The sequence below is a fragment of the Haliotis rubra genome, unplaced genomic scaffold, assembly GCF_003918875.1.
Source record: "Haliotis rubra isolate DU_JTF1 unplaced genomic scaffold, ASM391887v1 Scf99, whole genome shotgun sequence".
NCBI lineage: Eukaryota > Metazoa > Mollusca > Gastropoda > Lepetellida > Haliotidae > Haliotis > Haliotis rubra.
Window position 1 is genome coordinate 1291371 of NW_025767734.1, and position 117438 is coordinate 1408808.

At 40.6% G+C, this 117438-nt stretch overlaps 5 protein-coding genes and 1 long non-coding RNA gene across 13 annotated transcripts; 5 read left to right on the plus strand and 1 right to left on the minus strand.

The window, feature by feature from the left end:
• The first annotated feature begins 14396 nt into the window (after nt 1-14396).
• Nucleotides 14397-27820, plus strand: LOC124265683 (peroxidase-like protein). Its single transcript, XM_046700483.1, has 10 exons — nt 14397-14547; nt 15785-15911; nt 16872-17086; nt 18278-18457; nt 19465-19543; nt 22067-22173; nt 23342-23443; nt 23933-23968; nt 24637-25351; nt 27643-27820. Exons 1-10 carry the CDS (start codon nt 14397-14399, stop codon nt 27818-27820), a joined length of 1890 nt encoding a protein of 629 aa, XP_046556439.1.
• A 3205-nt stretch (nt 27821-31025) lies between these two features.
• On the plus strand, nt 31026-34110 carry LOC124265656. The gene is made up of 2 exons (XR_006895502.1): nt 31026-31129; nt 33833-34110. It is a non-coding gene; the product is annotated as an uncharacterized LOC124265656 (long non-coding RNA).
• Nucleotides 34111-41297: 7187 nt separating this feature from the next.
• LOC124265684 (peroxidase-like protein) lies at nt 41298-70221 on the plus strand. The gene is made up of 14 exons (XM_046700484.1): nt 41298-41433; nt 41948-42199; nt 54331-54457; nt 55919-56133; nt 56878-57006; nt 57414-57492; nt 60561-60667; nt 62516-62617; nt 63798-63833; nt 65065-65752; nt 67596-67765; nt 68339-68441; nt 69305-69413; nt 70093-70221. The coding sequence occupies exons 1-14, from the start codon at nt 41298-41300 to the stop codon at nt 70219-70221; spliced, it is 2382 nt and encodes a 793-aa protein (XP_046556440.1).
• A 2609-nt stretch (nt 70222-72830) lies between these two features.
• On the minus strand, nt 72831-75209 carry LOC124265699. The gene has a single exon (XM_046700501.1). The coding sequence runs from the start codon at nt 74488-74490 to the stop codon at nt 72979-72981; it is 1512 nt and encodes a 503-aa protein (XP_046556457.1). The 5' UTR covers nt 74491-75209; the 3' UTR covers nt 72831-72978.
• Nucleotides 75210-83571: 8362 nt separating this feature from the next.
• On the plus strand, nt 83572-100997 carry LOC124265702. 6 transcript variants are annotated; one of them, XR_006895507.1, is made up of 4 exons: nt 83572-83913; nt 93920-94891; nt 96282-98803; nt 99004-100997. XR_006895507.1 is itself a non-coding variant. In XM_046700504.1 (3 exons), exon 2 carries the CDS (start codon nt 93942-93944, stop codon nt 94872-94874), a length of 933 nt encoding a protein of 310 aa, XP_046556460.1. In that variant the 5' UTR covers nt 83572-83913; nt 93920-93941; the 3' UTR covers nt 94875-94891; nt 96282-100997. The 6 variants fall into 6 exon arrangements, 3 of the variants coding, with proteins under 3 accessions (XP_046556460.1, XP_046556462.1, XP_046556461.1); XR_006895509.1 differs by having other exon boundaries at nt 96282-98270; nt 98527-100997; XR_006895508.1 differs by having other exon boundaries at nt 96282-98206; nt 98409-100997.
• Nucleotides 100998-101911: 914 nt separating this feature from the next.
• LOC124265660 lies at nt 101912-116332 on the plus strand. 3 transcript variants are annotated; one of them, XM_046700459.1, is made up of 3 exons: nt 101912-101998; nt 113369-114328; nt 115777-116332. In XM_046700459.1, the coding sequence occupies exons 2-3, from the start codon at nt 113650-113652 to the stop codon at nt 116052-116054; spliced, it is 957 nt and encodes a 318-aa protein (XP_046556415.1). In that variant the 5' UTR covers nt 101912-101998; nt 113369-113649; the 3' UTR covers nt 116055-116332. The 3 variants fall into 3 exon arrangements, with proteins under 3 accessions (XP_046556415.1, XP_046556414.1, XP_046556416.1); XM_046700458.1 differs by lacking the exon at nt 101912-101998 and adding an exon at nt 103708-103893; XM_046700460.1 differs by lacking the exon at nt 101912-101998 and adding an exon at nt 110154-110225.
• Nucleotides 116333-117438: the final 1106 nt, after the last annotated feature.

The window sequence follows — 117438 nt, forward strand, 5'->3', positions numbered from 1 at the left end:
AGATCATGAGTTAACTTAAACAAACTAATATAAACCCACTTATGTGCACTGTGTATGAGTAATGATCCCAAGTTCTAAGGATCCAAAGATTCTAAGGATTCACTGTTGCTTTTAGTGTGTGTGTGTGTGTGTGTGTGTGTGTGTGTGTGTGAGAGAGAGAGAGAGAGAGAAGTTCATACACAATATTTTGTGTGTTTAGGATGTGCTTTCCTGAATTTGTATGTATTATGAACAGATGTGAACTATATGTTGTGAATATATCTATCAAAAATTGAGTGGATTGCGCATCTTACTTTAGAAGTAGTAATACCAGCATATTTATATTCATTTTCACTTACATGAATTAATGCTGTCCCTCTAGGCATGAAAGTGTGCTCAGCTCTGCCAATAATACACATGGAAGTTAATCAAGCACTACCTAACATATTTTAAGTTACTGACACCTTTAGTTAACTGACTTAAGTTACTGAATTGTAACGATGAATTATATTTGAACTGTATTCGCTTTCAAAATTGTTTAAGGGTTTTGCTAAATCAATCGCCTAAACATGTACACATCCGAATATGCACGTGAAGCACACTACCCACGATTGTCTCAAAAAGCACTATTAACTCAAAGCGGTAAAGGGTATAAAACGCCAAAACCTTTCAATGATTTTACCAGTATCCGTTACAATGGCACGAATGAGACTACCAGAAGCAAGAGGATGGCAAGTTGTTGGAACACGCCACACCGAGATATCATGTTGTGCTCTTGGGCGATAGCTTGACATTCACCACACCGTCTTAAGTCGACTTGTTCCATGTTAAGGACCGACCAAAGCCATCTCAATCCTCGAGTTGAGGATCGGGATTTAGCACGCCTTGTGAGACGTCAGCCTTTCACTACAAGTGGCGGACTGAAGCACCTATGGCTCCCCAACTAGACGTCTGTGCAATAGGACTGTAAGAAACCGCCTGAAGGTACTTCGGATGAGGGCAAGAAGGGTGACCAAGTGTCCAACCTTGACCAATTTCACAAGAGAGCTCGTTTGGAGTGGTGTTTAGCCAATCGTCATTGGAATTTGACGTCATGGAGAAAGGTATTGGTAGGATGAGAGTCGCTTTCTATTGCACGTCACAAACCGACGCCAGCGAGCCTGGGGGACCAAGAACAGTGCATATGTGCCTAAGAACATCAGAGCATTTAAGTTCATTACCGTGGTGGATCAGTCATGGTCTGGGATTGTCTCTCCCATGATTGTAAACAGGACGTGGTAACTGTTCGTGGAAATCTCAGTGGCGACCCCTACTTCCGGGACATTCTGGATCCTGTTCTTGTGCCACATTTTGATAACCACCCATTAGCCACTCGTACTGTATTTATGGATGACAACACCCGACCACGTTGTTCCTGACATCATGACAGCCTTTTCCAGAACAACGCAGTAACCAAACTTCCATGGCCTGCTATGAGCTCGGATCTGAACCCATTGGAGGATATGTCTGGGACATTCTTGGACGCCGGGTGCTAGCACTGGATCCGCCTGTACAAGATCTGGCAAGTTTGGAAGCAGCTTTGCACCGGGAGTGGCAGCAGCTGCCTCTTGAGCGAATCTGGAGACTCCCACAGGCAGGAAGAGGTGGGTCGAAGCAGTCATCCGTGCACATGGTATTAACATTTGTCATGTGATTTGTTGTCTGGAGATGACAGAGAACATTTTCAGACTGAGACACTCATCTTTCCCAGTTTGGAACTCTTCAGCCCCATAGTTGGATATATTTTGTTGACAAAACATCGTTGACGTTTTCATGTCATTTTGTAGATAAAATATTGCACATTTTCATGATTTTTTTGTTGTTGTTTAGTCCAAAATGTCAACTTTTAGGAAACAATGGCGTTTAAGCTTTCCAGTACATATGATTATAGTAATGGTTGCTCAGTTTCATGGCAATCGAATTACGTTCCAAGTGTATATATCCCTATCCATCCATCCTTTAGTATTACAACTATTGACATCCATATTCAACTTCTTTGTATATATATTTCATGTATTCTTATTATCGTCAAGGGGGGGGTAGCCTAGTGGTTAAGGCGTTCGCTCGTAACGCCGAAGACCCGCGTTCGATTCCCCACATGGGCACAATGTGTGAAGCCCATTTATGGTGTTCCCCGCCGTGATGTTGCTGGAATATTGCTAAAAGCAGCGTAAAACTAAAATCACTCACTTATTATCGACAAACTTTGTTTGAGGTTATTGTTGTTATCGTTTATCGAGTATATATCTATTTACATTCAGCGAATAGCACATCTTACTTCAGAGGCAATAACCCAAGCATTTGTATATTCATTTATGGTATGGGGATGGCCCGACCCCTATCTCTATGCTTTTATCTGAAGTATTACAACAAATGTTGCTTCATGTATTCCAAATTAATCATTCTATATATTGCTGTTCTGTTTTGTATTTCATATTGTACACAATACCACTGACAGTAAAGAAAACTGCATGACTGTAATCGTTCCTTTTCTTCTCATTGAGGTATAATATACATTTTTGTAGTTCCTAAACATGGTCAAAGGATTGGCTATAACATGTTCTTGCCTTAGTTAAGTAGAATTTAATGTCCGTGGAATATATCCTGCGGATATGGAACTTTGATCTTCCTTCAGATACACAGCCCATATCGCTTTATGATTCAAGGAACAATCGCTGGCATTTATTCAATGTCAAACTGTAATTGATGAGCAACTGTAAATGAGACCAAAGTCCGTTTTAGGTTAAAACAAACACAAGTTATGATTCTAAGTAGGCTGAAGACGCTCGTCTTACTTCTCGAGAAAACAGGGGGATGACGTGTCACGAGAGACACTGCAAGACTTTGATATTTAAAGTGCGTGTGGTCCGTTTAAGAAAATGCTTCACGTGATGTTGGTGTTCAACAGACCAAATGGGCAACCTTATCGTCTCTCTATGTCCTACTTACATTCCCTGTAAACGAACTGTTACCTTACTTATACTCCCTGTAAACGAACTGATACCCTACTTACATTCCCTGTAAACGAACTGATACCTTACTTATACTCCCTGTAAACGAACTGATACCCTACTTACATTCCCTGTAAACGAACTGATACCCTACTTACATTCCCTGTAAACGAACTGATATACTACTTACATTTACCCTGTAAACGAACTGATACCCTACTTACACGAACTGATATTCCTACTACTTACATTCCCTGTAAACGAACTTACCCTTTCCTGTAAACGAACTGATACCCTACTTACATTCCCTGTAAACGAACTGATATCCTACTTACATTGATACCCTGTAAACGAACTGATACCCTACTTACATTCCCTGTAAACGAACTGATACCTACTTACATTCCCTGTAAACGAACTGATACCCTACTTACATTCCCTGTAAACGAACTGATATGATATCCTACTTACATTCCCTGTAAACGAACTGATACCCTACTTACATTCCCTGTAAACGAACTGATATCCTACTTACATTCCCTGTAAACGAACTGATATCCTACTTACATTCCTGTAAACGAACTGATATCCTACTTACATTCCCTGTAAACGAACTGATACCCTACTTACATTCCCTGTAAACGAACTGATATCCTACTTACATTCCCTGTAAACGAACTGATACCCTACTTACATTCCTGTAAACGAACTGATACCCTACTTACATTCCCTGTAAACGAACTGATATCCTACTTACATTCCTGTAAACGAACTGATATCCTATTTACATTCCTTGTAAACGAACTGATACCCTACTTACATTCCCTGTAAACGAACTGATACCCTACTTACATTCCCTGTAAACGAACTGATATCCTACTTACATTCCCTGTAAACGAACTGATACCCTACTTACATTCCCTGTAAACGAACTGATATCCTACTTACATTCCCTGTAAACGAACTGATACCCTACTTACATTCCCTGTAAACGAACTGATACCCTACTTACATTCCCTGTAAACGAACTGATATCCTACTTACATTCCTGTAAACGAACTGATACCTACTTACATTCCCTGTAAACGAACTGATACCCTACTTACATTCCTGTAAACATTCCCTGTAAAACGAACTGATACCCTACTTACATTCCCTGTAAACGAACTGATACCCTACTTACATTCCCTGTAAACGAACTGATACCCTACTTACATTCCCTGTAAACGAACTGATATCCTACTTACATTCCCTGTAAACACAACTGATACCTTACTTACATTCCTTGTAAACGAACTGATATCCTACTTACATTCCCTGTAAACGAACTGATACCCTACTTACATTCCCTGTAAACGAACTGATACCCTACTTACATTCCCTGTAAACGAACTGATACCCTACTTACATTCCCTGTAAACGAACTGATATCCTACTTACATTCCCTGTAAACGAACTGATACCCTACTTACATTCCCTGTAAACGAACTGATACCCTACTTACATTCCTGTAAACGAACTGATACCCTTATATTCCTTGTAAACGAACTGATATCCTACTTACATTCCCTGTAAACGAACTGATATCCTACTTACATTCCTGTAAACGAACTGATACCCTACTTACATTCCCTGTAAACGAACTGATATCCTACTTACATTCCTGTAAACGAACTGATATCCTACTTACATTCCTGTAAACGAACTGATACCCTACATTCCTGTAAACATGATATCCTGTTAATTCCCTGTAAACGAACTGATATCCTACTTACTTACATTCCTGTAAACGAACTGATATCCTACTTACATTCCCTGTAAACGAACTGATATCCTACTTACATTCCTGTAAACGAACTGATACCCTACTTACATTCCCTGTAAACGAACTGATACCCTACTTACATTCCCTGTAAACGAACTGATATCTGATACCCTACCCTACTTACATTCCCTGTAAACGAACTGATACCCTTATATTCCGTGTGAACGAACTGAGACCTTACTTACATTCCTTGTAAACGAACTGATATCCTACTTACGTTTCCTGTAAACGAACTGATACCTTACTTACATTCCCTGTAAACAAAGTAATACCCTACTTACATTCCCTGTAAACGAAGGAATACCCTTCTTTCATTCCCTGTAAACTAACTGATATCCTACTTATATTCCCTGTAAACGAACTGATACCCTACTTACATTCCCTGTAAACAAAGTAATACCCTACTTACATTCCCTGTAAACGAAGGAATACCCTTCTGTCATTCCCTGTAAACGAAGTAATACCCTACTTACATTCCCTGTAAACGAACTGATATACTACTTACACTCCCTGTAAACGAAATGATTCATGTGAATTTGCACGTTTTAATCAGACAAGAACCGTTTCAGTTCCACATTCCAACTGCTTGTTATCATACGCTATACTCAGCTGTTATGGTGGACATCGATCCGGGAGTACTACCACTGACAAACTTTGCAAAACGGAGTTAAAATAATATAATACGAGCAGTGCAGGCGGGTTTGCACCTATTACAGTTTGTCGATTAAAACAGTTTCGACTTGTATTATTCTCGTCGGTGTTTACACCACTTCTTGTCAATACACACGCGATCACGTAATACCAGAAGGATTTCTTCAGCTTTCTCAATAATTAATCATCGCGACACCTCGTGATTCTGTTTCAAAGGGAGATAACAAAAGTCACATTTGAAGAACTGAAAAACGATATGTGTTCTCTGTCACTGAGGTGTCACTGCACATGGTCATATACTTTTAGTTTTGGTTGGCTGGTTTGTTGTTGAACGCCGCACATATCAATATTCTAGCTATATGGCGGCGGTCTGTAAATAATCGAGTATGGACCAGACACCCCAGTGATCAACAGCATTTGCATCGATCTACGCAATTGGGATACGATCACACGTTTCAACCAAGTCAGCGAACCTGACTACACGACCCCTGTATTAGTCGCCTTTTACGACAAATATGGGTTGCTGAAGATCAGTTCTAACCCAGATCTTCACGGGTTCTCACCCAATCGTTAAGACGCTCCTTTCCCTATGGGAGTTACAAGAGTAAAAAATTCACTCATTGGCACAGTATTAAAACACATCAGTAAATGCCAATCATTTTGAATCAATAAAAAGTATTGATAAAAACGTATTGATGAATCTGCATATCAGTTCGGAGGAGCGTACGGCCACGTCAGTGTATCGCCATCTACTACACCGGTAACAGCTGCTTAGACGACCGTAACTAGGTTACAGGTAGGTACTCTTCAGTTGATGGATACAGGGACTATTACGATTCACTTTAGTATCCTGTAAATTGAACTGTATGCCTTTGTGAATTCAGTCCATGAAAACTAAAGTCGAAATTCATTATTTCCTTTTTTTCTAAAAGGTTTTTGCTTGAGTTTCGGTGTTATTTATCAAAACGAGATGTGCAAAATGGAATGTATCCAAGCTATATCAAAACCAGACAGGAACATAGCCAACACACTTAAGCTATATCAAAACCAGACAGGAACATAGCCAACACACTTACAATTCATTTAATTTAACAGTAATGTGGCCGCCGTTCATTGTCGAGATAAATTAACACTCTCGACATGGTCTTAACACGTCAAATAGATGTTTTGTTTCACTAAATATATTGATTGATACATAAACTGCTGGCTTGCATTCGTTAAATGTATCAAGTTGACCTCATAGCGGATTCGTTTCAGTTTTATTGGATACTGGGGGTATTATGTCTCAGGTCTTACAAGCATGGGTTATGCCTGGCACATGATTCCGTGTCAGTATAAGCCACAATAGATTGTTCTTTAAAGCATTGCATCAATCTGCCAGAATATAATTTAGATATCCAACAAACGTGGGTGGGGTTACAAACACTATACATCGTTTTGGGGGATGTACAAAGAAGATAGAGCGAGTTAGTTATAACACAGCTTTGATCAGTGTGATAGAATAATGAAGATGGTGAGTGAGTGAGTGAGTTGGGTTTAATGCCGCTTTGAACAAAAATCCAGTTACATCACGGGGCGTATTTTTTTAATATTGAAGGAAACATCAGTTTTCTTGTGTGCCAATGGGACGCAAACCTGCACAGCGAATTTTGACTCGTGATGACGCGTCCAACAGTGACCCATCCCACCCTCATCACTCATCAGCAGGAAGTCCGCTTGGCAAACCTTAAATAAACAATCCGTTGATTGGTTTGTGTAGTTTGTCTTATTTACTGAGCAGGAAGAACGGTTATCTCCCATTTGAAACACCCATTTGGCACCCATTTGACAGACACTGAACTAGAAGGTTAATTAGGGTAACACCTATGGATATAATGGAACAGTCCACTGTCTAGTGAGTAGAGCAGGGTGAGCCTGAAACAGGTTTATTACTGAGAAGTTTGATTGTGGGTAAATAGAACTTTGTTGTTGTGATTACATGATAAATGATTTCTCTTCTCAAAATTGATTTTACTATCGAATATAAAAACAGGTTTGTCACTGAGAGGTATGATTGTGTTTATTGATAGAAAAGACCCTTCCCAATAGTAGCATATGTACAACAGAAGTTAACTGAGAATACATTTTGTTGGAAAGATATAGATATGTACATATTTGAAAACATTCTGATTTGCAGTAAATGAGACACCTGCATTGCCATGAAAGATACGATTAATACCAACCAGTGTTCTAATTTTAACAATAAGTGCGGCGTAAAACTAAACTCACTTACTCTAATTTTAAGAATACTTTCTAAAGATTGTAACAGTTTATGTCTTTGAGTAGTATACAATGGACATTCAAGGAAGTAATGAAAAACATTCTCACATCGATGGCCACATTGACATGATGCATCATATTTTAAATATGTATTCTAAATAAATCAGACCGCCTCCGTGGTGTAGTGGTTAGAACGTCTTCCGGAGAGCGGAAGGTCGCGGGTTCGATCATATCAAAAGACGTTAAAATATCGACTCGGAGTCAGTATAATGTGTCTGAGTGGGCTATTCATGCTTCACTGCGGCATGGTATCTCAGTGGGTTGCACTATAAAACCAGCTTCAGTCTGGGATAGTACAAGCAGCCGCACATACACATACACATGCATGCACGTCGTCATATGAGCGAAATATTCTCAAGCACGACGTTAAACCCAATTTCACCTCACCTCACCTAAATAAATCGTAATTAAGTGCATTTGTCATATATTAATATTGTGTGCAAAACATATACCTTCTTTACTCCATATGAATAATATGTAGGTTCACATTTATCTTTATTTGATTTATATGATACAAACGCTTGGCCAAGACCGCTTGGTCTAGCAGTGAACGCTTATTTACCTTTGATGCGATTAACACTAATTTGTAAACTATAATTGAGATGATCATGTAAACTCAGTGTCAATGTCACTATGCATTTAAGAGGCCTTCAGACACAGTGTGATATCAAATCAGGCCAAAATGTCTGAGCGACCACGAAAACGCCCGCGTACTGAATTGTCACTTGTAACCAAGATAAATCTAATAAATTATTCTGAAGGTATTCCAAAGATTTTACAGAAAGACTTGGCCAACAAATACCAGATAAGCAAACAAACTGTATCCGACATTTTGAAGAAAAGGGAAGATTCAATCAATTCAATTTCTTTTATTCAGGGTACTGAAGAGGCCACAGGCCTATAGTACAATACAAGTGTGTACAGTCACATGGTATTTAAAACAAATTTTCTATTGTTGAACCAATGATAGATGTACATTGAGAGATTTTTAACAATTTGTAGATTTGTTGCTTTCAACAATAACCTTCATTTATATTCACAGTGATTGATGCGGTAAAATGGGTGTATATATAACATTCTTAAATTGTGAAAATACGGACAGACTAATATAAAATGATACTCATCTTCTATCACCCCTAAATCACATAACATACACAGTTTATTTTCTCGTGGAACATTATGATATCTGCCCTTTTCTATATTTAATTCATGGGATGTACATCATAGTTGTGCAGTTGGTGTCCTAAACTTTTTAATGTTAACATCAAAGAGGTAATGCTCTGCTATAAGATCTGATTAAAAAGTGCTATATAATGAGGTTTTGGGTGATAGAGTTAGCGAGGCAGTCCAGAGTTGCAAGTCCATATCTTTTAACTTTTGTGTTACAGATTTAATAAAAACATTTAGGAAGCTAATGCAATCAAGTTTAAAAGCATCCACATGTTTCAATCATATTTCTCACATTTGTTACCCAATTTATCTTACCATTTCTATCATACATACACATCATATTGTAGCATTTTTTGTCATAACGTGACTGCGGCATATTTACCAACCTTATCCAATATCTTAAATTTGCTTATATGCTTCAATATATAAAGGTTAACGTCCACATTCTCCATAAACCATGCAATTAGAAGTACTGACCTTAACACCTAAAAATCGTTTACATGCATAAAGATAAACCCTTTCTAAAACATTAAAATGTGTAAAACCCCAAACCTCTGAGCCATATAACAGAATAGGTTTAATTTTTTGGAGTCAAATATTATTTTGAATTTATTATAATTTACTTCACCAGCCTTCTTCAAATTATGAAAAATTCCCATAAGTATTTTCTTACCCTGTAGGGACGCATTATTTACATGTATGTTACGTGTATTACAGATCACAGTTTGAAGAAAATGTGAATGGTGTGAGATTCCGAATGCACAATGGAATGTATGCAGCAATAAACCAGGCTCTGCATGACTGCAGCTGGTTTATACGTGCACGGACAAAAAACATATATACCACTGTCGGGGCCAAGTTTGAAAAGAAGGCACTTCAGTTTTCAGCGGAACCAGGGAGACTATAAGACGTTGTAGATTATCCCTGGCGGAACTTAAGATGGAAGTCAGCCACAGTCTTTGATGACTTATTTCTTCACAAACTAAAGCTTTTATATGCATGTATGTAATAAACAAATGTACATGTACTTTGTCAGTGAGTGTTTCGTCTTCATACGCATTCATGTAATATGTGTTTCATGCACAATCGTATGCCCGTCAAAGGGAGATAACTCCATTAAAATCTGTGTACCTCGGACTGCTGTCTTATTCGGACTTTTTAGTCGGTTCCAAGTCGGGCCGAATTAGACAGAGTGCAATACGATATATTGCGGTACACTTTTCGCGAACCGGTTCACCCGATACGAGCGGCAATTACCGTGACCATGATCGGTAATTTTCGTGATGATGTATTTCTTTTATATTATTATACATGAACAGTTTTGAGAATGTTTATTGGTCATATGATTGCATTTGCGTGAATTTTAAACCATATAGATTGGTACCGGCACTCGTTGATAAACAAACCAAAATGGGGGACGCCGCTGCAGACGATTTTTCTCGACTTCCAAACTTTAGAGTGAAGTCTTCAATATGGAAACATTTCCAACTGATCTCTTGTACAATCACATCCGCGTCATGACAGTGACCATTGCCATTGTTTCAAAAGAAAGGAAACAGTAATTTCATTGCCTTAACCCATGTGTTGTACTTTCACAATATATTGCAATACATATTGCAATACGCCAACACATATCACAATATATCGCAATTCCAAAATTTTGGCAATACCTATCCCTACTATATATATAATATAGCATACGAACGCAACATTAATAACATTCTCTGCTCCCCTATTTAATGAAGTTGACTCGTCCTGACGTTTGTGCCATTTGACCTCCCGGGTCATACATATGTAGAGTAGCTCAGGTCAAGCTGAACAAGCTTTACATATGGAAATATACTTTATCAGTAAAGAACTCAACTACTATTATCAGGTTGAACGAATGTACTCAACCTAACAAAAGTACTTGACTACTTGTATCTTTACTTAACTGAGTTAGTGTGTGAGTGAGCTTTAGTTTTACGCCGCAATTGGGAACCGAACACATGTGTCAACAAAGTCAGCGAGCCTCACCACCGGACCCCGTTAGTCGCCTCTTACGACAAGCATGGGTTACTGAAGGTTAATTCTAATCCGGACCTTCACGGGTCTACTTAACTGAGAAAATGTGATCCAAAATATAACATATGTTACAACTTCAAAGTCATTATTCCTTTTAAGGGTTCATAACATTCAGTGTCGATATAAAAGTCGATATTTATTTTAATAGAATAGCTTTTAGGAGGACATAATCGGGCCCAATAATCGTGAAGGTCTTGTCTCTGATGACAGATCACACTAGATTCAGCTGTCAAGTATACATACTATGTCACCATGGTTGTAATCGCTGCTGAATTGGAACAAACGCTGCAAACTCAGTGAAATGCATCTTGATATTCATGTCAGTTTTAAAACAATGCTATTATAACAGTTATTATGGGACCAGCTTGTTTTTTGTCGTGATAAATGAGCATCAGCCGAGACGGCGACACAGCCTGGGGTTACACGCCGATACGACAAAACCGGCGCATCTCTGTATCTGGGCACTAATTTATATATAAATTTGCATAGAAAAATAATTATAAATTCTTAGTCATATCATGCTTATCATTAACACGAAATGACTTTGAAACGAGTCATAGCTTAATCTATGATTGTGAATATGGTCATTTTGTGAAATCCTTAATCAGTAATTTCCTGAAAACCCCATTTTGATAAGGGATTCATAAAATATATAATTTCATAAATTTACTTAGTATAATAATGACCAGTGGTTCAGAAAATCCCTGAATTAATTTTGACAACGCGTTCAAACACATTTTGTGAACTTCGTCCCTCACGTTAACATGATTAAACAAATAATCGATTAAAAAATAAAAAATATTATTATTGTACCTGTCTGAATACTTGTCATACCCAGAATACGAAGTTTAGTTTTATTATTTCAACGATTGAAGCACTTACACTTCAAATATTTCTTGAGAACATTCCCATGCACTGGTAAAGAGACAGAATACATTATGTAACAATTGTTATATTTGGGCTCACACTTTTTTGTAAAGCACAGATTCTAGTACTTTTGTTGGATTGAGTCCCATCCGGGATTCGAACCCACACCCTCAGAGTCAGGCACCTAATCGCCAGCACACAAAATCAGCCGCTTAGACCGCTTCAGCCATGTGGAAGCCGCGGTGGCTGAGCGGTCTAGGCGTCTGACTTTGCGGTGGCTGAGCGGTCTAGGCGTCTGACTTTGCGGTGGCTGAGCGGTCTAGGCGTCTGACTTTGCGGTGGCTGAGCGGTCTAGGCGTCTGACTTTGCGGTGGCTGAGCGGTCTAGGCGTCTGACTTTGCGGTGGCTGAGCGGTCTAGGCGTCTGACTTTGCGGTGGCTGAGCGGTCTAGGCGTCTGACTTTGCGGTGGCTGAGCGGTCTAGGCGTCTGACTTTGTGTGCTGGCGATTAGGTGCCTGACTCTGAGGGTTTGGGTATAACATATGTTACATTTGATCACTTTTTAAATGGCATTGTGTATTTCACAGAATGCATTATGTTTGTCGCGAAATGAGAACGATTAATTACAAAATAACTCAAAACCCCGGGCGAGTCTATAACACGTCAACACGATACATGGTGATGAATACTTGGTACCCGACATTATCTGATGTTTAGTTAGCTTCATACCCATTACAGGGTTGATTAAAGAATCTGTGATGTCGACATCATAGACGGATGTGCTCCCCAGTTGATGAGAAACAACTGACTTTTATGGGTTGTGTTTTCTTTCAGTATGAAGCAGAAAGAGGAATAGTAAAAAATTAATAAATACTTGAAACGAGCTTCTAAACCTCTTGCTATGTCCCCTAACAGGATGTAAAATGTCCATCAATGGGAATCAGGCCAACACAGCAAAACCACGTACGGTGGGTGGATAAATTAAACAATTTTCAGCAAAATCACAGACGTGCAATTATTAACCTGCTTTCAGAAAACAAGTAAACGGTACCAAGACTAAGGCGAAGACATACCTTGAAAGTGAACATGATTTAGTTGTTACCAAATACAAGGTATGGCAAATCTGCTTTCAGTTGGATACAGATACGTGGGATACGTTTTGAAAATAGGGCTGTGTTATGTGAACGATCTGACATCGTTGGTCTCCGAAATCATCACCTTCGAACCATCAAGTGGACGCGTAAAGAAGGATATGAACCTGTTTTCCTGGATGACACGTGGAGAATGCCTCTCACACAGACAGTCTAGACCGTTTGATGAAAAAATCGTACCCATAAAATGGCAAATAAATATACATTGGAAAGCAACAAATCGTCTTAAACGGGATGAAAGTTAATCATTTATCCATACCAAATTGTCACTATGATTTCAGACATTAGCATGAAGAAGGGGAAAGGTTGTTCACGTAAATGTAGGTGTTTAAATGACTTTTGTAACAAGGGGGCATGCAGTGTGTATAGAGCAGCTCATCAATCGCACGTGACAATTGCACGTATTTTGTCAACCCACTACTGTCTTTTCTGCAATAAAAAGGTGTCAATTTAAATGTCCACCTCAGGAGCGTGTTTTTCTATAGTTATTTAGCGGAATACATAAAGGGAGTCTCAAAGCAATGTTGCAATGTTCTTGGTGTTGCTATTCATGTAATTATAAACGTAGATAATATGATAATTATAAATACAGAATGAGCTCAATCCATCATTACAGTGCGGTACATGATGGAATTCACAGATTATTTGAAAACCCTTACATGGCTAGCTTCGTAATCCATTATATCACAATATCGTATTCAATCGAGATTTAAGCCAAATGTGCTCAAGTAACCTAAAAGTTACATATTTATATTCTACTCATGTTTACACACCTTTCGAATCTAGAATTTCAGCATGTAAAACATTTGGGAGATATTTTGTCTAGGCTGTGGGACGATAGCTCATTTCACATATTTAGACCCTAAACGTTTTCTCACGAACATGGACCGCCTACGTGGTGTAGTGGTTAGAGCGTCCGCCCGGAGAGCGGAAGGTCGCGGGTTCGATCCCCGACCGCGTCATAACAAAAGACGTTAAAATATGGTACTTGTTGGTCCCTGCCTGGCGCTCGGCATTAATGGGTACAACAAGGACTGGTCGGCTCGGAGTCAGTATAATGTGTCTGAGTGGGGTATTCATGCTTCACTGCGGCATGGTATCTCAGTGGGCTAGCACTATAAAACCAGCTTAAGTCTGGGCTAGTACAAGCAGCCGCACATACACATATACACGCATGCACGTCGTCATATGAGCGAAATATCCTCAAGCACGACGTTAAACCCAATTTCACCTCACCTCACCTCTCACGAACATGAAACCTAGCTTTTCTTTCCAAGTATGTTTAGATCTAAACCTGTCTTGTACGTGTTTACCCTTATATATACACATTTACAGTGAAGTATTTTCACTGGACACAATCTTTTCAGGCACTGGACCAATATGTGGTCTGACATGGTTCCTCGACAATGGCTTCTGAAAGCCTATTTTCTGACTGGCTCGCTTGGTTTTGTGACGTCAGCTGTCGGAGTAGAGTCGGCAAAAAATGACTTCGCGTTCCAGCGTGAAATCGACCGCCTATTTGCGATAACAGGTGTGTTTTATTGCTCATTTGAATCTAAATATTACCGTAATTGGAATAGGTTTGAAAATATGACATTTAAAAACAGTGAGCCAGTGAGTATGAGCAGGTCTTTGATCCCAGTTTATATACATGTGGAAAACAGGCAAAGTTGGTACAGGTTTGAACAACGGATTTGCTCGTAGTGTTCGTAGACATACAGCCATTTCCACTACTTCAAATAACAATAAACCCGTGAAGATCCCGGTTAGAATTGATCTTCAGTAGCCCAAGCTTGTCGTAAGAGGCGACTAACGGGATGGGGTGGTCAGGCAGACACATGTCATCGTATCACAATTGCTTAAATCGATGTTTAAGATGTTGATCACTGGATTGTCTGGTCCAGACTCGATTATTTACAGGTCGCCGACATATAGCTGGATATTGCTGAATGCGGCGTAAACCTAAACTCACTCACTCACTCAAATAACAATAACTCTGAGGGTGAACTCATGCACATACTCACAGATCTTGATGGTCAAGAACCCGATAGACTCAACTCTTGTATTTAGATTGGTAATTCAACAAAGACTTGTCTCTGAACCTTTGATTCAATGTACAATGTACTGTCCGTTTAAGAATGTCGAAATATAGCCGGAATATTGCTGAGTACGGCGTTACTACACACACAAATCGTTACTTCTTTACATTGGAAGTCAAAACAAATCTTGATTGATTCTTTACCTTTGATTGGTAGTCAAGAACACATTACAATGTCCCGTTGTTTTAAGATTAGACGTTATGCAAGGACTCTTCTTTACCTTTGATTGGTAGTCAAGAACACATTACAATGTCCCGTTGTTTTAAGATTGGACGTTATGCAAGGAGTCTTCCTTACCTTTGATTGGTAGTCAAGAACACATTACAATGTCCCGTTGTTTTAAGATTGGACGTTCTGCAAGGATTCTTCTTTACCTTTGATTGGTAGTCAAGAACACACTACAATGTCCCGTTGTTTTAAGATTAGGTTCTGTTCTTTACCTTTGATTGACGGTCACTCATCTTAGACGCACCTTTACCTTTGATTGACGGCGTCCCGTTGTTTTAAGAACACAACTCTCTGCACCTTTGATTGACGGCGAAGAACACGATGCAATGTCCTGTTCTTTCAAGATTTGTCCTTCTGTGTAGATTCTTCTTTACCTTTGATTGGTGGTCAAGAAGAAAACACAATGCGCTGTTGTATTGAATTAAGTCCTTTCTGTTGTAGAGGTAGATTCTTTCGGGCCGTCGACTCGAGCTCAACATACCACCTTATTTAAGAGTAATGCCAGAGCTCGAGCTCTTGGCGAGCAGTATCTGAGTCGCATATCTGCTGCCATTAATACAGCACGAAGGTGAGTCTACTATACTTGGTCTCTTTCAATGAATGGCAATTCCTTACTTGTTGATGGGCAACGCTGAGTTTAACGCCGCACTCAGTAATAATCCAGCTATATGGCGGTGGTCTGTAAGTAATCGAGTCTTAATCTAGTAATGAGCATGGATCTTCGCAACTGGAATACGATGTCATGCGTCAACCAATCAGCGAGTCTGACCACCCGATCCGGTTAGTCGCCTCTTCCGACAAGCATGGGTTGCTGAAGACCAATTCTAACACGGATCCTCACGTGTTCTCTCCCAATGGTAACGACTCTCCTCCCCCTTTGGGGTTAAAAATATCACACATTCATTCATTGGCACAGTATTGCCACAGAAGCCTCTCGGGTGGAACCTACTGGTTGCATAACTTGTGTTGTGCTGGGTAATGGAAAGAAAATACTAGAATTACTAGAAGTGAATGAGTGAGTATGGTTTTACGCCGCTTTTAGCACTATTCCAGCAATATCACGGCGGGTACACCCGAAATGAGCTTCACACATTGTACCCATGCGGGGAATCGAACCCGGGTCTTCGGTGTGACGAGCCAACGCTTTATCCATTAGGCTACCCACCGTCCCAGAATTACTAGAAATACGATTTTAGAGACCATAAGACATTTCAGAGACCATAAGATATAACAGTTACGTTTACTGGTTTCTTAAAGTCTAAATAGAAGAAAACGCTGCGAAATCTGAAAATTGAATCCCCTGTACCTGTCAGCCTTATATGCTCATGTGCACAGTTTCTTTTAATACCTGTGATAGTTTCGATTGATATAGAAGAACAGTTTGATTTTTTTTATAGAAAGCTAAATTCTCATGAAATAATCATAATGGGTCTAACTATTCAAGATGACGGAGTATATTATGTCTTCATGTTAAATCCTTTTAATTCCAACGTAAATACTGTCCATATATTTTACCGTTTCCTCCAAGACCACGACTAGGTTTGAAACATCGACCGTTCCCTGAGGCAGTGAGACAGGTGTTGATGACAATACCAGAGAGTGGATGTGCAACCTTCGTGGGCGTCTGTAACATCACGAACATCTACCGCTCATCCGACGGCAGCTGCAACAACCTCGCCAATCCAACATGGGGGATGTCTGACACACCACGGAGACGCTACCTGACTCCTCAATATAATGACGGTTAGTCTTGCTTTTTGAGGTCGGTGACTGAATTGCCGATGTGACTCTTGTCAGCACTGATTTTTCCGGGTTAAAACTGGTCTTCAGTAACCCATGCTTATAACCCTCGTAAGGGGCGACTAACGGGATCGGGTGGTCAGGCTCGCTGACTTGGTTGACACATGTCATCGTATCCCAATTGCGTAGATCGATGCTCATGCTGTTGATCACTGGATTGTCTGGTCCAGACTTGATTATTTACAGTCCGCTGCCAAATAGCTGCAATATTGCTGAGTGCGGCGCAAAACATAACTCACTCACTCATCACTGATTTTCAGTTACCCACTCTGGCGATGTTACCTCTGTTTTGAATATTACCAAAATTAGGAATTGGTTTCTCTGAATAATTGTCACCGATTATGCTCTGACGTAATTCTCTGCAAATGTACATACACCAGACAAAACTCAGTAGCATGACCGTGTGATATGTGTTTGTGAGAAAGGAAGCACAATACGTCGCTTTATTACTGCTGTTTGTTAATATTCCATTATGGGCCATGTATGGTTCATTGCACAAGACGATCTTAAGATAGGACACACGAAACAAAGGTAACAAATTCAAAGCAGCCTGTCTTCCTAGAAACAGCTGGGAGCGAATAGCTGTAATACTGTTGATGCGGCTTCAAGAATATTTACTCACGTAAGCACGCACGCTTGCACGTACTCACTCACTCACACACTTGTCTGAGGCGGCGCGGATTTGCGTCCCTTGAGTGCACTAGGAGCTCATGACCATGGGTTCGAATCAGGAAATCACTCTGATATATGGGTTTCGCGAAAGTGGTGAAGGTCAAAGATCAGCTTCACTTCGGGTTTACTTGCATGTGAAGCTAGAGAATCATCATCATCATCGTTGTTTTCATCATCTTCACCACGCTGTGATATAACTAAAATAATGTCAAAAGAATAGTTTGACTCACCTCAAACTCTACATTTAATGACCAGTGAAGATCCGGGTTAGGATCGAGTGATCAGGCTCGCTGACTTGGTTGACACATGTCGTATCCAAATTGCGTAGATCGATGCTCCTACTGTTGATCACTGGATTCTCTGGTCCAGACTCGATTATATACAGACCGCCGCCATAGAGCTGGAATATTGCTGAGTGCGGCGTAACTAAACTCACTCACTCACTCTTTATTTAATGTCCAGGAATACGCAGTCCACGCACCCGAGGTTTCCTTGGCGATCCCCTACCCAGTGCCCGACTGGTCAGCACCATTGTCCACACCCCTGACGACAAGATCCCGAAGCTGAAGTTCATCTCCCACATGCTGATGCAGTGGGGGGCCTTCCTGGTGTTCGACACAACAAGCACGCCACTCAGATCAGGTGCGACTTACAGGATCGTTCTGTGTGATTCTGGGACTATCTCTGTATATCTGTGTCTACTAATTATAAGCGAAGATCCGGGTTAGAATTGATCTTCAGTAACCCATGCTTGTCGTAAGGGGCAACTAACTGCATCGGGTGGTCAGGCTCGATGACATTCGGGACCAACTCGTGTTATTCCGGGACAAGCCGAATAGCGGTTACAGAAAGAGGCGAGTGGTGACGAATGGCTCGCTGACTTGGTTGACACATGTCATCGTATCTCAATTTCGTAGATCAATGCTCAGGTCCAGCTCGATTATGTAGAGACTGTATTTTGTCAGAGTGCAGGTTTAAACGACAGAAGAACATGCGTGTGTCTACGTTGGTGTCAGTAAGATGGAGTATGTGCGTGTGTGTGCGTGCGTGCGTGCGTGCGTGTGTGTGTGTGTGTGTGTGAGTGTGTGTGTGTGTGTGTTTTGGGAGGTGGGATTATTTATGTGTGTGTGGCTGTGATGGTGTGATTGCGTATGTTTGTGCTTGTGTGTGTGTGTGTGTGTGTGTGTGTGTGTGTGTGTGTGTGTGTGTGTGTGTGTGTGTGTTGGGGCTTTTTGTTTGTGTGTGTTTGGGATTTTATTTTATGTGTGCGCGATTGTGTGTGTATATGATTTTATGTGTGAGCGATTGTGGGTGTATATGATTTTATGTGTGTGCGATTGTGTGTGTGTTTGTGATGTTATGTGAATTTTGTTGTCTGATTCTGTGTGAATGATTGTGTGTCCGTGTGTTTCTGTGTGTGTTGTGTGAGGGGGAGGAGTATTTGTTGTGTGTCCACACTTGTGTGTTAGTACGTCTGGTCACAATGCTTGTTTCCCACAATCCTGTACTGTGTTTAACCAAGTGCAATTTCTTTATTATTTTGTTTTCTGTTACTGTTTTTATTCCTTCTGTTCAAAGCTCACCCGTTTTGTTTAATTTTGTTTTATCACGCACGCTGGCACCTATAACAGCCCGTGTTTTCTGTACAGGCGCTGAAGACCGTCCCCTGACATGCTGTTCAGAAGATGTCCCAGTTCTCCTGAAAGGAATCCTTGACCCTTCTCTCAGGTACAAGACCCGTGAAGATCCTGTTTACAATTGGTCCAGGGGCACTGACTTGGTTGACACATGTCATCGGTTCCCAATTGTGTAAATCGATGCTTATGCTGTTGATCACTGGATTGTCTGGTCCAGGTTCGCTCATTTACAGACAGCCGCCATATAGCTGGAATATTGCTGAGTGCGGCGTAAAACTAAACTAACTCACTCACTATTCTACTGACATCAGCAGAATACAGTCCGAAACATTGTGTCCCTCGTATCACAGTAGTTGCCATGCCATTTTTATCATTTATCATACTTTCACAGTTCCTTAATACAACTTTAGAAAACTAGTAGAACATGTAGTTGTGTGTATCGAATCTAGTTAAAGTCCTTATTTCCTTAAGGAACCAGTGTAGCTACAGCGATATTGTCGTGTGTCATTGCATCACATCTTTGAACGTTATTATTATATATACAGTTATTCATGTCGTGTATTTACATTATGTCTATAAGGGCATAAAAATACGATAAGCTAAAAGATAATTAAAAACTTCCTTAGCTAAAACTGTGCGGTTAATAAGTTGGTTTTGATAGGATTCTAGCTCCGAAGTGAATAATACCACAAAACTAAAATGAAAATGTGACAGATTTCCTCGATTTGCATGAACGATCCACACTCACTGTAAGTACTGTGTTGGGACACACATAGAGAACTTATGAAACAACGCCCGTTCGAAACTCATAATTTTAATTTCTTCAGACGTCTTCAGAAAGCGCCCAAGGCTTAAAACGCTGACATCTTAGGTATTATGTTCACATCACTGACCGTACGGTCACCTTCAAAAGCAACAATACAGACGTTCATATTTTAACAAATGTACACACCTTGTCATCATGAAAGATTCTATTTCGAAAAGTCCTCGTGTCAGTTAAAACTATTACTGTATCTATAAACGTTCAAGAGTGAGTGAGTTAAGTTTTACGCAGCAATATTCCAGCTATTTGGCGGCGGTCTGTAAATAATCGGGTCTGGACCAGGCAACCCAGTGATCAACAGCATGAGCATCGATCTACGAAATTGGGAACAGATGACGTGTGTCAACAGTCAGCGAGCCTCACCACCCGATCCCGTTAGTCGCCTCTTACGACAAGCATGGGTTACTGAAGATCAATTCTAACCCGGATCTTCACGGGTTAAACGTTTAAGAAGTAATACGCACAAACATGACTGTGAGACGCGTTGGTATTGGTTTCAAACAATTATTTCTCCTGCAAACTATCAGATTTCTTTGGTGTCACATAGCATTAATGTACTTCAAGTGGTCGCACTGATAGCTGGACTATTGCTGAGTGTGGCGTCAAAAGCAACAAATGAGTATGAGTAAAATTGTCATGAACTTAAAGATTTTCTTTCTGCCAAATCTAGTTACCAATGACGATATATACTCATGCCAATAATGGTTGTCACCCCCCTTCAATTTTTTTAATTGGAGAGGGGGTGTAGGGTTGGGGTGGGGAGGGGGGTGACAACCATTATTGGCATGAGTATATTTATGTGTAACTATGTTTTGTCCTGTATTTTCGGGATTATTTCAAATAACCCCACCCACGAAAGGTCAAGTGGGAGTCAGATGTCTTACAACTTGCTGGCGTCTTGTGTCCCGTGGACTGTGTACATGGTCGGGGTGCCACGTGTCTAGTGTCTGGTGAAGGGATGTTGTTTTTGTCTAGTGTCCACTGTCTTGTTTCTTCTATCTAGTAGTCTAGTGGTTAAAACGTTCGCTCGTCACACTGAAGACCATTGTTCGATTCCCCACATGGGTACAATTTATTAAGCCCATTTCTGGTACCCCCCGCCGTGATATTGCTGCAATATTGCTAAAAGCGGCGTACAACTAAACCCACTCACACAACTGTATCTAGTAGGTAGTGTCACGTGAGTACTGTCAGATGCATGGGCGTCGTTGTAAGCGACTTTATTCTAGCGTCTACCAGCTGGTGACTTTTGTATAGTGTCTAGTAGGTGTCTCCAGTTCAGTGTGTAGTGGATGATCTCTCTAATCTAGTTGGTGGTATCACATGGCTAGCAGTGGTAGTGGTATCACGTGGTAGTGGTATTACATGGTAGTGCCTCTAGTCGTGTATTATGTGTCTCTTGTCTAGTGCAACCAGGGTGGTGTTCCTTGTCTAGTGTCTAGCAGGTCTGAGGTTTGGGTTTGTATGTTTTACATGGTATTGTAACGGGTGCCAATGAAGGGCAGAATATGCCTGCCTTTTCTCGGACACCTGGTGTCATCACAATTTGATGGTGACTCTAACCTAGACATGACACGTATGAATATCCTAGGGAGTGGTCTGTGTGAAGTTAGGTAATAAAGTATGGTCGGTGTTTTCGTGTGAACAAAAGCTGTATTTCAAACATACAGAAAACATTTTAACCAGAGCAACGACATCAAGTCAACTACGTACAGTGCCGGAAAGGTTTAATGTACCAATTAAAACAATAATTATTTTCTGATTACATTGCGACCATGTTTATTACCACAGAGACGGTTGTTTCCCGATCAGCATCCCCCGTGGGGACAGGTTCTTCAGTAGGAGATGCATGAACTTCCCCCGATCGATCCAGATAGACAATACGAAGTGCACAGGAGGTATGTCCCAAACACATTTAGTGAATCAGTGAGGTCATTGTAACGTCGCTTTGAAGTGTAATGAGATTGGTCCATATAGGAGGTCTTAGAGTGAATGAGTGAGTTTGGTTTTACGTCGATTTTAGCAATATTCAAGCAATATCCCGGCGGGGGACACCAGCAATCCGTGGACTCAACTTGCATCGTACTTGTCAAGGACAAAGCAATGGCGTAAGTAGGCATCAGGGCCACGCAATAAAACGTGGACACGGTGACCTGTTGTCGAAGGCACCCCAGTTCGCAGGGGCGAATCGTGGGTTCGAATCCCGTATCGCACCGATTATTGGCTCGTGAGGTCCACGCTCGTGGGTATGACTACTGTGGTCAACATATAAGATCTGCAGCATTCCGGACCTCCTTACAGTTTATGAGGAGTGGTAGAGGATAGCCTAATGACCATTCGTCACGCTGAAGATCCGGGTTCGATTCTCCACATTGGTATACTTCGTGAAGTCGATTTCTGGTGTTCCCCACCGTGATGTTGCTGGAATATTGCTAAAAGCGAGGAAAAAAACATACTCACTCACTCACTCACTCATTCGCTGACTAGAGTCGGGTGGTGGGGTAGCCTTATGGTTAAAGCGTTCGCCCGTCACGCCGAAGACCCGGGTTCGATTTCAGACATGGGTACAACGTGTGAAGCCCATTTCTGGTGACCCCCACCGTGATATTGCTGGAATATTGCTAAAACTTCACTCACTAACTCTCTCGCTCACTCACAAAACAGTACGCTTAACGCGCCTTCAATACTGTTTCAAAGCGGAGTTGACCTACAGTCACTCACTCACAAAGAAAGCAACAAATGACACCCGCTCGGGCCATGTCACTACGTCTGATTGGGAATTAGGAATAACACTTTACAGCAAACGTTTTGTTGAAGAAAATCACCATCTGAGTTGTTATTACGTACGTTTGTTAATATTAGGGACATATTTGAAATATCGTGAAAAACATTTGATAAGCATGTTAATGTTTAAAGTTTACAAGGAATCACTAAACTAGTACCGGGTGTTTGCATCGATCTTTCTTTAACGTCTTTAATGCTCTCCAGACTTTCTTAGTTTCTTTTTTTCTAAAAAAAACAACAAGTTTTAATTACCCTTTAATTACCCTGCTTTGTGTTTTGCAGTGCCAGCCGAGCAGGTTAACCAACAAACCGCGTATATCGACGCCTCACAGGTGTATGGGCCTACCGCTGAAGAGACTGCGCAGCTCCGGACCATGGTTAATGGTGATTATGTATTTATTTGCCACGGAGCAGGATACGCACAACTTTTCTCAAACATCTGGTATTATCACTGTTTTACTGTGATAGATAAACCCGTGCTTGTTATACAGTTATTATCTTACAATGGATTCAATTACCCCATCGATGGCTCTGATATATTTCATACAAAAGCAGACCATTTTGGTCGGATATGGAGATGGTTTAGCATCTATTTCATATAAAAGGTCAAGAATAAATATTATCACCTTACACAGTTACCATGAAGATCCGGGTTAGAATTGATCTTCAGTAACCCATGCTTGTCGTAATAGGCGACTAACGGGATCGGGTGGACAGGCTCGCTGACTTGGTTGACACATGACATCGTATCCCAATTGTGCAGATTGATGCTTATGCTGTTGATCACTGATTGTCTGGTCCAGACACTAGTTAGAATGAGCGATAAGTAAATTTTTAACAAGCAATTCATTCACTATTGTATGTTTTTGACAGGTTTGGTGCAAGCGGCTACAACGGACAACCAAGCAGGTACTACTCGCACTCTATAAAGTACTGTTCGGCTAAACTTCAGCCTCAGTGGTGGGGAGATAGGAAACGTAAACAACGACTTTACTGGAGAGAGATTAGTGCAGAAATGAGCAAAGCGACTTGTTTGGAACAGACCATGGCCTTATGCAAATTAGTGTGCGATGATATTGCATGACAAAGGACACTTTTTAATGCCCATTTTGAAATTAGACTTAGCTTCATTATAAACGATACCTGACGTAAAAGTAATAACTTTAATACTGAAACTATTAAGTATGTAGCTGCCATGGAGTCTCACTGTCACTATCTTTATACAGTGAAACCCCGTTAATCCGAACGGTTGCACTCGAAAGGAAATCACGAGGGTCAAAATTCCTCATGAATGAATGTTTGAGTGGTGTAATGTCGATATACATGCAGTGGAATCGGTCAAAATCGGACACATGTCACATGATAGTGTTTTAACGATAATTTGACGCGTTAATTGCCAATTGTGCATTCAACTGACTGGCTGACTGAATATGGCACCGGTAACCAATTTAATATAGAGACAGTAACACAGTTTATATACTCTAACGGAATGCATACTATTAGCAAATGTTTACAGTTCAGGAACCAGCCTAACGGAATGCATAGTAAAGTAAATAAGTCTCAACTAATGTTTACAGGTCAGGAACCAGTTAACGGTCTGACCAGCCTGATCAGCTTACGAATCGTCTTCAGGAGAGAGCACAACAGAATTGCCCGCTCTCTCAAGAAGATCAACCCACACTGGACTGACGAAACGCTGTTTCAAGAGACAAGGAAAATCATTATAGCCATCTCCCAGAAGATCACTTATAACAATTACCTTCCTATAGTTCTGAACAAGTACGCCCTCGACAAGTATAGGCTGACGTCACCCAAATCTGGATACTATGACGTTTATAACAGTTCCACTGACGCCGGCATCGTCAACGCATTTTCAACGGCAGCGTTTCGATTTGGGCACTCTATGGTGAGGTCCCTGTTCAGCAGACTGAGGCCTGACTTCTCCTTGAAGGCGCAGGATCGTTTGTTCCAGATGTTAACAAGCACAGCGCCAGTATCGTCCAGGACCGGGGTAGCAGTAAATGAATATTTGAGGGGTAAGTTGGTGGACGGAAGTAGCCAGGTTGACCGCTTCATGCCCAGGGATCTGACAGACAAGCTGTTTATATTGAACGGTAGCAGTCTAGATCTGGCTGCTGTGAACATCCAACGGGGCCGGGACCATGGCTTGCCGGGATACACGGCCTACAGAGAACTGTGTGGGCTACCAGGGGTCTTCAGCTTCCGACCTGCTGTGGGCGGACTCATCGACCATGATCCTCACACTGCAGGACTCCTCCAATCTGTCTACAAGTTAGTTTGTTTTGTTTTGTTTTGTGTTTTGTTTTGTTTAACGCCGAACTCGCAATATTCCGGCTATATGGCGATGGTCTGTAAGTATTCGAGTCTGGATCAGACAATCCAGTGATCAACGGCATGAGTAACGATATGCAAATTAACATCTGTGGTACGTTTCTGATAACAGTCAAACACAGTTGTGTCGAAGTTGAAGTGATCTACGTAAATACTTCAATTTATCGGTGTTCGACAAACAAATGTGAATAAAGAAAGCGTTCGAAGGGACCAAACTTTTACTCTGAGACAAGCACAACTTCGACACATCAAAGTTTGATACAACAGTGTTTACCTGTATATATAATTGTCATAGGAACCTACACAATCCATTCAAATTTGAAAGGAACCCCAGTTTCAGAACATGAAACTCGAGAGGTAATCTAGTCTTGCTTCATACACGGTTTTGGGGCGGTGGGGTAGCCTAGTGGTTAAAGCGTTGGCTCGTCACGCCGAAGACCCGGGGTTCGATTCCCCACATGGGCAAAATGTGTTAAGCCCATTTCTGGTGTTCCCCGCCGTGATATTGCTGGAATATTGCTAAAAGCGGCGTAAAACTAAACTCAGTCAGTCAGTCAGTCATACACGGTTTTCGTATTGCAAAACGGCCTGGGAAAATGATGCGGTTCAGGGACTGTGAGACAGTCTTCCCAGTGTGTTGGAGATACACTTTCAGTTCAGTTGTATACTTTAAGTACACTTCAGTACAGAAATCTCTCTCTTAATGAGCCATCATTTCTTTCGATCATCAAAGGGAAGTTACAAATTTACAAAACAACGTGATTGGTAGATCCGGAAATCGGATTATCCATACGATATACAGGCGTAAGGTGTATATGCAGCCACAGGGGCTTGTAACGCTAAAAGCTGTCATCAAGGTATGTACTGTCACTGACGGAGTCTCAGCACTTTATGAAAGGAAAGGGGTGTAACGAGGTCAACACCAAGTTCGTTTCAAGTCGAATTTAACAAGGCTCACTGTATTTATCCCATTTAAAATATGCACACATTTCAAGCCAATAGATTTACCTACAAAATAAGACATACAGCACAAAAATCGAAGCAGTGCTTTGGGAGCTAGGGTCTTCGGATTTCTCGATTCCGAGCCAAAATCCCTGCTCAGAATCGGTAACGGTAACTCACCCATTTTCTTGTTTATTTCACAGTATACACAAACGACATGCACCAAAACATGTTGAACTGATGGCACCTGTCGGCGCGCTAGTCGCCATTCTTTCGGAGACACTTACATCTCACTGTCATAATGAGTTGACGTACATTTATTCATCGCAAACAGAATTGTGTCGTGCCCATTCGCCATTGACGACCTTGCCCTTAACTTGCCCCGCACTAAAAAGAGCAAGGGAGCTCATTTGCTAGAAATAAAATATGTCCCATCAGATACCTGGAAGCAGTTTTTAGCGTTACAAGCCCCTGTGTATACAGCAATGGCATCAACCTATTATCTGCAAGGGGATTAATGAGGATAGGGAGGTTACGATATATGAAGAGGTGGTTTATGTTTCTGCATGACCCGATTGCTTGGCTCGTTGTTCCTGGTATCAGAAATATCGATACTAAACAGGCTTCGATATCCTGAATGCGTCGTAGAACAACATTCAGTCAGTTTAGATTGTATTAGTTGTATTGTGGGTTCCAATCCCGGATGAGACTCAACCCAAAAAGGTACTAGAATCTGTACTTTACTGAGAAAGTGTAATACCAAATATAACATATGTTACATTTGACCACTCTCTAAAATGGCATTGTGTATATTTATTGTTTGAGTTAAAATATATACATACACAAATATATATTTATTTATTGATTATTTAAAACATCATTTTCATTTTATTATTTATTTATTTATTTATTTATTTATTCATTATTTTTTATTAATATAATTATCATTCATTTTATTTTTTATATATTTTTTGGGGGGGAGGGGGGTACTTGCTAAACAACTGTATATTCCGGCAAATATCCGCATCTGAGTTTGATAATCCTGTGATTGACATCATGAGCATCGGTAAAGCCAACATATGTTGTGGATGACATAGATTACGACTTTATAGGTACCAACTTTTTATATACCATCGGTGAGAATCGATCAATTTGAACACGATGATATGCATCAAACAGGTCAGCGAGCCTGACCACCCGATGCCATTATAGTCTCCTCTCCCGATAGACAGATTCTAACTGGACTTTTCACGGGAGCCTCTCAAACGCATGACGCTATTTCATTACAGGCATCCAAATGACATTGATCTGTTTACTGGAGGACTCTCAGAGAAACCAATCCCAGGAAGTTTGGTTGGACCTGTGTTTACTTGTTTACTGGGTAGTCAGTTCTCGGCCTTGAAGAGAGGGGATCGCTTCTGGTATGAGCTCAGTGACGCTGTCACGAGGTTTACGCCTGGTGAGTAGGAAGTGAGTGAGTGAGTGAGTATGGCTTTACGCCGTTTTTAGCATTATGCCAGCAATATCACGGCGAGGGACGCCAGAAATGGGCTTCACATATTGTACCCATGTGGAGAATCGAACCAGGGTCTTCAGCGTGACGAGCGGACGCTTTAAACATCAGGCTAGCTCTAGCTATTCTCGAAACGTTCGTAGCCCTAAGAACTTCTTAAGCCCATCCTTAACACATTGGCTACGATCAAAGTTAAGAATTCTTAGGGCTACGAACGTTTCGAGAATAAGGTCCCAGGATCCTCGAAACGTTCGTAGCTCTAAGATTTCTTAACTTTGATCGTAGCCAATGTGTTAAGAATGGGCTTAAGATGTTCGTAGGTCTACGAACGTTTCGGAAACAGCTAGCCAGGCTACCACATTGCCCCTGTGTAGGGAGTATTTCATAAAAAAGCGTAAGTGATTAGGTATACTTGTAGGTGTCTGATGGCACGGAACACAAGTTAGTCGAACATTTCCGACCTGACATGCCTGGTGGTGGTTATAGTCACGCTGCTTGAGGTCATGTTGTACAGATTTCCCACAGCATCGCGATATAGGTTAAGTCTGGCGGGTCCCATGGAAGAATTGTACAGGGTCTCAGTTCTCAGGCTTACATTCAAAATACACATACAACACTTGCTGCAATCGAAGCGCTAAGACCCGCTTCAAGAACAGGGCCCTGATATTAGTGACTGACTGACTGGCTGTGGTTTTACGCGGTTTTTTAGCAATATTCCAGCAATATCATGGCGGGGGACACCAGAAATGGGCTTCACACATTGTACCCATGTGGGGAATCGAACTCGGGCCTTCGACGTGAGGAGCGAACGCTTTAACCACTAGGCTACCCCACCGCCCCCGTGATATTAGTGAGAGAGTGAGTTTAGTTTTACGCCGCTTTTAGCAACATGCCAGCAAGTTCACGGCGGCAGACACCAGAAATGGGCTTCACATATATGGGGAATCGAACCTGTGTCTTCAGCATGACGAGCGAACGCTTTAACCACCCCTACCCCCACCACAACCACCACCCCCCGGATATTGCAGACGCACTGATACACTTATGTGAATGTTGCAGCAGGCACTGTTTTCACCTTTGTTACAGTTCAATTTCCTAGAGCACTTTTATGGCTAGGTGTGTGTGCGTGTATGCGTGCGTGTGTGATAGGATTTTAAAGGGGGGTCACCCATTTTGTTCTGGGAAGGTAGGGGGTCATCAATTTTGTACACAATGTTCTAGTGGGGGCATTGATTTGGCATGCAGGAGGGTCACTTACTTTGTACATTAAATTTAGGGGGTTCATTTACATTGTACATGCTTCTCCATAAGGATCTTCATCATTCTCCCCCCTAGCCATAAATTATGAACGATCCCTAAACAATACCTAGCATCAGTTAACATCTGCTGACATCTGTCAGTTAAAGCAGGGAGACTCTATAAGGGGAGTGGTCACTCCTCGGAAAGCTCTAAGCTATGCCTCGGCTCGTCACGTGACCAGTGTAGCCAATATGGCGGCAGCGTAGTTTTAAGATTGAGCCCGGTTTATTTTCAACAGCTGATTACATACGCTGAGTGTTGTGACAACTGAAAACCTACATGTAGAAGATAAGTTACCTATTCTGTCACTTCATTTCAAGTCAAATAATTGTTATTAGTGTCAGTATATAAGTACAGTAGCTTTGTAGTAAAGTTTCAAGTGGGCATGTTGTAGCTCACTGGCTTCAATTCTCAGTACACCGAAGAAAGATTAAATTATATCGCTAAAAACTTCTTTCACATATTCGTTTAATTTTTAGAAGGGAGATATACCCTTAGTTGAAAGGTGTTTGCAGGTAATAGTGATAGTATTACAACTAAAAAAAATTTGTTAGGGTGTATTTGAGGTGTGTGAAATATATGACATATCGCCGATCTGCCATTGAAATACTACAGGGCGTTGTTTGAGTGTTTCTAGTTAGTGTTCAAAAACATCTTTCTCATACACCTTCAATTTTTATGAGGGCAATATACCATCAGGTGAAAGGTGTTTGCAAGTAATAGTAATAGTTTTATAATTTTTTAAAAATTGTTAGTGTGTATTTGAGGTGTGTGAAAAATATGACATATCGCCGATCTGCCATTGAAATACTACAGGGCGTTGTTTGAGTGTTTCTAGTTAGTGTTCAAAACATCTTTCACACATACACCTTCAATTTTTATGAGGGAATATACCATCAGGTGAAAGGTGTTTGCAAGTAATAGTGATAGTTTTATAATTTTTAAAATTGTTAGTGTGTATTTGAGGTGTGTGAAAAATATGACATATCGCCGATCTGCCATTGAAATACTACAGGGCGTTGTTTGAGTGTTTCTAGTTAGTGTTCAAAAACATCTTTCACATACACCTTTAATTTTTATGAGAGGTATATACCATCAGGTGAAAGGTTTTTGCAAGTAACATTGATACTTTTTTTTTTAGTGTGTATTTGAGGTGTGTGAAAATATGACATATCGCCATTGGTGCTTGTGATGCTTGAGTGTTATAGTTCTAAAACTTCTTTCTTTCTTGTTGATCTTAGTATTTGACAAAACTGGAAGGTGTTTACAACGCTTTGTGATAGTTCTAAACTTTCTGTTCTTGAGGGGTCTGTGACAGTGTCAGTTAACATTCTGTCAATGCCCATGTCATTCCACACATGCAATAAGATATCTGAATTAGTTACTAATGTAAAACATGTCTCAAAGTAATTTTTTTTTAAAAAGGACAGCTGATGTTAACATATGTGTTCTACCGATAGTTTTGCGTTCTTTAACATGTTTGGGGAGGGATGGGCGTGGTGTATCATTTATTCTTTCATTCATTCACATATGTTCTTTTTCTTTTGTTCTTTTTCTTAATTTCTTTCATTCATTCACATAAAATTCTTGCTCTTAATTCATTCATTCATTCATTCATTCATTCATTCATTCATTGTAAAATTCCGACTGATACAATACACTGGCTGAAGTACTGTTAAACGCAGCCGAAGTTGCGCTGGGACCGAACCTAGTCACTGTGTGCGTTGGAGCATGACGAGGCACACGTTAATTAGTACAAATGGTAAAGAAAGCAAGCGAGTGACCTATCCCTGTTGTAGAGTATCCCTGTCAGTAAAAGTATTGGCGATTCTCTGATTCCCATTAAACTGTTTTCTTCCAGCTCAACTGGCGGAGATTAGGAAGGTCACTTTGTCTCGTGTCCTGTGTGACAACACCAATACCTTCCATGTCCAGAGAGATGCATTCAGAGTCCAGTCCCAAGCGTACGTACACACTGACGACTCCTTTCTTTCGTGTCCACTTCATTCGTAACTACTCGTCCCTTTCCGTAACTGAAAGAAGATTCAGATTCAGACTCATTCAGATTCATTTTTATTCAGCATTTCAGGCCTAAAGGCCTATAGTACAAATACACTTGCTACAATTATATGCACTTGGTGGTTGTGGTGACATTTCTTGCATTGAAGACATCTTTTAAATAAATTGCAATAGATTTGATAATATCAATATTTTTAAAATTTAACAGACTGGACAATATTTGTTCATCTCTTACAGGTGTTGATACAAATGATAAATACTTACTTCTTAAATCTAAATACTTGGTACACACAAATAATACATGAAATTCACTTTCAATATTACCTGTATTACAATTTTTACAGATGGATTCATTTACATCACTGAAAGCTCTACTGGGTTTGCGTAAATAGTGAATTCTAAAATCATGAAAACCAATTCTAAATTTACACAACGCCCGTATTAACGATTTGTCTTGTAGGTTCATAATATAAAACTCAGGTTCTAACAAAGATTTATGAGAAGAATAGTGTTCTAAGAAACTTGAATTATTTATAGACATAGACCATTCTTGGAAGAAAATGTCCTGAAGACGTTGCTTAAAAACATATAAAAAATTACATTCATTTCCAACCATTTGTGAAATCCACACATGAGAAAATCCAGTAGAAAAAAGTAACTCTCTAACCTCTGATTCCCAATTAAGCTTGCCAATATCATCTTGTAGCTTTAGGAAAATATAACTTTGCCTTGGGTACCTATAAGAATCCATTTTTAATAATTTCAGCCAAAATTTTATTACTCGTAATCTGGTGAGTACAAATATATTGCAAAGAAGACTCGTACCCCTCTCGTTGCCATTTCCGGGAGAAATATTCCCCCAGTCAATCAGAATGCGCGTATGTCGAGAAGAAATTGGGTCAAAATAGTTAGTTGACATAATTTTCATTTCGGCTTCCATAACTTTTTCCCAGACACTTCAAGTATATTCTAATTATTGCATAGTTCTTTAGGGTTTCCTGCATTTTTCTAACCAGGATATATAACATTATGGCGTAGGAAAGTATTTAAGCATGTTAAGCATACCCTTTGAGGTAATTGCCTTGTCTTGGATGCCGTGTTTGTTTTCCAAGTAAACTAGAGTTACATGCCCTTGAAAATAGTTCGGCGACCAGACTGCGCTTTTGCTTTTGTTCAGTAAATAGCTACGAGAGTGGTACGAGTCTTCTTTCAGGTTATGGAAAGGGACGAGTAGTTACGAATGGGGTCCACTTGGGTCCATTCGGGTCTGTTCGGATCCGCTCGTATCCACCCGGGTCCCTTCGGGTTAACTCGTCTGATTTCACAACCCACATAACCTCTCGGGGATATTGCAATTCTCTTTAAACACGTTGGCGTCGTCTAATAATATTATTATAAGGGACCGCAAAAAGGCTGTCCCTTAAGTATGCCAAGAACTTGCGATGATTGGGCAGAATCACGGTTCGCCCGGATCAACTCTCGTTTGTAAGCACGGTACCTGTGCATTCATAACTACTCGTGTCATTCCGACAAGCCGGATGGCGTCTCGTACCCCTCTCGTGGCCATGTTTACGACTGGGCCCTGTCTAAGCGCATAAGGGCATGGAGATGAAAATAGTCTAGTATTATTACCAATGAAAGGTAACTCTGAATTTCCAAACATGGCTCCTAGAATATCATATATCCATTCGTGACCAACTCGTGTTATTCCTGGACAAGCCGAATAGCGAGGTTACGGAAAGGGGCGAGTGGTGACGAATGATCATATATCCCGTGGGCAAAACAGCAATACAGTCATTCCCTTTGTAAATATGTTTCAGTGTTTAAAATTGCTGATCCTTTAGCTCAAAGTTTATGTTAAAATTGTGCTTTGCAAAGTTGGCGCAGTTTCAAAGTTCAACGGTGCCGCCATTTTCATGCTTCGAAATCCGTTTTACTACGCGCGATTTGATTGGTTTGCCACGATTCTTGGCAATAATGACGTACGATAGGGGTACGAGTTTTCTTGTAGGTCACGGAAAGAGGCGAGTATTTACGAATGGGTACCTGTGATCGTGGGCTTCGCCAAAGTGTAAACTTTGGGGAATGCACCCCGACTAGGTTTCGTCCACATAAATATATCTGACATACCGGCAATACTTTGCTACGCGGCGCACTAAATGTTTTCAACACTAAAACAATACATAAAATCCTTATGTATGCTGACGAACAAGGCACATGTTTTATTTAGCATATTTCCTTGTTTCATAAACAACCTAGTATGTTGCCAAAGTTCTATTTTGCGAACAAGGTGCATCTTTTATTTAGTATATTTCCTTGTTTACATAAACAATCGGATTCTCTAGCCTCAGAAATATTGCGAAAACGGTGAATTTGTATACTTACTTAGTCCTTGTTTCCAGAAACAGCCGATTCTCTTGCCGCAGTTCTGGTGCATACTTTACTTACTGTATGTCCTTCTTCCCAGGGGCGATGGTGTAGCCTAATGGTTAAAGCGTTCGCTCGTCACGCCGAAGACCTGGGTTCTATTCCCCACATGGATCTTCACTGTGAAGCCCATATCTGGTGTCCCCCGCCGTGATATTGCTGAAATATTGCTATAAGCGGCGTAAAAGCATACTCACCTCACCTCACCTCCTTGTTGCCAGGAATCCCAGCGTTCCATGTTACAGCATCCCTCGCCTTGACCTGACCATGTGGACAGAACAACAGCCACGCTGGTCAAACTGGTCGGCCCCGTCACTCTGTAGAAGCGGAAGTAAATTCCAGTTCCGGAGGAGGGTGTGCATGCCGAAAAACGGAGGGTGTGTCGGACCGCGGGAAGTGTGGAGGTTCTGTCCGACACATGGCTAGCGGGACCGGATAGTCTTGAATAATTATCGCCTGGGTTGTGTTTTTGTTGAGTAATAAAAACATTGTACAAGTATTGCTTTATATAAGCTGAGCTTCAACTTGATATTAGCAGACGTGTTTAATACATATCAAAACTTAGAAACTAAACTCTTCAAAAAGGAAACGACACAGGCCAAAAATAAGGAAATGTATTTAACCTATGTAACTGTACGTAAGTCGATTAAGCTTGAACATAGATGAATAAAATTCGACACAAGGATGAACATGTGCATCGTTGTCATTGTCAGCATTAATTCAGTTCACTCACTGCACATGTGTGGACACAAGGGTGCGTTCAGGTCAGTACCTGGTAACACCACCCCTGGATTTGGGATGCAAGTCCGCGCAATACACAAGACGACACGATCAACGGGATTCAAACACAGGAATTGTCTTAATGACGACGAAATAAACTGCTGAAAACGCCTGTTTCTTCTCTTTGTTAAGAGTGTAAAATGCTCATCCATTTCTGGATAGAAAGATACGTGATATGACCTCAAACATTTGAACATGGCGGTCGCAGTTGCATCGCCGTACAAGATATAGTTACGTAAACAATACCACAGCGACGTGTCATCGGTCACGATTAACATTCAAAACAATGTACAATTCATTCAGTAAGGTATCACTCAAAGTCAAAACATAGGAGGGCGATTACTATAAAGCCAAGCATCTTCACTGGTCAGTACACAACACCACTGAAAGTAAACTGCTTGACTGTAATCGTTCCTCTTCTTATTATTAAGGTAAGAAACATTTACGCCTTGTCATTTCATACTGTTGTCTTATATATGTATGGAATAATATAGACAGTTTATGATTTTATTGGTTGCTCACCTTCTAATATAAACCCACTTAGACACGTGCACTGTTATGCGTAATTATCCCTTGTTTGTATATGGGTAATAAGTATTAACTATTTCTTTTATGAATGATCATGCACGATACGTTGTGTGTTTTAAGATATGTATTTTTTAATTTGTATGTATATGTTGTGTATATATCTATCATCATGTAATGAATTACGCATCATAGTTTAGAGGTATTAATCCAAGCATATATGTATTCATTTTCACTTACATGTCGTAATGCTCTCTCTCTCTAGACATGAACATGTGCTTAGCTCTACCTACAGCTATATTCCCTATCTATCTAGCTTCCCCTTAAGTAATACAAATATTGACATTTCATATCGAAGTTGTTTGTATATATTTCATGTATTCATATTATTGTCAATCCATATGCCATGTATTTCTGTTTATCAATTGTATCCAATTCTGTAACACAACACCACTGAAAGTAAACTGCTTGACTGTAATCGTTCCTCTTCTTCTTATTAAGGGTATAATCAAGTTCCCAAACACGCGTCAAAAGCTTGATTATACAATCCTCTTTCGGTAGCTACACAGCGTTCAGGCAAAAAGAGGCTAGTCCTTGACCTTAGTTTTATCAATCAGTTTGTTTATAAAAGAAAAATTGTTGGATTGCGTTGGATTTTGTGCAAGATACAGGTTTTAAGTTCAAATGGCTTTGGTTATGCTAAATCGAAGGACTTGTGTTCTCGTCATTCAGGCATTGTTAGAGATACTCTAGAACAATCAGGTTTTGTCATTAATGTTGAAAAGTCAGTATGGCACCCTGTTAGAGAGTTAGAGTGGATTCACATGGAATTTAGATTCTAGTGTTCTTTCCATTCCTGTCAAGAAAACAGAAGATATAGTGTCCAATTTGTCCGCATTCATGTCCGATTTGCCGAGGTTCACAGCAAGGAGTTTAGCTGCTTTAACAGGGAAGGTCATAGCTCTTACTCCAGTTTTGGGAGATGTTTGTAGATTTTTCACAAAGCATATGTATTCATAGGGCTTCTTCCTGGGATAGATTTCTAAGGTTAGAAAAGTGTCATTGTGTGTACGAATTGCTGTTTTGGAGAGACAACCTGTGTAGTCTAAAACCGAGAATGTTGTCTACTGTTATCCAACCTATGCTGTCAGTGTTCACAGATGCTAGTGACATAGGTTGTGTTGCAGATTCTGATCATGTGTTTCAATATGTGTTCGACGTGGAGAGAAATGAAGGCCATAGAATTAGTTTTGATTGCGTTTACCAGGATTCTAAGTGGCAAACTGTAAAGTGGTTTACAGATAGTAAGCCATGTTGTCGTGTAGCTTCATAGGCCAGAAATTTAGATCCCCAAAGGGGAACCCAAAACAAATTACAACAGAAACAAATTGTTGTGTTTCTAATTCAGGAATATCTTATACATTACATACTAAAAGTCTTAAGAAATCAGGGTGGGAACATTATCAAAATTAAGGATAATTAATAACTTTCCTATATATTTTTTCAACCAAAGCGAACACGTATTTCCTTTTTTTTTTAAATACCTTAAAACTATATATTTTAAGCATTATATCTAGTAAAAGGTGATAATTTTATCTTTAACATAGATCACGTATGATATTTTTAATTTTGACAGAAAAAAAATACTTTAGGGTTAAAAGCATTTTTTACCCATAATCATTCCAAGAGATGTAGAACTTTTCTAAAATAATTATTTTCATAAAATTTCTGGAAATATGTCATCAAACAAAAATACCTTTTGTTCTTAATAAAGTGTACATGTTGAAACTCATTTATTTCTAACATAACAGAAATTTTACTTTCATATCGTCTCATGTTTTGAAACGAAGATTGTGCATAATAGACAGTCTTCAGGAAAAATGATGTTGAGAGTTATCTCCCTTTCACAACATTGACATTTCCTTGGAGAGTTGCAGCCCTGACTTCATAGCATTTCTTGTGCTTTGCAAAAGGTCTTCAAGACATTTTCACAGAAGAGAGGTAAGTACATGTGTTTATAGATGTTCTTGACCCAACTTTAATTGACAGAGTTAATTCGTAAATGCATACTTGATCTTTCTTACCTCAAACCAGCACTGTTTTCAAGAACTGCATGTCATCACTAGACATATCTATAGCATTTTGAATGAGGGACTGATAAGCTTTTTAACTTTGATCTATAGGCTTTGCTTCTCCCCAAATGAATTATGTGGACTATCTCTGTTATCATATGCTGCTTTTTATATATGTAATACTTATGTTTGTGGTATTATGACACCAAGGTCACTATGACCTAGCAAAAAGAAGTTGTCAGTGTATACTATTTTCCATAAAACTGCTCTTTTTTGTATGACCCAGAAATGTCACATACATAACATATGTTCAAAACTGAAAACATTGACCTGATGATTATTTCATTCTAAAGTCAATATATTTGGTTTTAATATTCATGAATGAGATAGTATTATAGGTACTAATGATGAATACAGAAAAGAATATGAAATTGTTTGTTTCATATTATTGATATGATAATATAATTAGTTATCTAGTTTTGTGTTTTTATTAAGATTTCAAAATTTGTACATTTGTCATTAAGACTAACATTCCAAAATGTTTTTTTTTATTTTGTAATAACACAGATCATTGTATCAAAAAGTTGTAGTTGTTATACATCAATTTACATAAATTCAGGTTATGTATCATAACTGAGATTGAAAATATTTCTGAATTTATCTATATGCTATATATATATATATATATTACCTGACTTACATAGATATTTTGATTTTCAAAATTTTAGGGTGTATTAATTTCATGTAATTGCTATGGTAATATACATATTTGGAAATTTAGTTTTATATTTAGCTTACAAATTATTACTTTTCCTTTTAGGATCAAAACATGGCACCATGGATGTTTGTGTAATATGCAAGCTGCATATTCATGCGAAGACAGGCGGAGGTTCAGATGTTCTGAGAGAGAAAGGCAGCAGAGGTGTAAATGAATCAAGCGAAGCACGTGGTGACTCAATCAAAACCAGACCGGGACAGATTGTTCATGTTGATTGTCATCGACACTACTGCAATCCGCAGCAAATAAAGAAATTCAACAGTAGTAGGAATGAAATCACGAAGAACAACCAGTCTAGGACTTTACGTTCACCAAATACAAATTTTGATTTTAAACACCAATGTCTATTTTGTGCTTGAGTTATCAATCAACAGGACAAAAAGAGAGCTCATGATGTATATCCTGTTAAAACAAAGGATTTTGAAGAGTCAATTAAAGCTACATGTAAAGAACGAGGGGACAACTGGTCACATGATGTACAAACTCGCCTGCTCTACACCTGTGATCTACACGCAGCAGATGCAGTATACCATCAGACATGTAGTGTCAATTTCAGGACTGGAAAACAGATTCCATCTCAATTTGACAAATGTGTTCACACCTCCAAGAAAAGTAAGCTAGAGGGAATACCAGAAGATTTTGAAAGGACAGCAGCTTTTGAATCTGTAGTTGATTTCCTTGAGGAAAATGATGATGAACAGATTTCCATAACGGATTTGGTTAATCACATGGAGGATATCTTGAAGGGAACAGACATTGAAGCATACAGCCATCCCCTACATGAAGAAGCGTTTGCATGAGCATTTTGGAGACCAAATCATCATAACTGATGTCATTGGAAAACATAATGTTGTAACATTTACAAGTACGGCCTCATCCATTCTCCATGATTTCTATCAGGAACCAAAAAAAGGAGGACATAGACACAGAAAAGCGCCAGATTATTCAAACAGCAGCCAAGCTCATAAAAGCAGGACATTAAGTCAGTAGAGGTCAACAATGATAGATACCCTTCATGTGATGAAATGGCATCATTAGAAGCAAATTTGAATTTGTTCCAGAGATGTTACGATGTTTCCTAAGAGAACTGATTCCAAGAAAACATGCTGATATCAAGATAGCTTCTTTGGGACAATCAATAATGCAATGTTGTAGGCCAAGAGTTCTCACAGCCCCACTTCAGATTGGACTTGCTGTGCAAATGCATCATCAGTTTGGTTCCAGATTTCTTGTGAATTCTCTCAATACTCATGGTTTCTGCAGTTCTTATGATGAGGTAAAAGGTTTGAGAGAAAGTGCTGCTGTCAGCAAGGGAACTGACATCCCAGGAATATGTCCAGGAAGCTTCGGAAATGTCATTCAGTATGTTGCAGACAATGTGGACCACAACACCTGTACTCTTGATGGCTCAAACACATTTCATGGTATGGGCATGATTGCAGCAGTCACACCAGGAACAAAGACAAGTATGCCAATTGTGAAGACTAATGTAAAAGCAGAAGATCTGTTGCAGCTTGGACGAATCAAACTACTCCATTATAAACCCACTAGTCTTGGAATTCTTCACTTATAAGCCACTAGAAGAATTATCAGAAGAGGACCCTACAGCAAATATTGATCTTCTTTGGAAAACATCCTGGCTGCTGAGACATCAAGTTAGACCAGCATATTCAGGGATGATGCAAACAATTTATCATGGACAGTTTCCTGGTAAGTCATCAGTGGTGTTCCTTCCCCATGATTGACATGGATCCAACGAGCATGTCCTGCATATTTTTCCACCTTGAAGTTTGTCTGCAAACAAGCAAGAAAATACACTGTGACACCAATGTTGACATTTGACCGACCTCTTTGGTGGAAGGCACAAATTATAGTTGTCAGTGAACCAGGTGACAGTGACCTTCGTTCTCTTGTCTTAGGACTAGGAGGCTTTCACATGGAAATGAGCTTTCTTGGTAGTATTGGGCATCTAATGGCAGGATCAGGACTCCAAGAACTGTTTGAAACAGTATATGCAACAAATTCAGTTGGACATATGCTTAGTGGAAAAGCAGCTGCTAGAGCTGTTAGAGCTCACATGTTGGTTGACACAGCCTTGAATGCCCTCTTGGTTGCCAGGGCTTTTGATGTGCCCTCCCTCTTCATCTCACAGCCATGAAGAATTATCTGCAGATGTCACTGATAGGCATGAAGATGAAGACATTACTGAAGCTGTTTCACTGTATGATGGACTTATGGATGGAAAATTGACTCCAGAGGACGTTTCTTCCAAACTCTGCTTTGAAAGAATACATAGACGCATGGAAGCTGTAAAAGTGAAATAAAGTTTTCACGAACAGGGGCTCTGTGGCTCATGTACATGGATCTAATTGACATCCTTCGGAATTTCATCAAAGCTGAAAGGACAGGAAACTGGAAACTCCATCTTTCTGCAATTTCTCAAATGCTTCCATATTTTGCAGCTTCAGGACATAACATGTATGCCAAGAGTGCCCGCCTCTACATACAAAACATGTGTAGATTACCTGATGATCACCCTGATGTTTACATCAACTTCATGAATGGCTACCATGTCATTCGTAGAAGTGAGAGATTTTGGGCAGGACTTTCAACTGATCTTGTAATTGAACAAGTCTTAATGAGAAGCTTGAAGTCAAGAGGTGGCTTTGACAAGAAGAAAAGGAATGACTGAAATGCAGCGTTCTCTCTGGATCCTCTCAATGCCAGCATGTGCAGAAGTGAGTAATGCCATGCAAGAACTCACAAGTGTATCCTTTGCAACTGACGACAACCACAAGGATGTAAGAACTACCAGACTAGCCAGAGATTCAGAGGATATTCTACAGATATTGCAGTACCTAGAAGATCGAAACCCTTTCTCTGAAGATTCCACTCTGAGGAGTATTGCGACTGGCATGACATCAGAGACTTCAGTGAATGTTGACAAGGCAAAAGAAGTTGGGAATTGTATCTTGAAAAGATGACAGGAAACAGTGTAGGAGATTTCACCTTCAGAAAGAAAGACCAAGCCATTACACTCGCCTCGCAGTCATCACTGAAGATTGATGGTGAAACAGTTCAAGTGGATCCACAACTGTTGTTTCAACGCCTAATTATTGCAGCAAACTGTTCTCAGGAGGTGTTAGCAGATGTGTTCAGATATGAAATGTGTAGCCACCCACCAGCCCTCTTTGATTCTCATGCTCTAATGCGACAATCCAACAAATCAGTTCTTGCAGATTCCATGTGGTCACTGTTGCCTTCATATCAAACAGGGGCGGTGGGGTAGCCTAATGGTTAAAGCGTTGGCTCGTCACGCCGAAGAACCGGGTTCGAATCCCCACATGGGTACAATGTGTGAAGCCCATTTCTGGTGTCCCCGCCGTGATATTGCTGGAATATTGCTAAAAGCGGCGTAAAACCAAACTCAGTCAGTCAGTCAGTCAGTCATATCAAACATCTCTTCCTGACAATGTCCACTATGTGCTGGATGGTGGTTATCTTCTACATCGACTTCCATGGTCTTACGGTATGACATATGAAGAGATTCTGGCTTTGTATGTTGACTATGTCAAGAAGAAGTACAACATGGCAGTAATTGTCTTTGATGGCTATGGGGAAGGGATGACAACAAAGACACTGCCCATCAAAAAGACGTACAAAGGGCGTAATGTCACCCGTAGTCAATTTCTGTAAGGACATGAAACTGACAACCAAAGAGAACATTTCTTAGCTAACAGTCTAAACAAGCAGAAGTTCATATGTCTTTTAAGGGAGTCATTAGCAGCAAATGGAATCATGACTCACCAAGCAAAGTCTGATGCAGATCTCCTCATTGTATAGAAAGGTATAGAAGAATCAAAACAGGGACCAACAGTTCTCATCGGGGAAGACACAGATCTTCTTGTTCTTCTGTGCTATGATGCTGATTCAGAGTCACAGCTTTTCATTAAGTCAGGTGTAAATCAAGGAGGAAGGCAGAAGGAACAGAGGATATGGGATATACAGAAAACAAAAGCTATCCTTGGACCATGTATTTGTGAGAACATACTGTTTGTTCATGCTTTACTTGGATGTGATACAACATCGAGGCTATATGGACTAGGCAAAGGGACTTGCGTTGAAGACCATTGGTAAATGTTCACATTTCCGTTCTCAGGCGCTCATATTTCATGCTCCAGAATCTTCACATGATGATGTAGCAAAGGCAGGAGAAGAAGCTCTTGTGTGCCTATATGGAGGAAACCTTGGTGTAACCCTAGACCAACTCAGGTACAGGAAGTTTTGTGAAAAGGTGTCAACCAGCTTTTCTTGTGTCCTGCCCCAGTCATTACCCCCAACTGAAAATGCTGCTCAGTTCCACAGTTACAGAGTGTTCTACCAGGTTCAAGAATGGGCAGACAGATCAGCTGACATGAACCCTGCAGACTGGGGTTGGATAATCTGCCAAGGCAGGTTAACACCTACAGACAGATATGCCAGCGGCTCCTCAGTCACTCCTGAAAGTGATCAAATGCATCTTGTAAAACTGAGTGTACGTCTATGAGATGTTCTTGCAGGAAGCATGGTCTTAACTGTTCAACTGCGTGTGGCGAGTGTAGGGGTGTCAGCTGTGCCAATTCCAGTGTAGCTGATCAGGAAGATGAACATTAAAACATTTGTATGTTTGCTGAAAAATCCAAACCCATGATTATGTGATGAGTGTCTTCAGTGAAATGACAGTACCAGTTTAAACACTGGAATTATTTACTTCTGTGTTCAAGTTGTTTTCAAACAGTCTAGCATCTCATGAACTGACTGGTACTTTCATGTAAAGAAGCAACAACCTGAAATTGTTGGACATGCCCAACCATGGCACATCTCCGATTATCGGATCTGATTTTATCACATGTTGGATATTTATTTCGAAAGTTTGTAATCTTATTGATATTTTATTAACTATGCTTATTATATAACAATTATTATACTAATTACATATTGACTAATATCGCCTTTCAAAAGAATAGTTACAAGGGTCTTTTTCATACATTTTGTATGTAAATAATACTAATTAATTCAAAATCAATTAAAACTTAATTAATGAAGGTCGTTAATTTTATGATGTTAGTTAAGTAATAAATGGCACTGTCTTGTCATAAGCTTTAAAATGATATGTTACAACCAGAATACCATTCAATAGAACAATTTTCATATTTTTGGAAATTTCTGTTAATTACTTACTTAATTAAGTCAAATTAAAATATTTCCCCCTCAATGGATTTACTAAGACTTTTAGTATGACGTTCACTGATGTTGTCTGAGTACAAAACAGTTGGATGTATTTCTGTTGCAATTTGTTTAGGGTCAAACTCTAATTCTCCTGGCCTATCATGTGGTAGTTCTAAACAGCATCTACAACAAGTCGCCACCTCCATCTTTGTGATAGCCAATCAGTACAACATAAGGTTAAAGTTCAGCTGGATTCCCAGATCAGAAAATGAAAAGGCTGGTGCTCTGAGTAGATTTGAAGATTCAGATGATTGGAGAGTTACAGATAATGTTTTCGAATTCTTGGATGGAAGATGGGGGCCACATTCTGTTGATCGTTTTGCTAACCATTTGAATACCAAGTTAGAAAGGTTTAATTCCAGTACCGCATACGGAGGCAGTTGATGTATTTACTCAGCAGTGGCATGGGGAGAACAACTGGGCAGTTCCTCCTGTACATTTGGTGTGTAAAACTGTACATTTTATCTTACTCCCCCTTCACACTTGAGGCGGAATGTCGGGATGAAAATTCCTGGAGATTCCTGAAAATTCGAACTGCATTCTAAAACTTCTTACTGCATTCCGAATGCATTCCAACTATTCGGGTCAATTCTTGTAACATGCCCGAATGTTTTGAACATGTTCAAAACTTTCGAGCTACATTCGAAGTGGAAAAATATCGAACGGCATTTCAAATGCATTCTAACTGCATTCTAAGTATTCTTACTGCATTCTATGTATTCTGAACGTATTCTAGGAAGAATGGAAAAGGCAAGCCACTTCAAATCCAGTCAGAATGTCCCGAATGCGCCTCGAATGTTTCTCGATTGCTGCTCGAATTCAGGTGGAATATTCTTCAAATGTATCGGAATATTTCGATACAGATCGAATGTACCTCGAATACAGTCAGAACCTCCCGAGTGCTCTTCAAATGAGCCCTGACGTCATCAGAACACCGCCGTATCGCATAAAAAATGTAGCTGTCACTGAAACGTCAGATAGCATTTGGGAGTTTCATTCTTACAAAGCTTGAAAAAAATGTTTATTTTGACATTCTCTACCGAATGCGGTTCGATTTTTTTTCCTGGCTGATTCTCCTTGATTCCTGCCAATTCGAAATAAGTTTGAAGAAGCCTTTATTAGCATGCAATGCTCCTTCTACATCACTGGTGCCTGTGTGGCTCTCCGCTCCATATTGGCCTTTGTTGTTCCTGGTAGGTCAGAGTTAGTTGATTTTTCTACAAAAAGCCTGGAATAGTTTTAAAATCTAAAGCAGATACTACAGTTTTAAAACAGAGAAGAGCTTTTACATGTTGGCAAAATATGGGCCACACGGTTTAAAGAAATAAGTGTTTTGCCTGCAAATTCTTCCCATGTGGGCTTGTACCTTACGTCATTGATGCAGTCGGGTAAAAGGTCTCCTGTTATTATGAATGCTGTTTACGGTATAAGATGGGGGCACAGTAGCGGGTCTAACAAATCCATGTCAACATGACCTAATGAAGAACATTAAAGAAGCAGCAAGGAAATGTCACAGTGACCACGCCAAGAAGAAAGAGCCTATAGATGTTGGTGTTTTGATAAAGTTAGTTGATAGATTTGGCAAAGAAGATTGTTCTCTTGTAGATTTAAGATTTTTGAAAATGTCCATTCTTTCATACGCTGGCTTTTTCAGATTTTTGAAGTTTCCGCAATTAGCCGCTCTGATATTTCTTTTCATGAAGGATATGTTCTTATTTTCATAGAAAAGAGTAAGACAGACGTGTATAGAGACGGTAGATTTGTTGTGATTGCAGCATCTGCTTTCGAACTCTGTCCAGTGAATATGCTTCGCCGTTATATGTTATTAGCAAATATCAAGGAAGACTCCCACGAGTTCTTGTTCACACAAGTGAATTACTGTAAGAAAGCAAAGGAAGTATGTTCTCAGAGGTAATACGCCAATCTCTAACACGAGAACAATTTTCAGGGAAAATTTTAATGAAATAGGAATAGATGTGAACAGTTTCGGTTTGCACAGTTTTCATTCTCACTGTACCTAAGATGATGCTGGTAACGCATGTTACCAGCATCACATCATGGCGGCAGACAAGATCGTTTGGCGATTATTCCCTTCGAATTAGCAGTCTTCCATGTGTATACAATCAACATTAGTTAGCACACTGATAAACTTTGATGGTGCGAAAACATTGAATGTACTGAATTTGATTATTAATGTCTATGTGTTGAAGAATAAGCATTTTTAAAATCGCGCGAGGATGTCGGTAACTCAAAGTCTGGATGTCGGTAACGTGCAATGAATGATGCTGGTAACACATACTGTCCTGCTTTAGTCGGTAAACAGAAATTGTCGGTAAAGAGAAATACAAAGGAGATACTAATATCAGTTCTTATGTGTTACACAGATGTGTACTGCTGCTACATTAACAGTATGAGCGACTTTTTCTGTGCACCGGAGAGTCGTTCCTTGCCTTGAAGCAGGGTGTGTTTTATCACACTATTTATGTGGCGTTTCATTGAACTTCATGAGCGAAATGTTCTTAAGTGCGACATTAAACCCCATTTCACCCACCTCACCTAATGGGTTCTGGGTCCCGATCCACAAAGCCATCGAACGGTTTTTCATTTACATAACCGCATATCACCTTTATATTGAGAGAAAATCGAAAGTGTGCACGTTTCCGTTCAGAGACAAATCTAAACAACACACGGATGAGATGCAGATGCTGGCATGTCCAAGGCCATTAATCTGCTAATCGACTTTCAGAGTCTGTTACCTGGTTTACAACGCGGTATCTTGATATCATCCCGTAGATATAACACGACAAGCACTCAATCAACGCATAGTTCACACAGCACTGTGGAACTAACCGTTCAGACATATTAGATATTCATACATGCAACGTTATTAACGTCACGCAATTTTACAATTGTACATTTCTCTTGATAGTCTTGGGTCCCGATCCAGAAAACTTTCGTACGCTACGACATTCGTAAGCCAACTATAGAGTTACGACAGGTCGTAACTTTACGAACGCTTTGTGGATCGGCGAATACGTAATACCAGAAGGACACCTCGTGATTCTATTTCAAGGGACGATAACTAAAGCCACTTATGAAGAACTGACAACCGACACATGTTCTGTTACCCAGGGGGCGGTGGGGTAACCTAAAGGTTAAAGCGTTCGCTCGTCACGCCGAAGACCAGGGTTCGATTCCCCACTGGGTACAATGCCCATTTCTGGTGTCCCCCGCCGTGATATTGCTGGAATATTGCTAAAAGCGGCGTAAAACAAAACTCACTCACTCACTCACTGTTACCCAGGTCTTACTGCACATGGTCATATATTTTTGGATTTGTTTGGTTGCTTTGTTGTTTAACGCAGCACACAGCAATATTCCAGCTAGGTATATGGCGGCGGTCTATACATAACTGAGTCTGGACCAGATAATCCAGTGATCAACAGATTGAGCATCGATCAACGCAATTGGGATACGTGACATGTGTCAATCAAGTCAGCGACCCTGACCACCCGATCCCGTTTGTCGTCTTTTACAAGCATGGGTTTCTGGAGACCAATTCTTACCCCGATCTTCACGGGTAAAAATATTTTTGTGAACAATTATGAATGTGAAACATACTTTGTAAAACATGAGTCAATTGCATCTTGGTTTTAGAAAACAAATCGGTTTCTACATTGTTAAACATGGTTGTTGTGATGAGACACTATGCTGAGGTTCAGTCATATTTATCATTGTAGAACCTCGCGAAAAGAACCAGGCCCCGATCTACAAAGCATTCGTAGCGTTACGACCTACCGTAACTCTATACTTATTATAGGTTCACGAATGACGTAGTGGTACGAACGCTTTGTGGATAATGTCCATGAACTCTGGCTTAACCTAGGAGTTTGCTTTCAACCTGCACTGGCGATTCTCCAAGGGATTCTATAAAACAGTGCGTAAGGCATTTCGAATGCTGAATTCAGCTTCATTTCCGCATACATGTTATTGTTAATTCCAATAAATACTTGAATGTAACCACTTTAAATCCAGTGTTGCAAATCAGTAAAGCATCTGAGATTTTGAGTCACTCGTCTGCTGTTGGTGGGAAATCTTTGTAAAACCATTTCGATCAACATAGCTACCCATTTTAGTTTGATGAGTTAGTTCAGTTTTACGCCGCACTCAGCAATATTCCAGCTGTATGGCGGCGGTCTGTATATAATCGAGTCTGGACCAGACATTTCAGTGATCAACAGCATGAGCATCGATCTACGCAATTGGGATACGATGACGTGTCAACCAATTCAGCGAGCCTCACCACCCGATCCCGTTAGTCGCCTCTTACGACAAGCATGGGTTACTGAAGATCAGTTCTAACCCGGATCTTCACGGAGAGCGATGAGTTGAAGACTTGTCTCTTAGGTTTATTGCACCCGAAACTTATATTTCGTCAGATTTCGTTCTGATAAGGGGCGGTGGGGGGTAGCCTAGTGGTTAAAGCGTTCGCTGGTCACGCCGAAGGCCTGGGTCTCGATTCCCAAATGGGTACAATTTGTGAAGCCCATTTCTGGTGTCCCCCGCCGTGATATTGCTGGAATATTGCTAATAGCGGCGTAAAACCATACTCACTCAGTCAGATTTCGTTCTGATATTGCTGATGTTCCTATACTTTTGTAAAACGAGTATGTTGGAGCATTGAGGTATCCCAGTGGAAACAGGGGCGGTTTGGTAGTGGTTAAAGCGTTGACTCCTCACGCCGAAGATCCGGGTTCGATTCCCCACATGGGTACAATGTGTGGATTCCATTTCTTGTGTTCCCTACTGTGATATTGCTGGAATATTGCTAAAAGAGGCGCAAATCTAAACTCACTCACTCATCCAATGGTTAAGATTCTCCTCTCCCTATGGGGCTTACAAATATCACACTTACACCCTCTGGCATAGTATTAAAAACCCATCAGTAAATGCCAATCATTGAGAGTCAGCAAAATGTATTGTTTTGACGGATTGATGAATCATCACATCAGTTTGCTGGAGCGTACGGCCACGTCAGTGTATCGCCATCTACTACACCGGTAACAGCTGCTTAGACGACCGTCACTAGGTTACAGGTAGGTACTCTTCAGTTGATGGATACAGGGACTATTACGATTCACTTTAGTCTTCTGTAAATTGAACTGTATGCCTTTGTGAATTCAATGCGTGAAAACTGAAGTAGAAATTCATGATTTCTTTTTTCTGAAAGATTTTTACTTGAGTTTCGGTGTTTTTGTTATTCGATATGTACAAAATGGAATGTATCCAAGCTATATCCAAACTAATAATAATATGTATAATCTTATGTATCTAATTTGACAATAATGAGGTCGCCGATCATTGTGGTCATAAATTAACACTCTCTACAAGGTCAAAACATGACAGATAGATGTTCTGTTATTTTCTCTGGCGCTCGGCATTAGTGGATACAACAAGGACTGGTCGGCTCGGAGTCAGTATAATGTGTCTGAGTGGGGTCATCATGCTTCACTGCGGCATGGTATCTCAGTGAGCTAGCACTATAAAACCAGCTTAAGTCTGGGCTAGTACAAGCAGTCGCACATACACATACACATACACATACACAAGCATGCACGTCGTCATCTGAGCGAAATATTCTCAAGCACGACGTTAAACCCAATTTCACCTCACCTGTTTTTGTGTCACCAAATATATATATCATGCATCAACTGCTGGCTTGTATTCGTAACAATCGTTAAATGTATCAAGTTCACCTCCTAGCGAATTCTTGTCACTTTTATTGGATAATATATCCTTAACAGTAGTGATGGTTGGTTATGTCTCGGGTCTTAAAACCATGTGTTTTGTGGGGACAGGAGTCCGTGTCAGGGTAAGTCATAAATAGATTGTCGTTTAAAGTATTGTATCAATCTGTCAGAACATGAATATGCAACAAACGTGTTTACTAGGGCGAGATTAGGGAAACCACTATTGGGTGAGTGAGTGAGTTTAGTTTTACCCGCACTCGGGTAATTAAGCGTCTTTCGTAACTGCCTTCGGGCGTCTGTAGACCCTCCTGCAGCTACCTACTTGTAGTTCAAGCTCTACATGCGCTTACGTCCAGGGCCTAGATTTTCGAAGCTCTCTTAGCGTTAAGATAGTCATAAGTTAATGTTAATGTATGGCACTTACGACAATCTTAGCGCTAAGAGAGCTTCGAAAATCTAGGCCCAGGGATGCTAAGTCCGGAAGTGAGGGGTCGGGCGATCGTGTCTCTTAACTAACCACATTACATTCATGTACGGGCACACATACATTCAAAGATAAACGCAACACCGGGTTCTATACTTACTTAGGTTTACTCCGTCTCAGCCCATCTCGATTACTACAACTCCAATACAAGACATTGTAGGCTCGTACCACAGTGGGGAACCGAGTAGCGTGATGTGCTTCCGCCAGTTGAAAAGGGAGCTCCATTTCCTCGTGTTAAAGGTATCTTTTTAAAGGTTTCGAGCCTGATCTTGATCACATGTTTCAACACATCGTTTTGATTCGTTAACAACTGTATCCGACCTTTAACGCATGTGTTTCGTAATGAGAAAAATATCGAACATTATTGATCGGTGATTCATCTGACGATCTTGTGACGAGCTCAAGAACCTATGGCAAAAATATCATCTCCTATTGATGTTTTGTAACTCGCGCCTTTCCGTCACCATCGCATGTATTTTGTATTTGTCTCGTATTTTCGACTTTCTGTCGCATCTCTCTTTCGATTTCCCTGTAACTCTCGACATTCTGTCATCATTGCTCTCCTAACCTTAAGGGGCGGTGGGGTTGCCTAGTGGTTAAAGCGTTGGCTCGTCACGCCGAAGACCCGGGTTCGATTCCCCACATTGGCACAATGTGTTAAGCCCATTTCTGGTGTCCCCCCGCCGTGATATTGCTGGAATATTGCTAAAAGCGGCGTAAAACTAAACTCAGTCAGTCAGTCAGTCTCCTAACCTTAAAACACTCATGAGAAAAGAGGCAAATCTTAAATAAGGATTCTGGTGTAATTTTCGAATAGTTTTATCTTATCACACATTCAAGTCTTGTTATTTCGAAAGAGGTCAAATAAAATAAATAACAGTAAAGTACAGACTACTATTTTTATCGGGTTGAGCGAATGGACTTAACCTAAGAAATGCACTGGTATCTGTACTTAACTGAGGAAATGAGACCCCAAATATAACACATGGTACAACTTCAAAGTCCTTATTCCTTTTATGGGGTCATAACATTCAGTGTCTATATATAAGTCCGATATTTATTATGATGGAATGACTTTTATGAGGACATAATCAGGCCCAATAATCGTCTCTGATGACTGATCACACTAGATTCAACTGTCAAGCACACATACCATGCCACCATGATTGCAATTGTGTTGAATTGGAACAAAAGGCCCAAACTCAGTGAGATGCATCTTGATATTCATGTCAGGTTTAAAACAAAGCTATTATAACAGTTATTATGAGACCAGCTTGATTTTTGTCGTGATAAATGAGCATCAGCCGAGACAGCGACACAGCCTGGGGTTACACGCCGATACGACAAAACCGGCGCATCTCTGTACCAGGGCACTTGTTTTTTTATGATTTGCATAGAAATAGAATTATAAATGCTTAATCATACCATGCTTATCATTAACACGAAATAACTTTGAAACAAGTTTAAATTAAAGATTGTGAATATAGGCATTTTGTGAAATCTTTAATCCGTAAATTCCTGAAAACCCCGTTTCATAAGGTATTCCTAAATCACACATATACTACTATTATGACCAGTGGTTTCAGAAAATCCCTGAATTAATTTTGACAACCCGTTTAAACACATTTTGTGAATTTCGTCCCTCATGTTACCATGAATAAACAAACAATCGATTACAAAATACAAATATTATTATTGTACCTGACTGAATACTTGTCTTACACAGAATACGAAGTTTATTTTAATTATTTCAACGGTTGAATGACTTGCACTTCATTTAAACCATGTCAGCGTTCGCATGCACTGGCAAAGAGACCTAATATATTATGTTTGTCGCAAAATGTCGAAAAACCGGGAATAGTTTATTAAATGTCCACACCATACATATCTACTGTTTACAGGGGCGGATACAGCTTTTTGAGAAAGGGAGGGGGGTGCACAGTTCATTTCCACCCGTTTACACGTGAGTTTCAATGGTCATTTAATATACTTTCAGGACAAACGGGGCGGGGGTAGCTTTATATGGAGTATGATATTTTTTCAGGGAGCAGCAGGAAGAATAGAACTATTTTATGCTATTAATGAATACTTGAAAGAAGCTTCGAAAGCTCACGTTAAGCCATGCGCTGGGGGTTGGGGGAGGCATTAAAAAAGAACACGTAAGGCGGAAGAAATAGAAAAAGTTTAGATAATAATAATAGACCTATATGTTAAGCTGCTTTCCGAAAACAAGGCCATTTCACTGAGGCAAAGGCGAAGAAATACCTTGAAAGAGAACATGATTTAGTTGTTACCAAATACAAGGTATGTCAATACATGTATTTGCTTTCATTCTATAAATATACGAAAAGATAGGTTGTGAAATTAGGGCTGTGTCATGTGAACGATCAGACATCGTTTGTCTCTAACAATCAAGTAGAGGCCTAAAGAAGGATATGAACCGACATAGGTGAGACGCGGAGAATACCTCTCACACAGACAGTCTAGTCCGTTTGCTGCAAAATCGTAAAATGGCAAATAAATATACATCGGAAAGCAACAAATCGCCTTAAATGGGATGAAAGTTAATCCTTTGTCACTATAATTTCAGACATGAGCATGAAGAAGGTTGTTTAACAAACGATTACGTACATGCTGGTGTTGTGATGACTTCTGTAACAAAGGAGCATGCTGTGTGTATAGAACTGCTCACCAATCGCACGTGACAATTGCACATGTTTTGCCAACCCACACTGTCTTTTCTGCAATAAAAGCCTGTCAATTGAAATGTCCACATCAGAAGTCTATCTTACTATTGTAAATATTTAACGGAATATAAAAGGGTGTCTGTAACATATTCTCAAAGCAATGTTAGGTATGTTCTTGCTCTTTCTATTCAGATAATTATATATAAATGCAGATAATATGTTAATTATAAATACAGAATGAGCTCAATCCATCATTACAGTGCGGTACATGATGGAATTCACAAATGATTTGAAACCCTTATTTGACTAAATTTAGCTTCGTAATCCATTTTATCACAATATCGTGTTTAATCGAGATTTAAGCCATATGTACTCAAGCAACCTGAAAGTTTCATATTTTCTACTCATGTTTAAACATCTTTAGAATTTAAAATATCAACTTGTATAACATTTCGGAGATATTGTATTTAGGCTGTGGGACGATAGCTCATCTCATATATCTACACACCAAACGTTTTCCCACAGAACACGAAAACTTTTTTCCTAAATATACTTCTCACACTTTGCTAAGGATCACAAAATTTCCCAGCTTTATTTAAACATAGATTTTTAATTTGAAATTGTATTCATTTATAACTGGATAAATAATGATATGGTAACCCCTCTTTAGGCAAAGAGCCACTTTAATCTAACCATATGCACCTGATGTATTAGTAAACATAAAATGGTTTTCATGGCACCAATCAACCATTTTGCAAATCATGGAACTAGTCATTGACAAGTACACAACACCTTTCAATAGCAGGTATGGGATCTACAAGATGCAGTGACATACTGAAACCTAGGATCCATGCTTATAATAAGCTCAGATACTTAAACCAAATTATACCCCACATCATAGTTTTCTGTTGAATCAGTGATTGGATTCTTAGCAAAGTGTGAATAGTATATGTTTAGATCGGAACCTGGCTTGTTCACATTATATATAGATATTTACAGTGAACTATTTTCTCTGGACACAAGGAATCTTTTCAGGCACTGGACCAATATGTGGTCTGACATGGTTCCTCGACAATGGCTTCTGAAAGCGTGTTTTCTGATTGGCTGTTTTGATTTGGTGACGTCAGCTGTCGGAGTAGAGTCGGCAAAGAATGACTTTGACTTCCAGCGTGAAATCGACCGCCAGTTTGCGATAACAGGTGTGTTTTATTGTTGATTTGAATCTAAATATTACCGTAAATGGAATGCGTGTGAATATGTGACGTTTAGGAACTGATTAGTGTGTGAGTATGAGCAGGTCTTTGATCCCAGCTTATAGTCAATGGCAAACAGGTAAAGCTGGTTAAACTTGACTTTGGTTGAGTTTGTTGTTTAACGCCACACTCAGCAATATGACAGCGGTCTGTAAACAATCGAGTCTGGACCAGACAATCCAGTGATCAACATCATGAACATCGAACTACGCAATTGGGATACCTTTCATTGACCGTCTAGAATACAATACAACGTACTGTTCTTTTAAGAATGTCGCCATATAGCTGGGATATTGCTGAGTTCGGTGTGAAACAATAAACAAATCTTTGAAGTTTGGTCATTCTTAAAGGACTCTTCTGTACCTTTCTTCGGTGGTCAAGAACATAGTACAAGGTCCCGTTCTTTTAAGATCGTCGCCATATAGCTGGAATATGCTGTGTAAGGCGTAAAACAACAAACACATCTTGTAAGTTGTGTCATTCAACAAGGACTATTCTATACCTTTGATTGGTGGTCAAGAACATAGTACAAGGTCCCGTTCTTTTAAGACCGTCGCCATATAGCTGGAATATGCTGTGTAAGGCGTAAAACAACAAACACATCTTGTAAGTTGTGTCATTCAACAAGGACTATTCCAACCTTTGATTGGTGGTCAAGAACATAGTACAAGGTCCCGTTCTTTTAAGACCGTCGCCATATAGCTGGAATATGCTGAGTAAGGCGTAAAACAACAAACACATCTTGTAAGTTGTGTCATTCAACAAGGACTATTCCAACCTTTGATTGGTGGTCAAGAACATAGTACAAGGTCCCGTTCTTTTAAGACCGTCGCCATATAGCTGGAATATGCTGAGTAAGGCGTAAAACAACAAACACATCTTGTAAGTTGTGTCATTCAACAAGGACTATTCTAACCTTTGATTGGTGGTCAAGAACATAGTACAAGGTCCCGTTCTTTTAAGACCGTCGCCATATAGCTGGAATATGCTGAGTAAGGCGTAAAACAACAAACACATCTTGTAAGTTGTGTCATTCAACAAGGACTACTCTGTACCTTTGATTGGTGGTCAAGAAGAAAACACAATACGCTGTTGTATTGAATTAAGTCCTTTCTGTTGTAGAGGTAGATTCTTTCGGGCCGTCGACTCGAGCTTCACACACCACCTTATTTAAGAGTAATGCCAGAGCTCGAGCTCTTGGCGAGCAGTATCTGAGTCGCATATCTGCAGCAAGGGCGAAAGTGCGGAGGTGAGTTTATTTTACTGGGCCTCTTCACAATGGATGGCAATTCCTTTCATACTGATGGGCAACGCTGAGTTTAAAAAATAGTTTAATATATCAATGGTTGGCACGTCGATGTAAGGGGTGCAAACGTTTGATTGTGTGTTTAAAGCCGCGCGCAGCAAAAATACAGCTATATTTGTAAATGATAGAGCCTGGACCAGACAATCCAGTGATCAACAGCATGAGCAGCGATCTACGCTAATGGGATACGATGACATGTGTCACCCAAGTCAGCGAGCTGACCACCCGATCTCGTTAGTCGCCTCTTACGACAAGTATGGGTTGCTGAAGACCGATTCTAACAGGTTCTTCTCGGGTCGAAGCCTACTGTTTGCGTGACTTATGTTGTACTGCTGGGTAATGGAAATAAAATACTCGAGTTACTCGTCACCAGAAATACGATTTTAGAGACCATAAGATATTTCAGACACCATAAGATATAACAGTTATGTTTAATGTGGTTTTTTAAATAGCACAAAAAGCTGCGAAATCTACCTAGAGGTATTAATCAGGGCTCCAGATAAGGGCCGTATCGCCGTATGTACGGATAGAAAATATGCACGATACGGTAGGAAATAATTTAAATTAGAAAACGTAGCAGATACGCACCACAGCAATGGTGTACGGTCTTAGAATCATTTACAGTCGTATTTATCTGTTTTATTGTTCATTGACCTGTTTACACAATAGTAGCAATGTTGTGGTGCATATATGAAACGAAACACAAGATTACTGATACTCCATTTAATTCCATTCAGAACTCTAAATGTACACTGAAGGTTTTCCAGTACTCCTGCATTGACCAAATAAGGAGTACTTACTCCTGATGTTGAAAAATTATCTGGAGCCCTGTATTAACATATTATACTCATATTGCATTTTCCTTATGTGACTTTTTGACTTTTGCGAAATCTTTTTTAAATCCCTTTGATAATTTCGTTTGACATAGAAGAAGAGTTACCATACGTTCTCGAATTATTTCAGTTGGACAAATGACTAGACTTAGCAAGTGTTTGTGACGGGTGGCACAGGTGGGGCAGGATACGCTCACCTTTTCGTGAACACCTGGTATCATCACTACTTCATAGTGATTCATAAACACATACACTGTCATCGTAGAGCATGGTGACCATCACTCTATTGTCTGGTTCAGAACCGATTTGTTGACAACCAACATCATACAGCTGTAATACTGCTGAAACAAACATCTACTTATGACATAGTCACAATTGTCCAATCGACTCTGCTTTTGGCAGATATTTCTTACGAATGTGGAAAGGGTTTTGTCGCTTTTATTCATAGAAAACATAATTCTCCCAGAATAACAATAATGATCTAACTATTCAAAACGACGGGGAGACTTCAATCCTTTTGATTCCACCATAAGTAGGAAGATTTTCTGTATATTTTACCATTTCCTCCAAGACCACAGCCAGGTGCGACCCGGCAAACATTCCCGGAAGCTGTGAGGCAGGTGTTGATGACATTGCCAAGTGGTGGATGTGCAACCTTCGTGGGCGTCTGTAACATCACAAACATCTACCGCTCATCCGACGGCAGCTGCAACAACCTCGCCAACCCAACATGGGGGATGTCTGACACACCACGGAGACGCTATCTGACTCCTCAATATGATGACGGTTAGTCTTGGCATTTGAAGTCGGTTACTGAATTGCCTATGTGATCCTTGTCAGCACTGATTTTACCGGATTAGAACTGGTCTTCAGCAACCCATTTAGCTTCAATTGCTGCCATGGAATCATGTTCATCTACCAATCTTCAAGGCCTGTACAATGGACAAAGTTCAGCTGCAATTCGACGTAAAGAGTTGCCTTCCCTGGTCTGCCAGACAGTCGTAGATTCAGAGGCCATCTCTACTTTTGTCTTATTCGTACTTCTTGGTCTGTAAAGATATAAACACTCATAATTCTTGGGATTCCTCTCAGAACAAGACAAGTAGTGAATTACCATTCAAAGTAGCACTACGCCAACTCACTCACTCACTTACCCAGTACCTGTATATTGCTGACATCACTCACTAAAATAAAACAGAGTCTGTCCACTTATATCCAGGATTTAAGTTTCTTATACCAGGTTTCATGACCCTGGGTTCGAATCCAAATCACTCCGTACATACAGGCGCGAAAGTGGTGCGTCAAAGATCAGCATTACTTTGGGTTTACTTTCATGTGAATCCCCATCATCATCACCATCATCATCATCATCATCATCATCATCATCATTAACATCATCATTATCTCACCACACTGTGATAGAACTTAAATAATATCAAAAGCATAGTTTGACGCACCTCGTCCTTTTATTGAATGTCTAGGAATACGCAGTCCACGCACCAGAGGTTTCCTTGGCGATCCTCTGCCCAGTGCCCGACTGGTCAGCACCATTGTCCACCCCTGACGACAAGACCCCGAAGCTGAAGTTCATCTCAAATATGCTGGTGCAGTGGGGGCAATTCCTGGTGTTCGACATTACAAGCACCCCAGTCAGATCAGGTACGACTTACTGCGTTGTTACGTGTGTTTTGAGAATATCTCTGTATGTGTCTACTCAGCGAAGATCCCTTTTAGAACTGTCTTCTGTAACCCATGCTTGTCTTAGGAGGCGATTAACGGGATCAGGTGATCAGACTCGCTGACTAGGTTGTCATCGCATCCCATTTGCGTAGATCGATGTTCATGCTACTGATCACTGGATTGTCTGTCCAGACTCGATTATTTACAGACCGCTCAGAATGCTGGTTTCCCACAAACCTGTACTGTGTTTAACCGAGTGCAGTTTTTTTGTTATTTTTGTTTTCTGGTACTGTCTTCATTCCTTCTGTTCAAAACTCGCTCTTTAGTTTTGTTTTAAACTTTATCATGCACGCTTTCACCTATAACAACTTGTGTCTTCTCTACAGGCGCTGAAGACCGTCCCCTGACATGCTGTTCGGAAGATGTCCCATTTATGCTGAAAGGCATCCTTGACCCTTCTCTCAGGTACCCACGAAGACCCGTGAAGACCCGGTTTACAACTGGTCTTCAGTAACCCATACTTGTCGTAAGAGGCGACTAACGGGATCGGGTGGTCAGGTTCGCTGGCTTGGTTGACACATGTCGTTGCATCCCAATTGCCTAGATCGATGCTGATGCTGTTGATCACTGGATTGTCTGGTCCAGACTCGATTATTTACAGACCGCCGCCATATAGCTGGCATATTGCTGAGTGCGGCGTTAAACAACAAACAAACCAAATCCAAACAGGTACGACAAGTGTATGAGTAAAATTTTCATGAAGTTAAAGATTTTGTTCCTCCAAAATCTTAGTTACTAATGACGATATATTTTTGTGTAACTATGTTTTGTCCTGTATTTTCGGGATTATTTCAAATAACCCCACCCACGAAAGATCAAGTGGGAGTCAGATGTCTTGCAACTGGTTGGCGTCTTGTGTCCCGTGGACTGTGTACAGTGTCGGGGTGCCACGTGTCTAGTGTCTGGTGAAGGGATGTTTCTATTGTGTCTCTTGTCTTGTATCTAGTAGGTCGTGTCTCGTGACTGTCAAGTGTGTCATTGTAGGCGTCTGTATTCTAGTGTCAAGTCTAGTGTAGTGTCTAGTGGTTGGTATCTCCAGTTCAATGTGTTTTAGGTGATATGTCCAATCTAGTGACCCGTGAAGATCCGGGTTAGAAGTGATCTTCAGTAACCCATGCTTGTCGTAAGAGGCGACTAACGGGATCAGGTGGTCAGGCTCGCTGACGTGGTTGACACATTTCATCGGTTCCCAATTGCGTAGATCGATGCTCATGCTGTTGATCACTGGATTGTCTGGTCCAGGCTCGATTGTTTACAGACCGCCGCCATATAGCTGGAATATTGCAGAGTGCGGCGTCAAACTATACTCACACATTCACTCACAGACTCACTCACTCATTCACTCCAATCTAGTGTCTAGCTGGTTGTATCACATGTCTAGTGGTCGTGTATTATGTATCTTTTGCCTAGTGTAAAGAGGGTGGTGTTCCTTGTCCTGTGTCTAGTGTCTAGTTCCTTGTCTGCAGTGTCGATGGTGTAGTGTCCAGTATCTATTGATAGATCGTGTCTACTGTCTATCAGTGTCGTGTTTTTAGATGTGTAGTTGGTAGTGTGGTATTTGTGATATTTTTGCTTTCTGTCTACCGGGTGTATCGTATCTGTCTCTCGCGTATGGTATCTATAGGTATGTGTTTGGCGTCTACTGTTTAGTGAGTTGTCTGTTTGGTTTCTAAAGGGTGGTGTCTCGCTTTAATGATGCATGTCTGGTGAGTTCTGCGCTCATGAGAGGTAGCGTCACCTGTGTACTGTCAAATGTTCAGTGAATCGTCTAGCGTATGTTGCGGCGCCACATTTCTAGTGGGCAATAACTCAGCAATCGATGGTTGGTTGGTTAGTTTTATAGTTTTAAGGCGACGTGAGCCAATAAGAGGCCTATTTGCGCCCAACACATTGACTTGACTTAATAAAACATCATAGGTAATTTCATCGCAAAAGTAGTCGTTTAGTTAATATAAAAGAACCGACAACATTATTAATATTCATTTGGATAAACGTATACATATATCACTTCCATTTCTGAAACATGAAATACTTATTCATTAAAACAGCAGTAGGTTAAGATGACAGAGCGTTAAAATGAATCAAAATCGCAGAACTAAATCTGTCTAAGCCACTTAAGAGCCTGTCTATATTACATCATATTTTCCTGATGACGAGACAAAATCTAAAACTGCCCGTTGCACGGACCCGCACATGATATTGGGGCCCAAAACTGTTTCTAAAGAAAAGATATCATCAACTTCAAGAACAGCACTTCTGAGATTATGTCTTATGTTATTATGCCCAGGGCATGTAATTAGAAAATGTTCAATATTTTCAGGCGTCTCCAAATTGCAATGGCCACATTTAGAAGAGACCGTCTTATCTATAATACTCCTGTAAGCATTTAGTCCACAGTGTCCAAGTCTGAGACGTGACAAAATGACCTCATCACGCCTTTTACGACAACGAATTTTATGACCAGATTTTAAAGATGGTCTAAGTTTGTACATATGTCGGCCGGTAGTACCTGTATCCCATAACTGCTGCCAACTCCTTGTAACAGATTTCGGTAAAACATTTTCAAAATCTTTAGGAAATCTCAGCAATCGAGACTCGTTAATCGGTTATCCCCCTTTATCCAGAGTTAAGCTGGTTCCCGACTCCCTTTGCGCGCGTAACGAGACGGGGCCCAGCTTATATACACTACACTAGTACCATGTGTACCGTCTGTTTTAGTGGAGGTTGGGGTCAAATGTAGTGTCATAGGTGCCGATGAAGGGACAGGGGTACGCTTCACGAACACCTGGTGTCGTCATAATTTGACAATTTAACCTAGACTATGACACGTGCATGGTCTGTATGAAGACAGGCTTTTATAGTTTTCGAGCCAAAGATGAATTTCAAACGTATACACAAACAAAAAAGTATGGGAACACCCTAAAATTTGATAGTCACGGAAACGTGGTGAGGTCATTTATACCAGAAGATAATTGCAACGCTTTGGCTTCACTCATTGTACCCAATTCGAATCCGGTCTTCGGCGTGACGAGCCAACGCTTTAACCACTAGACTACCCCACCGCCCCCTAGATATGACACGTATGCATGGTCTGTATGAAGACAGGCTTTTTTTAGTTCTCGAGCCAAAAGATGAATTTCAAACGTATACTACAAACAAAAAGTATGGGAACACCCTAAAATTTGATAGTCATATATAAACTGAAACGTGGTGAGGTCATTTATACTCTAAGATAATTGCAACGCTTTGTGTACTTAAGGGGCTGTTTAAACGACATGTTGGAACAAGCTGCAAACGTTGCCACAAGCTGTATGGAAAGTTTGTCTTATATGTGTGTTCTATATAGTGTTATATACAAAACACTTTAACCAGAGCAACAATATCAAGTCAACTACAGTGCCAGAAAAAGATTTGATATACAACTTAAAGACATAATTCTTTTCTGAATACCCCATGATGTTTGTTACCAACAGAGACGGTTGTTTCCCGATCAGCATCCCCCGGGGGGACAGGTTCTTCAGTAGGAGATGCATGAACTTCCCCCGATCGATCCAGATAGACAATACGAAGTGCACAGGAGGTATGTCCCAAACACATTTAGTGAATCAGTAGTGAGTGAGTGAGGTCATTGTAACGTCGCTTTGAAGTGTAATTTAGATTGGTCCATATAGGAGGTCTTAGGATGAGTGAGTGAGGTTATTGTAACGTCGCTTTGAAGTGTAATGAAATTGGCGAATCAGATCCACATAGAAGGTCTTAGGGTGAATGAGAGAGGTTTACGTCGCTTCTAGCAATATTCCAGCAATGTCACGGCAGGGGACACGAGAAATGGGCTTCACACATTTTGCCCATGTGGGAAATCGAACCTGGGTCTTCGGCGTGACAAGCGAACGCTTTAACCACTTGGCTACCCCTCTGTCATATGGGAGGTCTTAAGAGTGAGTGAGCCGCATTCAGCAATATTACAACTATACGGCGGTCTTAAGAGCTGGAATGTAATGCAGACCTTACAATACGTACAAACAAGTAAAGAACGGACGTTTTGTTTGTTTGTTTGTTTGTTTGTTTGTTTGTCAATCCCATATTTTCATTAGTTTGTCTAAGCGAGGTGGTACCCTTGTCTGACATGCTGTAAATGAGACATTATTTATTAAAGGAAATATTCACCGAAAGCACCTGAATAAGTATACAATAGTCACATTATCATGTTTGTAAATTCCACTCGAATAGTTTAAAATGGAATAGATACACACTGGGCATGGGTACTTTGGAATCCCTACAAGGCTCACATATATTTCAAATAACAAAACATATTTTTGCAATCCGTGAAATCAACTTGCATCGTACTTTTCAAGGACAAAACAATGGCGAAAGCAAGCGTCGTGGTCACAAATACAACGATGTCACACGATGACACACGATGACACACGATGACACACGATGTCACACGATGACACACGATGACACACGATGACACACGATGACACACGATGTCACACGATGTCACCGGGGTCATTTTGTAGAAAATGAATTTCATTTCCTATTTGAATGTAAAGTGTATCATGATTTGCGCTGTAAATATTTTAAAGCATTACCAAATTACATAGATCAACAATACTTTCTGAACACATTATCTTGTACCAAGTTTTCAACACTAACATATTGTTCTTCTTACATTAAGGAAGCATTGTCATTGCGTTCTTTATGCATATGAATCTGATTGTCAAATGCCACTATCTTATAATTAAACATGTTTATTTGTATTTTACGTGGGCCTAAGGCCTTGTTACGAAATAAACTTGAAACTTGTTAATTGTGGGGTCGAATCCCCGTATCGCGCCGATTATGTTTCTTGGTTCGCAAGGTCCACGCTTGTGGTTACAACTACTGTGGTTAACATATAAGGTCTGCATCATTTCGGTCCTCCTTAAAGTGGAGTAGCGCAATGGGTAAAGCGTCCTCTCTTAACGCTGGAGATCCTGGTTCGATTCCCCACATGGGTCTAATGTGTGAATCCCATTTCTGGTATCCCCCGCCGTGATATTGCTGGAATATTGCTAAAAGCGAAAAAACACCATACTCACTCACTCACTCATTCGCTCACCATAGAGTCGGGTGGTGGGTTAGCCTTGTGGTTAAAGTGTTCGCTCGTCACGCAAAAGACCCGGGTTCAATTCCCCTCATGGGTACAACGTGTGAAGCCCATTCTGTTGTTCTCCGCCGTGATATTGCTGGAACATTGTTAAAAGCGTCAGTCAGTTAGTTAAAGTTTACAAGGAATCACTAAACTAGTACCGGGATTATTTCGTAAATGGTGTATACATAGATCTTTCTTTAACGTCTTTAATGCTCTCCAGACATTCTTAGTTTATTTCTGAAAAACAACATCTTTTAATTGCTTTTAATTACCCTGCGTTATGTTTTGCAGTGCCAGCCGAGCAGATTAACCAACAGACGGCGTATATAGACGCCTCCCAGGTCTATGGACCCACCGCTGAAGAGACTGCACAGCTCCGGACCATGGTTGATGGTGATTATATATACTAGACAAAATATGTTAGGGATATTGGTATTTTTATGATTGATATTTCATCAGTGTGTCAATGAATAAATAGATCATAATTCATAATTTCAAAATTGACATATATCCCTAACTATTTTTGTCCAGTATATTTGTGCCACGGAGCAGGATACGCTCATCTTTTCTCCAACATCTGGTATCATCACTGTTTTAGTGTGTTCCTGGTGATATAGTTATTATTGTACAATGGACTCGATAACCATATGGATGGGTTTCATCGCTCTGGTTTACTTTATATTTTACAGAAAAGCAGGTCTTTTGGTCGGATGTGCACATGTTTTAGCATCTGTTTCATGTAAAATGTCAAGAACAAACATTATCAGCTATCTACAGAGACAGTTGCCGGTGACGATCCGGGTTAGAATTGGTCTTCATTAACTCATGCTTGTCGTAAGAGGCGACTAACGGGATCGGGTGGTCAGGCTCGATGACTTGCTTGACGTATGACATCAATCAATCAATCAATCAATCAATCAATCATCCTTTTTATTACCATAAGTTTACAAATACATGCAAAGCATCATGGGGGGTATTTTTCAAAAATATATCACTTTAAGGCTATGACTTGAAACATATCCAGCAATTATGTACAGGTAAACTATTCATGTCATGTTGACAGACATTATAATGGAAATAAATGTACATAGATTTCTTAATTGCTTCATATTATGAGTTTCAAATAGGTATGACATTTTATAATAGCTAGGGTTGTTTACATAATAATTCTTTAAATACATATTTCTGGAAGCAGTAAATTTATTACATTGAAATAAATAATGAAACTCATCTCCGAGTTGGGAGGGACATGAAGGACAGAATCGTATTCCAATTGTATAGCTTGATAACCATGGTGTTGATCACTGCATTGTCTGGTCCAGACTCGAATATTTACACACCGTCGCCATATAGCTGGAATATTGCTGAGTGCGGCGTTAACTAACAAAGAAGCCAAACTTAGACTGATTCCTTTAGACGTTGAATGAGAAAAAAAACTTATTAGCGGATCACAGAAAATCAGTTACGACACCAGGTGTGACGAAAAGGGTATGTCGTACCCTGTCCTACCTCATAATAATAAGTAAATTGTTAAATAATTATGCGATTCATTCACTATTGTATGTTTTCACAGGTTTAGTGCAAGCGGCGACAACGGACAACCAAGCAGGTAACACTCGCACACTAACACTCTTTATACAGTGAAACCTCGAAAATCCAAACGGTTGCATTCGAAAGGAAATCACACGGATTCAGAATTGCTTATTAATGAATGTTTGTGTGGAGTAATGTACACGCAGGGGAGTCGATCAAAACCGGACACTAACTAATTCGGACACGTGTCACATGACACATCACACTAGTTTTAACGATACTTTGACACGTTAATATCCAATTGTGCATTCAAATATACTCATGCCAATAATGGTTGTCACCCCCCTCCCCACCCCAACCCCACACACACCTCACACCCCCACCCCACATCCCCTCTCCAATTAAAAATTTGAAGGGGGTGACAACCATTATTGGCATGAGTATAGTATATGCTATACAGGATATATTTTGTACAAAGCATTTGGCATCATTTTCACTCACCATTACTTCTGTGAACAGATCAGGGCCCCGTTCCTCAAAGCGATCGTAGCGCTAAGATGATCGAAAGTCCCATACTTTAACATAGACTTACGACTGTCGTAGCGCTATGATCGCTTTGAGGAACGAGATCCTGGTACCAACACAATACCTGCGATGATTTGATTTACCTCAAGTCTGTTCATAGAAAGCACTCAAATATGGGGAAAGTTTTATAACGTTATGGGAATCTAGATTAACTCATTTGCATTTAAGCAGATCGTGGTAATCGTTAGCAAGATTCCTCGGAATGATTGCATACAGAATCTCTAACGAATTAAATAAGCTCATATGCATAGTAAAGCAAATAGGTCTCAAATAATGTCCACAGGTCAGGAACCAGTAGTAAAGCAAATAAGTCTCAACTAATGTCCAACAGAGTCTAACAGAATCGTGGTGCCTTGAATTATCAAATAGGTCTCAACTAATGTCCACAGGTCCATGGCACCGGTAATAATATAAAGCAAATAAGAACACAGTAACCAGTCTACATAGTTTGTTTAGGAACTCTAACGGAATGCATAGTAAAGCAAATAAGTCTCAGACTAATGGAATTTAAAGCAGGTCTCAACTCAGATCAGAACCAGTCTAACGGAATGCATAGTAAAGGTCTCAAATACAGTCTCAACTAATGTTTACTAGTTTACAGTCAGGAACCAGTCTAACGGAATGCATAGTAAAGCAGACAGATCAGGAACCAGTCTAACGGAATGCATATTAAAGCAAATAAGTCTCAACTAATGTTTACAGGTTCAGGAATTGCAAATAAGGAATGCAGCAAATAAGTCTCCAGCACGTTTACAGCTCTCTAATGTTTACAAGAAGATCAACCCACATCAACCCACATTGGTCTGACGAAACGCTGTTTCAGGAGACCAGGAGAATCGTAATCGCCATCTCCCAGAAAATTACATATAACCATTACCTTCCTCTACTTCTAAACAAGTACGCCCTCGACAAGTATCGGCTGACGTCACCCAAATCTGGATACTATGACGTTTATAGCAGTTCCACTGACGCCGGCATCGTCAACGCATTTTCTACCGCAGCAATGAGATTTGGGCACTCTTCGCTGAGATCGGTGTTCAGCAGACTGAGGCCTGACTTCTCCTTGAAGGCGCAGGATCGTTTGTTCCAGATGTTAACAAACACAGCGCCAATATCGTCCAGGACCGGGTTGGCGGTAAATGAATACTTGAGGGGTAATTTGGTGGACAGAAGTAGCCAGGTTGACCGCTTCATATCCAGGGATCTGACAGACAAGCTGTTTATATTGAACGGTAGCAGTCTAGATCTGGCTGCTGTGAACATCCAGCGGGGCCGGGACCATGGCCTGCCGGGATACACGGCCTACAGAGAACTGTGTGGGCTATCAGGGGTGTTCAGCTTCCGACCTGCTGTGGGCGGACTCATCGACCATGATCCTCACACTGCAAGACTCCTCCAATCTGTCTACAGGTTAGTTTTTTTTTTGTTTTGTTTTGTTTTGTTCGTTTGTTTGTTTGTGTTTGTTTGTTTAACGCCGAACTCAGCAATATTCTAGCTATATGGCCGTGTTCGGTGCATAATCGAGTCTGGATCAGACAATCCAGTGATCAACAGCATGAGCATCGATCTGCAAGTCAATATCTGTGGAACTTCCACATCACCCAGTTTCTGATACAGTCAAACACAGTTGAAGGGATCAACGTAAATAAACAAACGGGCAAAAGAAACTATGCATAACAGTTGCCCATACACCTATTATTAAAATTCACTTTCCCTTTTCACAATGTTGGTTTGTCGTTTTGTAATATCAGTGATTTCGACTTGGTATAGTTTCTTTTGCCCTCTAGTTTATCCGGTGTTCGACAAACAAATGTGAATTAAGAATTAACATTAACATCTGTGGTACGTTTCTGATAACAGTCAAACACATTTGTTTCGAAGTTGAAGTGATCTACGTAAATACTTCAATTTATCGGTGTTCGACAAACAAATGTGAATAAAGAAAGCGTTCGAAGGGACCAAACTTTTACTCTGAGACAAGCACAACTTCGACACATCAAAGTTTGATACAACAGTGTTTACCTGTATATATAATTGTCATAGGAACCTACAAAATCCATTCAAATTTGAAAGGTGAGGTGAGGTGAAATTGGGTTTAACGTCGTGCTTGAGAATATTTCGCTCATATGACGACGTGCATGCATGTGCATGTGTATGTGCGGCTGCTTGTACTAGCCCAGACTAAAGCTAGTTTTATAGTGCTAGCCCACTGAGATAGCATGCCGCAGTGAAACATGAATACCCAACCCAGACACATTATACTGACTCCGAGCCGGCCAGTCCTTGTTGTACCCATTAATGCCGAGCGCCAGGCAGGGACCAACAAGTACCATATTTTAACGTCTTTTGGTATGACGCGGTCGGGGATCGAACGCGCGACCTTCCGCTCTCCGGGCGGACGCTCTAACCACTACACCACGGAGGCGGTCCAAATTTGAAAGGAGCCCCTGTTCAAGAACATGAAACTCTGGAGGAGTAATAATATAAATGACTGACTGAGTTTGGTTTTACGCCGCTTTTAACAATATTCTAGCAATATCACGGCGGGGGACACCAGAAATAGGCTTCACACATTGTGCCCATGTGGGGATTCGAACCCGGGTCTTCGGCGTGACGAGCCAACGCTTTAACCACTAGGCTACCCTACCGCCGAAAATATAAATGAGGATAGGAAGGTTACGGTATATGGACAGGTGGATTGTGTCTCACAATGACAAGATTGCTTGGCTCGTTGCTCCTGGTATCAGAAATCTCTATAAAGCGCAGGCTTCAATATCCAGAATGCAGCGTAGAACAACATTCATTCTGGGTTTGTTTGGGTTATGAAATAATGATTATTATTTTTAATTATTATTACTGTTATTTTAATGTTTTTGTTGTTGTTTTTGTTTGTTTTTGTTTGTTTTTTGTTGTTTTGTTGTTGTTGGTGGTTTTTGGGGTACTTGCTAAACACTGTATATTCCTGTAAATATCCGCTTCTGAGTTTGATAATCCTGTGATTGAAATCATGAGCATCGGTAAAGCCAAAATATGTTGTGGATGACATAGATTACGACCTTATGGGTACCAACTTCTTGTTTATTCCATCGGTGAGAATCGATCAATTTGAACACGATGATATGCATCAAACAGGTGAGCGAGCCTGACCACCCGATCCCGTTAGTCTCCTCTTCCGAAAGGCAACGTCTGTAGAACGGTTCCAAGTGTACCTTTCACGGGAACCTCTCAAACGCATGACGCTATTTCATTACAGGCATCCAAATGACATTGATCTGTTTACTGGAGGAGTCTCAGAGAAACCAATCCCAGGAAGTTTGGTCGGACCTGTGTTTACTTGTTTATTGGGTAGTCAATTCTCGGCCTTGAAGAGAGGAGATCGCTTCTGGTACGAGCTCAGTGAAGCTGTCACGAGGTTTACGCCTGGTGAGTAGGGAGTGAGTGAGTGAGTATGGTTTTACGCCGCGTTTAGCAATATGCCAGTAATATCACGGCGGGGGACACCAGAAATGGGCTTCACATATTGTACCGAAGGCACTTTTTTCACTTCTGTTATGATTCAATTTCCTAGATAAAACATCACTGTAAACACACTATGAAGTTTATGTCAATTTGATAATGGTATACCGCTCGTCAGAGCACTTATATTGTGTTAATATTTGTATAGCGCCAATATCCAGCTCAGCTGCTCAAAGGCGCTTTGTTTTTCCCTCGATCATTTGATTAACGGCACATCGTATTATCAATCTCAACTCTTGCAGCCTCTAGGCGCACCGAGTTAATGTGACTTTCCCATTCTTACGAGGTACCCATTTACAGCTGGGTGGACTGGGACACATAGTCACAGTGCTTTGTCCAAGTTTACTGCACGTTGCTGTACCCGTACTTATAGACTGCTTAGTATTGTGGTGTAGACAGTATAAACAATACCAATCGGTTGACATCCGTCAGTTAAAGTCTTGGCGATTCTCTGATTCCCATTAAACTGTTTTCTTCCAGCTCAACTGGCGGAGATTAGGAAGGTCACTCTGTCTCGTGTCCTGTGTGACAACACCAATACCTTGCATGTCCAGAGAGATGCATTCAGAGTCCAGTCCAAAGCGTACGTACACACTGACGTCCATTCATAACTACTCGTGTCATTCCGGCAAGCCGGATGGCTTCTTGTCGGTCACGGAAAGAGACGAGTAGTTACGAATGCGACGAGTCCTTTCTCTCGGGTCCATTCGGGTCCGTTTTTATCCACTCGGATCAGTTCGGATTCACTCGTCTGGTTTCACACATAAGCACACAGGGGATATTGCAATTCGCTTTACACGCTTTGGCTTCGTCTAATAATATTATCAAAAGGGATCGCAAAAAGTTGACCCTTAAGTATGCAAGAGCTTGCGATGATTGGGCAGAATCATGGTTCGCCCGGAACAACTCTCGTTTGTAAGCACGGTACCTGTGTTCGTGGACTTCGCCAAGGTGTAAACGTCAGGGAATGCACCCCGACTAGGTTTCGTCCACATAAATAAATCTGACATACCGGCAATACTTTGCTACGCGGCGCACTAAATGTTTTCAACACAAAACCAATAAATAAAATACTTATGTATGCTTACGAACAGGGCACGTGTTTTAATGTATGCTTACGAACAGGGCCGGGTTTTAATTAGCATATTTCCTTGTTTACATAAACAGTCCGATTCTCTTGCCACAGAAATATTGCGAACATGGTGTAATTTGTTTATTTACCGTATGTCCGTGTTTCCAGTCTTGCCGCAGATCTATGGTGCATGTTTTATTGACTGTAACCGGAACTGGAACTGGAATATTACTATAATCGACGTAAAGCATACGCACACATGCACGCACGCACGCACTCACTCACTCACTCACTCACTCACCAACCCACCCACTCGCTCACCCACTCACTCACTCACTCCTTGTTGCCAGGAATCCCAGCGTTCCATGTTACAGCGTCCCTCGCCTTGACCTGACCATGTGGACAGAACAACAGCCACGCTGGTCTAACTGGTCGGCCGAGTCACTCTGTACAAGCGGAAGTAAATTCCAGTTCCGGAGGAGGGTGTGCATGCCGAAAAACGGAGGGTGTGTCGGACCGCGGGAAATGTGGAGGTTCTGTCCGACACATGGCTAGCGGGACCGGACAGTCTGGAATCATTATCGCGTCGGTTGGGTTTTTGTGGAGTAATAAAAACATTGAACAATTAATGCTGTATATACTTAGCTTGGCTAACGCGTGTTCAGGAATGTTGTTAATTAACATTAACGCCGCACTCAGCATTGTCCCACGTAAATAAAGGAGTCTGGGCCTGGCGACTGAGTTACGATCAACGGCGTCAGGTGCGACGACATGCCTTCTACCAAGTCACACAACCTGACTATCCGTTTGATTAAGACACTTCTTTCCACGAGAATTGCTCTATATTGGAATCTATAATTACTGTCATGACGAAAATAGATGTCTGTTATAATGTAAAAACGGTTATAACGCAGATGGCTAATTTTCCGGTAAAGTTTACAATGAAAACTCGTTAGTTCTTAATCCCTTTCTCTGGAAACGGCGATGTTATTTTGAGAAATCTTATGTAAAGGAACATATTTCAACCGCCCTTGTAGACTTGAACCTGCTTAATTACACTCAGCAGTATGGCTGTTGATCACTTGATTATCTGATCCAGACTCGATTATTTACCGCCGTAAGACTGGGATATCACTGTGTATGGCATTTTAACATTGCCCAGAGCAAATGTCTCGACTTTGAGTACATCATGAGCAAGACAACACCACCACAGGGAGGCCCGGCATCTCCACAGCTTCTCGGGATCGCAACATCCGGATCCTTCAGCCACGAAACAGGAAATCCTGTTTGAATCCGCATCATGAGCTTTCATGACGATATTTGCGTCACATTATTCCGGCTCTACAAGCCAATCATCAACCTGGCAATACTTATCCACATAACAAGTGTATGTACTGATTTCCGAAGGGATGAGAACATAAACGATCTGTGGTAGCGTCACCAGATCACAGCCAAAATGAGCATCTGTGGACGTTACCGTCAACATTATCTGCAGCAATAACGACATCGTCAGTCGTCTCTTACAAGTATGTGTTGCTGAAGGCCAATTCTAACCAGAACGGGGAATGAAGTGTAGTAAGCGGCCTATAAATCTCCCCCTACACCCGTGTCACGTGCACTACACGGCAGAGATGGGTAAATTTACAGACTTGAAAAAAATGTTAACCATTGTAGGCAGAAAGTACGTGTAACAGCAGTAGTATCCCAACGATCGATAAAATTGAGTGTTTTGTAATTCTGTTGTTATTATGTGTTATTTCGTTTGGGTCGTGATAACAGTACGATAAATGTTGTTAATGCACTAGTGAGTAAATCCAGTCTGTATAACGGCGGCCGGTAGTGAGTGAGATTAGTTTTATGCCGCTTTTAGCAATATTCCAGCAAAACCACGGACACCAGAAATGGGCTTAACACGTCATACCCATGTGAGGAATCGAACCAAGTCAAAACATTGATTATACAACAGTCTCGTTTCCTGCTGACTGGGTTCCGTCCTATTGCGCAACTTAGTACAATAACCAGTCCACAATTTTGAGACCAATTCATTTAACTGGATACATAAATATTAATCAGTATTATTTGATACATCTAAGCACTTGTGCATTGCAACACTACGCTACTTATAATGCTTGCAAACATGTCGCGCAGCGTGCTCTGTCGTACAGCGAGCACTGACAAACAGAAACCTGGAAATCGTGAAAATCTCAAAACGAGGCTCTGCCGCTAGAAAAGTTTGGCAGTCTGGTACGGATTTGATATTTTGAATAAGCGCAAAGAACACATAACAGGTGTAACTAGTTAGTCAGATGAATTGTGAATCACTTTACGACCTCATCAAACAGGGGCAGTCTGTGACGTCCTAGTTAAGGTCTTGCTGCCTACACCTCGCCATAAAATATAGAAATACGATGTTCTTAAAGTTTAAAATTAAAATTCATTTGTAAATACAATTTTCTTATGAAACAAGGAATTGGAATTCAGTGTAACCATAGTTGTTTGTGTGTTTCTTTTCACTTTCACACGAGAAAATTCGGATGGGCTGAAAAGTAGGTCATTGTCTGAATAGGTTAATGAGACTCATGTTTCGGTTTGCGGGTCTGCGGCGTGACGAGCGAACGCTTTACCCACTAGGCTACCCTGCCGGCGGCTTCTACGGCTTAAACATTGACCAGAAAATCAGTGGGCGATAGCATGAGAAAGTACGAAGACGTCGGGTACCATAACATACTAAGACATTACCTGTCCTTCTTAGGAAAGTCCTATTCTGGGGTCCTATTCTTCCCCGCATCTTCATGGCAGTTGGTGGTTCAGGAGCCTCTATGTCTTTTTTTTAAATGGGTGTGAATAAAATGAGCATGTAAATTATGAAAGAAGATTTGCAGAGTCGAAATGCAATGAAGCAGTGTATATTCCTTGAACCAGAGCGGTTGTATACAGTCTACTTTCGCTGCTCTGTTGATGGGATCATACCCTCTGTCAACAAGGCATAAAGCTTGACACATTAACTGAAAGAACTCTCGCTTCTATTGATAGTGAGTTCATTAAAGCCACACAACCTCTGCCATTAGATCCAAATGGTCGCCTCTGTGTCAGGTCACGGTAAAGACAGGGATTCTTCTGTTTCTCAAATGAATATAGTTTTACGCCGTTTTAGCTTTATTCCAGCAACAATACGGAAACTTCAAAGAATACGTTGACACTTTAAACCCGACATTAGTTCAAGTAGTCACACAAATGTTACGTACTCGCACGTGTGTTTTAAGAATCCTTTAATCGACGTTAAACCTCACCTCACCTCACTTGAAGCTACCTCATCTAACCTAGGTGATTAGGAGTGGGCGATAATACCGGTTAACCGGTATATTGCAATTCGTACTTCATAATACGATATATTGCGGTACACCTTTCGTAAACCGGTTCACATGATACGATCGGCAATTTCCGCGACCATGATCGGTAATGTTCGTGATGTTGTCAAAAATACTAATAACATTTGTATTTCCTTTATATTATTATATATTAATAGCTTTGAGAATGTTTACTGGTCATATAATTGCATTTGCATGACTTTTCAACCATATAAATAAAATATAGCTTGGTACAGACACTCGGTGTAGGGATAAACAAACCAAAATGGCCGACACCGCTGCAGACGATTTTTCTCGAGTTCCAAACTTTAGAGCGAAGTCTTCAATTTGGAAACATTTTCAATTGATCTCTTGTACAATCACAACTGAGTGCTGACAATGGCCAGTGGCATTGTTTCAAAAGAAAGGAAACAGTAATTTCATTACCTTAAACCATGTGTTACACTTTCACAATATATTGCAATACATGTTGCAATACGCCAACACCATATCACAATATATACGCAATACATTTTTGCAATACCCAACCCTATAGGTGATCGTGGCATTTATTGTTTATCAACAAAAACTGTCGAAATAACTGATTCAAACATATGCCTGGTAAACAGCAACTGCGTTGCATGCATTCAATAAATCGAGACATACTTCTTACATAACACGCAATAAGTAAACGAACAGACTCATACTATATAATGCGTTTTCAATCGTTCAAATAAAGGTTTTACTTTAGGCTCATCAACCGCTCTTACATGGATCATGTCCGCACTAGACAGGTTTTCCCCTGGAGGCCTATCATCAATCACAGGGTCAAGGTCGTTATCAAATTCCTCCTCCCGCAGACTGTGGAGCCAATTAAACACCTTCAAGTTCCGATGTGTCCTGTCCAGGTTCTGGCCTCTGTCCCACATAGCGAGATCTTGTACCGAGATCTCGTGATACCGTGGTCTTCCCATGCGCACTTTAATATCCTGCTGAATGACACTACTCAGCTGCGGCGATATGCGAATCTTTTGCACAATTTTTGGTAAATAACCGTAGTCCTCCTCGACAAGATATGGGAACTCCTCCAAGGGTCCTGTTGTAGTCCTCAGTCCATTATCGTCCCCATAACCTGTAGCACGAGTCAGAGCACGGGTTGTCGTTGCAATCTTCTTTTTCACCTTCGTCGTCATCTCTCTGTTCATATCAATCGCTAATATCTTAGTATCCCCTGCCCACATCGTTGTCTTCACTTCCGGTTCCTCCTGTGACGTCACAGGAACTACAGACTCCGTGGGTGTTTTAAACACGTCCACGCTGACGGTCGAAGAGGTCGACAGTCGTCTGATGCTGCTTCGACTACTTCGACTCTTCCGACCAAGTAGGGATGCCTTGGAGCTCTGTCTGGACAGAATCATCTGTTTGCGGACCTGCTGGGCCAACCTCTGTTTAATCATCTGCTCCTTTAACCCTTCAAAATTAATAGGTTTCCCCCGAAACCTTGTCCTCCCTGCAGAAGCATGAGGCCTCTGTGGTCGCCTGACATCGTTCCTGATGTCCGTCATGCTCCCGCTTTTCTTCAACCCCGGTGCCATATTGAGTCCTGTACTCTTACCACAATTAAAAACCATCCTCTGCTCGTCCTTATCCAACATATCAAATATGCTATCATTTGCATCTGGCATTCCCGTACCCACTGTCTGAGTCACCTGCCTTTTCATCATCTTATCTAAAGCACCGACCTTCCTACTAGCAAGTGCAATCCATTTACTCACGGCGGGTGTTTTTTCTGAGGAGGTTTCAGATTTAGGTTTTCTTTTCCTTCTTCGTCTCACCAATTGTATTCGCCTGCCGTTTGAAGAACACGACAGCAATGACAGCTGGGTTGTGATGGATTCTTCGCTGCCTGTTCTCTTTATCCGGGGTTCTCTACCAAGTCTGGCGCTGTAGACAAGTTCCCGAACCATCCGTTCTCGAGGTTCGATGCCGCGGACGGAATATTCCGGCATCCAGTCTTGCAAGGCACGTGATATCCGCCCTTCATCTGTCTCGAAGTCACTGAAACTGGACCCGGAAGCGAATATATCTGAATCGCTGTCACAGTTCTGGATGAAGTCATCCAGTTGATCATCGGTGGGTTCACCTCGACTGTCAACCAGTCTCACTTCCTTAGTGGACACTGGTCGCACACTGGATTTGCTACGGGCACTCATTTTCAATGACAGCCTACCTCGTTAACACAGCCAATCATTGAGATGTCATCCTCGGTGTGTCAGTGTCGAGGAATAGTTTGCATTCCACAATGGTGGATTCAGACACAAATCCAATCAAAATCAGATCACTATAAAACAATCCATTTCCTTACATTTTACTGAATACTCGTAATATAGTCACAATTCACATAAATGTTATTCCTTAAAGCAGTCGTCGTAGAAGGGTTGTATACAGTCTACAGTCGCTGCTCTGTTGATGAGATCATGCCCTCTGTCAACAAGGCATAAAGATTGACACACTAACTGAAAGACCTCTCGCTTCTATTGACAGTGGGTTCATTAAAGCCAATCGTCCACAATATTCACACAACCTCTGCCAGCAAATCCAAATGGTCACCTCTGTTCAGTCACAGTAAAGACGGGGAATCTTCTGTTGTCGGTTGCCATTGTATATCCGATATTGTTTCTGTTTATCCTGCTGCGTTTGTCGCCAGGTTGGTGATCAATGACAGGGCTACCCCTTTCCGCTGACTGATTGCCACTGTTTGAACAGGTCCTTTCTACCGGATTAATAACTCTGATTGGATCTCACTGGTCAGTCACGTGTGCGACGTCACTTTGCCGCTCGCTGAGTTATTGTCGTCTGCTCGCACGCTCTGTCAAGTAGGAAAAAAGAAGTGATTAGATCCATATACATGTATTACTCAGATGAGAGTTTATCGTACAACTCTCCAACCTGGCGTAAAAGTCCCTTTCATCATTTGTAAGAACAATCATAAGGTTCTTTAAAGGTTCGGACAAATTGGCTTCCTAAGTAAGTTCTGTGTGTACGTGTGCGGAGCGTGGTTAAGTTCTTATCGAAACGTAAAGCGCCAAGTTTTCAAAAGTGTTGGTAAAATGTATAACAATCTAATCTTATTACGACCTGTTATCGCCTAATGCCGTACACTACAGGGCTAAGCTGACTTGACATTTCAAGAACGCGGAGAGGTCCATGTGGGCTAGATCCCAACAAGTCTATTAAGTAAGGAATGAGTAAGCTAATAAGGATTATACCGTTCAATAAAACTATACCTTATAAATCTGTCATACACGTTACGTTCAATACAGATTAGACCAGTAGTTTGGCCATAAGTGGGTGACCTATAATTTATATATATGATATATATTTGCCATATGGCATAACATAATAGATATTCTCTGTCAACACCAAGAATAGTATAAACAATATAATACCAATCTTGGCAAGGTCTTTGAACAAGTTTCATATGTCCATACTTGTAAAACAACCGACACGGACTATTGAACAATAAGTTTAGATTTAACCCTGGGGCGAAAAGAAATTTAATCAAGCTTGTCGGTCTATGGCAGTCGTTTTATTTGGAAGAGTGTTTTATCAGGGATAGCAATCGGTGAGTGAGTGGGTCAGCTAGTGAGTGAGCGAGTTTATATGCCAATTTTAGTAATATTATATATTACAGCGAGTGACATGGGCTAAAAACGGTCAGTGTGGGGAATCGAACTCGGTGAATACGAACGCATTAATTATTAGGTAACAAACAAACAGGACGAGAAGGCATCGGAAAATACGAACAGGTTCCTGCATGCCTAAGGGACGTAACTCTGCATCCGTACCACTAAGATTTACGTAGAGGCATGTAATCGCAATATATGGAAAACGAGATGATTTTGAGTGAGTGAGTTTAGTTTAACGCCGCTTTTAGCAATATTACAGCAATATCACGGCGGGGGACACCAGAAATGAGCTTCACACATTGTACCCATGTGGGGGAATCGAACCAGGGTCTTCGGCGTGACGAGCCAACGCGTTAACCACAAGACTACCCCACCGCCCCAGATGATTTTGAGGAATAGACAATGTATGGCAAGTTATGGTTTGATGACAGGATGAATTCAAGTAGTAACATTAGTTCACGTGATTGATTGCACGGCATACGTTGTGAAGACTAACAAGTAAAGTAAACAGTATACTGTCTCTTGGGACATTGTAAATACATAATATCTAGGGGAGGGGTATGGTTTTTACGTCGCTATTGGCAATATTCCAGCATTATCACAGCAGAGGACACCAGATTCACACATTGTACCCCAGTGGAGACAGGTTTTGGGCGTGACGTAATATGTAATAGGCTGTAACAATTATCAAAGAAATCACCCCATTAGCCGTGAATATTATGTCCTAACTGATTAATCCTCTTACCTGTGCAGGTAGTACGTTACAGGTAGTATTGAGGACGTTCACGCTTCTAGTGTTCTCTGTGACGTTGTTTGATAATACCTGCTTTGATATTGATCAAATCTCGCCATGTCAAGTTCTCGCGTGGTGATACGTCAAAGACATATATCCCAGGATGATACGTCATATTGGACAATATTTACCAGTATAATGGTACATGAGATTTCTATATAATAGTTAACGCTCCTTGTACAATAATATACATCTGAAGCAGTCGCTGTTAGTCTTATAAATATAAGCAGCAATGGCCGCATTCTTCCCAAACTATTCAACATACGTGTTGCGTTCTAGCGTTTGTGGGTATACATACGAGATTGTAATTTTTTTCCATAAACACCTTTACAGATGACTGAAGAAAACACATCCAAGTTGAGATATCCATATCAAATTTTAAAAATGGCCACAAACGTTGCGTTCAAGCGTTTGTGAGTACACATACGTGATTGTATTTTTTCCATAATCACCTATACAGATGACTGAATAAAAACACATTTCGACATTGTAATCCAAGTTGAGATATCCATATTAATTTTTTAAAATAATTGTAAATTGATAAGAATTACCTACCTACACTGGATGTCATACTGTCAACACCCGGGACAAGTAGTCTCTTCACATGATCGTAGCACCAGTCCGTTCACAGGTACATACGAGGAGACTAATACAGGTGTGTACAGGTAAGTATAACTACAGGTAGACAGGTAAATGTACCTGAGAGGAGAAGGGAGCTCAACCCTGTCCCTCCAATGTACACAAGCACTTAGTGCAGTCAAGAGATATGAGTGTGTGTTAATATGTGATCTGGGTATTGTTGTGTTATCTATTGTCTGTCATACCCCCACCCTAACTGATTTAATCACATCCAGATATCCTGTGACGCCGGGGTTGAGGGGTGACAGGATCGGGAGGGGAGGTGGGGTGGGGGAGTGGAAACAGGTTGAAGGGTTACGCTGTTGCTTTATGTACATTTATGTACGGTCCACTTCATGTAAATTGATTTATGACGTCATCGACAGAATCGTGCTTAAAACGTTGAGCTGGGGATATACATTAACGTCACTGTCAGTGGTGTCACTTCCATACCATGACGACTTGTGCAGAGTTAGTGAGTGAGTTTGGGTTAATGTCGCTTTAAACAATATTCCAGTGATATCACGGCGTGTCAGCTTGAGAGTGAGTGAGTTTAGTTTTACGCCGCACTCAGCAATATTCCAGTTATATGGCGGTCTGTAAATAATCGAGTCTGGACCAGACAATCCAGTGATCAACAACATGAGCATCGATCTACGCAATGGGATACGATGACATGTGTTAACCAAGTCAGCGAGCCTGACCACCCGATCCTGTTAGTAGCCTTTTACGATAAGCATGGGTTACTGAAGATCAATTCTAGCCCGGATCTTCACGGGTGCGAGGTCGTGGACTTTTTAACAGTATCCATGACCAAGGCTGGTCTTCTGACAAACCTAGAAACATACCCGGGTGGAAACTCGAATACCCAGTTCTGATGAATAGCAGGAGCAACAAAATCTTCACCTGCAAGCTACTTATGATGTATTGTAAAACAAATTCGTTACGTTGAAAAGATTATTGCCATGAGTTCAATAAAATGATGAAACTAAGTGGAAGTTGGCGAATTCTTAACAAAGATTTACTGCTGTTCACATGCACGATATATGCACATGCTTTTAAGCAATTTGATGCATGATCCTCGTGCAATTCATCTGCATAAGGTTTGCAGTTGGTTCCCCCAAGTTAGTGGAGAAATTCAACTTCAATGTAACTATATAAATATGTATACATATAGTGATAGCTGTAAGTCAGTCTAAACTTTTGATGGGTAGTATATTTGTTTACTGTTTTTGTGCTGTTGCTTTTGGATTTATGTTTGTTTGCTGTTTGTTTGTTTTTGTTATTGAGATGATGTTCATTCCATTGCTATACCACAGTTAGATATCATCAAATGTTAATGGCTTTAAGTTAAAACTATCACGTTCATAGTACAATGTGACGCACTTTCACTAAACATTGTGGGATGCCAAGATACAATTTTCTGAAGAAAGTGCAGAAATTCTGCTTGCATGGATCAGCATGAGAATCAGATCGGTGTGACTATACATGACATTCGTGACAAATATATAACATATAATTCGTGACGTATTATAACACCGACACACATACGATGGCCTGGGGCAGTTTCCTTTGATGTGTGTAACCCTACACCGCCAGGTCACCAACAACAGACGCGCTATCTTCAGTCCTGTGTACATAGCCGTCAGTCAGGTTGAGTGACGTGTAATCTGAATATCATCAATATCAGAAAACACGCGGTTATATATTCATGTACAACTTGACTTTCGTATGTATTACATAGCAGTACATACAGTAATAGTAAACCAGGCTCTAGAAGTGTGTATATGATTGATATACTCATGTCGAGAAATAAGGATACGGTTATGCGGAAGGATATGAATATGACTTATAACAATATCGTGAACACTCAAGCGACAAAATTTTACACAGCATTAATCTTAAACATGATATATGTTACACAGCATTAATCCTAAACATGATATATGTTAATGTACTTTACATGTGGGTGGGGCGCGTGAAGGTCCGGGTTAGAATATTGATCTTCAGTAACCCATGCTTGTCGTAAGAGGCGACTAACGGGATCGGATGGTCAGGCTCGCTGACTTGGTTGACACATGTCATCGGTTCCCAATTGCGTAGATCGATGCTCATGCTGTTGATCACTGGATTGTCTGGTCCAGACTCGATTATTTACAGACCGCCGCCATATAGCTGGAATATTGGTGAGTGCGGCGTAAAACTAACCTCACTCACTCACTACATGTGGATGGGGTAGCTGAGTGGTTTAAGCTTTCACTCGTCGCGCCGAAGACCTGGGTTCGTTACCCACGTGGTTACAATGTGTGAAGCCCATTACTGGTGAACCTGTCGCGATATTGCTGGAATATTGCTGAAAGTGGAATAAAACGGTATATATTTTAATGCTTGATTAAAGTCAAGCCTTTTCCTATACGTATGTGCACAGAAAAGTCTTCATTATTGTCGAGTATCACTATATGTACATATAGTAGCCAAGTGGTGAATGTGTCACCTCATGGTGTGGAAGACTGAGTTCGATTCCCATATGAATGGACGGTGTCCCTACCATTGTTTTGTTGTTTTATTGACATAACATTGCTAAAAGTGATGTAAAATTAACTCATTCGGCGAATTTTTATTTCAGTATTAGTCAGCACTGAAATGTCACCTGCACACCATAAAACGCTTCAGCAGCAGTATGTAATGCACTTTACAGCAGGTGGCTCTTCAAACATAACTTCAACCAAGCAGATTAGGTAGTGTTAAGGGGAACAGTACATATACCAGTCTTACGCTGTCTTTGTATATGGGCTACTTCGTGTTGAAGGAGACACCGGTGGTCCAGTCATCATTCTTAACTACTCGTGTCATTCCGGCAAGCGTCTTGTACGAGTATTCTTGTTGGTCACGGAAAGAGGCGAGTAGTTACGAATGGTCCAGTCACATGAAACGTTGCAGTTTGCCTTACAGAGTTACGTCCCTTATGTGCGCCAGAATACCAGCATTTAGTTAGGGTCCATGGGTGGACGTTGTGAATTAAATAAATAAAAAAAAATCTTTTTCACTACCATACGCCATCTCTGTATGTGAGTTAGTGAGTATGAATTTACGACGCTTTAAGCAATATTACGACGGGAGGTACCAGAAATGGGCTTCACACATTGTACCCATGTGGGGAATCGAACCCGGGTCTTTGGCGTGAAGAGCGAACGATTTAACCACTAGGCCACCTCAACGCCCCATCTCCACGGGTGAAATACAGTCACAAAACAACGTGCAACCAACGCAAACATCGTGTTTATTTCAAAGAAAATGTCATCGTAGTCGTGAATATATGGTTATTTGATGTAGTATGAGTTTTGATCTGGTTTTAGCCATACTCGTAATTTATAGTAATCCATGACACTCGCCAATATACCGTCGGCAATAAAACAGGGAACATCACAGTGATTTCCCTGGTTAATCAAAGAATCCTCTTTAATCCTCTACTTACTCCATCAAAAACATTCCCATCTCAATAATCGGTTATGGGTATACTGCTCATCCCAAACTACAGATAACTCGATTAATTCCCATATTCTTCGAGTTAACGAGGTTTATGACGAGAATACTACTGTGCGTTGCCAGGCAACAAAGAATTCCTTTTAGGTAAATTATGTGCTACTCGTATGGCAGGGTAAGCGTTCCCTTCTCACAAACACCTGGTGTCCCCACAATAATCATTATCAGTTATCCATTCATTTAAACTTCAAAGCCAATCGGTTGAAGCGAGTAATCGAGTGCGGTTATTTTCTGTCGATGACGTACAAGCTCCAGTTCAAACAAGTGCGGCAATAGCCACCATATACACGAGACAAGGGAAATACATGTACATATATCTACATATGCTCCGAAAAACACTCACCCGACGTTCAAATCAATTGCGTAGGATGGTCCGTTGTTCAAAACTAGATTCTTCAGGAACTGATCGCTGTCCCTGATAAAGCTCTCTTCAAATAAAACGAACCGCCCCGTATTGTCCTGGTACTATCCCGGGGTGCATGCTTGGAGGCCGGTAGATTATTGCATGTATGATGTTCAGTCGGGTGTTAACGAGGCAACTGTTATAGACCGACAAGCTTGATTAAATTTCATTGTCCCCGGGTTAAATCTGAACGTATTGTTAAACAGTCTGTGTTAGTTGGCGTGTTCATGCACGAGTATGTAAATAAGGAATTTGTTCCAAGACCTTGCCAAGACTGGTATTATATTGTATATGTTATTTTTTGTGTTGATAGAGAATGTGTATTAAGTTGAATATGCCATGTGGAAAGTATATAGTATATATAAAATATATAGTTGGATATATATAAGTGAATGTCTGTTGATGGGATATCTTTAATGTTGACAGTGTTTTTCTATTGACAGCTAGGACGGTTGTGTCTTGTATGTATCATTAGTCGCTTTGGGTCGTAGATTTTTCTGGGGAACGTACTTTACATGAGTCATATCCAACAGCTATCACTCACTCACTCACTCACTCACTCACTCACTCACTCACTCACTCACTCACTCACTCACTCACTCACTCACTCACTCACTCACTCACTCGCACTCACTCACTCACTCACTCACTCCTCTCACTCACTCACTCTCATTAGTCAATTATGACATACTGAAAGTAGAAATCAAAATGGTTTCTGTATATGTGTGCATTAAAGCGTCTGCTACTACAATTTCTGATACGGCTACTACTTCTTGAACTACCACTTTCACCACTACTACTATCATGGCAACTACCACTACTACTACTGTTACTACAACTACTACTGCTACTATTACTAATACAACTACTATTACAAGTACTACAACTACTACTACTACAACTACTACTACTACTGCCACGACTACTACTACAAATAATATTACAACTACTACCACTCCTAGTACTACTATTTCTGCCCTTGTTCCTTAACAACCTGTAACATACTCATGTGTCGTGATATGACTAAATTACTTTTCAAAATAACATTAAATCCAAACGCGAGGAGCGTAAATCTAAACAGTCCTGACACAACCACACATTTCACCATATCTGTTGTTTAGCGACATGGAGTTACGTGTGTGAAATGGTGTATTTACAGGCCGCTTCGTTCACTTACATTAAGGCTGGCTGGTCAAGGAGTGTGTGAGTTTGATTTTACGCCACACTCAGCAATATTCCAGCTACATGTATATGGCGGTCAGTAAGTAATAGAGTCTGGACCAGACGATCCGGTGATCAACATCATGAGCATCGTTCTACGCAATTGGGATACGATGACATGTGTCAATCAAGTCGGAGAGCCTGACCATCGCATCCCAATAGTCGCCTTGTACGACAAGCATGGGTTACTGAAGACCCATTCTAACCCGGACCTTCACATTTACTGGCTGGTCACACATTCAGTCGTTATGGAATCGTTGAATTGATTGCAGACATTTTGGATTCGTCATCAAGGCATCAGTGTACATGTTTCTTACTTGTTTTGCATAAACCAGAGACCGTATGGGATCAACAATCCATGTTCAGATGGCAGAACATAAGCGCGCACTTTGCATGTCAAGCATTATCGCTTTTCCAAAATATGACTTTTTAAAATTAATTTGAATAATATCAAAATGATTTCAGACGATATATTACATTCGCATGGTGTCGAGAAATACCCATTCCAGCTTTTTAAATATGTTTTCAGGCGATTATTTGCGTTAACATGGTGTTAACAAAACAAATACATTTTACAACATGCGATTTAAAGATAAAATATATAACAAAGAATTGGACATGCTGATTAAATAAATAGAAATAATATAAACAAATTTCATCTCAGTTGTTGCCTACAAAAACAAAACGTAGTTTATCTTTGCTATGTTCAACTAACACAAGCACAACATTTTCTTAAGCATAAACTACGTATAAAGTACCGCATTGGTCCGCTATTGATATGCCCGTTTTCTTTGTATAACCACAAGCTATGAGATCACAGAGATAAAGACTCATACTTAACCTATGTAAATTACCTACGAAAATGTATACTCAGGGTAATGGCGGTAGCATTGTTACGGTAGACAAATAAGTGTTGTTTCTGGCCTTGATCAGAACGCCGATCTCAGTTACCTCCCTTGTAGAGTGTTTTAATTAGCTTATTAGAGGAATGTGTTATTCGGGTTTCGAGACCCACTCAATTCCGCCGCTCGACTCGATCCACTATCAAAGCGCTATGCTTGGGCATAAAAGATTTACATGAAAAAACAACCAAGACAATGGGGTTGGTAATTTGCCAAATTACCACTCCGTGAACCTGTTCTCTCAACGCGCTTCTCCCAGGATGTATGGGAGTTGTTGTTGTAGGCATGTAGGTATATATGTTATTGTGATACGGGTACGTTGAGTCAGTACACCTGAGGTAACAAGTCGCGATACCTGAGTCGAGCCGCTGACATACCTGAGGTGAGGAGCTACTTTACTTACCTGTAATCAGCGTTTACTGTGGAGTATATCCAGGTACACGCCATGGACTGTGGATAGACAACAGGTGAGCCACAGCCTGTGTGTGGTGGATGTATAACGTATTTATGTTGTAAACATTTACTTAATAATGATTATGGATATTACGGGGTAAACATTTTTAATATACAGACACATGGTATTTTGCTTTTGCCTCCATCAGGTGAATTCTCGTGAAAACAGGAAGTACTGTTATACGAGAAGTTGGGGAGTTTCTTGACCACAGCATCATTGACCTGATGGGGAGGCAAGGAGCCCTGATACATTGTATATGTGTAGTAAAGAAAGCAGTTAAAGTATCACTGAAACGGTGTGTATGTATATTAAAGTAGTTGCTATCTTTATTCGAGCCGCTGTCGAGTAGTAGCTAATTTATATATCTTTAAATATTCCTTCTCATAATTACACAAGACTCGTGATTCTCTTATTATATGAACTGAAAATGTTTTTTTGTATTTGAACAATATAACGATATTGCCAATAGAACTGCTAGACTAAACCCTACACGTTGTTCGTACTGATATCGATCTTAAACGAATTTTTAAATTTTACGTTTACACGTTGTTCGTACTGACATCGATTTTAATGTTAACAAAACAGATGTCAATTCGCAATATTTACATACAAATATGGTTTAACAACATGATGACTCTGTGTCCTACTCAACGCCATCTGAGGTTGTCATTTCGCAATGCACAGCCAAGTACTTGTACTTATGAAAGTCATGTTCTCGGTTAGTTTAACTTATTGAACGGCAATATCCGGTTTCCCATAGTATATGTACATGTAAGCAGTTACGAAAACGGCAATTTCTTGTAGGTATGTAGAACAGGCTTAAGTCGATGGATGGAGAGCAGAATGTTGTAGGGTGGCTAGTCGGTTGTTCGATACCCGCGTCACACCAAAAGACGCTAACCGATGGTTCTTGTTGCCCTGCCTGTTTTCGGGATAAAACCAGAAAACATGGTCTGGTAGGTTCTCTGAGTCAGGACACCACTTCTGATACGTTGTGACATAAGCACACGAACACGCACACGCACACGCACACGCACACGCACACGCACACACACGCTACAAAAAGAACCTGAGCTCTCATTTTTCCATATTGTTACCAAATACAAAGACAACCGTGTTACTATACACAGAGTACCCCGTTTTTACGAAGCACGTTAATCTGGACACCCACTATATCTTCATAGGTATGCGGGGCGGTGGGGTGGTCTAGTGGTTAAAGCATTTGCTCGTCACGACGAATGCCCGGGTTCGATTCCCCTCATGGGTACAGTGTGTGAAGCCACTTTCTGGTGTCCCGCGCCGTGATATTGCTGGAATATTGCTAAAAGCGGCGTAAAACCATCACTCATAGATATGCAAATTCCGTATAAAACTGAAACATCACTTCAAACTCAGAGGTACTTTATTAATCACTAATGTCTTTAATCCTGGGTCTTAGGAGATCGTCCGGATTGGCGAGGTTTTGCGGTAGATTTATTTATCGTGGTGACAGAATCTGCCAGAGCATTGGCAGTATAACAGCAGTATTCGGTTTCAACACTAACACAATACCAGCCTATACACAGGGTCCAGGGAACAGCATATATGTAAATAGTGTTGTGGCTAATTGATACACCTAGCAGTACTTGATTACATACACGTATATGTGTAACAGTCGTGTGAAAGGAGACCTTAAATAACCATTCATCCATGAAGCAGATAATAGCCACAGTGTACATGAGTGCTTGAACAAGTTTGTAAATAATTCACCTTACATCAATTTATCAATAGATCGAATCAATAAAAAGATTTTTTTTTAAATAGATCGAATCTGCGTCTATTAATAAAATATATAGGTGCTATGTAGAAGATAAGGACATGTTAAGGTACAACGTGCAGCTAGGCCACTATTTTTTCTGTGTCTTAAAGGCAGCAACAACGACAATTTGATTATATTTTCTATCTGTCTCAATTTTACCTTGTACATACATTGCTTAGACCAGCTCGGGTTACTTTTTCCGAAAGAAATTAGTCTGTCTCACAGTCGCCGAACTATATTAGTTTCACTTCCGCTAAACCTTTCTACTATTCTTAGCCCTAAATGAAGGAAATCGAAATTTTTGTCGGGATAAGGGTCTACTTTCGACTTTAAATGCAATATTCGTTTCTATCTAAATGATATAAATTTAGAGACTAAGCGTTAGTCGAGCGAGAAAAGGTCGCTCCCCCATAACCCCGGCGGTGTATGTAGTTATATTTGATTCGGTACAGTATAACGCATGAGATTATAACCGATATTTAGCATAGAATTTTGTTTCTACCATCGCCGAAAATGTACTTCAACAAAAAAAATCATCGTATATTTTGAGTTGTGACAGTTGATATTGGGGATTACACACCAAATCACATTCGGTGTCGATAAGATTCGATTCGATTCGATTGTGTATTCAGTAAAGACTTGGGCTATGTGCCCCTCGTCATCATTTTACACTGTATACATGATATAATATGGTTATCCATTGAAATATACATATTTTTTACATTTACAAAGGAGGCTGGACAAAACATTCGGTACTTACATGCAAACTTTATGTATTTACATAATTTTGCAATACTATCTTTAGATGGGTTTCTTAATAATTCCAAAAATTTCAACATACTTGGTTTCTTCCAAAAATAACGTTTAATCAGCTGTTTTCGATGTACTGTATGTTTTGGGCAAATTAAACCGAAATGGTATTCATCTTCGATTACATTTACAATATTTTCTTTACAGTAGATACAATATCTTTTCTCCCGATCAATATTTTCATAACGCCCAGTTTCGATTTTTAATTTATGACACGAAATTCGTAACATAGTTAAATACCTAACAGTGGATGTAAAGCATCTAAGTATAATTCATATCCAAATTCACTTTTGATATTGCTGTATAGCCATAATTTACTACTTGTCGTGTATGCTGTTGAGCTGACGGTGTAGAATTTCACAACATTGGCGACACTGGCATCACTACTACTGGTAATCAACCATGGATAATTAGTTTAACGGAAGTAATTGATGTTGTATTCATCTACGTAAACTGACGTACAATAGAAACGGTACATAATGCTTGTGCACTATCAAAACACCTTTCTAAAAAAAACTTTATTTTGGTTGGAAAATGACACACACACACACCCCTTTTTGCCTTCGCCAGGCGGGGTAACAACAAGTTCTATTTAACTTCTTGGCGCGGACAGAAATAGAACCACCGGCCTTGCGTTCTCCTCTCCGGTCTATCTGCTGATGAACGAGGTATGTCGAGACCACGTATGATACGAGGATCTTCCATAGTTAGCCAATCTGTTTAACGCTGTAATGCAACTAATGTGACATCAAAAAACATTCCAACCACGTGATTGATAGCATGACCAAATATGCAAACTGTCCACACCATCGCGGTTGGAGTTGGGTCGGTTGGGTAGTCTATTGACTGAAGCGTTACCACACCACACATTCAATGTTCAATGTTCGAATGTTAAAACTGCCTCTTCCTGGGTAGTGGGGTAGTCCAGTGGTTAAAGTGTTCGCTGGTCACCCCGAAGACCCTTTTAAAATGCCCACATGGGTACAATGTGTGAAGCCCATTTCTGGAGTTCCCCCTCCGTGATATTGCTAGAATATTGGTAAAGGTGGCGTGCGTAATTAAAACCCAACTCACTCACCCTTCCATGGTTAGCGCTATAAATAGGACATTAGTACATGCAGCACATGTACACGTGCATGTACGACGCTCTATAAGGGCAATGATACTCTTTTCACGTCACAGTGAGTGAGTGAGTTTAGTTGTACGCCCCTTATACCAATATTCCAGCAATATCACGGCGAGGGACACCAGAAATGGTCTTCACACATTGCACCCGTGCAGGGAATCGAACCCGGGTCTTCGGCGCGCGAACGCCTTAACCACTAGGCCACCCCGCAGCCCCGTCACCTCACTGTTAACCAAAGAACCGAAATACATTACACCGAAGCGGTAGTCAACTTTATTTCGAACACCCCTTCACTATAACAACGCAGCGTAATAATATTCTCTACCCTTTATTCAATTAATGTACTGCCTCCGACGCCCTTAACCCCGTTTTTATACCGAGGTATTTTAGTTGCTAGGTAGACTGTCAACTCCCATGTCAACTAAGGCTTATAAATAAAATCTCCGTATCTAACGGCGGTTCGGTATCAACTTTGAAATGAGACACTGTGATAGACATATAATCCACAAGCACACTATGCTATATTTCATTACTTGATTAATGCATGTACTAGGATCATCGTATTTCAGTATTCCGATCTTGTTATTGATGGCTTGCGACTGATTTCAAATACATTGACGAGACACGGATACATTGATCACTCTGCGGGGGTTACGGGTGGGACGTCCTCAGGGTCTACAACTAAGACTTGTATTTTGTATATATATGTAAATACGTCTAGGGTGTTCGTGAGATCAACATGGTTGTGAGAGACGAGTCGCGGCACGTACCTGCTCCCAATATCTACCCACGGTTAATACGATACCACTAAATCTTGGATACCTTGAAGATCAATACAAGGCTTGAATAACTAACACGCATATGTCCGAAGTATACTTTATATTTTATCTATGATGTGAGCATATACGTAGATGAAAGGCAAACCCACATCTACTCACGGGCTGTGTTAATAGACATGTCACTGGCACGAGCAGGCAGGTATATTATGCAAATTGTAAAATGAAATCTATGAAAGTTACTCCTTAAAATATTTACACTAGCAGGTATTTACTGTTGGGTAATAAAATGGAAAACTGGATTTGAGCAACGAATTGCAAACATTATCAAAACGTTACCAGGTTACTGAATCAATGCACATGTAAGGCCCAATATCGCGGTATATTGCCGTATCAAATACCTTACCATCCAATACCCAGCTCTTGTTGTTACCTATTAGCTGGTCCTACCTTCCCTGACACAAATATATCCAGTGCAGCCCATGCAAGTCTATAACATCAAGTGTAGATTTCTGAAATCACCAGTTCAATATATTTTACTAATATATGATATGAAGGATATTTTCTGTAAAATATGTTCATTTCAGAGAGTTTTACGTTCTTTTGTCCGGCAGTTTTTTGGTGTATTGGAAATTCCCCACTCACAATCATAAATGTTTATATATAACATAACAATCATTTCTCATTTTGATTAAATGTCTAGTTTACACAACGTACGTGTATATTGTATAAGAAACCATCGGTAGAAACATGCGAGTAGTGAACAAGGGAGATAACTGCATGTCCAAAAGAAATATGTTTTAAATGACGTCACTGTAAAATCGATCCGTGTAAATCTATCGATCAGATCAGATAGTGTTCAGCTTGTCAGTAACGCAGTAAGATACGATGTAAGGAGGTGGTGCGTGCGGGCAACACCATGTCGAGGACGACGTGTCTTACCACTCGCAATGGCGGACACTATCCGTGTCATCAGAGTCGCGATGGTGATCTTCTGTAACAGTCCCAGGTCAGCGCTTTTCTATCTAGCAGTGGCAATTATCAAATGTTTCAAAAACTATCAGATTTCAGGAACGCCACCTCTGTAATTGTACCAGAGACCAGCTAGAATTAACGATAAACTTAGACCGATTATTATTATAATAAGTGCATGTACATGTATATGTTTTGGTCCAATTCAAGTCCTGTTTTTGTCTCACCATAATGACAAATTATATCATTTATATCATTTATATCATTTATAAAATTATAAGGTAAAAAACAGTATTTTAGACAGTTGTCTTTCAGTGTTATTAAAAGCAACAAGCCTTAGCGAAATAAAAAAAAAACGTATGAATGAGCAATTAAACAACTGGCAAACTTCTGGTCTCTGAGCAATGGTTAGCAGAATCTATGAGCACAGTGGTATATACTTCATGCGAATGCACAAATCTTCCCACGGACGTGCATTGCTACACAGTCACACGTACACTCACGCACGCACGCAGACAGGCAGACATACACACACAGACGCATATGCTTACATCCCCACACTACATACAGTAGCACGTCTTTAAGTGGCATTTAGAAGTTGGTATGGTGATAAGGAGCTGATCCAGAGGGGGTGCGCTACCCCCCTTCTCCCCGAAAAAAAATTCCCCGAGGAGCATTTCCCTTTAATGATATATTTGTACCCTCTTCTCCAAAATCCTGGATTCGCCCTTGGTGATCAGGTAAAAACAAATTACGGGCAATAACTTCTTTATTGCAAAAGATGCAACGTTTCGAATCTATTGCAATAAAGAAGTCAATCCATAAAATTGGTTCCTCTTCATACAATAACACGTTCAATGCATTTCAGCACTCATGCCTTTGTACAAGCGCTGTTTCTTGGGAATCCCAAAACATAATCTCCCGTAAGTCGGAGACTAAATGCAAACTGTTTTTTAGTCAGGAATGTTCACGTTAAAATTCGAGATTCGGTTCTTAAAAGTGGGAATAAAACCCAGACAAAACGAACACATGAACCACAGGACTACCGCACCATCACCACCTCCTGAGTGATGAGCAGACCGCCTGTTGAAACAGAACAAAACCGTCTAGTCTAACATAGTAGTCTTTGAAATGATCATATGTTACAAAAAAACAGTTCTTCAATTATTTTCATGAAAACTATTTATAAATCTTGACTTGCATGGGCAGTGTAGGATATAAATATATCAGGATCTCTTCTTTGAGTGGCATTTAGAAGTTGAGAAGGACAATATAGACAAACTTTATGGATATAATGACCTATATTTCGCGAGTGCGACGTTTAGATACAGAGCAAGCAGCACAACGGTACAAGAATCTGTGTAGAATCGTCGCACTCACGAAATAAAGTTGTTATGTATAAAGTTTGTCTATATTGTTTCCGGATCTGTGTCAAAAACACATGAAGGTCCGGGTTAGAATGAGCCTTCAGTAGCCCATGCTTGTCGTAAGAGGCCACTAACGGGATCAGGTGGTCAGGCTCGCTTACTTGGTTGACAAATGTCATCGGTTCCCAATTGCGCAGATCGATGCCCATGCTGTTGATCACTGGATTGTCTGGTACAGACTCGATTATTTACAGACCGCCGCCATATAGCTGGAATATTGCTGAGTGTGGCGTTCAACTAAAACACTGTCCTCGATGATGATGGTGATGATAATGATTTGGAGATTTAACGTCCTCTAAATTACGCATGATTTATAAAAGCCATCTTGCGTATGTGTATACCCGGAGAATAATAATATCGCACTTCGTCTCCGCCGTGCGATGTTGTGTCAACTGACCCAACTGTTTGGTTTGAGTTCGTACACACACGGCAATCTAGATACCACATATCTAGACTGGCACCCCTGCCACGTGTATTTTGACGGTCATATCATGATAGCTCCTACTGTAGACAATGACTGGTTTGATGATCCTACAGTCTGCGCTCAGTGACACTGATTGGATGACACCTGTCTGTCTCCTCCCGATAAACTTTTACCAAGTTCCAAATCCCACAGACAATCACTCACACATTTCTTAACACATTGCGACCCTTACAAATGCCATTTAAGAAAACACGACTAATTGTTGTCCTCACCAGCAAATCCCCCTATTTTGATACGTACAATTGTTGTTACCCGGTCTAGCGTCCCTAAGAGGGTAATAGAAGAAGAGATCGCTCCTACCCAGCCCCTCCCCCCATTTCCCATACCCTCGGGACACAATCACCCCCAATTGGCCGTAGTTAGATCGGCGCCTTGCTTCTATGTGTACATATACGTGATTGCCATTGACTTACCCTAATCACAGTTACCGCGGCTGCCAAATCGACCGGTGATAAAAAGCTTTAATTTAGGCTTAGGTCTCTAATTGTCTTTCCGTGTTTCGCTGGTATGGGTATCCCTTCTTTGAAGATTCAATGGTGGTCCAACCGTGAGACAGCGGGTCAGTGGTAGAGTTAGTAAGGGTGTGTCGGACGTACGAGAAGGACGGGATACACAGCGTCCTGATTTGAACAGGTGAACAACGTCAATCATTTTTCTGTTCCGAAAGCATATGAAATCATTTATTAATTAATAAGTATATTACTGGGAATGTGTATTAGGTGGAGCTTTTTGATGTGGGGATAGTATTAAGTTGGAGATTTCTTTCTTTGTTTGTTTTTTTGCTTAAATTTATAAATTTATTTTTGTGGGGGGACGTAGGGGTTGTGAATATTTAGATTGCGGGATGTGCTTAGGTTGCTGACGTTTCCTCGGGAGTTTACGTTCATTTGTGTTTCTTGCATTTTTTGTAGGTCTGCTTGTACTTTTCATCGGGAGTGGGTGGGGGTGGGTATGTCGTATGTGTTTTTTAGTTTTTTTTTAACTATTATGGCTTTTTGTCTTTTTCTGTTTGGTAAATCTTTCTCTTTTTTCTCCCTTCTTAGTGGAGGTGGGTTGCATTAATCGTCATGCTGTGGTGATCTTTAATTCCCTGTTTTACAGTAAGGATTCAATGGCAGGTTTGTCATTTGACCTAACTGTGACCGATAACATGCATGTTTTACGGGGAAAGTGTCGATGTTTCATGTCTTTGTCAAATATTGCATTGTATTGCAAATATCCACATCATGCACATAAACGTCATCCTTGTATCTTAACCTTATTCATATATACGTTGCCAGTAACAAAAGTCAGCATATCAGCCGTGACAATTATCCAATTAGCAGGCATTAGAAAACTGAAAATTTACAGGACGGAGATTTGCGTTATATTGAAGTTAATCTCGTTCTTACGATAATCCGAATGTGTATCCTCGGTCACGCTAATCCCTTAATCCTTCGTTTGGCACGTACAAGCCTTACGCACCTGCAGTTCTGTGACAGCTAAGAGGCCAAAGCTTGACGCACAAAGTGACCTACACAATAAGCCTGTAATGTATGTGTACGAGAACCCATTTGTCAACAACATGCACCTACAACCTGAGATAATAGCCTGTAAACTTGAAGACTGTCAGGCACTTTAGCTCTTGATCAAGACTTTGGACTTATAGAAGCAAAATAACAAGTAGGTTCACTGCATGCCGGTGAAATTAGATTGGTGAAAAATTGCAATTGTTAAATGTTTTCCAACACATGATGGACATGTATGGTATGCATATTAGGTCGGGTTTATTCATGGAGGCCTAACGGACATTGATAACTCCTGGACAATGTTACGTAAAAGCAGTTATGGTCCATTTCTTCTTTACGTGGTATTTAGAAACTGGTATGATGAACTTCTTTGAGAGGCATTTTATGATGAAGGTATGATGAAGATGAACACTTTTTATGGATAGACAGCTTCTGTGTTGCAATAGATGCGACGTTTCGGATTAGATGTTAACACCGTTAACGAGCAAATTATGCCCCATTGCATATTATTATAGCTGTTGTGATGTCATAATAGAACAATTGTGGTCTTATGAAAGTACATGTTGATCCTTAACTTTTCATAGTAGTCTACCAACGTGTATAACAATACGTCTTTGATGGGCATTTTAGAAGTTGAGGTGATGAAGGATGATGATAATTTTGTGGATATACAACTTCTTTATTGTATGAAAGGCGAGGTTTCGACATAGATTCTACTGTCGTTGTTAAGCAAGTGATAACAAAAATACAACAGCAAAGAAAACTATTGTCATTAAAATCTCAATTCCAGTTCTGGTTTTGTTATTCTCCACGACCGTCCAGAGATATGGTGAAAGGATCCGTTAACGAAAGTTGCAGGACTCGTTCGAGGAGCCCATTAATATTGTTGCATCTGCTTACATACTAGTCCATCCTAACTTTACAGACGAGAGCGTCTTCTATTACACTGACGGTGCTATCTGTGGGAGATGTCGTAGGCTACATTGTGATCTAATCCCTTGTAATTCGTCCAGCCGTGATTGTCACCCTACATGTGCTATGTTAACGTCGTCTTTGTGGTGGTCGTGACAAATTTATTGCCCTGAACCCGTCCCTCATGAGTTGTTGTCTGTCCACAGGTATCACTAGCACACCGCCACCATGCTGAGAACGTGTACCCCGGGGCCAGCTCCCCATCTCCGAGCCCCGTCCCCTACGGAGGGACTGAGACGCCAGATCGTTGATATGGTCAGGATTACAGACCATGGACTGGGCCAACGTTCAGCCACCATCATATACGACTTACGACAGAGACAGGTTGTACAAGGGGAGACAACTCGTGGGAAAACACCCGACATACGACGAATCCCTGCAAGAAACCGAGATTTTGGTCATGACCTCGACACATCCAAATCATCTGGATCTCTTCCCCAGCCATGTAAGACATCGACACCCTACACTCAAAGACGTGAGGTAAAACGAGACAGTGAGGCAAGAAACCTGTCCCCAAACCGCTTCAAGACAGCCTTCCAGATCCCAAGTCCCCCGCGGACATCCCAGGGTGTCCCCGAGACGACAAAGAGGCCCCGGACAGGTCAGGGTCGAGAGCGGAGGGTCGTGAGGACAAAGAGCATCCGGCTTCAGAATGACACTGCTGGTCCTCACTGTCAATCCTCGGATTCCTCCAGTCCGTCGGACGAGAAGACAACCAGCAAAACATCAGGAGAACCTTGTGAAGTTCGTGGCAACGCCATCAGTTCATCGCCAACACGATCAAGAGTTATGTCCCCTGTGAAGAGGGCTGAGGTGCAGCGCCGTGCTACGCTGTTCTCGACCTCGCTTGAACTGTTCCGAAGGCGACTGAAGATGAACCAAAGTAAATTTTTCAGTTGTAATAAAGTTAATCCAGAGGAGTATGTGATAAGGAAAGAAGAGAGAAAACCCTCGGCGAAACAGCGACTGAATGTTAACAATATTCCAAATTCGAAAAAACTCCATCACCGGTTCGTGTCGCTCAAACGCAACTGGAGGATTCAGCTGACGATAGTCTGGAGACGAAGCAGACAAGATGTTCCTACAGATTGCCCGAAGTAACGGATGAAGAAAAACAGGTAAGGGGGCGAAAACTTTAGAAATGGATGTATAGACTCACTTTAATTTTACTCTGAAGACATATATCCCCTGGCCGACTCATCGCCCCAGGATTACCGCCATGGTTTATGCCTTTATGGGGCATCACAGTCAATGAAGCTTTCAAAGAAATGTTTATTTGCCCTTTACAATCATTGCACCTCAATCCGCGCTTTTATTGCACATATTATACCCAAGGTGAAATTCGCTGGGAAACCTGTTTTCCACCATTGCAACTGATGTCAACCCGAACAAAAGGCTAATGTCACTTGACCTTAGGCAAGGGGGTGTAAATAGAGGAAACAATACCTTTCTCCCCGGATATAATCCCCACAATAAACATTACCTTTGCTCCAACCTCCATTCAATCAGACCCTACCTCCACGACCAATTAATCTCCCCATGAAAGCCTCATTATGACACAAAACATAAGACCGCCAATAGCCAGCCCTGCTTGAAGTGGAGTTAATTAGGCCGGTACCGGCACACCCGCTTGAGATAGAAAACAGATACCAGGTGGGAGATTGCTTCAGAAGCAGGTGCCCGTTCAGGGAGGTCCTTTGATGGAGACGCAGTGTCCAGTGAGGCTGGACAGGCAGTGGACGATGGCCAGCTTCCACCCTCAGAATTATCCGTGGCAAGGGTTCGTGTGGGACATGGCCAACCCTTATTACCCCTACAGACCAGTGAGATACCCTCTTGTTAGCCTCCTATCATAGCCTCCTATCATACATATCAATCAAAACTATACATTTCTTTCCTTGTTACATTTCAGATGTCTCGTGTATTTTATGATTACCATTGAAAAATACTCCGAATAACAACAAGCCAGGAATTGCTGAAATAACCATGAGATTATGGGTTATCTGCTTTTGCATTTGTGTTATTTATGTGCCGTAGAATGATTAAGAAATTGAACTTTACAATTTTGACTGGTTGCAAATTTCCATATTCTCAAAACGAAGTCCTCGTTTCATGCGTAACTGGGCTTGATGTCTGATATTTGTCAATATAATCGATTTTGTTTAATGCTTCATGTTTGACTATTTCGTAAATCATTCGAACATGCCTCTTGTAGTTTCAAATAATCATTCTTTGAAGTTAATTTGTTAACAATACCTACCAGTCACTGTAGCACAGTAATGTAAAGATGTGAGCTTTACCGACACTAACGTGTTTACATGTTTACGTACATAACCGTCACCAATCTTAGGAGAATCTCTGGAAAATGCAAATAGAAAAATGTATAAACTGCAGAGTTATTCTTTATTTATGGACTATTTTGAAATGAAACCTATCGTGATGCATTTGTTATCTGGGTATGTATATTTGTGTACGTAGTAAATACAACGAAGCTTTATTTTTCATCAGGTGTCGTTCGGCGACCTCCGCAGCCTTCCGCAGGTACAGACATACGTTCTAGAAGATGACGGCTCAGACCATGCCCGTCGACGCACATTCAGAGAACCTGCTCCACTAACGTCTCACAACCTCGGCATCCACAACATGTTTATGGACCAACAACGTCGACGACCTCGCGTTGAAGCTAATGGGGTTATTTACGACGCTCGGACATGGCGTTGGGTGGAAGAGTCGAATGCACAAGGCCGAGTCCAAAGAATGGTTCGATTCAACATCTCGTCAAATCCCGTCACAGAAACGGCTTCGGACTCGAGTAGAGTGATCTCGGACGGGTCACGTGATTAGTGTCACCCTGTCCTTATAAACATAATAGGGTATAGATCCCTAGTGCCTGTGATAATGGTGGACAAAGTGATATTTCATTCATCGGAGTATCCCAGTGGATTATGACGTCATATATTCGGATACCTATGAGTTTGACATGTCTGTTTACAAGTGATCACATGATTTAGTGGTGATGGATATAGTTCATTAACCCAAGTTTTGCCTTCATGAATATACTTGATGAATATACTTGATGGATATATTTTGTATTACACCGTGTACATACTTACTTAAGTTTCAAAGTATTTACCGTATTATATGTCTTGGCATAGAAATAATGTACATGTATTGTGTCTAATGGAGCCAGAGCAGTAAATGTAGTTCCGTAGTTCCGTAGAACTTTATTTCGCTTCCCGACACTGCTCCTCATTTTCGTTTGTAGGGAATTTTTAGTATCTTATTGAAATATCCGTTTCGCTTCGTAGATATTTCTTCGTGTAACGGAAGTTCCAAAACGGAATTATTTAGCGTGTGTCAGTGGACATCGTGAAGCTTTTTTCGGTGGCGGATAAAGACAAATAGATTCAATGGGGCATCCATTGTGTCCTGAACTAAACACGCGTCCCCAACACTGTCAAACGGGGTTTTGACGGAACAGTGGGATGACGTATCTTCAGACACGCGTCATACTGATCTGATGTTTCGATGCCCGACGTAGAGTGTAGTGTTCGTATTGTTGCGTTTCGTGTGTCTATGCATCGGCTACTGACGGTTAACTGACATCCCATACCATCAGATCGTATAAACAGTTAACATTAGTTTCAAGTAACTGATATTTCACAGAATATTTGGCACGCCGAACAATCAGATCATATTGTCAGTTAACTTCAGTTTCGAGTTGCTGATATTTTGCTGATACCTAATACCATCAGATCATATTATCGGTTAAGATAAGTCTCGTTTAACTAATATTTCGCAGAATAGTTCACCGACACCCCTTACCATACCAATTACCATACCATATTATCAGATCATATTGTCAATTAACATCAGTTTCGACTAACTGATATTTCGCAGAATATTTCGTAACACCCCATACCTTCAGATCATATTATCAGTTAACATCTCTTTCGACTGATATTTCGCAGAATATTACGTGACACCCCATACTTTCATATCATATTATCAGTTAACTTTAGGTTCGAGTAACTATTAATGTATTAGTTTCGGATAACTGATATTTTGAGGACTGTTTCGTTGATACTCCTTCCCATCAGATCAAATCAACTTACAGTTCGAGTAACTGATATTGCGCTGACACCATATGCCATCAGATCATATTATCGTTTCGGTCAAGTGGCATTTCGCTGTTGATACACATTCAGTTCATATTGATGTTTCGTAGAATATTTCGCGGACACCATCATCTCATATTATCAGTTAATATCCGTTTCGGATAACTGATGTTTCGAAAAGGTTTCGGCTGATATCCTATACCACCAGATCGTATTACCAGTTTCGTGTAACTGATATTCGATAACACCATGTATCACCAGATCATATTATCGGTTGTCATCAGTTTCGTGTAACTGATATTTCGATAACACCATGTATCACCAAATCATATTATCGGTTGTCATCAGTTTCGTGTAACTGCTATTTCGATAACACCATGTATCACCAGATCATATTATCGGTTGTCATCAGTTTCGTGTAACTGCTATTTCGATAACACCATGTACCACCAGATCATATTATCGGTTGTCATCAATTTCGTGTAACTGCTATTTCGATAACACCATGTATCACCAGATCATATTATCGGTTGTCATCAGTTTCGTGTAACTGCTATTTCGATAACACAATGTACCACCAGGTCATATAATCAGTTAACATCAGTTTCGTGTAACTGATATTTCGATAACACCAGATACCACCAGAGAATATTATCGGTTGTCATCAGTTTCGTGTAACTGATATTTCGATAACACCATGTACCACCAGGTCGTATAATCAGTTAACATCAGTTTCGTGTAACTGATATTTCGATAACACCAGATACCACCAGAGAATATTATCGGTTGTCATCAGTTTCGTGTAACTGATATTCGATAACACTATGTACCACCAGGTCGTATAATCAGTTAACATCAGTTTCGTGTAACTGATATTTCGATAACACCAGATACCACCAGAGAATATTATCGGTTGTCATCAGTTTCGTGTAACTGATATTTCGATAACACCATGTACCACCAGATCGTATAATCAGTTAACATCAGTTTCGGGTAACTGATATTTCGCAGAATGTTTCGCTGACACCCATAACATGATGCCATAATTATATTATCAGTTTCGGGTAACTGATATTTCGATAACACCATGTACCACCAGAGCATATTATCAGGTTGTCATCAGTTTCGAGTAACTGATATTTCGCAGAATGTTTCGCTGACACTCATAACATGATGCCATAATTATATTATCAGTTTCGGGTAACTGATATTTCGCTGAAGATTTCGCTGACATCCCATACCATCAAATCATATTATCAGTTGAAATCAATTTCGGATAACTGATATTTCGCAGATGTTTCGGCTGACCCCCCATACCACTAGAACGTATTATCAGTTAACATCAGTTTCAGGTAACTGCTATTTCGTTAACGCCATATACCATCAGATCATATTATCACTTAACATATCCGTTTCGGTCAAGTGGTATTTCGCTGATGATATAGAATCTACATCCAGTTAACACTGATCTTTCGTAGAATATTTCGCGGACATTCAATGCCATCAAATCGTGTTCGGATCAGTTTCGGATAACTGATATTTCTCAGAATTTTCTGATGACACCCCATATCATTGCTTGCATTATCAGTTAACATCAGTTTCGAGTAACTGATATTTCGTTGATCACATCATCAGATCATATTATCACTTAACATATAAATTTCGGTCAAGTGGTATTAACGCTGATGTTTCGCAGGATATTTCACGACACAATGTCCCATTCTGTTTCTGGTTCAACACGAGTTATCGGACCTGATTGTGGAATACCAATACATTTTGTGTTCATTATCTCATCATTACATCACCCATCGTAGCCCAAATCTTTACTGTTGACCTGGTTAAATGATGGCCCGTTCAGTTTCGAACGTTTTCGCTGAACACAAGTACTGATGGATTTGTTCGGCAAGATGACGGGACCGACATATCGAGATACTGTGAGTGTCCCATTCGTTTCGGTTGTAAGTTTCCAATATTGTGCACTCTTTTGAAAGGAAAAGTTGATCTCGACATGCTGTTAACTGGAATATGAGTTCCATTTTTGTAAAACTGAATTTTCCCTTCGAGGTTTCGAATTTCGACCGACGCTCGTGGCCTTCATCCGTGCAAATGTGGATGCCAACAGACACTAGAACTGCCAAGTTTGTAGACTTGGAAAATATATCCCCAACTGACCTTTTCGTGTTAGCATTGCGTTTGTGACACTGCAGAGAAGGGGAAATGGATTTGTTTGGTTCCAATGAGATGCATATTTCGTTTTTATTCCCTGTGAGAGCGCTTTTTCGGATTTACTCCATCAGTAGTCGGACTGTCAATTGTTTCGTCTTTTCGCAAAATCTGACACAAATACGGTGGTCGTTTTCAGACAAAACGATTCTATCGTCTGATTCTCGCACAGTATTATTTTCTTCTGAATGCTTTGAGGGAAATAGTACATTTGTTTCACGAGGGCGGTCACGTATCGCCTTTCGTCGCTTTCGTTCCCCCATGCAAGCCCATATTACCCATTGTATGGAGGATTGGACGTGTAGTGTTTCTATGCCAAGACATACGCAATATCATGTACATTACCTATGGATTACGTATCAATTTTAATACTCAAATCAAATGTGAAATTGTGATATCCCTTCCCCTTCCTACCCCTAAGGTGCAAACCTGCTATAAAATCGGAGTCAATATATAACTCGACAGCATTGCTTAATTAATTTTCTTATCAGCTATACAATCTACGATACCCTGAAGGGTGTATATGATTACATGTACACGACGAAGCAATAAATGCATGTACATAATATCACTGTAAATATACGGATCTAAGTGCCATGTTTTATATGAACGATGCCCATGTATAGTGTGTACACTATATGTATCAGTTATGTACCTCGTGTAATGTTTTGAGAAATGTCAATGTACATTATTAAATGATGCTCAAATCGGCTGGAAATCTACACGCGCACTTGCTTCTGTTTTGATAAAGGTGTTCCAAGCAAACGATTTTCACTTGCATTTTCATTGTGATTTTATGTATGTACATGTTTTTCAAGGGCGGACATTGACATTTCTTATTGTTTGAAGTATAGTGTGACAAAATAAATAGTAAACAACTGCATATTGACATTATCGTTTTCTTTCGCGTTTGTTATTTTACGTTCTCTTCTTTGAATTAACACTTTAAAAAAAGTCGGATGGTGGTCACGGTATTAAAAAGTCCATATACACTTTACAAAAGGAGTGCAGCTTCAGATATGCAGGGTTAATGTACCTAAAATGGAATATGGTGGCCAAGTGGTCTCCGCTATCGCAACTGCTATCATTCCACAATCGTTTTGTTCGAATCCCAGATTTGGGCGGAAAGTGAACCTTGCTTTGTCAGTTCCACAATCATTTTTGGGTATCACCAATGTTGGAAGCTCCTTTTAACTGCGTCATTGGAGTTTTTATCTTCTACGTGAGACGAAAATATTGTCACACGTGTAGTATGGGTTAGTGGTGTAGTGGGACTATGGCCACGTAAAACGTCAATTATTGTTTTGGATTGGAGAGTTTTACAAGTTCAAACACAGTAACATTACTTTGCATTGTAGTCGTTATCATTATGGAATGTGTTGGTTGTCAAGATTGTCATCATGATCAAACCTGTCGCCTGTATATATAGATTCGCCTAGTCAGTGTCACGATCGTTCACAATGATCAAACGTGTCACCTGTATATGTAGGTACGCCGATTCAGTGTCACGATCGTTCACAATGATCGAACTTGTCGCCTGTGTATGTAGATGCGCCGATTCAGTGTCACGGTCGTCCACGATGATCAAACTTGTCACCTGTACATATAGATAGACCGATTCAGTGTCACGGTCGTTCACGATAATCAAACTTGTCACCTGTATATGTAGATGCGCCGATTCAGTGTCACGGTCGTCCACGACGATCAAACCTGTATACTGTATGTGTAGATCTATAGTCCACGCCTGTACGCCACAGCTGACGCCTGGACGGCACATCAATACGTCGCCACTGTATCCTTCGACTCACTGGGATACCTGGTAATTCGATAGGAATCGAATCATGACGGCGCACGGAAGTGAGAATCACCGACATACTGTATAAGGTAAAATATTTAAATTTCTAACATCTTTCAACTATCTAATTATCAAACAGTGCTGAGTGTCGGGGTGGTTGGTTCGTTGTGAGGCATAACCACGTGAAACCAGTTGAAACCTCTCTCTCTCGTTTAAAAGAGATATGGTACTTAGAATATAGGATTTACGGGCTCTCTTAGTTTTCACAGTTGGAACTTTGTAGCGGCGGCCTGAAGGGAGGAGGTTGTATTCCGAGTTTAAGTAGTAAGTACAGTCAGATATAAACAATCAAATCTGACTCCTACCTAAAAATGCCTGCTCACAGTATCTTAGGAATTTGGGTCGCAAGAAACTTGGGTGAAAAATATTTTCCTTCAGTATAAATGTTTCAGATGCTTTGTAAGACATTGTTGGGCGTACAGGTACGGTAGCATACACAACCCTTGCCTATAGCAAGGAAATTTCACTTTTTATTTCCAATAAATACAATGCATAACCGTTTCGAAAGTAAACTTCAAAACATTGACTGGGAGTGCGTGTGTATGGTTTTACGCAGCTTTTAGCAATATTCCAGCAATATCAAGGTGGGGGGATACTTGTAATGGACCACACAATCTATCCATGTGGGAAATCGAACCCGGATCTTAAGCGTGACGAGCGGACGTTTTAACCGCTAGGCTAACCCGCCGCTCATATCAGGTTAAACACTAACATTGTGGTGCTGATATTGTACAAGAGCAGCTGGGGACGATTAGGTACAAAACACTGTCACGTACAAGTGGGGAGTTAAATTCAGGTTAGTATCAATCCATATGTTATATTCTCTGTGAGTAGTCGATCTCATGATCAGCACTAGGACACACACTGACCAAGATGTCAAAAAAGCGTTTTTCAAACCCTTTTCCGTTTCTTTCATTCATGGGCCACCAGTAAGCCATCGCCTTTGTTCACCATATTTTATGTTATCATATTATGGAGGTGTGGTGCAAGGAATACTTGGGGAGGCACGAGAAGCGCTAAAAGATAGTTATATATACACACCCTTTGAACAATACGCAGTTACACGAGTGAGTGAGTGGGTGGGTGTTGAGAAGGTGAGTGAGTGAGTGAGTGAGTGAGCCCGTGGATAACATTTCATCAGGAATTATGATGTCATATTAAAACCGCAAACAGAACAACCACAGAACAGTGCTTTAGTTAGAAACCTGGCCTTCAGTAACCCACACTTGTCGTAAGAGGCGATTAACGGGATCGGGTGGTCAGGCTCGCTGATTTGGTTGACACTTGTCATCGTATCTCAGTCAGTATCTCATGATGTTTATCACTGGATTGTCTGATCCAGACGAGTATTTATAGACCACCACCATTCTTCTTTTTATATAGCTGGAGTACTGTTGAGTGCGGCGTTAAACAACAATCAACCAACCTTTAGTTAGGCTTACGCTTATACCCTGCAAATACATAATGGAGAAAGGGGGTGCATTTCACTTCACGCTTTCTTCTGAACCTCGTAATCTCTCAAACATGAGTATACTGGAAGTTAACAAATGCAATTTTCACTTTAAAACGACATATACACTTACCTATCGATGTTATGTGTTTTCATATGTAATATCGACTTGATGAAAATAACTCATTAATTTGAAGTAACTGACACAATCAATATATACGGTATCAGTTCGCGCCACCTGGCGGCTGAGTCGACACCAACAGCGTATCATATGCCTTATATCGGAGATTAGTTGATGGTTTTAGCCGCAAGCTGCGCTCTTTCGCTAAGGACAATATAGGACGACCTATCCATGTAGAATGATAGTCTGGTCAACACGCCCCTCGACCGATCAGATATAACGCCGGTCAGTTATAACGCCCATTTCCCCAATCAGTCTCCAGCGAGCCCACCTGTCGGCGTTCGGTGCAACAGGTGAGTGTGTCAAATGATAACGTGTATGCGCACATTATAACCTGTATGGTTGGCGTGAGCAGTGTGATGTGGCCATGTGTTGGTAGTGGTCAGTCTACGTATATATGTGTATGCTCCTGCTCTACGTAAAACCAAGCAGTAGTAGAAGTAGTTCTAATAGTCGTAACAGTAGTAGAAGTAGTTCTAGTAGTCGTAACAGTAGTAGTAGAAGCAGCAGAAGTAGAAGTAGTAGTTATTCTAATAACAGTATCATCAATAGCAGTTATAAATGTAATAGTAACGGAAGCATCAGTAGTAATAGTAGTAGTAGTAGCAGCACAGTAGTAGTAGTAGTAGTAGTAGTAGTAGTAGTAGTAGTAGTAGTGACTGAGTAGTTAGTTTAGTTTTACGCCGCACTCAGCAATATTCCAGCTACCAGGTGTATGGCGGCGGTCTGTACATTATCGAGTCTGGGACAGACAATCCAGTGATCAACAGCATGAATTGGGATACGATGACATGTGTCAACCAAGTCAGCGAGCCTGACCACCCTATCCCGTTAGTCGCCTCTTACGACAAGCATGGGTTACTGAAGATACATTCTAACCGTGTCAGTTGCATTATTATTACAAGCTGTTGTTGTAGTAATGCTAGTAACAGCGGCAACAATATTATTAGTAGTATAAGTTGTTGTTGCACACTTAATCCATGAATGTTCACAGCAGATGGAAAAATGTAACTTCAAAAGATTGAAATAAATAAAATAAAAAAATAAAACAATTGTAGTAGCAGTAGCAGCGGCAGTAGTAGTAGTTGTTGTAGTAGTAGCAGTAGCAGTAGCAGCAGCAGCAGCAGTAGTAGTTGTAGTAGTAGCAGCAGCAGAAGTAATTGAAGAAGGAATGCATGTTGTGTTATACTAAGATGTAATTAAGTAAGAGACAAAATATTTATTAGTAGTAGTAAAAGTAGTTGTACCAGTAGTAGTAGCAGCAGCAGTATAATAGTAGTGGCAGAAGTAGATGAAGAAGAAAATCAATACATTTTGTGTTATACTAAGATGTAAGTAGGCCTAAGGGACAAAATATTTATATTGTGGAATTGTAGAAACACACAACCAGTTTCCATAAACCATTGTTTGTCAGAATAAAAACTACCAAGACAGAAAACATCTTTAAATTCCATCTCCACCATGCAGTATGTTGATAAGTGGAGGCGGAAGTGGCCGAGTGTCCCGTCCTCTTCGCTACGTCTGATAAACACAACAGCCGGGGAAATGTCGATTTGTGTAAGCTTTATTACGTCATAGAAGAACAATACATCTGTACTTTTGAAACTCCGACACAATGACACAGCTGCACTTCCAATGCAGATATGCAATAACAGAGACCATATACCGAATATGGTTTCTGGCAATAACAATTCCAAAATGTAAATTTCCAAATTATATATTACAATGATATGATGATATCGTGGAAGGGACCAGAAACAGACGAAAATGCCCGATATATAATCTACACAATTTATCGATAGGTATCCAGCTTAAGTGTATCCATGGCTTTATTGAACCCATGAAATGATTGCCCCGAGTGAAAACTGCCGCCTCATCAGGTCTCCCGCCTCCCGCGTGTGTATGTCCTCCGCCCCCCAGCCCCACCCCCACCCCAGCTTCCTCTATCCCCACTCCATCGGGTCGATAAATCTGAACAGGTGGTGATGCTCTGATAAACTGTGTGTGTCTCTGTTCATTAAGACATATGAATATATATTCAGTCTCCATTGTCCCATACATCTATGCAGCATCAAGACATGAGGTATGTGTAGTATCAACGTTCTAGTCATAGTGTCATTAATGGCGCATGTATTCCTAAATATGCACTGTCAACCCTGTGGCACCAACAAACTATTTTCGTTATTTTCGAGATTCGTGCTTCATGTTTTGTTGCTGTTTTTTCGTGATTTTACCTATATAAATATACGAGTTGTATCACGGAGGCCCATAAATAGGTATGGCCCGCACAAGAACAATAGTAATTGATTGCATGACAAACTCTCAACTGTGTGGTGCCAAACTCTCGGCTTGGCCATAAAACAAAAACAATACTACTAGGCCGCACATTGCTGATATGGTTATTCTTAAGCACTGTGTATCGGGTGCGTTCGTGCACAACGAGACTGACAATTAGTATTCGGATGATAGTTTAATATACAGCCTGTCGCTTAAGGGCAGAATTTGAGATTTGATAGCCGATATTTTGCTTCACCTGATTTCGTTGAGTATGCTATGTGCACGATCACGATCGGATTCGGGGTATATTGCCATAAGAGCGTGTCACCGTCACCATCACGCCCATCTGCCCCATCCTAATTCACATATGTATGGTATTCCCAGAAATTATTGAGAAAGTTGTTTCGGCAAATATGTAATACATGTATATAAACTATAGAAGTTTTGCTTAAATAAATTTGTTGAGATGTGATTCACTTACAGTCTAAGTGTCTTTTCAGTACTTTGTGAGACCTTTCTGTGCCTGTTTCATAAATGGTGAGGGAATTCAGCGCTTTTTCACCCAGTTAAGTCTTTGTAATTCTTGTCTAAGGGTTTCATTACATGCCCGAGGACTGTCTCTAGTAATCATCTCATTTCTGATATTTTCAACGCTTTTCAAGTTCCCCCTCCTCACAATTTGACCAAGTCGCCGACAATGCGTAGTACTGAACTTCCTTGGCCACCCTGCCCCTCTCTTGTGCTCAATCCCAACTCCTGACTGAATATTCTTCAAAGTTCTGTATACTGTAGACAGAGGAATGTCCTGTCTACCAGCTAACTCTTTTCTATTAGTCACATCCCTTTCAAAATCATCTAGAACCAGCTTTCTTTTCTCTTCTGCTGTCAAATCTACACCAGGGTCACACTGCCGACCCATCTCACCATCATCGTCCAAACCATGATGATGCCACAAGGGCACCAAGTTCCCAACCCACATCAACCACCACACAAGACACCACCATCACTATCCTGTAAATCCACCCCACACCTGTTCGTTCACCCACATCCTCCATCATCCCCTTCCATTTTACCACCAGACCACCATTCCCTCTGCCCTGCACTACACATGACCACATCCACCCTGCTCATGCATCCCACCAAACCACACAACACACTGGCACCATGTTAACCATTTTCATCACCTCTACACCACCACCGCACCGCACCGCACCGCACCACACCGCACCACACCACACCACACCACACCGCACCACCTCACCACCACACCACACCACACCACACCACACCACACCACACCACACCACACCACACCGCACCGCACCGCACCGCACCGCACCGCACCACCACACCACACCACACCACACCACACACACCACACCACCACACACACCACACCACACCACACCGCATCACACCACACCACACCACACCACACCACACCACACCACACCACACCACCACCCACACCACACCACACCACACCACACCACACCACACCACACCACACCACACCACACCACACCACACTCACCACCACACCACACCGCACCGCACCGCACCACACCACACCACACTCCCTCACCACCACACCACACCGTCCACGACCACACCACACCACACCGCACCGCACCGCACCGCACCGCACCGCACCACACCACACCACAAAGTGGGTCAATGAATTGAACAGATAAACGTGGGAAACAAAACATAATTCACAAGCAGGACATAACTCTATACACCTCCCACCAAATCTATCCTGCTGCCAGAAAACAGGAAGCAGACACCCTGTTGATAGAAACTAAAATTGAATCACACCAGACATAAGATTGTAATGCATTTTGATACGGATATCACAGTTGTATTTTGGACCCAGACGTTTACCACGGGGATGAAACCCCCGAGATCTGGTGCAAACAAACCCAGAAATATAATCAGGACAAACCGAAATTCGAACCCAATCACAGGAAAGATGGTATAAATGGTATGGTATGCATCTTGACAATTAATCTAACAACAGTAGAGATACATTCAAAACTATCAGTAACTAGAATGATAAACTCGGCAACCATGTCTATTCCCATATCTTCTACGCGACCTTCAGACCATTCATCAAGGGTTTGGTCCGAACTAGGGTAATTTCCATGCTACTATATTTAGATAATTTCGCCAATAATATTCTAAAATATAATTTCATTATCTCCTACTTTCATCGTAGTTCACATTAATTAAATGAAATGATTAAATGCAATTTTCCTCATAAAATTTACATTTTTGTTACAATTCAGATGAAATTCATTTTGAATATACAAGATGAAACCGAAAAATACCTAACATAGTTTCTAATAATTAGAAGATAAAGCTACTCTGTTTTCAATTTTGCGGTCCTTTATCGTTGATTTAAGACCGCTAAATGTAATTTAAAAACAGAACGCGTTAACATTTAGCGGTCTTAAATCAACGATAAGGACCGCAAAATTGAAAACAGAGTAGCTTTATCTTCTTTCTAGCACGACTGATAAGCGTTCTAAAACCGAACTGTTTGGTGCGCAAGAAAACAAGGCATGAAGGGGCCTTTTTCCTGGAAATCGCTTGGAATCGTCCCGTTGAGGGACAGGTTGTGTAATAAACGAAATAAGACATTTTCAACAACATAAAAGTTGTTTCTACGCGGCCTTCAGACCATTCATCAATAATAGCCACGTAGGCGTTATTGTCATGGTAGTATAGTATGTTCACTTGAAGTATGCACGCACGCGTGTTACTAACACTAATCAATGCCACAGCTGACTGTTGCTATGGTTACTATTGTTGATGGTATACTGCGTCGAAGCAGCTGTTCTTTCGAAATACACATCCGTGGATGTTAAAATACGCCCGTTGGCAGTATATTAAAAAAGCTGTTTCGACCAATAATGCAGACTCAGACTTTGTATACTCAGTATGCTGTACAAGGTCAATGTTCGTTCATATGAAAACACGTAGTATCAGTAGACACATTTGTTTATATACTGCTTGTCCACAGCACATTTTGGATTTGTGTTTGTGTAAAATGACCACATTGTTAGAGAAATCATCTCGTCCGACTAGATTGTCATCAGTCTCGGACTAACGGACCAATATGCAATATGCAGCATACACATGAAAATATTACTCTGGTAAAGTGAGTGAGTTGCTGAGTGCGGCGTTAACCAACAACCAATCATTGGGTGAGTGATTGAGTTTAGTTTTACGCTGCTTTTAGCAATATTCAAGCAATATCACGGCGGGGGACACCAGAAATGGGCTTCACACATTGTACCATGAGGGGAATCGAACCCGGGTCTTCGGCGTGACGATCGGACGCTTTACCACTAGGCCCCACTCTTAGGTAAAGGGCCGGTGGGCTAGTAACAATGTATGAAGATCATTTCTTGTGTCTGCAAACGTGATATTGCTGGAACATTGCAAAAAGCGGCGTAAAACCATTCTCACTTACTCACTCATCTGAAAATCACTATGGTAGCCACACAAAAAACAGATAACTCGTCACTGTTTTATAATAATAAGGTATTCTTTTAAAATGCTTATAGCACTGCATTATTCTTGGCCACGGTTTCTGAATCCGTTAGCAGTCAAGTGTAGCTCTCAGCTGTGAAAAAATATCTTGAAAATTCGATTTGACCATAACATTTTAAAATCGTTTTGAATCATTACTTTATCCAAAACTTTAGTTCCAAAACACAACTGCGCCACACATATTTATTACATCACCATTGAAAACCCCTTTAACAACAATGTTGCTAAAAGGTAACTTTTTTTGTTTGCTGGCAGCTTCAAAGTGACATATAGATAAAATTTATGGAAGTTGGTCCGAACTAGGGTTATTTCCATGCTACTATATTTAGATAATTTCGCCAATAATATTCTAAAATATAATTTAATTATCTTCTACTTTCATCGTAGTTCACATTAATTAAATGAAATGAATAAATGCAAGTTTCCTCATAAAATTTACATTTTTGTTACAATTCAGGTGAAATTCATTTTAAATATACAAGATGAAACCGAAAAATACCTAACATACGATCTACATTGGCATTTTCATAAAATACATAAATATATATAATTGATAAGCCCAGAACACTAGTCTAATACAATTCCGTTCTGTCCAGTAATTCATATAACAACTGGCTTCAAAATAAGGTTAATGTCCAATAAATAAGAATCCTATTTCAAGGAATGTCCCGTATGATTTTTGTAGAAACTCAAATAAAGGGAAATAACTCCAAACATCAAAACAGACCGTGGCCATTTTTTATCGACTCATCAACCGTTCATATCTGTCAAAACATCCCGTTGCGCACTGGTAGGTAAAACCTGACTTGTATTACGATTGTAATGCAATTCCGTCATAATAGCTTGTGTCCACAAAGTAAACAAAAACAAGAATATATCCCAGTTTCACCTGTTTTCTGCGACGTAACAGCGATTGTTATATGTAATCATGCTATCGTAATACAAATATTTTACAATATTTTTTCGAGACAAAGTACATTGTTTTCTCTTCAAGTATTCTGCCTCGTGATATTAAGGTGCAGTTATTCGTACATTAGACTAGTACCATTGATGGAACTCCGGGGACATCTGCGATGTTTATGAACGCTGCTTGTTTCTAGGATTCTTAGCCTATGAGTAACTCAAAGGAAATCCTGTGTATTCTACAGTAGTGGTGTTCCGATTATCGAAAATAATCGAAGATCGACCGGAAGGAGGATTAAGAATAATTATCGATTGTGAAAAAGACATATTTTCGATTAATCGGAATTTTGTTGTTTTAGTATAACATACTTGAATGAAGGAAACTTAACATTAAATTTGATGAATATTCACGAACAAACATGCGCTCAACAGCGTAAAGTAAAGTTTCGTATTTATCACAAAATATTACTGCAACCGGTCTATGAATAAATTCTAAATCTATTGTGACCGTAATGAGATATACTGATAAATATTTGTTGTATAAATAAACAGAATAATATGTATGTACAAAGTAAAATTAGTGCACTTTAAACTTTAGATATGAAAATATATTGCTAATCTGCCAGTTGTTGAGGGGGCAAACAAAACGTCAACCGATACACATGTTAATGCACATTGTATTATATGTAATGGTACATCAAGTAACAACATGACTGAAAGTTAAGATATCTGTCGATATGTCATAACACTGGCCTGATAGATAGTAAATACGAATCAAATAACAATTTTATTATCTGTACAGTGTTGAATATGAATAAATCACGTTTTGATGTGTTGTTGTGAAATGGTGAATGGTTGTTACCATCAGTGTCCGTCAATATTATTGCAGTAATATTGGCAGTAATACTGATTTTTGATATTTTCACTTCCCAAATAAAGGCTGTCAGCAGTGTGAATGTGCCAGACTGTCTCAGTGTCAAATCATGGTTTGTTGTGTATGCAGGTAACAGCTTTTAGAGGCAATATGAAGAGTAATATAGTAGATTATAGTCCGACTCAGGATACTCATGAATGATGGAATATATATGTGATAATATAGAATAAAATAATCAAGTAATGAAAAGATGACAGAAAGCATTGTAAAAGTTTAACCACTTTTATTGTTTAATTACAATTCCGGTGTCTTTCTTGCATGCGTGCATTTCATTGCATGACAGTATTAGTTATAGAAAACATTAATTAGACAAAACCTGGGGGAAACCCTTAAAATTGGTGATTGCATTAAAAATGTATATATTTCGACTATAAACGATAATCGTTCACCACAAGTCCTCCGATAATAATCGATAATGGATTTCCGATTCCCAACTCCACTGTATTCTCTACACGTAGGAGTAATTTGTACTTCTAAGATTGTTTATAACTACTACTCCGAAGGCGTCGAAAATTAACACACCACTTTTGATTCACTCGTATTTATACTACACCACGATCACGTTTAGCAGCCAAAGCTAGATTTGAGCTATTGTTCACATAATACATGGAAGATTTTGAACAAGTAAAACATTGTGTTTGTTACATGACAGCAGCATCTGCATAATCAAGTCTGGACTAAACAATTCAGTGCTTAACATCATAAATCGCATATGATGACATGCATCAACCAAGTCAGCCTGATCACCAAAATTCTGTGGTTGAAGACCAATTTTAACCTTCATGGATATTTTAATCTTCTGCAGTTAGGCATGTGTCATATAATCCGTTGTGTTCTTCATGAGAACTATACTTACAGTACATTTGGGTCCAAGAGCCCATGCCGGTAAAATAATCAGGTCAGCTATGTCTGTTGGAACAGATGACAAACCATTAACTGAGAACTTGAGTCCAAAACAAAAGTGATGAATGAAAGTGCCAACGGATGTGGCCTACCTTCTTGTACTTTAAATGATTCCCTTTCGTGGTTTTAATGGGCAGAATGTACACAAGGGATGTGAGTGATTGAGTTTAGTTTTACACCACACTCAGCGCTATTCCAGCTATATGGCGGCGTCTGTAAATAATCGAGTCTCCACCTGACAATCCAGAGATCAGCATGAGCATCAATCTACGTAATTGGGATACGATGACCAAGTCAGCGAGCCTGACCACCCGATCCTGTTAGTCTCCTCGTACGTCACATGGGTTGCTGAAGACCAATTCAAACCCGGGAAAAGTAAACGAAATCATGATTATAATGTACCTTTGTGCGGTACGTTTAGTGAGCGAATGCGTTGACATGCTATAAAAGAAATGCAGTCCTAATAACGACCCGTTTAGAATTAGGCTACGGCAATCCATGCTTTTCTCTAGAGGCCACTAACGGTCATCAGACTCACTGACTTGGTCGATCGATGACGATGCACAACTACGTAGATCGATGACGATGCTCACCATTGGGTATTCCACACTCGATTACTTACGAAGCTGCCTTTACATTGCTGACTGTTGACATAGTATGGCGTGAGACGGGTGAGTGAGTTTAGTTTTCCGCCGCACTCAGCAATATTCCATCTAAATGGCGGCGGTCTGTAAATAATCGATTGAGATGAGTGAGTATAGTTTTACGCCGCTTTCAGCAATATTACAGCACTATTGCGGCGGGGGAACCAGAAATGGGCGTCACACATTGTACCCATGTGGGGAATCGAACCCGGGTCTTCGGCGTGACGAGCGAACGTTTTACCACTAGGTTAAGCCACCGCCCCAAATACTAGTAATCGAGTCTGGACCAGACAATCCAATGATCGACAGCATGAGCATCGATCTACGCAGCTGGAATACGATAACATGAGACAACCAAGTCAGCGAGCCTGGCCACCCGGTCCCGTTAGTCGCCTCTTACGACAAGCATGGGTTACTGAAGATCAATTCTAACCCGGATGTTCACGGGTCAGGGTGTAACGACAAACTTAGTGCATGTGATTATTGGCCTGTGGTATAACATTTGCAAAGTTTCTGTCAACATAATATTATGAAGTCTTTCTTTTGAAGGTGGACGTATCAGAGGTCAAGAGACGACGTAAGACATAACATCATTCTCAAAACAGAATAAAAGAGAACTGACAACTCAAGACAGTGTCATCACCGTGAAGACCCAGTCTCAGTTTATAAAGACAGAAACTCGTGGACTAAGACGAAGTTTTTCGTTTCATGGACAATACTGAAGAGTGCTTTTACCAAGTCGTGGATGCAAGAAAATAAACAACTAAACTTTAAAAACCGAAAACATCGAAATACATGGTCAAATTCCAGGGTTTCTAATTCTCCTCCCCATGAACATCGTCTTCCCCCCGGAAAAGAACTGGGATGAAGCGAAGACAACGATGAGAACCCCCATTCAAGTCAACACAATAACAGTGAATGCTGCTATGTTTACGCACTACCTTCTTATCGGATCATTCCTGCTAATTCCAGCTATGTTTCATATAGCTGAACAGCAGCGATCTAAGCTAGTTTCCGGTTGCAGTTATATCCTCATGGCCGTGACTTCCGGTTCTCTTCTGTCCTTCATCTTTGGTGTTGCTGCAATGGTATTGACTCAGATTGGTATCCCTAGTAACAATATTTGTTCATGCTACGTAAATTGTGACATAGCCGTTCTTGTCTTCTTGGTGGTAAATATTGTGTTGTATAATATTACCACTGGTCATGTGAAGAAATGTACTGTTACTGGCATCGTTTTAAGCTGGAACTGTCTGGCTGTTGTGTCGTGGGCTGTCTTTGCCGTTGGAGTCCAAACGCTTTCACAGAACCCCCATGGAGTTGGATTTAACTGTGTTTCCCGTTACGCCATCAGTTTGCCATTCGACGTCCACATCTACATGCCGGTGTTCTCAGGAAGACAAGACTCTACTACTCTGGTGGTACTGAACGCACTGGTGTATGTGCCGCCATCACTTATCATCCTCGTCTGTGGCATCATACGCCCATTTAGCGACCCATACATTCCCGGTAAGCCTTTACAGAGTTAATTTGTATTTGCCACACCCAGCAGATTTCGAGCTATATGAGTGAGTGAGTGAGTTTGGTTCTACGCCGCTTTTAGCAATATTCCAGCAATATCACGACGGGTGACACCAGAAATGGTACCCATGTGAGGAATCGAACCCGGGTCCTTGGCGCGACGAGTGAACGCTTTAACCACGAGGCTACCCACCGCCCCTCGAGATATATGACCTTGGCCTGTAAATAACCGTGCGTGGGCCAGACAATGAAGTGATTGATAAATGTGAGTAACGACATCGTCGGGTGACACGCAGTGGACCAACTCACCGAGCCATCCAATCCACTTGGTAGCCTCTTACGACCAGTATATTTTCACAAGTAAAGGAGGACGAATACAGTCCAGTCAGGTTTCATTCGAACTCCGGTTTTGGGCTGATCCAGATTTTCTTAATTCCAAAATATCCCCTCCTCTTTAATGCAAAATGTAGTGAAGGAGTTTGGTTTTAGTGCCATTTTCAAGATATATCAAGGCATGTCATCTTAAAGCCTAAGCTGATATTGCAATTCATTATCCTTTGCTGATTTGGGAGACATGGGCACAGAACTAGGTGCCGCTTTACCTTTCGATATAATTGGCTGAGATGCAGGTATAGATGAATCAATTATGCTCGTGTTTTGTGATAGGGTGATGAGAACTATTTTACCTTTCTGGTTTAAATTAATACTTCATGATGCCTTGTAGGTAAACGGTTCCTTAACAGTAAGTGAATACTCTGTTATCTTCTGTAGTAGCGTTATTACGCTAACTTAATCCCACCCTTTTCCAAACTTTATCCCATTTCTGTCGCAGATTTACCCCAACCGTTATCGCGGCAAATGGTGGTTTCGTGGTCGGGTAAAAAGACAAGCTGTTCGTTTCGTTTACGCTTTATATCACTTATCCAGCAATACGCCAGTGGGGACACAGTTAGCTGTTGATAGTCGTTGATAGACGCACGGGATGCAATTGTTCAGAGCTATCTGGGTAGTGGGAGTAGCCTAGTTGGTTGAAGAGCTCGCCCGTCACGCTGAATACACGGGTTCTAGTCCCCACATGGATACCGTGTGTGAAGCCCATTTCTAGTGTATCACGTCATGATGTTGCCGGAATATGGCGTAAATCTATACTCACTCACTCAAAGCGATCAAAGAGCGAAGGTTACTCCGTACAGCGGCCTCCGTGATGGACTCACTTTAGAATGGGCTTTACATGTATCAACCCGTGAACATCCGGGTTAGAATTGGTCTTCAGCAACCCATGCTTGTCGTAAGAGGCGACTAACGGGATCGGGTGGTCAGGCTCGCTGACCCCACTGTCACTCAATCGAAACGATTTAGGCACTGCACAAAAACAAGACAAAAACGCATGAACGGCCATTATTGAAATTAATACTGTCCTCATTTTATTATTTCAGGTGCGCTGCCCAAAAGGCAAAACGAATGTACAACCTGCCAACGTACTTTGAGAATATTTCATAGTCGGACTTGGATATTTTTCTTTATTCTCATACTTTGTATACTCAGACCGATCTGGTTGCTAAACAACTGGTTCCGTCACCATGACTACAGTGATATTGCTCCGGCTATTCCCATCTTGATTCTGTTCTATCCAATCAACATCGCACAGTTTATGAACTTTCTCAGTATTCACTACAGCAAGGGGACGACTTTGTCCCAGATATACCATATTTGACTGGCTTTACATGTTTACCGGCAAATGTTTCTTTCTTAATTATCTAGTGTATTAAATCTCCATTCTATTTTGATATGTACACTAGACCGGTTCGCCACCACTAAATTGGTTTTCAGGTCAATCTACAATTTCCATTATTTACTACAGAATTGGACTCGTTCATTAGATTGATTTCAAAACAGGTCAAAATTCTTCTGAGCGTTTCTTAAAATGTCCAGGGACGGTGGGGTAGCCAAGCGGTTAAAACGTTAGCTCGACTTGGTTTCCGCAGACCCGGGTTCAATTCCCCACATAAGCCCATTTCTGGTGTCAGCCGCCGTGAAACTGCTGGAATATTGCTAAAAGCTGCGTAAAACCCAACTTACTCACTATTTTCAACGTTAGTGCTGTTGCAAACAAATCGAAATCAAAAGACATGGTGACGAAAGGATCAAGGGTATTTATCTTACTGGAATAAAGGTTTGAAACACGAGATAATCAATGGTGCCAATTTCACGGAATTATCAGTTATTTAACAAATGTGGGACCTAATCTTTTTCGGCATGGATTGCCTATTACGTTACGCAAACGGCAGTGAACTGTTTCAATTACCGCACTTTACAGTCATGTGCCGAACAGTGGGACATATACGTATTCTATATTGACAATTGCTTGTCTCAGAGACCTCTGATTCGTCATAACTCAAACTTTGGTCCATACCATACGAATGGTGAACTATTTGATTTACCGAATTATAAACACACGTCGATAACTGCCGAACTGTTGGATCTATTTTTCATTCTTACTGAACTATTTGATTTACCGAACTGTAAACACAAGTGGATAACTGCCGAACTGTTGGATATGTGTCATTCTCACTGACGAACACAGAGAGTCAGAGACAATTTTGACAACTCTTGACACAATCTGAAGTTCCATAGACAAGCGGATTCAGCCTCCTGGTCCATGTTAAACATTGTGTTGTGGAAGTGTCCAAATAGATCTCTTCATGCCAAGGATTTTTTACAGTTCAGCAAGAACAAGTGACAATAATGCAATCGGAATCTCTACCTATGACGAAGGGGCGAAGCCCGTTTCGGTTCCATGCTCAACGCATCTTACTATCCGAGTGAGGACAATATTGACGCCTGCGGATAGTACTATTCGCATAATCTGGTGAATATTATGAATCAAATTAAACCCTATGAATATAAGGTACTTTATAGATGACAACTTCTTTAATATAGTATTACGCGACGTTTCGGTATAGAGTCTTCATACCGTTGTCAAAGAGAGTTTTTGAAATGATCGCATCCTCGCTTGAAATATCGGAATACGAAGTTATTCCAGGTATGTCAACATAGCATAATAAAGTTGTCATCGATGAAATATAATAGTTCAAATT

Excerpts from the sequence above, each read along its gene's own strand:
- LOC124265683 (XM_046700483.1), top strand. The coding sequence starts at position 14,397 with ATGTGGTCTGACATGGTTCCTCGACAATGGCTTCTGAAAGCCTATTTT. Across the intron at positions 14,548-15,784 it reads CCGCCTATTTGCGATAACAG|AGGTAGATTCTTTCGGGCCG; the intron begins GTGTGTTTTATT and ends TTTCTGTTGTAG. Across the intron at positions 18,458-19,464 it reads AAGCACGCCACTCAGATCAG|GCGCTGAAGACCGTCCCCTG; the intron begins GTGCGACTTACA and ends TTTTCTGTACAG.
- LOC124265684 (XM_046700484.1), top strand. The coding sequence starts at position 41,298 with ATGACATATGAAGAGATTCTGGCTTTGTATGTTGACTATGTCAAGAAG. Across the intron at positions 42,200-54,330 it reads CATGAACCCTGCAGACTGGG|AGGTAGATTCTTTCGGGCCG; the intron begins GTTGGATAATCT and ends TTTCTGTTGTAG. Across the intron at positions 65,753-67,595 it reads CTCCTCCAATCTGTCTACAG|GCATCCAAATGACATTGATC; the intron begins GTTAGTTTTTTT and ends ATTTCATTACAG.
- LOC124265699 (XM_046700501.1), bottom strand. The coding sequence starts at position 74,490 with ATGAGTGCCCGTAGCAAATCCAGTGTGCGACCAGTGTCCACTAAGGAA.
- LOC124265702 (XM_046700504.1), top strand. The coding sequence starts at position 93,942 with ATGCTGAGAACGTGTACCCCGGGGCCAGCTCCCCATCTCCGAGCCCCG.
- LOC124265660 (XM_046700459.1), top strand. The coding sequence starts at position 113,650 with ATGAACATCGTCTTCCCCCCGGAAAAGAACTGGGATGAAGCGAAGACA. Across the intron at positions 114,329-115,776 it reads TAGCGACCCATACATTCCCG|GTGCGCTGCCCAAAAGGCAA; the intron begins GTAAGCCTTTAC and ends TTATTATTTCAG.